The 144,179-nt window shown below is 33.4% G+C and overlaps 1 protein-coding gene across 2 annotated transcripts; it reads right to left on the minus strand.

The window, feature by feature from the left end:
- Positions 1-46,880: 46,880 nt before the first annotated feature.
- On the minus strand, positions 46,881-119,078 carry GV1 (nuclear protein GV1). 2 transcript variants are annotated; one of them, XM_089639628.1, is made up of 5 exons: positions 119,028-119,078; positions 63,602-63,752; positions 52,404-52,600; positions 51,343-51,949; positions 46,881-48,278 (listed from the first exon to the last, which is right to left on the minus strand). In XM_089639628.1, the coding sequence occupies exons 2-5, from the start codon at positions 63,626-63,628 to the stop codon at positions 48,189-48,191; spliced, it is 921 nt and encodes a 306-aa protein (XP_089495754.1). In that variant the 5' UTR covers positions 63,629-63,752; positions 119,028-119,078; the 3' UTR covers positions 46,881-48,188. The 2 variants fall into 2 exon arrangements, with proteins under 2 accessions (XP_089495754.1, XP_089495763.1); XM_089639637.1 differs by having other exon boundaries at positions 118,979-119,075.
- Positions 119,079-144,179: the final 25,101 nt, after the last annotated feature.

The following is a 144,179-nucleotide window of genomic DNA, read 5'->3' on the forward strand; positions in this document are numbered from 1 at the left end:
ATAGAATATTTAAAAATAATAAAAAGAGTATAGAATATAAGACAATAAAAATTAAAGAATTTAAAGAAAAAATAATTATAAGAAGTTATTCAAATGATATACCTATAGCATCAAAGTGAGTATGTATTACTTGGTAAGCAAATTTTAAAATATGGTAAACAGTTGATAACTGTCTTGTTTAAGAGTTCTATTCTGTTAAAGTCTTGGAAACGTAGAGCATTCGCAGTATTCACATAGTTAAAAAAATGTTCCGGGGTTTAAATCCTGAAAGCAAATATCAAAGTATTCCGGGGTTTAAATCCTAAAAGCAAATATCAAAATATTCCGGGGTTAAAATCCTGAAAGCAAATATAAAAATCCCGGCAATAACCTTTTTCTGTGTGCATTTCTAACGCGCATAATTTTACAGTAAATAAGCAATCCATAATAATAAAGTTTACCTGTGTATTACTGACTCAAGGCAACTACGGTAACTACGGGCGGTGTTAAGTTGTGGATTTGACACCTCAGATTGTTATCGCGTATTTATCTAGACATAAATACATCTAACATCGACATGATTGACAACACCAAGACTAGATTTATGCACCATAATATCTATTACGAAATGTTCCAGTAATAAGGACCCAATTACATTAATCAACCTCGTGTCGAGTTTCACTTTAGTGTGAAACATGCAGGAGGTTTCAATAGAGTAACTCTTTTTCGTCTAGTAATTTTGTCAGCATTAAATGAATAATACATTTTATTATAAATTCATAAAATGAGCATGTTTTTGCGTGGGTATTATTAGTTTTTATTGGTCTTGTAAAATATTATTTTGTTTGGAAATTCAGTAGGTACCTACAAAAAGTTAACTTATTTCTACGATGCGAGGAGTGACTGGGCCTGAATTAGATCGAGGCTACAAGTAGCGCAAGGAAGGATGCGCCGTTTCAAAACTTTTCCACAATAATGTTTTGTACAAATGGGGAAGAATAATGACTAAATTCTATTGAAGGAATATCGATTGGTAATATGGATAAATAATTCTGATCCATTTTGGTCATAGTAGTGATTGACCACAACATTTATAAATAAAATATATGTTAATCTTTCTATTGTATTTCGGTTGCTTTTTGTAATAGGACTTGTAATTTATTATATTCATAAATAAAGGGTTAAACATTTTACATACAAAATAAAGATGATATTAAAAATTAGAACATGTGTTAGTAGTCCATTAACTATTATTATTACCAAATTTTCATACTGCCCTGAAGAACTCTACGGTTGTTGCGAAACCTGGTCGGTACTAGATATAAAAAATGAAAGTGGCATTACCTCAATCATTGTTTTATTTTAAATATAAAAATAACTAATTATTCAACTTCTCTATATGACCCTTATTTATTTACTTTATATATCGGAATTTTCAGTTTACTTTGTATCCTGATGAGGAAACCATCGGTTCAGAAAGGTGTTGATATTTTTTATTATTAAATAGTGTTGTAAACTAAATTTGTTGATTTAATTCAATATTTTATAACCATTTTGAACGGACACAAAATTTGCCATTCGAGAAGTATTAAATAACCTATTATTTTTTGTTTATTTTTAACAGATTTTTTATCATTATCTTAGTAGGAAGCATCCATGCATACCTGACAATGCAAAAAGAGGAAACTTCCCTATGGCCCGGCGTGGGATTTCTCTCTAATTATTCAGCTAACGATTTGAACCTGGAATAACCTTCAAAGCGAAAACAAACGAAAAAAATCTCCCGGCTCAAGGCGTACCCACGGAAATTTAATTAACGCCTGAGATAATTTGCAGATTAATATTTATGTATTATAATTGTTAACCACCTAAATTTATCGAACTTCCAGAATGCAGGTAGCTCTACTTAAGTCAGTCTGATTGATGAATGTGATTAAGATATTGTGTAACGATTTAGATATATTTTGGACATCGATTAAACAGCTAACAAACTAATGATTAATTGGCATGAACATTGTTTTTCTTCAACACTTACATTTATACATCTCAATTTATTATTATTAGATTTCAAATTTCAAAAAGCAGACAGCCCCCATGGTCGATGGGGTAAGGCTCTCAGCTAGAAATCTGAAGGTCGCGTGTTCAAGCCCCGGCGTGCGCAAGTAAATTTTATTCGAAGAGTTGGTGTTATTGCACAAATTTTTAACAAAAATAATATCAGTATACTTGCGGCACGTTCCCGAGTGGTAGATACTCTCAGTATCGCCCTGGTGTAAGACTTAAGACTTAATAATTCAGAATTGGAACCTTGAAACATGAAATGGCTTTAGCCGTGTTTGGTGACCAGATCTAAATACCCAGGTACACCCCCACCTTCCTCTTCCCCACATATTTCCCCTCCCCACTACCCTACTACCTACAGCCACACAACATACCCCAATTGGGGGTGCCGTAGTCTCACTGGTTCCAGACGGTTGGGAGCATTTGGGACTCTTGTGCGGTAATCACATTATTTAAAAAAATAAGTTATAGGTGAATACCGAAAATTATAAAAATTGTATTGCAATAGCTATTCATTATCTAAATCTCTTCTCGTACCTAAATAAATTATTAAATGCTGCCTTCATTAAAATTCTTATTAAAAAATTCGATATTCATATAAAAAAAATATAAATCCGATTACTACTCGTCGGTGGCTGAGTTGATATAGCGTTTGGGTTCGAAATTCCTCGGCTGGCTAAGTGCTCCATCACGAAACATTTTTCACTTACCGTGGTGGTAGTAAGAGATTTTAAAATATCGTCAGGTTATTTATTATTTGTAACCCTAGAACATTTGTCTTTCTTTTAAAAAAAATTGTTAAAATTAATTAACCTAAAAACGTAATTACCTTTAATTTTGCGCAAACCATATTCTTACTAATTATCTCTTCTTATTTCCCTTGTCTTATTCGGGTCGGTGACACCTGCACATCCAGAGGCCCTATGCTACTTCAACGACCTCCGTCCTTATAAGACCCATCCTCTCCTTGCACACATCTGGGGTTGCTTTCCTCATCTTCCTATTTTGAAATAACATCATAATCATCATCACGATAATTTGTATTTACAAGTTATAATTATTTCTTATTTGTAGCGGCATTCTACAATGATCATTGTAGTACGTTCTAGAACTTTCAGGATTTTTTGATTTTTTGTTTGCTCGTATATTATTCTTTGCTTACTCATATATTATTCAAGTTATAGAACGTACATTGTAGTACGTTCTAGATTTTTTTAGATTTTTGATGTTTTGTTTACTCATATATTATTTTTTTTTTTTTTATTTATTATAAATTTTTAAAGATACAAGTTTTATGCAGTCCCACAAAGCTGTCACACATGACGGCTTGTCTGTAGGTTTTAAAAATAAAATATATAAACATTTTTAATTTTTAATACATGTATGACACAAAATTATACAATAAACAATATCACAAAATGATATATCTCAAAGTACCTACCAATATACAAATTATTTAGGCAGGTACGTTGAGATGTTCAGGAATACATCAATAATAAAGTTCAGAGATACATTGATTCGTCGCTTATTAGCCAACGCTTAGTGTTTTTGGGGCAGGGTCTCTCATTATTCTGAGGTTTAAAAGAATTATTAAATTTATTGAAAATCTCTGGTATTAAATATTTAAGCGTTCGGCTTCCATACTTATTTGTTACTCTTGGAATAATGAGGCCCTTATTTTCAGTGAATCTTGTTGTGTGATTATGCACCGGTTGCTTTTTATATTTGCTATCTCCCTCATTATCGATTATTATAATGTACCAAAGAAGACCCTTTATTGGAAGTAGGCCCTCAGAACCATACAGTAGTTTTAGATTACTTCTTTGTCTGTAAATATTCGGAGGTACAATTTTTTTTATTATAGCAATTTGTAAGTTTTGTATATATTTAATATAAATATTGCTTGAGTGCCCCCAAGTTCGTATGCCATATCTGAGTATGGATTCGACCATAGAAAAATAAATTATTTTAAGAGTACAATGAGGCAAAACAAATTTCAGTTTATAAAAAATACTTGCAAAAGATCGGAGCTGGTTACAGATTTTAGCCACTTGTTTATCCCATTTAAATTTATTGTCTACTATTAGTCCCAGATAAGTATATTCGTTAGTAAAGTCAATTTTTTCACAGTGGCAAATATTTTCAATTTTTCTATGAATACATTCAGAATTATGAGCAATTATTTTGGGTATATTCCATATTCCCAGGCTTGGTGATTTTACATACATACATACATTTTGTTTTTTTATTATTATTATTCAATTTATAGAACGTACATTATAGTACGTTCTAGAACTTTCTAGATTTTTGATTTTTTGTACACTCGTATATTATTCAAGTTATTAGAAGGTACACTTCATGCTACGGCAAAAGGACGTAACTATCAGTAAAAGTATTCGTTATTAAAATAATCCTTATTATATAAAACATATAGTTTTTTTAGTATCACATTATATTTAAATTGAATTAATCCACTGTATTCCCTTCTGCCATATCCTTTAGCATTCGCTAATAATTATAATTATTCTCCAAAGAGACTAGTTTTCTAGTTACTCTGATTCCAAAAATGGACAAAAACAATAAATGGCAATTGCAGTTAATTCAAATATGGACTTTAGTTTACTTATAGGTCGAAAGGTTACCTCCAGATTTGTATTGTGGGATTATTTTGCCCTGCAAGAATACATTGAATTCAATACAGTTACCTTAACAGGTCGGATCGCTCTAATGAATATTACCTATACAATCAATATTGTAATCAATTGGAATATTCCATTCATTGTACTGTAAAGTGGCTATGAATATAAAATATAAGTTATTGGTTTGTGACCGCCGGCAACATATCTAGGATTATTGATAATTGGTAAATATTCTGCCAAACTGAATGAAACTCACAATATTCATTGAGACTTTTAAAAAATTCAAAAGTTATCCCATTTAAATAAAAATTAGATATGTTTATCCGAGACACTGCCTAGATTACAGACCAAGTCTTTAAAACTTTGTGATCATTTAAGAAGATAAGGAAATTAAACGAATAAAAATGAAATGAAATTAATAAAACTAGTTCTTTAAATGCTGTTCGTACATTTTCTCACCCTACTTAGCAGTCAATCAACATTAAAAATATATAATGGATGAACAAAGTAGGTTCCCCTTTATTTAACCCGTATTAATTGCCAGCAAATAGTAATGAAATATTATTGCTTGTACCTCTAACTTACGGCTTTTATGTTTGCTATTTATTACGTAGACTGTTTATTAATCTTCTAAAACTATAAATATTATCATTACTCTCTTATTATTAATGTTGTTACACTTAGGTAACTATATGCTACACCAAAATATTTATTGGTTTTTTAACGTCCTTTTTTTACTACTTTGAGAATTAAAAAAAGTATTTTCTTTTTGAGTTCTAAAATATTTATTTCTGTTACATAGACTTCACTATTTTAGGATCAAAAACATATACAACAAGCAACCACAAACACAACATTTGGGCAAAAAACATTCCTATATGTACCATGGTACTAAACTCTACAACAAAATCCCACTCTCATTCAAAACTCAAAAAAATATTAATGACTACAAAATTGTTCCGGTTTCGAGATAAAACGTGCAGAAAGGGGAGCGCAAATTTGTTTGCTGTGTAGTTCAGTCAATGAATGCATTAAGCTTAAACAAATTAGGAGATAGGAGATGAATTTTGACAGATAGATAGTACCTACTTCAGAAAGTATTATCATTATATATTAAAGTCCCCACTCTCGATCTTCTTCATTCATCCAGTCAATTTTTCTACAGATTTCCTCAATGTTACTTTTATTCACTGTTATTTTTATTTTTTGCGTACTAATTCTTTTTTTTTACTTGTGTTTAGACTTATAGTTAATAATAATTACTCTATAGTTATGTAAAAGCCCCATGGCCGCAAAAACACATATGAAAGTTTTTTTAGTAAACAAAAGTTCACGGTTCCCAGCTACAGGTGGCATGTTGGCAAAAATTGAATTTAAAAATAAAATAAAAAAATAATATAGTTATTTATACTCACACATTTGTCCTGGTGATGGACATGCAAGGCTGTAAGAAACAAGACAACGTGAAGAAGGAAGCGCATCACAGCTGAAACCCCCAAAGACCAATTAACAATACACCATTGGCCGTGAGAAACTAAACTCATATTATCCAATCAAAGCATGTTACTAATAAAGATTTTGAAACCTAGTCATTAAATGTGGAACCAAGATTTTAATAATACTACAAACAATGCCGATCGCTTTTATAAAGTCTTTTTCAAATAAATACTCACAAGGCTTCTTGCAGTTTTAATCGTACAATACAATAGAAGTGAAGGGCGGATTTGTGGAAAATGCAAAGAATTATCGTTTCCTAGTGCAGCTGCATTATTTTTTTCGAAAAGATTGCGTCGAATCAACTCAGTGCTGATAATGTAAAAAATATAATTGATATAATGAGAGTCCTGTCTATCAAATTAACTTTCATTTTCCCGTTGCTGGGTAATGTTTTTATTTATCTTTTAAGTGGCGTATCTAAACAGGGTTTAATTTATCTATAATATCATCTGTACACAAAACAAATCTTATTTCAGATGAAGAGATTAAAATTTTAATCAAAACAATTATTTGTTTCATCCATCCAATTTTCACTCAATGATTTTCAACGGCAGATATCTCGAATTATGTTTTCATTATACTAATGACTTTTGTCTTGGGCATCAATCCAAAATTTTGGTGGATTAGCTGAATGTTTACCTCTAGAGTTTTTCCACTTAGGTTAAAAATAACCTCCTCCAAAATAATTACATTAAGGTTTTATATTCCATTAATATTGTCCATACTTTTGGTTACTAGATTATAATTCCTGACTAAACATTTTAATAATTTCTTCATTGTTAATGATTTCCGGAAAATTCAAGGTACTACGTCAGTGAAGAAAGAATTTCGTGTACAGTTGTAATTATCTGGCAAAATAGTTACGGTTTTAAATAACGGAATAAGAGGCGTAAACGATTAGTTACCATCACGTAAAGAGGTCATTTAAAAACCATGCAATGTAAACATTTCAAACAACATAATATTATTAATCATGTAAGTATTACATGTGGTATGAAATTAAGCACGGACTGATGCAAACGCACACAAGATGAACGACTCTTTAGATTTCCTAAGCCAAGTTCAGCGGAGCCTGAATCTCCCACATTTGTTTGAAAATTGACAAATGTTTTTTTTGGTTTTTGCGAGCATAGATAAAAGCGTGTACTTCGAAGTAATTAGAAGAAAACACGTAAGGCGTTGTACTCTATTTCTTCATATGTTGTGGAAAGGCTGGGAGCACGGTAAAGACATTCAGGAAATTATTTGAAATCTACATCGCCTCTGTGTAGTTATTGAAATTAGTTGACTCTGTGTAGAAACTGGCTGTCCGTTTGATAGATTACCCTATCTTAACAAGCGGATTACAATATTTAGAGCACAGGCGTCAGGTAGGCATGCTGTCATTGTTCTACCGGTATTACAATGGAAGATGCTCCGAGAAATAAGCATCAGTGAATATCCGAGAAACACGCTAAACGCGCGCTTGACGATTTGTCAAATAAGAACAAAAGCTCGGCTGTGGAACGTTTGCCGGCCTCTGTGTTTCCTTCTCTCCTTCAACATGGTTTCTTCAAGACCTATGTTCACTTCTTCCTCTCCTAAAAAAAAACCGCCATACAGCATACCCAGAGAGGCCCTGAGGTAAAGTATTTTCCTCAGGCCTCCTGTGTGAAGATAACGTAATGTTTAAATACCTTCAAATTTTCTTCGTTCTTCTTTTATTTTATATCTTTGAATGTTTAACGTTCATTTTTTATTTTTTATTTATTTGTTTTTTTTTTTTTAAAAAAGAAAGACAAACATTCCCAGGTTACGAATAACCCAACAATGTTTGAAAATCTCCTACTACCACCACAGAAAGCCGAAAATGTTGCTTGTGTTGTGATGGAGGACTTAGCCAGCCGAGGAATCGAACACCCGACGCTCGGGTGAGACCCAAGCGCTATGCCCACTCAACCACTGACCAGTCTAATATTTATTTATAGCATATTTATTCCCTAAAACCGAGTTCATTCTTGGCACACATCCATATTGCAAAAAAGTAGTTATTCATTCAGAAATCATTCTTAGAAAACAAATCTCCAATCTCCCTAACTTAAAACAATGGGAACTGCAGATGCGATCATAATATCCACTTAAGATTTAGATGCTTATAAATTATGAGCATTTTCATTATATTCACTATCAAACTTTCGGAGACAATGAAGCAATTTAATTGAGGTTACTTTGTACTTAGGAAATCAACATTCCAAATGTTATGAACCCGGAAATAACTTGAACAATCGAATGTTAATCAGAGGAAGCATCCAAGGTTCCTCCTCCGCTAGAGCAGGTCCTTGGAAGATCGGATCACACAATATGTAGAATCTTTCCATCTGAGAGATTAAAAAATCACTCGTCTAGAATGATACATGGAGCTTAAAAGCCATTGTTGAGAAAAGGAGCCGAACTAACCGAACAGCAATATAATGATGTTCTTTTTTCAAAATCTGGTACAAATTGATTTTTGGTACAAAGCATTTTTCTTAAAATAATATCAAAAAGTATGCATAGTGCCACTTTTGTAAAATATCACGTCAATGCCATTTTAAAAATCTATAATAAAATTCAAAAATACATATAAATTCCACTCAACTAAGTAATTCGGTCTACGAACACACTTCTGGCCTCATTCACATTCATAACTCGCCTCATACATATTCTTCTGACATTATTATGACTCTTGATATAGCTTGACGCAAGTATCTAGTTTACTTAACTGTGCCATGTCTTCCAAGGGTGTCCAGGACTTTTCCTGTCATTCACATTTGCGTCATATATTCTCCGTGCACTCTTTATTTGGTTCATTTTCTCTACTGCCCACACAATCTGCGAATCCGTTTTTTCAATCTTACTCATTACGCTTACATCAATCTTAAATTTTTTGAGGATCTCTACACACATTTGCCTCAGGGGTTCACTTTCATCCTTGTTCTGCCAGTTTCTCACTGCCATAACTCAGAGCAGGTACCAGCACTCAATTTATTCTTAAGCTTCTTTCAATAGCTTTTTGGGGCATTTTTTGCTGGTTCAGTCCTCCTGTAATGGAGTTATCTGCGTTTACCCTCCTTTCAAAATATTTTTCACAATTCCCATCGCTCGCTATATAGATCCCATAAATTACACCTTATTAAAGTATCTACAAAAAAAATGTCTAACAAATGAACCCTTGGCAGTAAAAGTCTTAGACTATTTCCACTCAAGTTATATTAAGAGTGAGGTTTATAGTTAGGTACATAGTATCAAATAAGGGGAAACCTCAACAACAACAAAATACCAAATCATGAATGAATTATTTAAAAATTTCAAACTAACATTTACTCGTGGTTATAAATGTTGAACAAACAGCACTTTTCACAAAAGAGTATAGTTGTTGCATCATGTAATTCAGCAGAACTAAACCCAATCCATTAACTGCCAACAGCCTGGATCCAACTCGGTTCGTAAAGTTCTTGTTATCCATAAAACAAGATAGGATAGTATTAAATTTTATTCAGATTTATGCAATCTTGGAGCGGAAATCTCACGCTTTATTTTCGCAACATCAGTAGGCAGTAGACCGGTGATCAAAATATTTAACATTTGCACATGAATCAGACTAACATTGCATTGTGGAATCTTAAAACCCCTTCATTGCCAAAAAAATTAACGTTTGCTCGTGGTAAATCGTTGAACCCCTCCATTGCAAAAATTACTAGACATTCTCACACTCAATCAATATAATAAATCTAAACCACTAAACTTTTATTTATCAGCTAACTGTCGTCCATTTTTAAACATTAACATCAAAAATTCTTAGAGGTACTCCTTAAACATACGATTTCCTTTAAGTTATGAGTTGTCTTCATATTCCTCATCCGTAAGGGGTCTTTGTTTTCTCTCTCCTTGTAGGGGATCGCCTACCGGCTATGCCAAAATTATTAAGTATTTGTGTAAGAGGAAACAACTTAGAAACATTTCTATTATTTCCTAAATATAGTTTAATGACTGATATTATCGATATAGAACTAAACGTTTTGGACGATGATCTAGTGTAGAAAGAGGCTGGGTGAGATCGCGCTATTCCATATTAATGCTCACCTATAGTCTTCAGCATTGTTCTAATCCCACACTCTCCCTCAGCCAAATCTTCGTAGTTTGGAAATTATGACAGAACATACATCTTCTGTCTTAGTTCTAATCCATTCATTAGTCTTTCTATCTCGCAATAAAATATAACGCTCCGAGTTTATCTTTCTATAATGTGAACGGAAAGATGGCCGTATTTCTCAAAAATTATTAGATAGAGGACTTTTGTAGTTTAACAGTAGATAGATGCATTGTGATTTGCATAAATTGAGATATAAAATACCATCTTAAACTTTTGAAAGTACGACTTTACAAAAATCATTCACTTTTAAACCTTTTTTTTAAGAAGATGCAAGTTATCAAAAAGTAAAGTGTTAAGCCTCTTTATGAGTCAATAAACACACGATATTGTATAAAGTGTTCACATTAGATTTCGGTTCTGAGCTGGAGAGCCATTTCTCATGAGTTGATAACGCGGACCTTGACATTTGGTGGACCGCGGACCGTAGAGCTACTTATTCATTTCATAATACCTCCGGCATTTAAATTGGAGCAATCAAACAAGAAGAAGTCGAGATGATTAATACTTCGAAGGAGTATGCAACTATTTTTTTATAATTTTTTTTTATCTTTCAAATCAAAATCCCTTTTTATGAATTGGAATAATCTCCAACCTTTCCATCCAAAAAAACCTTCCCATTAAACTACTGGCGACTAAACAATCCTCAGATAGTGTTTGAAAGATAGATTATTATGCCATTTTGTACTTCCTCCATCTTTCTCCAAAATATCGGACAGCGTTTCAGTGTCAGGGCAGATGTGTAGATTGTGATAGTGTGTGTTTAAGTATGTAGATGTGATACCGTGTTCCGCCATCCAGACAAATCGGCAACTGCCGAACTGCTGATGCACTACAAATGTACCATACGAATTTTGTACTACTACAAATGATATGATGAGGTGGGGTATTGGCACTGCATCACAACATTTGGTGTAAGGGACATTTTTGTACCAGAGCCGTGAGGTGGTTGGAGTATGGGCACTACATAACTACATTTTGTGTATGCGACATGTTTGTACTAGAGCCGTGAGGTGGTGAGGTATGCCGTACAGCATGAGACATTTGAAGAGTAGATATAAATTACATTTGAATGGGGGCCACAAAATTTGAATACGTCACACAAACTCATTCTGATATCGTGTCTTACCCAACACTACTCCGTTGAAGCCGAGCAGAGAATCGAGATCATTCGGTGACCATTACTATTGCCGCATCTTAGATCCTTTTTACCAAAAATATTTCACAATGTACGTGTAAAAAGCTAATTAAATCCATAGCATTCTTTCTTAAACTTCATCAAATTACGCGCATTAAACTTTATTAAAGTTTGAAGTAAATATTTTGAAAGCAAATAATCGTTTCTCCCAAAATATACAAAATGTACCGCACCCCTTAATGTACTTCAAAACTTCAAGTGATTAATATATATTTCATATATGGACCTACTTATAATATTTGATCTAGGTATAAAAAACTTCATTCAAGTGCATCTGTAAATAAACCTTCAAGAGTTTATCTTTTAATCAAATATTCACGACTTTTTTATGCAGGAACTTTTAAAATTGTTACTGTCATAATGATCTGTGAAAAACACTCTTTGGTTCTTACCCATGTTTTTTTCTTCTAGCGATTTATGACTGATATTATAAATATTATCATTCTAATCATAAATCAAAGGTGTCAAGAATTTGTTACTTTTTTTATTAAGAACACAATGAATAATTTTGACTGAAAGTATTTTATTTTTAAACAACGTACGATTAGGTTCCAGCTTATGTTTCTTTTTAGATAAACCGACGCTTACATAAGTATTGTCTCAGAACACGGATTATTATTAAACTTGCGACAGTCAATTGAAGAAATAATGTTTATAATTTTTGAAGAAATGGCCTGATTACAAGAAGCCAGTGTTTTGTATTGTGATTAAGTGGCTACCTCTTACCACTAAAACGGAGTGTCTAAATTACTTTTACTAAACACTGGTCTCGTGTAGTAAAATTTGTTAATTTTAACAACTTTAGCGTGTTTCAACAGGAAATACCGCACAAGAGTCCTAACTGCTCCTAACCAATAAAATGATTGATATATGCAAATACTGAATTGATGACCTAAATGATAAGAGTGCGACGTTTATTAATATAATATTCCTTTTGTGACTTTTTATTAATCGTAAACTTGTTTGCACAAGACAAGGTTTTTTTTATGGAAAGCACAAAGGATAACAAATTATTACAAGCAACTTGAAACACAAATATAAATTTAAAAAATCTTCCAAGAAAAAATAAACGCTGCCGACGGGAATTGAACCCGCACCTTCTGATTGCCAGTCAGATGCACGGAACTACTGTGCTACGTCGGTTTATTTGTAACCGCCAAATAATTCAATAAATACAAGTAGTATTTCATTCATAAATTATTGCTTTTAGATTTTTTCACCTGAAAACAACCAATTTTATTTTTAAATACTTCATTTCTCACTAGGTGGGTATGAGTTCAATTCCCGTCGGCGGCATTTATTTTTCTCGGAAGATTTTTTTCAATTTATATTTGTGTTTCGGGCTAATAATTATTACTTATAATAATTTATTTTCTTTTTATGAATGTAATATATGTTACTTACAGAAATTCAAACAATAAGAGTGAAACATTTATTATCTTCATATTATCAATCGGAAAATTCGCTTTTTAATGAATTAATAAGATTTTCCCAAAAATGAGTGTTAATATGAGGGGACTGGAACTGGAACCACTCCTGTTCCTTGAGATTTTAAAAACAATCTATGAAAAGCTCGTGGTGTCCCTGACGCCTGAAGTCCTACTTTTTGTATCTGTACCCGTATTGTATCATTTTGGCATTTTCCCACGCGTCAATTCGTGCTTAGGATGTCGGATAACTTCCTAATTATTTTTATGGCCCATCTATTATTATTATAAATCAATTACCAGATCAACAATGGAAGCCTTAGCATTTCGTTAGTGTGTTTTATCAATGGATATACGTGTATTCACTATATTTTGAAAGAGAAGAAAGTAATAACAAAAAGTATAAAATAATGAAAGTCTTATTACTCTATCAAATATTACATTATTCATGACAACACAGCATATAAATTTGATGAAAATTCTTAATTTATTCAAAGCGTTCAGAAATTGAATGATTTTGTCTTTAGTCACATTCACTTCCACAGATCTTATTTCAAATTTCGTGAATGTTTGATATGTACAGGGTGTAGGGGGAGAAATTGCGCTAACTTCGGGGAGTGCAATGCTACATGATACTGCAAGTAAAAAAGATTAAATACATTTTAAGGTAGTTTTTAGGCAAGACAGTTGAATGGTGTGTATGGGAAAATGAATATTCTATTTTGGAAAAAAAAATTCGAATAGGTAAATAAACATTGAAATTTTGAAAAAAGTTATTCTTATTTTTTTTCTACCATCATGTAGAATCATCCCCGAAGTTAGCGCACTTTACCCCAGGACACCATGCATATATAGGTAAACATTCTGATAGTTTAACATATGAGAAGCTTTGCGAACATTATACGTAGGTTTCACATTAGGTTTTTTTACAACTCACCTTTTGTCACCAATTTTTCTTAAATAATTATAAACGTTTGATTGACATATATATTGTACACATTTAAAGACTTCACATTTTATAAATATGATAACAAAGAATGCGATAGGCAAATACCTGTGTTTTATTAAAATGAATGACTTATTACTACTAATACTAGTTCGAAACCAAAGGCTTATAATTATTTATGAAAAAAGTCATTTTCATTTGTTTCCCTTGACACCGTAATTAATTTTTGCATTCCTACAATCATGATGAGAATGTGTCGTATTGCGCTAAATACATAATAATTATTTTTTTAAATATACAATCAACTGTAAATAAATGCGCAGAAATCACGAAATCCCGTGTATCGTGCGATTCGTTTCAAGGTTCAAAGTTATGTAACATTGTGTGACATTGAATCCTTTATACACAGGTAAGCACTCGTATTACATATTTAATTATTAAAAATAATTAATAGTCAATCTACGCATACAACATTACACATAACAAATCAGTGTATTATATATATATATTGATTATTCATATTTTTCTCATATACATTTAATTATAGTAGATACCCACGTATCCTATGTTTTCCTTAGACAACTCCGACTTATTGTTCCATTACAAAAACATTATTAAAGAAAACGACTTAAAATAGTTTTCATCACATTTCCATGAAAGATAACTTGATTCTTCATAACCGTGGTTAATAATAGGTGGTATGTTATAATCATGTACTTATATGCCCTTTTCTTCAAGGTTATTTTCAGACGGAAATACTAAACATAAAATAGTTATATAACATAAAACGTAAAGCAATCGTTAAGTTTTATGACAAGAATGAAGACAAAAGAATTGCAGGTACTTAAGAGCTATCTTATGATGTAATGAAGGCCAAACCATCCTTACACACTACATTGTGTCTTTGATTCTTACCTAGATAATAATATTACGTCCCTGACTACGTTAAGTTGGCCTGGTTTTTTAATTGTTCGGTGTTTTGTTTTTTTTGCGTTTTCCATCCGGCTTATGTCATCTCTTTGGGGATGATGGATTTTGGGTCTTTTCAAGAAGAGGATGGAGTGCATCTGGTTTTTGAAGAGACAAGTATTGAATGAAGGAAACGCAGAAGATCATAGATATATTTTACGTGCGTTTAGCATATCTTTTCACTGGCTGTACACTGTATACTGATGAGGTTTTTGTTTGTACAAATTCTTAGAGTACAATTCATTGAAATATCGACAATAATCATGGGTTAAAAGTATCAAAGTTATTGCGAGAGATCAAACAGTGTATCCAGTTAATAAAGATATGCTAAGAAACCTGTAATCGATAAAATTAATGTATGGATAATAATGAATGCATAAAAGCATATTAACATGGATACATGCTAGAACTACAGCACGACATAGAAGGGAAAATATTTTTTTTTTTTTTAAATAACTTCAATGCAATAATGCCATGATTTTAATAATAAAAATATTTTTTTTCCGAATTGGATATCTTTAGGTCTCTTAATGAATAGAATGAGTTGGGCTATTAAAATGTTTGAATTATAATAATAAATTCATTTGAGTATCATTACTCCGTTTTAGAATTTATCTAATTGGGTGTTACTTCCAAATATGCCATGATTTTAATAATAAAAATATTTTTTTCCGAATTGGATATATTTAGGTCTCTTAATGAATAGAATGAGTTGGGCTGTTAAAATGTTTGAATTATTATAATAAATTCATTTGAGTATCATTACTCCGTTTTAGAATTTATCTAATTGGGTGTTACTTCCAACGAAAAGTTAAAGAGCGCGAGCTTACGAGATGTAGACATTTTCAACTATAACTTGAAAACGTAAAATGTAACTTACTAAACTGATTAGTCTATAACATGTAAATAATTGCTATTTATTCTAAATATAAAAATTACTATTTGTTTCCTAAATAAAAACAAATAAATAAAAAAAGCATGAATTGGAAGTGAGGGAAATTTGTGAGATGAAAAAATGTACATTGATAATCTCAAAGTTCAATGTAGAACGTTTCATAGAAGCATGGTGGTATTCAAGAATCATCTTTCTAAATATAGTCCTACCAAAATTATTTTTTGCCTTGTTTTGTGTCCGTGTTTGAAATATCATGTTTTTTATTTGATTTAAATTGTGTAAAAGGAAATTAAGAAACTATGTTGAAATCGAATAGCAAAAAATAATTGAATTCGTCCTTTACTATAGGGATTTGTGTGATTGCAAATATTTAAAAAAAATATATTTATCATTTATTTATTTTTATATTACAGAAACGTTTTCACAATTTTAAAATTTACATTTCCTTATGCATACATGTACATAAATTGTTGTCACGTAACGAATCGACACGTTCAAAACTCCCGCGAATTCAAATTACCTAGCTATCAGTGTTGTCACCTTTGTTCGCTGTACGCATACGTCGCATTGCGTAGGGTTAAGTTGGCACTGCACAATGCGCGCGCACGCTGGCTGACGAAATCAACGGCCACTTACAATTCAACCTCGGCCTTGACAACATGTGTGCCTTGCAATTAACAAAGACGCTCCCTGTAGCGCGCCTAAATTAACGGCTATTTTTGTGCTAATACTTTAAATAACCAATATCTAATTCAGTGCCAATTTACAATGGAGAACTGCACGCGCATTGGCGCGTACAGTACAGAAGATATCCCGCCATATTAGAGATTCAACATGCACGGTTGTTTCCTCCTGCAATTCATGTAAGCTGATTAATAACCATTTCTCCTTATGTGCCTTTTATGATTTGAATCGTGTTAACATTCAGGCTTGCCAGCCAGAACCTTAAATACAGAGAGAGATTGTTCCTAACAAACAGCTAGAAATATTTAGGATGTTAATAACCCTTTTCATCTGTGTATCTGTAATGCAAGTGTGCTTTGTGAATATACTCTCATACTCCCATTTTGTGTTTCTTTTGACGAATATGCAGTGGTCGAATTGGCATTTGTCCCCCGTGTAAAAGCCCATTGGCTGACCTAACACCTGAAGATACGGAACTCAATTCTCTACCACCTGAGCTAAAACCGAAATGTACACTGGTAAGTCTCCGTACAAAGGCACCTTTTCACACTGTCGCCCACGTTAGTAAAACTGCCCCTTCTTACACTGGCGCCTTACATTGTGTTTAATGTTATATAGCGTAAAGTAAAAAGTAAGAATGATGTGTAGTGTAAATGATTTATATACTGCAGTGTTTTGTGAATACCTCACTAGGAGAACCTGTGCTGAGATGTTCACGACTTGTTATATAATTATAGCCTGAGCGCAATTTTCTACAAATATTGTTTCCAGAATTACGACGGTGGTTATTTGATAGTGAGTGCCACACAATGCGTCGAACTACAGATAATATTGATGTTTATCTCAACGTACCCGCACATTGTATTTCATAGAGCCACAATAAGCTTTTCATGTTGCTAGTTCTTCGATAATAAATAATGGTTACATACAAAATATATATTTTCTTTGCTACAATCCATACAATCAAGAGTTGTTTTTTGTGTTTTAATTTTTTTTTGTGTTTTAATAAAAAAAAAATTAAAAAAAGTTGTTTTTTAGTTGACACAAGACTGAAAATCACGGGGTATTGTAATTTAATGTTGACTAAAAAGTGCAGACCCCTAAAAATCACGAAACCTGACTTAGCTAATTAACCCTAAGAAATAAAAAAAAATCTGGTTAAAAATATCATATCACATGTAAATACTTTACATCTCTGTTTTCTTAACACATCAGCTCCAATTTTGAAAATGTAAATAATTTTAGATTAAATATTATGCTTTAAAATCACAGACAGACCCAAAGCTGAAATTAGTATTTTTGATGGAATAAAATAGTTTTTTTATTTTTTTTAATTTTTTTTTTATATATACAATAATATTATTATTGGGTTTATAAAAACAGTTTATTTTTAAACAAGTTCTGCTGTGTAATTATTATTACGTTTGGTTTCTTACCCAACGACTAATAATAAGACGAATAATAAATTCGGGTGTTTAGAATTCATCGGACAGACATCTAATAAAATTGCCAAAGTCCTCAAAAAATGTGGCTTAGATATTGCCTTCCGCACAAAAAACAACTTAGGATCATCTCTTAAAAACTCAAAAAGTAAGGTACTCAAATTACAAAATAGTGGCATTTATAAACTCCAGTGTGACGAATGCAACGCTGTTTATGTTGGACAAACGGGCCGGTCCTTTAACACTAGGTTCAAAGAACATATAAGATCTTTTAAAAATAATAATAAAATACAATCTCAATTTGCCAAACATCTCTTAGATGAAAATCACTCACTTAATGATAATAATAAACCAACTCCGTTACACGTACAAAATAAAGGCCGTAAACTTAATCTTTTAGAGCAGTTAGAAATTAACAAAAATTCTAATAATCCGAAAGCTATTCTAATTAATGAACAAACCAATATAATTCGTTCACCCCTACTAGATATCTTCAAACCTAGTGCAAATACGAGTGCACATTGAAGTACTTAATTATACTATTAAAATAACCCTATGAGTCATCGTTTGGGAATAACTAACATTAAGACATTCAGTCAAATTTAAACATTACACTAATTGGGGAAACTTTACTAGGGTAATAACCATCAATAATTTCTAACATTTTTACACAGAAATCAATTAAGAAATCAGTAATTGAAATTAAAATACCTACCTAGAAATAATATAAATGTATCGTCTGTAAGTGGGCTACCCACAGTTTGATAATGCCTTTAGAGGGCGAAACAGCTGTCACGCGTAATAATAATTACACAGCAGAACTTGTTTAAAAATAAACTGTTTTTACAAACCCAATAATAATATTATTGTATATATAAAAAATAAAATGGAGTTCTACAAATTAAACTTAATAACAATGAATAAAATAGTTTTATTAAGAAATTCGGGCCACAAAAATTTAAATACAAAAAAATCTAAATTGTTTCACGACCTCGTACCGACTTCGTCATGAACGTAGGTCGGGAATTGTTTAATAAATGTGAACGTATTTCTCTAATTAATGTACGGATCAGGAAAGAGGTAAAAAAGTTTGTTCGAAAACGCTCCAATGTGTTTACTGCCTTTCAAGTAGAACTTTTGCTTTTGTTTGGAGTTTTATGTTCATTTAAAATTGTTAAACGAAATACTATAATATTACACTTCTAAAAATTTAAAGATACTTTATCTTGGTGAGAGAACCGAAATTTCGCTTGCAATTTCTGCACGCCCCTGATGATATTAATCTAAGTTTCATTTATTTTGTTAATATTTATGGAGGCTTAGTATTTTACTGCCCAAAGCAATTAATATATCTTGTTGAATTAAATGCAATAAATATATTATTTACGCGACACCAACTTGACGTTCAATTACACTGTGACAGTGACTGAAAATATGTAGCAGTTAATATTTGAGAATTTAAGTTAAGATTTGGCACCATCTTTAAGGGGACTATATACTCTTTCGATTTGTGAAGGTTTTCACTTGAAACTAACATGAACTCCAATCTGAAAATACATCCCCGTTGGTTATAAAATACGAGGGTCCAAACAATATTCCCTCAGCCTTTTTGAACGGTGATCCCCTAAAACCGGTAGTTCCAAAATAAAACTTAACCATCACTAACATCTTAAGGCTTCGTGGTCAGTGTTAAAAAAGAAGAAGAAGATGGTTTGAAAGGAAGATATGTAAATAAGAGCGTTAGTGGGAGCGCACTATTATTAAAAAACGATAATAACTAAGCAAAAATTGTAAAAATATTAAATAAAATACAACTCGTTTAAAATATACCAAATGATTATCGACAGATGCCTAAGCAGTGTTGCCAAGTTAGCATATTATATGCTAAATTTGGCATAATTACTCCATGTTTAGCATAACTATTATGCTTTTAGCATATAGCATATTTATTTGGCTTATTTTTACAGAAACATGAAAATAATAAAAACAAATTTTTTAACTAGAATATGGTATCATAGCATGGGGAGGAGCAAACGCTGCCGCCATTGATCCAATATCTAAAGCTCAGAAACTTATAATAAAGATTATCCTCAAACTACCAATCACAAGCAGTTCGGATGAAATCTTTAGGAAAATCTGTGTTATGGACATTAGGCAACTTTATGCTAAAAACATACTAACATACCTCTTCAAACACAAAACTACTTTTGACAATATCCAAACTGCTCGTGATACTAGAACCAAAGGACATAATTTCTTACAAATCCCTTTCGCTAAAACAACTTTTGGCCAGAGAAATTTTAGATATTTTGCAACAAGGCTATATAATTCTCTCCCACTAGCCATTAGACTGAACGATTTTTTTTTTTAAATATAAAACAGACATCAAGTCTTGGATCATCAGCCAAGACAGATCCATGATCAAAAAATTTATAAAAATCCCTACATAAGTATGTACTCCAACTAGATGCTGATTAACAAATTTATCATTTATTATTATTATTTATTATTTTGTATCTTTTTCACAATGTCATTTAATGTAATGAAATATTTTATGTATCAAAAAATATGTAAACATTAATTCATGTATCAAATGCGTCTGTCTCGACACAGGTTTATCCTAGTGAGACAGACTTCGAAAAAAAAAACCTGTAAAAAAACTTTATATTGATAATAAAAAAAAAATAAAAAATAAAAAAAACTAACAAAAATGATATCGATTGAAAAACTGGTGTCTCAATGGAGAAACATAGTTCACATTAAATGGGAATCCTTGACTTCCACTATAGAGTTTTGGAATGAAGTCATGCAATATAAAGATGCAACTAATAATAACCCCTTCAGTGATTTATGTCAGTTTGCAATGTCTATTTTAACACTGCCGCATTCAAATGCGGACATTGAACGTGTATTTAGCCAAATGAGTCTGGTCAAAACAAAACTCCGAAATCGTTTGGCGGTGAGAATCCCGAATGCCATTTTGTACGTGAGATTTGGCCTAAAGAGAGCAGGAAAGTGCTGTTATTCTTACACTGTTCCTGACGAAGTACTACGTTGCATTGGGACCAAAGAAAGTTACGACTCTGTCTCTCAGTCTTCCACATCAGCTGCTTTTAATGAAGAAGAAGAAGATGAAGATGAAGATATTGATATTTTATTTCACTGATTTTATTTCTAAATTAAATTTATGTTAGCTTTTTTTGGCATTTTTTAAAGTAATTTAGCATTTTTCTTGCATATTTTTCCCATCACTCTATTTCTCAACAAATACTTAGTTAAATTTATGTTGGCTTTTTTTTGGCATTTTTTAAAGGAATTTAGCATATATCTGGCATATTTTTCCCATCACTCTAGCATATTTTGAAGTAGTTGAGTTGGCAACACTGTAGCCTAAGCATTAAAAGATACACCGTAAATTTATTCATATACCTATAATATCTTAAATAATAGAAAAAAAAGTAACAAATTATTGTTTATAATAATTTATTATCCTTTGTGATATGCATAAACAATCTTGTCTTATAAACATTAGTTTATCATTAAAAAAATAAGAAAACATTTGTTTTTAATAATTTTCGGATAATACTCTGCGATCGAGGGAATTTCACATAATTAACGTCCCTGCTCCACAAATGTATACATATGATCTCCATAAACAACAATATTCTTTTTGAATCTTAAAAACGTGAAAATGTTGATGAGAAATATGTTATACATCGGTTGAAATTCGGAATGCAGGGACTTAACGTATGATAACGAAATCGAAAGGCAGAGGCGAGCACTAGACTAGCGATTGTAGACTAGACTAGCTCTGCAGTCTACTGGAGAAAAGGACGCTCTTTTTAGCTTGTTGTATTACCTTGTAATAAAATACGAGCTGTGATCGCAATAGGCGAATCAAGAGTGGACTGTAAAATATTAATTATGAACTTTTAAATTGACACAACTATGGTTGGAGATGGTGAACATGGAGTAAGGAAGGAATCCAACTAACCCCTATGATGTTCTTCAAAGATGATGATGGTTGGTTTTACTCACAGGAGATATGATTTGTTACACGCACAAGCTTCCATAACATCCATGTTGGATACGAAACACACTGAGGGAACCGAATATGTTCACTGCACAGGCCTTCTACCCTGAGTTGATATTAATAACAGCACTGATCACAAATAGATGTTCATCAAACAGGCTCCATCAATAAACTGCTTTGACAGTCACTTTTATTGCTGTAAAATGTCACACTAATACGTGGGTATTGTGACGAATCAAATTTCGTCACAAATAAATTTGAGTTATAAACTGAGAGTGTCCCGCAGTGTGCGCCCAAAGACAAGTGTTGACAGACGGGGGGTTTAAAGAAGTAAGTGAGAAGTGCGGGGTAGGGCGACAGGTCCTACGAGCTCAAGAAAGAAGGACAGTCAAGATCGAGGCGGGAGAGACAGGAGAACGAGACAGGAGTGGTGGTGAAACACGCGTTCCCCGTCCAGTGATGTGATGCTGGGCGGTGGATGAAGAAGTTACAATCGAGTTAGAGAAAGTGATTTTCAATATATGTTATCCTCCGCCCAGCCACATAATGCTGGGCGTGAGGCGAAGAAAGTGCGGTGATCAGATGCAGCCGGGAGGCGAAGAAAGTGTGGTGACCAGAAGCGGCCGGGAGGCCTGAGTTGCAGAACTGCAGAAGCTGCCATCTAGGACTTCGGCCTTACTAAGGCCAACGTGTAGTAACTGTGAACAATGACAATGTGAATAGTGGAGAAGTAATCCGAACCATATGACAACTAGTTAAGTGATAGATGTAAGTAGATGTAGATTTAGTATTAACACTTGACAAACTTAATTATAATAGAGACTTATAATTCTTTGATGGGCGGACATAACAGTATAACTGCATTTTTGACCATTTAACGATTTATATGATTTATATTTTCACATTTTCTCATATAAATCGTTAAATGGTCAATAATGCAGCTATACTGTTATGTCCGCCCATCAAAGAATTAATACATGTTATTAATTATTAAATTCACCTCCCTCGTCCCCACCCAAGCGACACGAGTTGGCGAGAAGGCAGAACATACGACTGAAGAGGTAAGTATAAAAACGCAATATATTTAAGTATTATTCTGAGCTAGATGCCGGAGGATATTTCAACGTGATTTTGTCACAGTATAGTCAAATAATGATAGGTACTTGTAGGTAAAAATGGGATGGGAATATGCAAGGATGTTAGGATAAGGACAAGGACAAGATAGTTGCGTTAACACGAGCTCTGGGCCGATTTCAAAAAGGAAACCATGAAAAGGCTTCAGGTGCAATGTAATAATGCATACCGTATGATGTTGAAACTTCCCAGGCACTGCAGCTCTAATAAAAACCAGAAGGGCAGGACTGGCGGGAAGGATCAAAAACTCAAGAAATGTCGTCATCGTCCAATCTCGTCTGATTTCAGGATTCAGCATCTAAGAATATTGTAGAAAGATATTGGCCCCTACAATCTTCGATCCTATGGACCAATAACGCTTATATTAGCGAAAAATTAATAATTAATAACTATGTGAATTCCATTATTTATTTATATTTACATTGTACTTTAAGGACGGGTTGTGTCAGAGAATTTGAACAATTCTTCAAATATAAAAATTATTTTAAAGTTCTATTCGTGTTCTGTTATTATTTCAGTTCTGTCAAGTAACTGCCCTATAATTATATAATGACAGAACTTGAATAGGGCTTTCACGGAACCCGAAAATGAACGTTGAAATTTGATGAATTGTTCAAATTATTTGAAACAACCCAGCCATAATATCTTACAATACTATTATTTTTTGTTTTTGTTACTTGAATGTAATGTGTAATGTATGTGTACACTCCACGGGTTGTGTGGGATTGCATTTTCATCCCAACAATCTGCGACAAAAACAATTATTATTATTATTGGTTGTGTGTTGCGTGCAATGATGCCATATGTAAACATTGGTCGCGCGTCGTGCTAAAGTTAAATAGTAGATTTACATCTTTGCTACTGTGCACTTTGCATGTGCCGTATGTGCAACATTCGTATTTGCATTATATGTGCATTTTGAATACGTAAAGTGAGATTTGGCAACAATTCAGTTAGCACGCATGTGCAAATGACCTTCAAATTACATTGGCAACCTCAGGAATTCATTATTAGCTTAACGTTTATTGACTACATCAATCTATGTAGTGATTTATTTTTGGGGTATTATCCTCAGCAAAGGAACGTTACATGTTTATTTAACCCTTTGTTTTACCAAAAGGATTTCAATGAGTATTTCCTCTTTCTGAGTCGACGGTTTATCGTTTTATCGGCCATCAGAGCTGTGACATCCCTTCCAAGGGTCATCTATAAGGTTAAGCGGCGATGTAAGAATTTAAAAATAGCATCCCTGAATGAGAAAGTATTCGAGATGGAAGAATTGATTTATTACACGCTAGGATATATCATAAAAAATAGATTTTGGTTATAAAAGAGTACTAGGTACTTATTATAATAATAAAATAAATAATGATAATATTGGACAATTTGTATAGCGCCGTTTTTGTGCAAAATCACCTCAAGGGCGCTAATGATATCATAATAATATACAAGACTATCTTTAGTGATTTTCGATACCTTCGGATAGTTATAAAAACCATCAGGTTAGTTAGTGAGCGTAGCGGAGTCCTGTTTTGACTCGACAGTTTTGTAAATTCGTTTGTTCTTTCCCTTTTCGAAAATCTGCTGCTTCCACTTTATAATTTAAGCAAGCTTTTTGACTAGGTAATTAACTAACTAACTAACTAACGCTAATTTTGAGTTAATGGTTCAGATTTTCTTTTTCAAATTTGAAATCATTGTATTTTTTAGAAATTTCCTATTTGCATTCTTTTTCAATATCCTACCTACCTGCCTTAAGAAAGTTTAAAAAAAACTGTCATTGTGATTCTGACGTTTTCTTTTGACAAATTGTGTATTTCCTTTTTTTAAATAAAAAAATGGTATATAAAATATTAATTTAGTTTATAATTAACGAGGTGGGTATTTAAGTACCTACTTACAATTCTTATGATTTTAGAGGAAATTTTGATTTTTATTTATTAAAAGAGAAAATTAGAAACATGTCTTTTTGGAAGCAGATCGACTATTCACAGATAATTGATTTTTATTTTATGTTTGTATTATCTCACTGTTGATAGAAAAATGTATTTTATGGAATTGTTTTTCACTTGTTTTGCTAATCGTCGTGGAATTTTTTCGTTATTTTGGGTATGGTTAATCATCATCAAAAGGCCCGATGGTAACATTTCATCTCGTCTTTAATACGTCCGGAGATCAGCTAAAGTCATGTACACTTAGAAATGTGTAGACTGACCCAACGACCCGATAGACACATCAATCATCCCACTTACTGAAATAACAGCCACAATAATGGGTAGTGATGGGCATTAAAAATCGAAACATTTTGGTGACCTCAATATGTTTTGAATCAACGGTCAAAGAGAACGAATAAAACACTTCTTCAAAAAATTATTATGTATGTTGTCAACTAAGGATCTAAAGAGAATTTATGTTTTTCTTTATTCCAGTCTTATTTGCAATATAGAAAAGTGGGATGGGGCTCAGCAGAATCAAATCACATAAGACGACTAAATATAACTTAGAAATGCTAATATTACATACTATAAAGACCATTGAGGACGTAAACAACCGAAATCTTTGTGCAGTTTGAAATTCCAAATATAAAAAGCCTATGCCAAAAATATTCTGGTTCATCACCTCAAAAAGACAAGAAAGCACCTCACATAATCAAAAAACCAGAGCAAAGCAAAGTCAGGGCGTTTCATAGAATTTGAAGAGATCATCAAATTTCAAAGTGCATTTTAAATTCTGTAAATTTTCCATTCAAGTTCTGTTCACTTATGCCACTATGGTCCAGTTGCTTCAGATAACTGAGATAATTATAGAATTTGAATAGAACTTTCCAGACTTGAAAGTGAACTTTGAAATTTGATGAATTGTTCAAATTCTGTGAAACAACCCGTTCTTAGTGTAATACTTCTTACATTTGGACAAAGTAGATCTGGTTTCTTAGCTGTAGCTAAGCACAGAATCTACCAGTAAGGAGGACCAAGGAAATATTCTATATATAAAAGTATTTAAGTAACAAAAAATAAACTGTTTACATACTTTTTCGTTTTTTTTTTTTAATTTCAAAGCTGCAAGGTTCTACACTTCTGACACCTTAACAGCGTCTACCATTATGATTCAATAAAGTGTTTTAATGTAGTTCAATCACATATCAGTGATACCTTATCACAGTCAATTAGTATTTTACAGATAATTACCCCGTTAACATTAAAAGATTTACTAGATACTTCTTGGGAATCGACGTTGAAGGGTATTTCCAATTCTTAACTTGTGTTACCGACTTTAACGAGGATTGACTACACGGATCACACAATTTTCTTTAATCCTTGCATATCACGACGGACACTTTAAAGCTTTCCGAAAACCGCAAAAATTAAACGACTTGAATTTCAATTCGTCTCTTAGAATTATGTCATCATTGGACCTTACTATAAGGTGATCTTTTCCTCAAAACCATTTGGGGGACGGGTAGCGGGTATTGGCATGGCCGCCCACGGAACTATTCGTTTGCTAACCAACACTTCCGCCATTGGTCAAGTGTTTAGGTGCCCAAGTTCATGAGTGTTGAGGTTTGTTCAGAGTGTCTTCGCCCCAGCTGCGTGGCAGGCTGAATCGGAAGAGGAAGACCCTTTCACTTCTCCAGCCAGACTCTCGACATAGGGTACATGGATTTATATGTCACTCCTGGACACACTAACCCCCAGATACATAACCACCTACCCCTCATACCTTTTTCCTTCCTTTAATTTCTTCTCCTGCCTTTATGTAAAAATACTCACCACACAGCATCTGTATTAGTGTGGAATTAATGTAAAAATAACTTTACCTATATATTTTATCAATACGAGAAGATGTGTATTTTTATCGTCTCCAATTCTTCATATGAAAATATATGATTGACCGGCCATTTAAAACAATATTCATAAAAAAAGTCGGCAGGGCATGAAGTAAGGATGGAAGATACTTGACAAATTTTCTTTGGGATGAAGTGAACAGTAACGTCGGGATACCTAAATATATCTGATGAAGGTTTAGCTGTATCATTTACTGGAGGGAGACAGCAAGAAACCGGCAAGGATGAAGGCATATCCTGTATTTCCTTAAAAAAGGCCGTGTATCCGAAGAATTATATTCGCCGAATAACATAATACGACAAATTTATATGTGCAGACAGCTTAGGTGAAATTCGCCATACCTACCTAGATCAATTTTAGAATGGGTTAATGAATTTCTAAAGGTTGCCCCGGAGATAAATTTCGATCTTTATTTAATCGAATCGATTGATAAGATTCTTTTATAATCGATATTTATTTAATGGATATCTTGACTTTTCCCATCACTACACCCGGATATCTATCATTCGATAATTCGATAGTTGTTTAATAATATTTCACGCAACCATTTGGAAGCCCGGGGATATATATTGTCTCGTGATGAAAGACTCGAGCAATGTTTATGAAACTGAGATATAATGTTTGACAACTAAACAATGCGTTTCAACAACTCCGCAGTGAATTGTTTGATTATGAATGAAATAGACGCTAAAGGTTGTTTATTACATTTCTAGGAGTCCATGGCGCGGCTTCCATCTTTAGTGACCTATCGATTCCTATTGTAAAATAACCCGTCTGCTTGAAGGCAAAAAAACTGCTTGTCAGCTTTAAAAATAAAGTAAAATTAATTGGTACACTGTGGGTACCTACACAGCTTTTTTAGATACAAAAAGAAGCCAAAATTAAGAAGAGTGACAAAAGAGTCGAATTAGGATGGTACCAATTATTTTTTACACAATTTATTTATTTATATATCCAAAGCCCATAAGGGCTTATAAAAACATTTGATATACATAGTATTTTAGTGCAAAAGTAATCAAGAAATATAAATTTGCTATTAGTTTTATAGAAATTCAATGCAGAAGAAGAGTATAATACTTGGTTATCAATATTATTGAGGTATGTTACTATAGCCTTCTTGTAACTATATTCCGTGCAGTTGAACACTTCTTCATTTTTTTCAAAATTATTGCCAACTGCATTTAATCTAGGTACAAGTGAGTATCTAAATGACTCAGTCCTGAGATTAAAGTTGCAATTAAAAAATTTCAAATCATGTATGTCTACAATTCCAATAGATAAACAATTTTAAAAATAAAAGCAAGTTGGAAACCAGTCTTCTATCTGAGAGATATAATAATTTTAATTCTTGATGAAAGAATGCTCTGATTTAAAAATTATTTTTAATTGCAACAACAATGTCAGGACTTAGCCATTTAGATACTTAGTGGTTATAATTTATACTTTCTATAGGTAAACCGAGGTTATGGTTAATATATCTTTAAAAATTATGCCGATTTTTTCGAACTAAAGAAGAATATAAGATTTTTAATGTTGATAAGTTTTTAAGGTCTCATGTTTAATCATTCATTTGTTACTGTACTGATGTGAAAAATTAAATTAAATTTGGAATCAAAAATTATCCCAAGATCATAAATTTCATTTAGAGAGGTAAGAGAAACTTTGTTTGTGAGAAATTTTATAGTGAAAGTTTAAAGCTTGATTTTTTAAATCTTATTTGCGGCAATTGGTAATGTTTAGGTATATTGTGAACCAACCTTGTAGTTTAACTAAATTTATTTGAATGTGAATACAAATATATATGTAGTTTTTTATTAGTTATATATGAGCTTTAGATTTTTATTAGTTATTATGACCTACCAGGTAAGTAATGTACTGTATATTTTCTCCATAAATAGTTAAGTAATAACATAGATCACTGTAGAAATGTATTATAAGTTTGTACAGCGCCCTTGAGGTGTTTTTACACAAAAACGGAGCTATACAAGTCATCCAAGTATTATTATTATTATTATTTAGATCGTCGGCGAATAGCAACACTTTAACATTATTATCAAATGCAGTAAGGATATCATTAACAAACAGTAATAAAAGTATTGGACCTAAATGCGACCCTTGAGGTACACTACCTGTAGCCATGCATTTGTACGACAGGTTAGAATTATTCCTTACTTGTAGAATTTTATTAGTTTGGTAGCTCTTTATCCATTCCAATAATTTACCCTCTGTCAAATTAGAAGGCGGGAATGGGTATCGTTGCCCGAGGAAGCATTTATTGGATGTCCAACACTCCTGCTATGACCTATGGGTCACCCCAAGAGGTTCGCTACATTTGGATGGGTAAGGTTTGTCTAGGTTTTGGCAGCGGATTTGTTTTCCCACCTATTTCATGGTGAGTCGGATCAGGAGAGACTGGTTGAGGGATACCTTTTGATCTCTATGTACTCTCTCTCGACCCATCGCCTTGCACTGCAGTGGGAGGGATATATTAATATGTCCTTCACTCCTGGACACAATGATCCCTAGATTCCTACGCAACCCTCGTACCCTTTACCATCCCAGAACATCCTCTATTTCCTTTCTTTAAAAAAAATCCTCCACACAGCATCCCAAAAGATGACATAGACCCTGAGGAACATTATTTTTCTCAGGGCCTCCTGTGTGGGGTTAGTGTAAAAATAATTTATATAAAACATAAATCCTCATAAAACGTTAGCTTTTAACTGATCCTTTGTAAGGAACTATGTCGGTTCATTTGAAGGTCTGCAGTCCCGTTTTTAATAGGAAAACGAATAATTGGACCAGATTTTTAATTAATTAACAGTTAGTTTTTTATTTTTTTATTTTTTTTATATTAACTCCACACAGGAGGCCCTGAAGAAAATAATTTCCCTCAGGGCCTATGTCATCTTTGGGGATGCTGTGTGGAGGGTCTTTTTGTGGAGAGGAAGGAGTGAACATGGGTCTTGAAGAGTCCCATGTTGTAGGAGGGAGGAAACACAGAGGCCGGCAGTTCGTTCCACAGCCGAGCTGTTGAACTTAAGAACGAATCGGAGAAGCGACCCGTTCTCATGTGACAAGTGTCAACCGTGTACAAATGTTGGGCACGCGTTTGGCGTGTATCCCGACTACGCACCGGTGCCGAAGGGATCAATGACGCTAGTTCCTCAGAGCATCTTCCATTGTAATACCGATAGAACAAGGACAGCATACCTACCTGACGCCTGTGCTCTAAAGATTGCAGTCCGTTTGTTAAGATTGGGGAATCTATCAAACGGACCGCCCGTTTTTGCACAGAGTCAAGGGTTTTTTTCAGGTATTTAGGGGCTCCGGACCAGAGATGGCTGCCAAATTCGACAGTAGGGCGCACTTGCGATTTGTATAGGGTCAGCAGTTGTGTACTATTAAAGTATCTGCGGGCCCTGTACAGTACGCCCAGCTTCTGAGAGGCCAGCTTTACTCTGGCTTCGATGGAGCCCCCATACCTGAGCTGGTCACTTATAGTTACACCAAGCATATCAATGGAAGGCCTGTTCGGAAGATTGCTTCCGTTAAAGGAGACTAGATTATCATTTAGATCCCTTTTAGACGTAATCAGACAGGATTGGGTCTTTGAAACATTAAATTCGACGAGATTACTTTTACCCCAGGAGGAAATACTCTCGAGATAACCGTCCATTCTCTGCTTCAAAGCCCTCCGAGCCGTTGGAGTTTGTGTGCCCTTTGGGGGCTTGTCAAACAAAAAGCTATCATGAACTGTACTGTCATCCGCGTAACAATGAATCGGTGCACATGTCAAAAGGTCATTGATGTGCAACAAAAACAAAGTCGGAGACAGAACCGATCCCTGTGGGACGCCAGCATTTATAGAGTGTGAGGATGAGGTGAAACCGTCAGCAACTGCCTGAATCGACCTATCCCTTAAAAAGTCAGCAATCCACGTACACAGGGATGCGGGAAGTCCGTAAGACGGCAATTTGTTGACAAGTCCTCGGTGCCAGACCCGGTCAAAGGCCTTGGATATGTCTAGTGCGACCGTTTGGGTCTCACCGTGACGTTCCAGGCACCGCCCCCAAACATGCGACACATACGCGAGAAGATCACCGCACGAGCGGTTCCGCCGGAATCCGTATTGACGGTCGTTGATAATTTTGTTCTTCTCGAGGTATGTGAGCAGTTTGTCGTTGATCACACGTTCCATCACTTTGGACAGAACTGATGTGATCGCTATGGGGCGGTAGTTGGCCGGGTTGGAGCGGTCACCTTTCTTGGGAATAGGGTGAATGACCGCTTTTTTCCAACCAGAGGGCACAGTGCCACACTTCAGGGACATTTTGAAGAGCTTTTTCAAAACTGGAACTATTTCCGCAGCACACCTCTGCAATACCAGGGCAGGTATTCCATCAGGTCCACTAGCTTTGTTAACATCGAGCCCCCGTATAATGTGGAGTACATCCCGATGCCGGATCCTCAGCTTTTTCATATAGAAGCCGCAGCGAGGAACCGTCGGCGGAACAGCACCTCCGTCATCGAGGGTCGAGTTTTCCGCAAACATTTTCCCTAATAAGTTAGCCTTTTCGGTGGCGGTGTTTGCTAGTGAGCCGTCAGGTCTGGTAAGAGGTGGCAAACTGGGTTTGCAAAAATTCCGACCTATTGAGCCCGCAAGGGACCAGAATGCTCTGCTGCCATGCGGGCAGGCAGCCAGCTTTTTGCTGATCTGCAGGTCGTGTTCAAATTTTGACCCATTAATGATTCTCTTGCATTCCTTTGCCGATTTGTTGTATGCTGATCTGCTTTCGGGCGTTCGAGATGTGTTGTAGGCTCGGTAAGCCGCGTTTTTTCGTCGAACTGCTTCGGAGCATTGTCGACTGAACCACGGCTTTGAGCCCACACCAGTTTCTTTAGTAGTCGATTGTATGAAGCCATCCATCGCCGATTTGATGACTTCACCAATCTCTTGGGCACATCTTGAAGGGTCCGAAGTCCGAAAACAAACAGCTGACCACGGAAAAGCGTTGAAATGGGCCCGCATACCGAACCAATCTGCTGACCTATAGTGCCACACTTTTCTCCCCAGCCTCTCATTGGTTGGTCTGAGGCTAACGGGGATTGATGTCGTCACTAGGCAGTGGTCAGATGATCCCAGAGGCGCTGTGACGTCAATCTTATAACCGTGTGGCACAGTAGTTAAGAATAGGTCTAACAGATTGGAACGGTGAGTCTGGACATCAGGAACCCTTGTAGGCTCCTGAACCAGTTGCTCTAATCCGTAGCAAATGGCAAAGGATTCCGCCTGTCGGCCAGCCGAGTCCGTTGGGCCAGAGAACTTCAACCATGGTTCATTATGAACATTGAAGTCCCCCAGAACAATAAACTCGGCCGAAGGGTAACGGGGCAAGAGATCATCAATAGTATCTCTTAAATGTTTGAAGAGCTCGGAAGTGTCTGATTCGCTATGGTTCGGGGAGCGGTATAGACATGCGTAGAATCTTGCCGTACTGGCAAGATTGACGCGCACCCACATTACGTCGAATCTGGAGTTTTCCAGACTCAATAGTCGTACACAGTTGACGTCAGCTCGACTATAGAGGCAGACTCCTCCTTTGAATCGGAACTTGCTTGCAAGGGTAAAGCCCGGGCAGTCCAGATAGGAGGAGTCTGGCGGCTTGGCTATCTGAGTTTCGGATAGGAAAAGAAGGTTGGGACGTTGGGACAAAAGATAGCGATGAACTGAATTTAAATTAGTGTGCAGACCGCGAATGTTGGCAAAATTTACCAACAGTTTTGGCCCGCACCGGGGACGCCTGCTACTCGCCGCTGTAATGATGTTAAGTTTGTTTTTATGTGTATTCATGATTTTAATTTTGTTTTTCTTTTTTAAGGGTATGAAGTGAAAGGAAGGTCTGGAATGGAAAGGTATGAGGGGTTGGTAGGAATATGGGGTTCAGGCTGTCCAGGAGTGATGAGCGTTTGGTTCCAGCCCACTCACTGCGGTGCTAGGCGATAGGCTGGGAGAGTCCGGCTGGAGAGGGCATCCAATGCGCCCCAAACGCTGCTGCTGGGTCCCCTCCGGTCACGAACCGGCACAACAGCAGTGGCAGGGTTTTTTCACTCGCTGATGGGGCAGCCCACCCTTAGTCGTGAGCCTGAGGGTCGGGCCCCTGTACTATCGAGCGGCCCGGACAGCGGTAACCGGTTGTAAAGGGTCTCCCTCAACCAGCATCTCCCAACCGGCCCGCCACGCAGAAGGTGGGCCGACGCACCCGCCACCAAGACCTGGGCAAACCTTAACCCATGAACCCTTAACCCAGTTAGTATTTTAAATGAGTAAGTTTTCTTCGTGTATGTTAAACACTTAGCTATAAAGGGTTAATTTGTGTTCTGTTTAATGCATTTTCCCTTGACCTGAAAGGATCATAGCCCGGGGATCTGAAATGGTTATGTTTTATGCGTGACCAGCCAGCCAGCTTCGAGGTGTATACCTTAATCACACTACTTCACTAAATCTGAATATTGCAGGTTTGATTGCTGTCGATGTGATATGCAATTCGGAGTTAATCTTATCTTATCCATCGCCATGAGGTTTATGAATTCGCTGTGCGGGGTCCTCCACGTTTTAGGTAGGTACTAGAAATACTTGCCCAATCGGAAAGAGGCAGATTTTTAATACATAGCTATCTTGGACCAATTTCGTAATGTAATTGACATATTAATTTCTATTTCTATTGTCGTGTAAAAATTTTACAAGTAAATAGATTATAAGTGCAAGCGCTACAAAAAGTTCCGAATTTAAAACATGGCACAAGCAGAGTGTAAAATACTCTGTAACTGTGTATAAACGGTAACGTTTTGTGAACACCTCACTAAGAGAACCTGTGCTTTTGTACAATAGCTCCATACAAGAGGTTCTCATGAAAAAAAATACCTCAGAGCCTAAGTCATCTTTGGGGATGCTGTGTGAAGGGTATTTTTATGGAAATGAAGGAGATGAAGTTCTGGAAAGGAAAACTTGGGGGTCAATGTGTCCAGGAGTGACGCACTACGGTGCAAGGCGATGGGTCGAGAGAGTCCGGCAGGATGGTCAAAAGGTCTCCCTCGACCAGTCTCTCCCAGTTCGGCCCACCACGTGGTCAATCGCCATGAAGACGGGTACCCCTGCATAGTCACCAAACGTAGTGAACCACTTGTGGTGACCTATGCCAGGGTTGTTGGTTATACAAAAAATGGTTGCCGGAGCGGCGGTACCCATACTGCCTCCCAAATAGCTGAGATGTTCGAATGTTTTAGGCAAAGTGTTATTGTATTCGAGGTTAGCATTATTTAAAGTACATCATTATAGTATATGAACATTTTAATCAAAAGAAGAAGTTTAGTTATCATTGAAGTGAACGTCCTTGCTTGGAAACTTTATAAATTTTATCAATTACGGGGCTTTTGAGGTGTTATTTCACAAAAATGGATCCAAGGATTATTATTTTTACGATTATTGTATATGCATAGGAATATTTTATGTTTGAAAAATCATTTGTAAGAGCTGTTGTTATTGATTGTTATTGTTTTATCAAATAACAACATAATAAATGTGAAATATCGAATACAGAATGATTTATGACAGCTTTCGCGGAATTTCATGTGTGATTTTAAACCCAAGAGAATTGAACAGGAATCGATAACTAATTAATCATTTTCTGAACCATTTTAAAGATCAAACAAGATTGTTTTATAGTCCCAGTGTCCTTTAAACAACCAACTGGTTATTGCCCACGAGAGATTTAAACGAGTAACATTTCATAAACTCTTTTTTTATTTACTTACCTTATTTTTCTGTTTAATTATTAATTCCACTTGACAAGACATAGATAATACTGTGAGATTGAAAATTGCATTAATATGCAACACTAATTTCTTAGGAATTGATCACTTCTTCCTATTTTTATATTTTAAAATGTTACGCAGATTGATTTCATTGAAACAGTCACAGAGCTAGAATAATTGGATAAGTAGTATGGCGCCGAGTCTGTGAAAAACCACATCAAGATTACTATATAATTTATTATTAGTTCATGGGCTTTATCTAATTTTATTTTTTACAAATAGAATTTGGCAAACCTGGTAGGTCCTATTAGACAAACACACTTCAATTAAAAAGTTTGCGAATAGTGTCTGTAGTAAAAACCCTTCACATTGATTTTGCATTTGCTATTTAACCCCCCACTACTATTGATGTAACATTTACTAGAAGATTGTTTTAATACTATTTGTTTATTTTATTTTAAAAGACTGAAGAATTTGTGACTTTTTAGTGACGATGATAGCTTCTGTGACTTTGTGATATTTTTTTTCCTGAAAAATATAAAAAATAATCAATTTTCCTTCAGTTTCAAATACCAAATTTTTACTTATCTTCATAAATTTTTTGAAGTTAACTAAAAATTAAAAAAAAATAATAATTTTAGTTTAAAAAAAAATAGAAATATAATGATTAGTTAGATCTATTGCCGCCAGTGAGCTTAACTTTTTTGTTAATATTTTAGGATATTACAACTATCGTTAAAATATTCAGAGGAATTCGTAGAGATATTAAACATTTTCAATTTTTTAAATTTGTTTTTTCAAAATGTCTTCTATTACTATCTGGTAATGCAGCTCAAAAAGCTCCGACCAGACGACCAAAACGCGACAATAAAATTATATAATATTTGCACATATTTTAGTAGGTATCAATTTAATTCCTTCGACCTACTTTAGAATTTTTTAGTAAAAATTAGACAACCAATTAATTTATTGCATGAATAAGAATTTTATCGATCATTTCGTTGCACAATATGTATGCAATATGTTTTATTTATTTTATTAATTTCAACGCCCTGGTGGGCTTTTACATAGCAAGTTTTTTACATTACAAGCTTTTACATAACATAACGAAACATTTTTAAATGGAAAAAGATAGACTATAAAAATAAAAATAAAAGTAAACATAATATGAAAGGTTGTAACAATAAACGTGAAAAAAAAGTTTTAATCGTTGCAATATGGTTCGCCAGTGATCAAACATCTCTAAAGAAAGATACGTTTGAAGAATAAGTTAAACACCACCAAGAAGTGCTACAATTCGACAAGAAAGCTCAACTCTTAATTCTAAAAACAAAAAAGTGGATAAATCTGTATGTGCTACTGAAGTAATTTGGTGAAATCTATCTCGACAGCATACAAAATATATTATACAGAGTGTTAAGGGACGTACGTTAACCAGCTAATCCTGTACATATTTGGAGTAAAAACGTCAAGACCAATATGCATTTTTTTACCTCTTTTAAGCTCAGGAGTCGGTACATCTCACATCCTGCCGACGAGAGTCGAATCATATTATATTTCTTAGACAATACAAACATGTTTAGTTATTTACCGAATGAAAGCTCGATATTTCATATATTTTTGGAACAATTGGTGATATCATTTTGTTAATTAAGTGCAAAGGAGGAATGCATTACATAATTATTTCTACATCAATATACAAGGTGGAGCAAAATAATAATGCCATAACTTTTGCGAATATCGTCAAATATCATTGCGCTTTGACATGTTGGAGTATAAGTTAGCAACAAGCAATGGAGCGATACACACCTGAAGAACGCAGAATTATTGTTACTGTTTATTTGATCAATTTCCGCTCTGGTACAGCGTGAAATTTGTCGTCGTTTTCCTCGTCGTACTACACCAATGACGCAAGTTCCAAGGAGCAGCTGCCATTGTAATACCGGTGGAACAAGGATAGCATATCTACCTGACGCCTGTGCTCTAAGGAATGCAATCCGTTTTTTTAAGACGATATAACAACGGGGGTTTGCTCGACGCTCACATTTTAATTATTTCTGATAAACGTAATACCAAAACCTCAAATGTATCTAGAGGGATTCATACAAATGTAAGTAATTTATATTTAAGATTAATAAAAACAGGACCTTACCATTAAAATATTTTATATAAACGGTATGAATTTTTTTATAAAACGTTTTACAACTAAAAAATTAGCGGTAGGCACAAGATTGATATTTTTCTAGATGATGAATTAGTAACTTCCCGAACGATCCCTCTAGAAACATTTGAAATTTTAGTAATACATTCACCGGAAATAATTAAAATAAGCCCTGCGGAAAACCCTTCGCGTATTTTTGTGCACGGCTGCTTCACTTACGTCGTTAACATTCTGGCTTTATTTTAGGGTATTGTCTCGTCACAAGTGTGAGAACATAATACTAACCACATTGTAAACATGTTGTTTTGTGATTATGTTTAATACCTCTTAGGTATCAACCGATATAAGAGTTGATTAAATTCGTAAGTTTTATTATCATTCACAACATGATGGTTCCTAAAAAACGCAAAATATGTGACAGTTGAATTAAATAAATGGCCCCATACAGCTAGTGCCTATAATGATATTCAAATAAATAAATTTAAAAAATACGATCATTATTTCAAAATTAATACTAGCATAAAATAAATAATGCAATCTTCGTTCTTCTGCTTCAAATGCCTACCTCAACCAAAATCATCTTATTCGTTGGGTATTTTTATTAGGTACTTAAATATCTGTTTTATTACTGACAATCTTATAAATTTCGTAAATGCACCAGAACTTTTTTTCGCATTAGAATGTTTCCAAACGTACTTAGGAACCATAGAATACGTGATTTCTTAATATTTACGCTATCAACATTCTAAGCATGGAAGATGTAGCCAATTTGGTAAAGAAGTAAAAGTTAGGTGAGGAAACTGGAGGTTTGTGTATTCTAACGGCCTACAAAAAAACTCTCACCGTCCAGTCGAAAGAGCACAATGGTATTTAAATGAATTGATGTGTTGTCATCAATTAAATCTGTTCGCAATTGAAAAGGATAAAGCATTTTATACAGTGTTACCAGGGACGTGCTTTTTTAGATTTTTTGTTCTGGTGTAAAAATGTACCAAATTATTTATAATGTGAGTCGGTCCTTGGGTAATTTCGGAATAACATAAAGTATGCATGAGATAATGTGATGTGAATAACAAAGTGTGTGCGAGATTTTTTTAGGTTCCTTATATGAATAAATGAAGTTAATTTACTTCTGATGGGCAAACAGGTGATTGAATTAAACCTCAAAACAAGTATAAATAGTGTAAAAAATTTTCATGCCATGTTAGATAAAACGATAAATGTCTAAAAATATAATCTTAAATCTAAGAGAAAATACCAGAAACATTTGTCAAATGTTAGAAATAAACATCATGAATCAAAAAATCTTATAGCACGCCACTGAACTAATTGACTTCTGCAAACAATCGAGTGACACCTACTAGGTATTGGTGATGACTGGAAAGTATTTTTATAAAATTCGTTTTTTTTTACAATTATTGATATAAATTGAGCTATAATTTACCTGTTTATGTTCTTTGACTTTATTCAACATCTATTGTATACCTTCCTGTAAAACAATGTTTTTTTGTTCGATTTCTAAACATTCAATTATCTCCATCGATCGATTTTTTTTATGTGAATACTGCACAAGAGTTCCATCTGCTCTCAGCCGTCTAAAGTCAGTGAGACTATGCAATCCCCAATTGGGGTATGTAGAGAAGCTGAATGTAGGGGGAGGGGAAGGAGACGGGGAAGAGGAAGACGGGAAAGTACCTGGCTTTTCAGATCTGGTCATCAACCACGGCTAAAGCTATTTCAAGCAACGTTTTAATTCTGGATTGTCGTCTTACACCAAGGCAAGTCTGGATCATGCCGCAAATATAGTTTATATTATTTTTTTCATTCATTACTACCAAACAGAAGCCGCGAGAAAAAATAATTTTCCTCAGTGCCTATGTCATCTTTGGGGATGCTGTATGCTGTGGGGATTGAAGGAAAGAAGGAGAGTGAGATCTGGGAAGGGAAAAGGGATGAGGGGTGAATAAGTGTCTGGGGATCAGTGTGTCTAGGAGTGACGAATGTTTGAATTCATCCCTCTCACTGCGATGCAAGGAGATGGGTCGAGAGTGTCCAGTTGGAGAGGTAAAAAGATCTCCCTAAACAAGTCCGCTGCCAAGATCTAGACAATCCTCACCCCATGAACCCGGGCACATCTCAGTCACCAAACGTAGCAAACCAATTGAGATGACCTATGGCAGAGTTGTTGGTTATGAATGGTTCCCGGGGCAGTGGTATTCATACCCGCCTAGTAGTTATTCATGAAATAACACGTATTAATCACATCAAATTTACTTGCGCACGCCGGGATTGGAACCCGCGACCTCCGGATTGCCAGTCGAAAGCCTTACCCCTCAACCACGGAGGCCGTCAAAAACTATAAGGCATGTGTATTAGATATATAAATGTATAAGTACCTACGTAATAAAGATATAAAATTGGCTACGACAAACTAATTAAGAAAATAAATCAAGGCAATTGAACATTATAACATGTATGCGATGTATCTATGAAGGAAATATTATCCTTGACTTTTAAGACGCTGTACTGTTCTTATTCTTTGAAACTTATTTTCAGTAGGTTACTCGATCGTAATAAATACATTAGGTTTGCCTTCCCACGGGGACATTGTAATTCAGATATGGTTTTATAAACTTATCTGCACATTATACTAAGCAATTTATGTTCGTGAGTACGACATGTTGTATGTTGTATGGTGTTCTGGTTCTTTTCGTAGGAAGTAATGCTCTCAGCCACCCACCCACCTGCCCAGGCATAACTTTGAACATTCTTCGTACATTTCAATGCCTATTTGATATTCTGTAACTTGAAGAGACCTTTAAGTATTTAATTAAATCGGATTCAATGGAATTTAAAGTAGATAGTGGTAGGTATATTTTGTGCAATGCGGGCCTTGAATTTAAAGAGTCGGGGGCAAGAACAAGCTCATATGAATAAAAGAGATTTCCTAAGAGTAAAATAAAGTTATTTAAACAGCTCATTTGTAATCCATTGAAACATGTGCTAAGTAAGGTATGAAACCTTGCTTTAATTTAAGATGACTTTAAAAGCTTGGTTCACCAAATTTTAATAAAACCTTTTTTTCGGAGGAAGCAAATACTATAAAAATACCTTGGGGTGTAACTTTATTTATTAAATGAAAAAATATTCTTTGTAATAAATCACTTTTATATAAGCCCTGATGGTGCTTGAGATAAGCAAAACCTGGTTGGCTGTCATTTTTTAATTCAGTAAAAGTGCTGTATTACAAAGTGTGATTTTTCTTTAAATATTTATAATAATTAGATTAAAATAACTTTGTTTTTAATACCACTTTATTGTTTATATTTTCAATATATAAAACCAACCGGTTTCGGTCTATTGTGAAACTTCATAAAAACGTATTGACATGATGCAAATGCGAATAGTAGCAGAAGTCGGGGACGCCTGAGAAAGACATGGCACAATCCAGTGAATCAGATACTTGAGCCGGGCCATGTCAAGAGTCAAAATAATAGAAGAGTATGTATGAGAGGATTATGAATGTGAATGAGGCAAGAAGTGTATGCTAGGAACGAGTTGTTTGGCAGTCCGTCTTCTCTGCCTATTCCTGCGGAGAAATGACGGTTAGTTAGTTAGTTAGTTATTGCTATTACAATTATTATATGACAATTATGATTATTAAATTTATTATTTTTGTGGTTAATCGTAGAATACTATATATATATTTTTTTAATTTAATGAAAATCAAATTTTATAGTATAATTATCAAGTTTTGCGAGTATTTTTTGGTTTTTGTTATTGTTACAGCTGTTCCGGCTTTCAAGGACATTTTCAAACTGTGGTTATAACCACATTTAGACGACTTCTTTATATGATTCTATTTAACCCCCTCCCAATTTAAAATGATTTATTCCCGGCTTCTAAGTATGTTCACAAAACCTAAACAATATAACACATTTAATCAAATTAACAGCTTCCACATGATCATTAAACAATTAAGATAACATTAATATGGGAAAAACAGGCTTCAAAATAACTACAGTTTGAAAATGGCCTTGAAAGCCGAAACAGCTGTAACATTAACAAAAACCAAAAAATACTTGCAGAACTTTATAATAACATCATTAAAGTGATTTACATTATATTTAAAAATATATGTATACAATTATTATATTACAATATGTTTTTACAAAGTGTTTGCTACGAGTGAAAATTTAATATTTAATAAGATCGAACAGACTTTACAGGTTCTCATCCACGATTTTCCGTTGAAAACCACGGATCCATGGATTCCTTTGTTTACTAATAAGACACTATGTTTTATATTTGATATATCTCCATGATGGGCAGCCCATCGCAGGGATCGCTTTTAAATAACCGGCTGTAATAAATCAGTAGCAGTCATGATAGCTGAACTATAAGCAGATGCTAAAGCTGTGCTATGGGAGGAATAAAAAGTAAATAAGCCAATTAAGAAAATACGACATATATTACACTAGCACAAAGCTTGGTAAACTTTAAAGTCGTATGAGATACATTGTGAAAAAGATGAATTTAATCGTTGTATGAATCATGTTTGTATTCTGAATTAAAATCAATTAAATGAAGTATTTAGAAATCATATGGGCAGATAAAAAGCAACCGAATTTTACTGTTTTTCATTTGAATGGAATACAACACATGAATTATTTCCATCTTTGTGCACCCTCTAGCATCGGTTGATCACACTGGGTCAAGGGTTTATAAAAGTGAGTATTTTTTTATATTTGAAAAATGCTTATTTTTAACTTATTTTTTTCGAATTGTATTTTTTTATGAAAGCTGAAATTGTGAGTATAAAATTTGTTTTTAAATACCTATATAAAATACTTATATGCCTAGATAGATAATATATTGAAGGAAATGCTTTTTTTCTTATTTCTTAACAACGAAATTTTGAGTTATTATGATTTATAAGACAGAATATTGTTTCTTAGATGAAAAAATAAAACTGGCTGTGAAAGGAATTCTCTAAAAAAGTGTTGAAATAAAACAAGAGTTTGTAAATTTTACATAACATTATTTGAAGAAAATAGTCCTTCTAAGCCTGAATTTTTCTCTTTTGTTCTCATTCATTTATTTGTATTTTCATTATTTCTTTTCTTTTTTTTTAAATTTTATCTATCTAATATTTATCTTTTTTATTTATCTTTTTTATTTATCTTTTCTATATATCTTTTTATTTATATCTTTGATTCTATGTATATTCTATTCTAAAATTAGATCAAACTCCCGCCACCTCAGAATAGGTTCAGCCTTGTGAGGTGGATTATACAAAAAAAAAATGTATGTTAATTTATTGGTTAATAAATAATAAAAAATTAAAAAAAATTAAAACTCTGTTCTAAAAGAAAAAAAATAGACATTGTATCATGATACATAGATATCTAGTGAGGATTTAATATGTACTACAAACTAAAATAATGAATTTAAATAATTCACGGAGATTACCAAATATTACTGATTTTTTAATAAATTAATTAATTAGATTAAGAAAGGGACACTTAGATGGTTTGGGCATGTAGAGCGAATGAGCAAAGATAGGAGTGTAAGGAGGATATATGATGCAAATTCGAATGGTGGCAGAAGTCGGGGACGCCCGAGGAAGATATGGCACGATCAAGTGAATCAGATACTCGAGTCGGGCCATGTCAAGAGTCAGAAAATAGAAGAGTATGTATGAGACGATGTATGAATGTGAATGAGGCAAGAAGTGTGTGCCAAGACCGAGTTGTTTGGCAGTCCGTCCTCTCTGCCTACCCCTGCGGGGAAACGGCGTGATGGTTAGTTAGTTAGTTAGCGATCAAGTTTTGCTGACCACTGAACAGTTAGGAGTAAAAAAATGAGGACAAATCCGAAGGTCGAAACAGCAAATAATTAATGGAGGAATTCGGAAAAGAAACATCAGTGAAAGGCCTCAAGTGTGTTAAACTCTAATTTATCTCTGATGCATGATATGTAAAAATAAGGCATGTACCTACGATTATGTTTGTTCGGACATGGAACGTTCAGGCAGATGCGTCGATCAACCTGCTAATAAAATGAAGACATACGTGTCTCGTCTTGTGATGCAAACTCTGTATGAAATGGAAACAAAACACTGTTATGTAACAAGACAAGCAACTACTAACATCGATACCCATCACGAACTCATTGACACATATCGAATAAGGACGTGATAATAACATTATTCTTTGTAACGACTTCACTTCAGACATTCAAATCCCACAGCACGCCCAATTATTTTTAATGAGATGCAGGTTCTACTTGTTTCTTTGAAGTTTTGATAGCTTATTTCGACGTGGTTATTGGATTTATAATAAGGTGATGGATTTTGAATATAAATAGAAAGCACCCCGATTCAAAAATGACTTAAAATAGGACAAGGTGTGGTGGAGAAAATGCTATTTGAATTTCATTTGTGATACAATTAAAAATACAAACCACATATTTATCTAAAAAATATACAGGGTATTCGGAAAATTTTAGTAGAAGCGAGAAACTTGTAAATCTACTTCATACAAAGAACCTAAAAAACATCGTCAAATAAAGGGTTAAAAAAACATCGTCAACCAAAGAGTTAAAAAAGCTTTTGGAGCCTGGTGAACGATTCTTGATTCCTAAAACCAGATTCTAAACCGCTTTCCAAATATATTGATTTTGTTGCCATCGGCAAGTTAAATGATTTATGTGTATTTTGCTCAATATCATCACTACCAAGTGCCGTCTTCGTAAATGTTGAACTGAGCAGATTTACATAGTGTAGAAATTGTCAGATCGGTCGCCCCTTTGTAAATATCCAATGAAGGCAGTTTTACGATTCACGTTGGATGTCATCAGTTTTAGTGTGCGGTTGGCGTGGATCATAAATTGAGCAATGAATCGTTAACCACCAGATCTAGATATCCTCAATATTCCTAACCAACCAAATCTTGTCTTTCAAAAAGCATTTTTACTTCAATCGGCAGGTGGAAAGTGGACGTTCACGAAATCTCAATAAAATTCAACCTCCATATCGGATTATCGGTGCACTTGTCAACTTCTGCCAATTTGGTGACATAGTTGTTAATGTATTGCAATGATAATCATTAGTAATTCTGACTCGTCTGACAGATTTAGTCATTGGTCAAGATATGATTGGAACCATCAGACGAGCATTTCCCAACTGAAGTTGAATGATCTTGGTGTTAGACATATATACATTTCTCTAATATTGGATAGCATTACAGCGGTTATGTAAATTTCGGTCCTACCCAATTGGGATTTGGCTCGATTGGTTTTTTCCAGTCCCTGGGGAGGAAGGTTCAATCCTCAGACAAATCAAAAAAGTACATGTATATAAGAATATACTCTTTACAGTAAAACAAATGGTTTTTTTATTTATTTATTGATTGTTTTGCAAAACACAATAATCATATTATACAATTGTTTTTCAAATAATTACCTTCTCCCATCGCGAATTGCTATACTTTTGTCGATGGGTACTTATTTTTCCACGCTAATTTTTAATCTTGGTTTTCAGAAATGTAATTTGTTGGTTTTGAAACGTGTTGAAAATAAATTGTATTAAATAGTAGTAAATATTTTTTTCTTTATTTTATTTTTTAATATAATTAAAATAAAGACATAAAGTGAATGTACAATTATTGAAGAAATACATTTACAACTATTCTTAGACAAAACTCGTTTTTCTCGCCGGCAGCTTATTTTTAATAAAAATCACAATTACGTACTTATAATTTTCAAGTGATGTAATTAGTACGTTATTATGAGTACTTAAATAACTGATTTATTTCATAAGCTGGTTTCATAGCATTTTAAAGTATCATCTCATCTGTTACCATCATTGTTACCACACTAATTACGGTAATTAAAGGGTTAACAAGATTAATCTCAGTACTCGGTCATAAATAGCATGGCTTCGTTTCTTCTATCAGTGCCGCAACATGAGAGATGTGGTTCGCACTCCATTCCTTGGCTGTATTAAGGCTGTTACATTCCCAACATGGAAACCTCATAATATGATAAATAATATGTAAGAATGTAAACATCAATCAAACTGTATAAGTCCTTTTTGTACGTTTTTTCATTAGTACGTGATTTGTAAGTTATTTTGCATACATCAATAATCTGGGATTTTAAAAATATTCCAACAAACTTACTAATACACTAGCAAAGTTTAAAAAACATGTACTTGAGATATTAAAAAAAAAAAATATTCAACAAATTGTGGCTTTGAAACAAAGCAAAAGTATCTTAAATGTATTGAATCTCTAGTCAAGTTAGACTATGTTGTTGAGCATGGAGCACGGCTAACTGGCGATTAATTTAGTTACATAAGACCTTGAAGAATGGGAATGAAGCAAAGATATTAGAAGAACGAGATGTGCTATGTTGGCCGCCGGACCGTAGGCGGAGTACTACCTAATTAGGGTACTTTGAATACTATCGGGACGTGTACGTACAGAAATCTGTTCTCTGTATTAGTGCGGATACCTTAGCGTAAGCGAAGGTGTGCAGTAGTAATGGTGAACAAAACCGGCGACACTGGGCAAAACAATTCCTCACAGTATGAACTGCTCATAGCACATCTCGTTCTTATAATATCTTTGGAATGAAGCAATAAATGAGTGTCACTCTTTTTTACATTAATTGCTGCTTCGGGAAAATAACTTACCTCATGTTATGTGTTATTATTGGGGATGCGCTTTGTAAATGAAGGAAGCAAAAGGGTAAGAAAGGTAGGCAGGAATCTGGGGGTCAGTGTATCCAGGAGTGACTTAAGAATCCATATCTCAATCCTTCCACTGCGGTGCAGGGCATTGGGTCGAGAGGGTCTGGTTCAATGGGATCTTCAGTCTTCAGTCATCAACCGGCCACTCTCGATTCGGCTCGCCATGCAATTGGTGACCTGACTTACCCGTCACCAAGACCAGAAAAAAACTCAACCCCGAGAACCCCTGCTAACCACCAATCCAAACCAATTACTTGAGGTGACCTATGGCAGAGAGTCAAAAGTGTGGATCATTCCATTCCTGGAACGGCGGTACCTGCACCTCCCTCCCAAATTGAAAAAGCCTTAATTTTTTGGCGGTCAACCCTCCCTGCCTACCCCTGGGGGGACACGGCGTGATGGTTAGTTACCATAGAAAGGCGTCATTGATAAGAAAAGAGGTTACCAACAAATCGGGTGGTGTAGTTTGTGACCGGTGCCATTGCGTGCAGTTTTTCTGTATTTCCTGTTGTTCTTGCTTTCAATCATATTTTTACCTGTTTTACTTCTTTTGCTATGTAACCAGTACCTACTTCGCCATACATATTAATCTGGAAATATTTTTTACTCAACAGCCATATTTTTTGTTATTTTTATTTTAATATCTTTTTATTAATGGACAGTGAAAACGTGTAAAATGCACGGAGAGATATGGTTTTTGCTCTCACGACAAATTAACGGGTCTTATTAATAAAACATCAATTTAAGAATGTGCTATCGGTTTGCCTTGATAATATATCATGACGATACAAAGAATTTTCGCTGTATTGCAAAAATATTCGGATTTTCATGAACACGTGTTCCAACATCATGATACATTCGTTATTTACTAAAACTTTATCAGGAAACCTGTTAATTCATTTTTAATTACTTTCTTATATATAGTAATTTTTCTCCGTGTATACATTTTTTTAAAGGACTCCATAATGGGTAACTGTGGTTTTACTGGATTTAACTGGACATTTTTCATGTACTTATTGTACGCCAATACTTACTATCCCAATATATCCGGACAATAAAAAGATTCAGGAACTTGGAGATGCTGAGAAACTGGCTACACATTTAAGTTAACATGTTTCATTACTTTTCTATATTATCTCAATTTATGAACAAAAGTAAATAAAATAACTCACCACATTTTAGAAAAAACATTTATTTTCGTATTTTTACATTTCATATTTTAATCAAATAAATACTATTTTAATCAGTAAGTGTAAAAAATTATAGCACTAATTCGACTTATTCGAAATCAAGGACATATCCATTATCAAATATATAATGTCTCTGTTTTGAGAAGTTGATTTTCTATTTACTTTATTAAATAAAAATTAACATTGTTGAAAAACTGAGAAAAAAATTAATGCAGTTAAAAGAAAGTATCATTTTTAATTAACACAATAAATATTATCATGTATTGTTTATAAAATATTCATTGTTTTGGAGAGGAACACTTACTTGTATAGCCAATTATTTTTATTATCTTAAATATTATGTACAAACAAGCATTTTAGAAAGTTTATTGTTTTATTATTCAACTAGAGTTCGTGAGACTACCATTACAGGGCTCCACTTGCGTAAATCAAGAAAAATGAGATAATGAAGGTTTATCTTTTGATTAGCCACTAAAAGTGTCTCTAAAGATTAATTACATTTAATGGAAAGTAATGTAAATAATGTTTCAACTAAATATATATATAGCGGCTAAAATAAGGGAGGAAGAGAAGCTAAAATGCTAGGAAAGTACCTATTCAGAAGTTACATAAAAGAGTTAGAGCCTTGTTGTTTTAAATACGATTAAAATGACGTAACACAAAATTTGCAAATATTAAAATATAAAAAGTTATAACTTAATGACCTTACACAAATGTGAATGACAGGATAATGTTAAAGATTTGAATGATATTCTTATGAAACATTAATATTTTATGGCGATAAAGAACTCACAAATTATCTGCTGAAAATATCATCTTATCATCTAAGGCACTCGGGTTTTACCCTATTTTCATATCTTTAGTTTATATGAATTTGTTCTGATTATCAAAATATGTTTAAGACAACCAATCGAAAAAGGGAAAGAGCAATTGGGTACTTTAATTTTACAATGCGAAAATATCTTTGTAAAGATATTATTTTATCGGTAACATTGAAATTGTTATGTTAGTATTTACCAAGTATTGTATTTATCGGCAGTAAAAGATTTGTAAAATTTAATTAAAAAAACACATTGTTTCGATACTGATGTTATAGCAATTGAACCGGAAATTCTAACATTTCATTGTTTTTAGAGAGGCCTTGAGTTACGGGAATTGCGGAACGTTAACATTCAATTGTTGCCGTTTTTATTATTTGTCATTCGATAAAACAGTTCAATGCACTTGATTCTTATTACAGATAAAGAATTTTTTGTGACCTTTGATTTTTCTTCGATTGTTAATTTCTTCATTCACAACGTCTTAACACATAAATTTATGATATATTCCTTTGCGGCCCTCCTCCTCGAGCTAGCGGCCCTGGTAGTGGTTGGCGGGGAAGAAGAATTGAGGTTGGTGGTAGTACTGGATGGGCTGATACGTCTGATGCGGCACGTAGAACTGTGGAAAATTATGCTTTTGTAAAAGAGGCAACATTTTAAGGTAATGAAAGATACACAATATGTTTTAGACTTGTAAAGAGGTACATCAAGACGACATCATCTCTCCTAAATTTTCGCTAAATAATTTTCTTAACTGGGAAAACAAATATCTCGAGACACATGACATCAATTTCAAATCCCGCGCGTCGCAGACCTGCTAATAGTAATGATGATAAACTGAAGACCTGCTTACCACTGTGAGCAAGCGATCAAACGCTGCTCCGTTTGGATAAAACAAATTTAAATAGAAACCAAAAAGGGCAACGAAAACTTTAATTATGCCTAGTGTCCACGCAATAGTGTTGCTTTTAGTGGACCTCCGTATTTGTAATGAAAGCCTACGATTCAAATCGAACTTACATATCAGCAAAAAAAAACTAACGTACATAAAGATTATAAACTCGAGTCAATAATGAATTCTCTTTGCCCAGTAACAGTAAAGGTGTCACTCACCAAAAAAATGTTGGTTAAAATGAGACAGCTTTCTCAACCGACATAACCAATCGCAGGATGCCTGTGCTGGACATTCATGTCCCTTACAATTATCGCTGCCTGAGATAATTGTAAGGGACACACTATAAACCTTATTCATCTCTTCTGAATTTATGATATGTTGCGACTCAACTACTCAACAAGTATAAGATGAAGTACAACCTGATGAACATTCCTTTTTTTATTTCTAAGTAATAGCATCCAAGCATTCTCAAGAAGGCTGTAGTTGGCTTGAATCATGGGTAATAATAATTCCAACTTTAATTATTTTATTTTAATACCCAGACCATCGATCTATATTTTTTTCTTGTAAAAAGATAATTATAGAAGAAATACCTTAGTCCTTAAAAGTTTCTTTGAAGTTTTAGCGGTAGACACATATAAACTATTTCTTGAAACTCCGCCGCTGGTTTTTGCCGTGTGACCATAATTATTTACTATTAAAGTAGATTGGACTTTCAAAGAATATGTGCGATTTCGCCACTAGTCACTTTTACAATCTTATCAATTTAGAATTTTTTATTCAATATTAATAAATAAATAAATTTCACAGTCAGGCACAGGATAGAAGATTCGTACTTAAAAAACATGTGCAATGGTGAACGTTTATATAATAATGTTTAAAAAAGTAACTAATATTTCCGCCTTCATAAAGTGAGCACATTGAACATAAAATTCCTACAGAAAATTGCTTTTTGTAAGTCAATGATAATTGCAAATCAATTTTTGCAATAATATAATAAATCCTCGTGTCAAATGGAGTAAATACTTATATTTTTTTACGAGATCGTAGCATACAGATATGTTTAACATTCGAGTGAAGTGGACGTATTAGGCGACGTTAAAAATAATTTATGTCATTTCTTCGGCGTCTTGGCCATATTCAGTGACGCCACTTCTTGTCAGCAACTCCACTCACAACACGATTTATAACACCGTGTAAGGGTTTAAAATGAATTATTTGACAAGAATTATTCACTTTGTAGTGACGAATTCGCAGTTAAAAACTCTCAGTTTCTTTTCAAATGCTGGGTCTTATATTCCACAGAAGAATACCATTGAATGAACCTGTCACTCAAAAAAAGCCTTCACAAATGTTAGCAAATTCATCACCAGCTTAATAACGTATTATACTTTCTACATCTTTCAAGTCAAATCTAATACACAAACTTAAGCCGACCTCACTACCAGTGGCGGTTCGTGACTTTTGAGTGTGATAGAGTGCTAAAATCGAAAAATTAGACATTATTGATGATGTTATGCACAGATTTTTTTTTATTTATTTAAGAAAATTCGATTTCTTTTATGAAGATTTTCAGAAAATTTCGGTTTGGTAGTGCACTGCACGATTTCCTGAAAATCTTCATGCAAAAAACGGAATTATTCGGTTACAACGACATGAATAATGGCATTTTTTAAATATTTAAAATCAAAACACGCCCAAAAGCGTGACTTTTGGGTGCCGCCACTGCTAAATACCACCACTTTATCCAGGATAAACATAGTTCCCAGATGTCGGTACTTCCACAGCACCATTTGTCACAAAATGACAGATTTGTAAACTAGATTTTAGCAATTCAAAGCTGTTTAAGTATTAAAAGCACGTCACTTAAAGTGCACGTAAAATTTAAAAAAAGTAATTACTGGGTATAGCACGTAAAATAAAAAAAATAACTATAAATTATTAAAATAAATTTGAAAGCACTTGACAGAAAGTAAAGTAAATTGTATTTATAGACAGACATTAATGGTTCATATTATTGAATGATTTTTTAAAGGGCTATTTTTTAATCAAACCTATTTGACATATAATGTCAAACTTCGCACATCTCTTGTTCGCTATTATCATCTGTAAATATTCCGAACAATTTTAATAAAAGGTGATAAGTAACGTTTAATGTCTATTGAAATATTCTTTAAAAGGTTCATACAAACATCAGCTTAGAGTTCAATATTTTGTACTCTGGCTCCCATTTAAATGGGGAGCAGGAGTCAACTAAGTATCATCTTACTAATATTTTGATTAGTAAGATTATAATTTTTTTTTATTTACAGTCTACCTCCATTACAGCTTTAGCTCTTTTACAGTCTTTATTTTTAAATCTTTTAAAAGATTTAGCTTTTTTATTTTATAAGCTTCGAAGTATTAAAATAATAATGGGATTAGGCAAGATGATTTTGCTTAAAAAAAAATGTGATATCATCAAAAAGGCATTCTTACCAAAAATGTACGACTACACACCTAATTCGGATATGTGGTAATTAATTTGAGGGTCAATTTAGTAATAATAATTTTATGGTGAGGATGGTAATGAATTTTAGAGTAAACAACAAATTTTTTGTAGCCATGAGGAAAAAAATATTTATGAGTACAGATTTAATTACATGCACAACATACGTAGGTCAAATGCTTAAAATAATAGATCCGTCTCTCCGAGGTCAGTTATTGATTGAATAATCAATAACCAAAAATGGTTTGGTGTGAATTTTAATTTTTTGGTTTTGATGATTAATCAATAAATTTGGCTTACCTGTTGCGTTGGGGATTTTTTAACTCTGAGAGTCATCGTTTTCTCGTAGCTCAAATCTAAGTCATTTTGGTGCAGCCTCTCTCCGAAGATATCATTAGTTTCAATAGCATTATGCTTGTTATGATAATCGTTCTTGTATGACCTGTCATATTTTCTGGGGTCCTGATCTTGTTCAGCGGTAAAATATTTGTAACCATACCCAGGAACGTATTTAACACCGAGTTCTGGGACTTGGTAACGATTTCCGTAGAAGTTATCGTTCCTGGATTCCAAGTTTTGGTAATTGGGTTCAGGTCTGTAAGATTCTTGTTTGGGTTGTTGATTGTTGTTTTGTTGTTGCTGTGTGTTTTGTGTTTGAGGGGCTTTAGTGGTTTGAGCGTAGGCACTGATGAAAGACTTGATGGGTGAAAGGGTCGTGGTAGATAGGGGAGGTTGAGGAGATTGTATCTTGGGACTGTAGACGATGTGGGTGTATCTCGGGGGAGAGGCGGGTTGCAGTTGGCCTGAGGGTTGATGGGTGGCAGCGGGCCGCGGGGTCGTTGGGGCCTGAACGGTGGGGGGCGTCCTTGTGGGGAAGTAGTGCGCCAGTTGGGGGAAAACAGGAACCCTGGTGAAAAAAAAAATTGTTAGCACTCTTCTTTTTTATAACAGTAGTAAGGGTGTTTGGTATCGCAATAGACATAATCGAAATGATATATTTTTATTTTGAAAATTTTAGAGGACCTAAAAACTATTTTCGTCGTCTGTTTTTTTAGAGAGCATAATATTACCATACATAAAATCTTGAAAAAATAACATACAGATGTACACTGCCCGTATTTTAGATGTTTATTAAATTATTCAAATGTTTTAAATGTGAAGATCACTGTCTAATATAAAATCGAGAGGTAACTCCGCATCAACGTCAGGCTCAACACATTCTAAGTGTAATGGTCGCGGAAAGAAAAAAATGGTTTTTGCATGTAACTCAAATACGCTGATTCAGAGTTATTTAGATTACTCCGCAATATAGTTAATCCTGTTACAACGATCGATTTGAAACATTTTTTTTGTGGGCTGACCTATAAGGATTGGGGTTAGGGATGTCTCCCGTGTTGTCTTCCCACGCGGGTGCCGGAACCCTGAAGGGCGGTTGTGGTGGCGGGGTGGGCGGCGCAGGCGTGGGGGGTACTATGGGGCCCCCGCTAGTGCCCCACTTCACGGAGATGCCCCCTGCGCCCGCCACGTACAGCACGGAGATTATGAAGGTTGCAAAGTTCTGAAACAAACAAAAAAAACAATTATTATTTCAATGAAATCGTGTGAAGTATTTCGTGATGTGCGCAACTTCTGTGGTAAGAAGCATTTTTCAATGTATCGATGATTTAATATGACACATGTGTAATGTGTGCAAAATGTTTTGTTATTTCCCTATACCTCTACATTGATTCCATATGATATAAGTCGAACAATTCTGGATACTTAAGAGAGCCTGTTCCTGGTGTAAAACGCACATAAAAAATCATATACTCATGATAGTGTAAGTGAGAATGAGAGCTGGGCTATTGGGCTAAATTGAACATTTGTTTCTATTCACATTTGTGTGTAAGGCACTTCTAGCTTCATCCTTTATTCTCTGGCCGCCATAGAGATTGTCATTTATAAAATATCTTTAATAAGTAAACATTTAAAATTACGACTTAAAATATCTGTGAAAAAACTTGAGTCAAAACAACTGATCCTAAAATAGACAGTTTTTTTTACAAAGATCGTGAATTTTTCTTCAGATCTACACTTTTAGTAAAAACTAACAGTAAACGAAATTTTTGTAAATTTTGTGGTCGATTTGTTTGAACAACAAAACAACTAAAAATGTTTTGATATCTACTAGTCCCAGCGAGAGGTCGTATAAGACGTCATAATTCTTGTATATCTGTCTTTTTTATACTATACTTGTGCGAAGGAAGGGGATGATCGTCCAAAACGTACGTACGAGCTCTCGCTGGGACTAAAATAAGTCACGGTGCTTGACGCTGAAAAATAAATGTTTTCGCAACAATTTTCAGTCTCCAATATGGATAACCTCATTTCGACGTTATCGAATAAATGTCACCAAGTTAGGGCCAAAAAATAGAAAATCTCCTGGCCTCGGAAAGACAATCCGACGGCTTCTAAGTATTGTTTAAATGCCACCTAGTGCTTTCACCATACAATAGAGCAATTAAAATAATACCTTTATAGGTACTGTGAAATATTGGTGAAATAACTGTTGGCATTATTTGGCGTAAGGCTACTACCATTCAATGACAGCGTAATCCTCATTGATATTTTGAACTACGTGTGTACAACAGAAAAAAATAGACAATATCTTATATTCAATTAAAAAAATTTAACTTTGAAAGATATAACATAATGTAACATTTTTTTACTGCATTCAATATAAAAGTAGGTGGTGATGTGTACATGCCTTAGGTAGGTGAAGCTGTTTACCAGTTTTTCATTGAAATTGGCATATAATTATTTTAATAACCGCAAATTAATGTATCATTCTTATTATTTGCATGTTGTTTTGAAGTGTGAGAGTTTCCCATCAGCTGCTATTTGTTTCGCAAATTTTTCGCAAAAAATGTTCAATCTATCTACATTAAGCCCGTAGGCATGATCACGTGACGGCAAAAAGTCAGAATGGACTAACCCACAGTTGAAAATAATTTAAGTGTTTTACTCATAATACCAAAAAAATATTTTGAATATTTTATATGCTTCCCAGGATTTCTAATAGTAAGATTTTTTATGTGAATATCGCACAAGAGTCCCAACTGCTCCCAACCATCTGGAGCCAATGGTTGACTAGGGCAAACCCCAATTGGGGCATGTTGTGAGGCTGAAGTGGGCAGGGAAAGGGAATGGGTAAGAGGATGGTGGGGAAGTTCCTGGCTATTCAGATCTGGTCACAAAGCTAAAGCCATTTCAAGCAACTTTTCCATTGTAAATGGTTGTCTTACACCAGGGTGATACTGAGAGTATCTTCCACTCTAGAACTTACAGCCACAAATATACCGTATATTATTTAAATAATCATATAGTGCGATAACAAAAATCAACCAAATAAAATTTACTTGCGCACCCCGGGATTTGAACCCGCGATCTTCGGATTGCTAGTTAAAAGCCTTACACCTCGACCACGGAGGCCTTCCAAGAATAAATGTGCTAGCTTTTTTTGGGAGTTACTTTACCTCCAAAGGTTTTTTCTTACCGTAAAATGCAACTTTTAATAGTTTCCAGTGACTTAACTTCTTTTGGTTACAGTTAAATCTATATATATATTTATTATTATATTTATTATATATTTATATATATAACGAGAAGTATCTGTGGCGGACAGCGTGTATCGGATTTTTATACACATCAACATTTTTGTTGGAAGTAATCGACACCGATAACAGTATATTCTCGCTCAACAAAAATATACATCGACATTTTTATTGCAAACATAGGCTCGAATTTAGCGAACAAAACAACTATACCTCAAAACTTTAAAATAAACAAACTCTATAACTCTAAAAGGAAGAAATTTGCACTAAAACCAACAATTTCACACGAACTTACACTAATTTTATCTAAATTCAAACGAACATCTTCATCTGGTATTTTATTGTTGTCATATCACAATGACAACAATAAAATACTAGACCAACTTATAGAACCGAAACTCTTCCTAGTAAACAAATCCATTATGGAAAGGAAATTTCCTTCACAATTAAAAATAGGGACTCTCATACAAATTTTTAAATCAGCAAATCATGGAAACATCAATAATTATAGACCAATTACTATTCTAAGCACTTTATCTAAAATTTAAGATATGTATAACGATCAAAAATCAACTCAACAATTATTTAGAATAAAACTAACTATTTTCACATTAAATATTTGGGTTCAGGCATAATCTAGGATCATCCAACGCCATAGACTTAGTAATTGAATATATAATAATTCTCTACACTCACAATGCATTGGCATATTCTTTGACCTTTCGACACAATAAATCGCTCACATCTTTTTAAAAAGCTACGAAAAATAGAGATTACTGAAATTTAAAAAAAAAAATACAAATCAAAATTTAAAACTTATCAACATAACCATGTTCTAGTGAGGTTAAAAATTCTAACGTAAACAAAGATGCATTGTAAAGAAATAATAAGTTTTGTGGATGATAAGGTTGTTCTAATAAATGGGAATAATTGGGCAGAAACATTTAAGAAATCAGAAGACACACTAAACAGAATAAAAAAATTGCAAGACTACACTCACTTACGCTAATAAAACCAAATTCATCACTTTCACAAAAAATATATAAAAAATACAAAAAACTCTGAAGGAAAGCTGAACTCAATAATTCATTGCTCCCATCGCTTAATTGGGCATCCTAATAATTGTCCCTCATTGGAAAACATTCACTATGTAACTTATCTAGATTTAAAAATTGATCAAAATTTAAAATGGATGACCATATTAAATATTTAAATAATAAAATTAAATAAATAAGTTATTTTTCAAAACCATTAGGAATTTCCTCAGTAAAAAAGACTTAGTAAGATCTTCATGGTTCTTTCCAAATTGCTCTTAGAATACGGTATTATCGGATGGGGTAATGCAAATGACAATATCCTAAAATCACTAATTTAAACCTAAAAAGCCACTATGGAAACTATTCTGAAAGTCCCTATAAGAATTAGCACTGACTAAATATTCAACAAACTTAACATCAAATCACTTAAACAACTCTATTCTAAAACAATAGTCTTTAACATTCATAAATACAAAATACAAGAAATAATAAGAAAACACAACTAACACACATCTTAGAAACACTAGATTTTAGGGTCAAAAACATATCCAACAAGCAACCACAAATACAAAATTTGGGCTAAAAAGCTTCCTATACTATCATACTAAATTCTACAGTAAAATCTCACCCTCATTCAAAACTCACAACAATACTTGAACATTTAAATTTCAAATAAAAAAGCTGGACACAACTCATAGGGATATTAGAAATCGATAATATACTGACACCAAATACAAACTGAAACCTTTCAATTGAACAAAAAAAAAACACTATGGAATATATTTATAATTTTTTCAGAAAAAAAAACACTGTTTAACATATTTTATATTACTTCATATTATCCACACTACTAAATTTTAATAACTTGTTAATGAAATCCTCAGCACGGGAGATCTCAGTGAGGATATCATTATATCTATTTGTTACAAAAAAAAAGATAATAAAACACTTTAGTATTATTTATTCTGATATTGATTAAATTTTGCGCACTGTGTCATATGATTTCTAAAAACTCTGTATAAAGGCATATATCCCGGGCAACGTCGGGGACTTCAGCTAGTTTTTAAAAAACATGAAAATAACTTTTAAGATTTTTTCTGGCGGTTGATTTTATCACGAATAATGTTATAACGCAAAGAAGTACCCACGTTTTCCAGTTTAATTTAGATTTTATCTGAGCAGATATTTTAATCGAGGTAATGTCTTAATATTAGAATAACTAGCTTAGAATTTCTGATTTATGTTATTTAAATTCAATGGTAGTGACTTTGAAATCTCCAGCGGGGAAAACTAGACACGCAAATTAATTATAACAAGATTGATAATTTATCAGATTTTTTTCTGTTTATCAAGCTAGATATAACCCATCTAAGAATAATATGAATACTAAACAGATTTACTCTTAACCAGAGGGGTATCATAAGTAGGTTTATAGTCCAAGTTGTGGGTGGAGGTGCTAGTTTAATGCAGTCTGTCTAAGGCAGAAGTTACCAATGGTGGGTATTTATAACCAGCCTTTATAGAAGATAACATATAACACCGAATTTTTTTATTTTTTTTATTGTATAAATAGTTAATACGTATCAACAAACAAGTCCTGCTAAGCCAATTGAATTGAATTGGCTTTTCAACAGGTGCTTAAAGTTTAGTTACATATACATTTTTATAAGTTATAATTTACATATTATATCTACAGAATCAACAATTTTTTCATACAATTTTTCATACATAATAAAGTAAATTTTTTTTTCCGATATCCAATTTTTCACCATATATTTAACCTTATTCATAGACTAACATTGCTTTATAGTGTCAGGTAATAAATTAAATATCTTCGGTATGTTGGATTCAAACGTTCTCTGTCCGTACTTATTATTAAATTTCTGAAATATTAACCCGTCATTACGCGTGAATCTAGTGCTGTATTTATGTTTTAATTTTTCTTTATGCTGCGGGGTAAATATATACTGAATTGTGATTTTTTGTCATGGAATAGCCTTAACAGGTAAAATTTTGGCACTCTGAAACAGCAACGGTGTATTATGTCTCTGTTTAAAAATATTAGGATTGATGAATGATCTGATTTTTTGCAAGTACAACCTTTCTTACCCGTTTAAAGGAATCAGTTTATTTTTAAGGTGTTTTAAAAACAAATATAAAAAGAAAGGAACATCACGTTTACTTAGGCAAGTCACATGAAAATACTTTACAGAGTAAAGTTATGGATATGCAGATCATTATTTTAATGATGGAGAAAACGGCATTTTTTGGGATAGTAGATTTATTCCAATTTAATGAAATTAAAATGACTTCTATGCACCACTATTTAATCAAAATAATCGAGAAGTTTCGAAACCAACATACTGAAGATAAAATTATACATTACATTTTCTGATATTTTTATTTTATGTTTATATTTTTTGAACGTACATAGGAAATTTTATTAATATATAAAATTATATATAGGACGTACATAATTTTGAACGTACGTCCTATATTATATTTCTACGAATATATTTTTTTTTAAGTATACGCTTATCTTGAAGAAGAACCCATTAGTTTCGAAACATGTCGATTGTTTTGATTAAATTAAATTGTGGTGTGAACAAAGTATTTTATTTTCATCAAATTATTTAGTCATAGTATTTTATTCCTATTTATTTTACGAATATTAAATTTGCTTGTTGTTTTAAAAGTGTTGGCAGTGACGACAGAGTATTATAAAGGCATGCTCATCGCATTAAATTATAATAACTATCTACAAAAATACATTGTAATTGAAAGATACAGTACGGAGATACTGTGTATAAACAATGTGAACGGTTAATCCTTGGAGCGACTGGATGAGTTTGTGAGCTTTAGGTAGTATACAGGGCGTAGACTTCCTGTATAAGCATATACCCGAAATACTATAACCGGCGATTTCTGAGAATTTGAAGGAAAAAATGTAGATGTTATTTTGCTGTCCGAAGACATTTTTTCAATGAAAAAAACTCAATAAACGAAAATTTCATCACATGTCGCCACTGGGTCTAACTTAGCGCATCGCGTGATACCCATTCCGTATATTTCCAGCAGCACTGTACAGCCAGGACAGTGCGTGTACCTCGTGATCCGTTGCGATGTGTAGCAGTAATAGCAGTATGGTAGATTTTTTTTTAATGAAAAAAAAATATCGTCGGACAGCAAAACATAAAACGTACATTTTTAATCCAGATATGCTCAGGAAACGATGGTTGGAGTCTTTCAGGTAAGTGCTGATACGCCCTGTATATTATATTGACGAGAAACTGGAAGACTGATATGAATTGTAGAACTGACGATGGGCGAAGAAAGAAGTGCGAGGAAGAAGCGGTTGGTGGAAGAAAAAGTCAACAATTTGGAAAGTGATAATCAAAATAGAAGTTTATGGAGTTCTCATAGATGACGAAAAGAGTATTTGCTCTATGTCCTTCCCAGCTTGGAATAATAGTGAGTCAAAAATATATTACATCAAAGGTAGATTATATAGATATTTATTTGAATAAGTTATTAACTTTGAAATATTTGAAAGCCCTTGGTTAAAAGTGAGTATGAACTTCAATGAGACTGCGTATAACAGTTAATGTTAGATAACAAAATGTTCTTATAACGGTTATTGACAACGGACAAAGTAACTTAGTGCAAATGGTAACAAGTCCGTAAGCGGTACAAAACTGGAGACATATTGTATAAAGAAATGAATATAAATAATATGATTCGGTTCCTGATCACGACTGCGTCCACAGGTTTGCTTCCAAATTTTTATCTGTAATGAGAGCAATATTTTATTGTGACCGTTATCTAAGAATTTTCGAAAGTTTTAGTTAGCATTAAACATACTAATATATATTGAACAGCTTTAATTATTGACATTCTGTATATTAAATAATGGGCGTATACAGAAATTTTTTCTAGCATTTAATTCCACTTGCGGAAAACACGTAAATTCCGGGAAAATAAGTATAATATGTTGTAAATTGAATATAAATGACAACATATTATACTTATTATATGGGGAAAAATATCTATTACAATGGTGATTTATTTGTTTTAAAAAAAATGTTTTTTTATTGGTTTCCTCGGCAAACAATACCGAAATACTCAACTATATATAACTATACTCAGAGTTGCGACATCGTTTTTATTTTTATTTTTAAATAACGTGCCTTTACATTTTTATCCTTTATCCGTAGCTCGTGGATGAAACAATGTTTCGATCAGATAACATTAAGCGTTCATGAAGCCAGTGCTCACTGCTTACTGATTCAGATGACAACGCTTTGAGCTGTTGTTCCTCCGGATATCAGACAAATAAACAGATTATCCGTTTAGTTGTTAAAATAACAGAAATCCGATCATGAAAACATTGCATTTGCTATTGTGATTAATATGTAATTAGCGCCATCATTCAAATGTTCTGTTGTCATCTGATAGACGTTGCAATCTTTGAAGAACATCAACACGTAATAATACATTATTTGTGATTTAGTACAAGAACACCATTAACCTAATTGTACCACACTTATAAACAATAAGTATAATTGCTTGTTAATATTGATTACATTTTAACGAGAAGGAATAGCCTATAATTTGATATTTGAAGTCTCAACGTTTTTCTTGAAAATCTTGCAATTTAAACATTAGCTCAACATTTACGTTTAGTAAATATACTAAGAAAACCCTCAAGGCATGGGTGCTGTAGTTTTCTACGTGCGTTCATAAAAAACCATATACATAAAACATCTCATCAATTCGAATCAATCATAATAAAAGCATTGCAAAACGTCAATCCCATATAGAGGATAATATTGAGATGTTAAGAAATTGAGAACGCGCTGATTTTCCATAAAATTATGCGAATTTGCCAACTTACTAATTTGGCCGTTCTATAAAATGATTTACGTTCTTGTTAACCGACTCCTGTAGTTACGTGGTCAATACATCAGACTTAAGATATGGTTTTACAGAATCCTGCTGACATTACTAAATCATTTTCTTTCTAATAACTCAGTAGCGCTCTGTTAAACTTAATATTACGATCGGACTACTTTGCCTACTTATTTATGAATGTTATAATTTTTACATAAACTTTAAAAACATTAATGTTAATAAAAAAATACATGATCATATTATATTATATAAGAGAATTATTGGAAGTTCGTGTCGTTTTTAATAAGGGATTAGGTCGATGCTTTTAATTAACTCGCTCAGTATTAAATTAACTATTTGTTCATAGTTCCATTTATTATTCTAAAGAACTAATAAATACACATCTTTATAGGGTGTAATAAAACATGATGGCTATCGATGTTCTTTTGCTATAAGTACTAAATTATGAGCTGCTTGCTTACCACTTACCACTTGAAGATTGGACCCGGATTCACGCGCACTCTATGTGACAGGTGAAAAAGAACTACACAAGTAAAAAACGTTTATTTTAATTTTAATAAGATCCTTTATTTTACGCTTGCTAGGTCTGTATTTTTCGCTCATGCCATTTAAAACACCTCCCCAAGGTTCTACAAAAATAAAACCAATTTAGCGAAATAAAAACCGTGATATAATGCCATTTTCCTTTTAATTTGGTGTTATTTCTCGAACACCTTTTTATATTTCACTGGTTTCATTGCTTTTGTCCTCTTCGGGGATCGGAAATAACTCGGTACTTTAAAAAATTACATTAATTATATAAAAATTAACAAAAAATTGAAGAAGTCGGCTAACTTTTGTGGTAAATTTTATTTCAAATTAATGATTTTACTTTATACTATTTGGTATCTCGCCTAATTACTAATATTTGAGGAAGTAGTTTAAAAACATCAAAAAGTATGTTGTTACCAAAGAAAAACAGCCGGGTTAATACGAGAATTTCTGTGAAAAAGTTTAAATGAATTCTTCCGCATAAAATGAATGAAACGTTTTGAAGCACATTTTCCTTCCTCATTGCCATTCCTTGAGGTGTGTTACTTGTAAGGCAATCGACGCCAGACTTATTGTTACCTAACCAAATCAGACTAGAGACGTGTTCAGAAAATGGATTTCGCCAGGAGAAACGGGTTGCAAAATTCTAAACAGGGTCCCACCATGCAAATTTCATTTCAACCAACTGCAGTCACTGAAGACGATGTTGTTATTATTTGTTTATTGCTCTGTAGAATGTGCATAATTGTTTGTACACAGTTGTTCTCACGGCGCTTCTACGAAAAATAATACACCGTGAAAATTGAGCTAATTCCTAGGAAATATTTTATTTTGTGTTTCTAAGCAGATGTTTATCACATTCTCATAAAGGTGTACAAAAATGTAATATTTATCATCCATTTCCAACTATTTACCGATTTATTTGAGGTGTATCCCCGTGAGGAGACAATAATTAAGAAATTAGTAAAAAATATATAAAAATAATTATATTTGCCTGATAGCGTTACATATTTTTTTTTATTATTACTTTTAAACACCCAAAAATAATTTACATGCAATGAAGTTCATCTTTTAATGAAAATATCTTATAATAGTTATAAAAATACTAACTAACATAAAATATAACAGTTTAAAAAAATCTATAATAATATTAATATATTTGGTTTACAACTAAGATTTCTACTTATGTCTTCAATAATTCAACGTATGCGTTCGATATTGAAAGTATTTTTTTCATCTGTGCTTTTTTTATTTTTATTTGTTATACTTGGTTAACAACTTAGTTCTTTATCTAGGTTTTTTTTCTTTTATCCCCGTTCGCTACAGTTAGGCACAAAATATTTAAATTTTATAATAAATTGTATTGACAAACCAAAGCCAGTATTCTATTAAAATCTAGCCTAGTGGTACTATTTCTAAGTAGCCAATACAACGCATTAAAGTATTTCAGCATCAAAGGCGTGCCACAGAATGCACAGTTAGGTACGAGTATTATAGGTTAATCATCATTCATGTAAAAAGGACCAAAGCTTACAGAAGGAGTTTCTTAATAACATGGCCGGGTTTTAAGACGTTTCACACAAACCTAGCTCTAACATACATGCGTTTCATACAAATATATTTTAAATTAAGTATGAAAAAAATCCTCGTAAATTAGTGTAAGAACGATTTCACAACAGCATAGCATTACATTGGGTTCTCATATGATGGCGCCTTGTTTGTAACGTTGATGGGGCTAGTGATGGTATAATTAAATGCTTAACCCACATAATCTCCCAAGGTTCTTATGCTAAATTGTTAAAGTAATTGACGTGTCTAATTAAGTGGATCTCATTAATATGAACTCTGAGGCCGAGTCTTGAGTTTTATTAACCATCTTAAAATCAGGTTCACAAATAGTTTACCCAGTTGATCGACGCGTAAGATGTGGACATTTTTAAAATCCTCTGTACTTATTATTTGATTTATTACGTGCAAATAACAGAACATGCAAACCTGCTACCCACTAGAAAGAATTATTCAATTAAATGTGGTGTCTAAATTTATCACAATAAATTATGTTAATTCTCGAATTAAAACGTTTAAAATACATCCTATGTCATGGTCACGATGAGTAATGATATTATCAAATGTAACTTTCTCTGAATATATAATTTTGACGTATTTTCAACAGAAGGTTACTCCTTCCCAGGAAGTTTACTGAATCAAAGGTTACAAATCACTTTATTAAATTTATAATTAAAGAAAATTGTAACTTGAATCTTGTATTAAATCTACAAAAAATTATAAGGCTTATTCAAAGAAATTTTAGCAAACATTAACTCTTATTTATGATATTATTTTGTTATGAAACTGTTATATTTATCAAATTATTGTCTTAATTCTGAATAAACAAATTAGACGAAATTCACCTTAGAGGAAAAATTCCAAAAAATAACGAATATTAGAAAAAAATAAGATAATAATATTGCAATTCAAAAAGCTTACCATTTTTGAATGTGCGACGAGCTGCATTTTATAGATATATTGTTATTGTCTATCACTTTAAATATTTTCTAGAAATTTGTGCACGGATTCACTGTTAATCAGAACAAAATCACTTTTATATCACATCTGTTAACTGGTAACTCACTGATCTCTGAAAAGGAAACATCACATTTATTTACACATTCTTCTCAAAAATTTTTCTTCACTAAATTATTTATATTTCGTAAGAGGTTTTGTTAGTTTTGTGCTTTTGTATTGAAATAGATTTTTTGTTTAATAATCACTAACTTTGAAGGTATTTTATTTATATTGTTTCAGATTCATTTGTCCCATAGATAGTTCTAAAGCTTGGTTTTTCACCAAATACGCCAAATCCCATATTTGAATAAGATTAAGTAATAACCTGACGACGAAGATTTAAATTATTTAGGCCAGAAATGCTTCACGTCAAGTAAAATCTATCGAAAAATTTGGTGAATATAAAATGTAACAAAGCAATTCTGCTGATAAGATCGTGTTACTTGTAGCGCATAATGAAATATAGCACAGCGTAATGTTATAGTTTTGTCTGATTATGAAAATAACAAACAACAATGCTATCATTGTATGATCTGAAATATAAATGCTTAGAGTTATTTTAAGCATTTTCCATCATTACTTCAGATTACTTCTCTATTACTTGACGGTTTCAGTGATCGAGGAGTACGGCTCGCGACTACACGCTTAAAATAATGCTAATTTATTAAAAATTCTCTTCAAATTATTCGTATTCCTGTTAAAAACGAGACTGCAGGCCTTTAACGAATGAATTGACCGAATTCCTAATAAACTACCTGAAACAGACGAATGTGTTATATCGACGTCATTCATAAAAAATCGAATATTTTCGCATTTCGTCATTATGTAATATCAGAATAAATGCAACTCCATGAAAACGTGTTCCGATATATCATAAGAGTAATTATAATTTATTAGGAAATGGCCTGATATCATATTTTATGTGGATTCTAATAAATCAGCAATACTCATTTGTCGCCGTGTACCAATCCGAAGTTTGCGGGATCGAATGTGTCGGCGTGTGCAAGGAAATTTTAATTAATTAATTTTTTAATGCTCCACAATTAATTCATTCAAAATAATGTAGGTATTATACTATACTTGCATTGAAACAATGAAATTAATTGAACATTGCTTAAATCTAGACCAAACGTGATTGGTTACCAGATCTGAATAGCCATGTACATCCCAGCCTTACTTTTCCCCCCACAACCTTCAGCCTCACAACACACCTCAATTAGGGATATATACTATAGTCTTCAGACGGATGGGAGCAGTTGGGACTCATCTGCGGTATTTACATAAAAAAATCAAAACATAACCGTTCTCTGAACTTATATATAAAATTGTTCAACTGATTTTTAGTACAATACAATAATATTATCGTGGTATGTACAAAGTGCAGCTATGCTGAGAAAATATCTAAAAAGACTAAAAACGAAGACCGTTAATTTCGGGAGAGTTAAAAACCGCAACAATCTAAGATGAATTCGTGTTTTTGTCAATGGTAAAAATTTATGCTTCGATTATTTTTGTCACCTGATGCTTCATCTGCCCGAACAACTTTCTTCTATATAAAAACATTGACAAACAAGTCATAAAACGCTATCATTTGTACATCGATTGACATAATATTATGAGCCTTGTAAGCTCGGATTAAAGTTAAGCTTGGCTTTGAGGTTTATAAAAACAGGGCCTACATCAGAGTTTATTATTTATTCTAATACGAGTATTAAGTAGATCATTACTTAAGTATTTTGAAACAAGTTTTGAAATATTTGGTCATACCACATATTTTCTAGTTTTAAACACATCTATGTAGCACACATAAAACGTAAAAGACAATATAAAAGGGCCACTTCATAATTTATTACAAGCGATAACGAGTTGTAAGGTCACGTTTATAAGCTCTTTATGACCCTGTCGATATGAATAACCGGAAGGTGCTTTACACTGGTTACGGGCAGTATTTTTTTCAGTTCAAGTTTTAGTGACATACATACTTAGTTACTCTTTTATGAGGATACCCCCGCCCTGAATGTTTAGCTTCTGGTTCCGAATACGACCAAATATATTTCTTGTCTCCTTCCTCTTGATTACATCGAAATTAAATGAAAAAAGTAGGCTCTACTTTCAAAGATTCAAATTTTTGTTTTTTATGTGAATTTCGCAAAATATTCCCAACTACTCCCAATCGTGTGGAGCCATCCGCTACGACATCCCCTATTGGGGTATGTTGGGAGGCTGAAGGTAGTGTGGAGGATGAGAAGATGGGGAAGAGGAAGGCGGGGAGGTATCTAGGGTTCCATGATAACTCAGCACAGTGACAATTCAAAACACTTTTAAAAAGTGATATAAAGTCATTAGAAACTATTAAAATATTTTTTTTAACCTAACCTAACCTTCATAACCCAGTTAATAAAGTTTTTGTTACATCACTTTCCATGACTTTATATTACATTTTAAAGATGTGATGAATTATTATTGTGATGATTTATCCGGTTACCGTTCGATTGTATCATGACTCTTGGGTTTTGGGTTGTGTTCAATTGTCTTAGGTTGGGTTGTGTTCAATTGTATCACGATTCTTGACCTGTCTAATAACTAGCCGAGTGTCCCACACATTATCGAATCACCTATCCAATAGATCAAATCAAAAATAAATAATACTGCCATATAGAAAGTTGATTTACTCCTACCCTAATAATAATGTTGTACCCATCGATTCATTTACCTAAATCAATTCCACAAGATCAGATGAGTGGTCAAAAGATAATGAACCGTTAAACATAGGTGAATCCACCGCAAGCAGACCTTGCCTTGCTGTGCGCGCCTATTGAGGTTTATGCTATTGAAGGTGACACGGGCGCAGATTGCGGTTATGGTCATTTTTCAAATTCTACAAATTAATGCACTTGAAATCAAAATATGTGTAATACTGACACTATAATGCGTTTATTGTGAAGTTAATAGACCTGGCTTGAATATTTATTTATAAACTGTTGAATTTATTGGGTGTTAAATATGAATTGTATGGTGCATGAGATATGTGCAATAATGGTAATATTGAGTGACTCTAATAGAGTCCCCTGTTCTCAAGTCAGTGGGACTATAGCATCCCCAATTCGGAATATATTGTGAGGCTGTAAATAGTAGTAGTAGGAGAGGAAGGTAGGGAAGTGATTTTTTTTTTAAACTGCGCCATACAAATTATACCATTATTATTATTTTGTAAATCTAACCAAATAGCATTAATTATTTAATTATAATAGTAACCTTCATATTTTCTTCAATTACGAAAACCAAAATTGTGTACAAATTTGTTAATTGATTTAGTTTCAACTTAGAGAAACAAAAGATAACTAACGACATCATAAACAAATTTATTCCCTTTTTAGTGTCAAAAAGTAGATGCGGTATGCCAATGTTCATTTAAGTTATTATTCCGATTAGACATTGTCAATTTATTAGTTTTTTTAACTCGTACGTAACCGTCTGACGTTTAGGAATGTCAGTTCACAGACATATGCGCTAGTGTATCAATATCAGTATGGGTATCAACAGCGCGACCGTGCTCGGTAAATCGGTATAAAATCATCGGTAGTTACGTTTATCGATCGAATATGTGTAAAGTTATTGATTTCACTGTGCTAGATCCCCCGAAGGGTAGTTTAGAAAGCTAAAAAATAACTAAAACTACATTAAAAAACTTCGCTATTCATTTATTGTTTTTGTGTTTAATTTATAGAACTCCATTTATTTTTTTTTAAATTTAATGTAAATCAAAATTAATAATATAATTGTAAATTTCTGCAAGTATTTTTGGTTTTTATTATTGTTACAGCTGTTTCGGCTTTCAAAGTCATTTACAAACTGTGGTTAAATCCACGTTTAGACGAATTTTTTTATATGATTCTATTTTACCCCCTCCCAATTTAAAATGATTTATAACCGGTTAAACCGATTTACTGATAAAATAATTGTGACAATAAATTTCATATTCTGTGGGGGTATTTTGAAGTCTGTTTTTTACTGTCACTTTTAAATCTCCCTTCGCTGGGTTTTGAACTCTCGATGGCCACAGAATCAAGGATCTTATAACTCTGCGAGAAATGTTGTCGATACTCGAAGTTATCGAGAATAAAATCGCCATCCAAAAATATTTTAGCATACAATAAACACAGATGATGCAATTCATAGTAAGTACCTAATACTAGAAGTGGGCACGACGTGCTTTATAACAGCGCTTCACCTAATAGTAATTCTCGGAAACAATGTAGTATATTATTTAAATTTCAAGATTCTTGGCAAGCATAAAACCACCATAAAAGGCCTATAATTAAAACATCACCAGTTCTAGGTTGAAAACGCCTTGCAAGGTATTACAACAAATATATGGATGAACCAGCAACCGGTTTCGGACAGTGGTTTTACATCTTCGTTAAAAAGCTCATATCTGTTTGCTTATTATTTCGCAAGCAAAACTAATAAATTCTCGAACGCTGGAAATTGTGCATTTTGGAAAGATTTTCTGTCAAGATTTTCTAGGCCAACGTCACTTTTTTAAACTTGCAGTGTAATTTCAAAAATTTCCATATTCTGGTTCATTGTTCTATTTTCTATTTTGGAAGGCGGGTTTAAGTAAATCTTATTACTTGAATCGTTACTTGAAATGGCTTTAGCCGTAGTTGGTAACTAGATCAGAATAGCCAAATACTTTTAAAGCACCACCTTCCTCTCCCCCATCTCCTTCAACTTCCCACTAACTTCAGCCTGACATATACCCCAATCGGAGATGCCACAGCCTCACTGGCTTCAGACGGTTGGGAGCAGTAGTCCAGTCAAGATGTACATCCGTGCTTGCAAAAGGTCCAGTCATTCTGAATTTTTTATATGTTGTTAGGACCTAAACCAGTATTAAAAAAAAAATTTTGCAACTTCGAAAGTGCTGTGCGAGCGGCGGTGGACCTAAAAAACCAGGAAATTTTCGGATTTTTTTCAGTTTTTGCTCAATATCTCAGTAAAGGAAGGGTCTGACCGGTGTAATTTGTACACATACTTTTAAAGAAGACTAAATTTGCTATAATTTGAGACCAAAGCAGGCTATATAAAGCCATTGGTTTTCAAGATACAGTTCTTCAAAAATAGGCAATTTTTTCCAAAAAGTGAAATTTTTTCGAAATGGCCACTTATTTTGTAAAATAATTTCTAAAATACGCATCTCACGTCAAATATTGTATGAAATAAAGTTGTTGTAAATTTAATAAGCTTTTATTTGAGACTAAATTGATATCTGTAGACTAAACGGTTCTCTCAAAAATGGCAGATAACCAAAAACAGTCATAAGTGGGTTTTGGGTGAAATGCAAATAAACTGTTCTCGCGTCTTTTTATGGTTTTATTGTGCTGTGAAGTAAATCCATTAATCATCGTGGGTTTATCCTAGGGTTATAATATAATTACAACTTTTTCAAATTTCAAGTACCCATTAGTACCTATACCCATGGGTACCCATATGAATGGGCACGCATATTCACGAGCTGTTCGAGCCCACATTTTGGCAAACCTCACACTGGCCAGCATTGTTTTTTATGAGGTTGACATAACTCCATAGGAGCGAGACGAGACTGAAAAATTGCTGCGAGACACTGAAAGGTCTCTCACTATATCAGCAGAAGAAATTGATACCTACCAAATACTAAAGGCAAAATTTAAAAGTGCCTTGGAGAAAATTAAAGCGAATGGTCCAACATCACAGTTGTGGGTCCAATACTTTCGTATGACCACTTTGATAAAACTATTCATCCAGGCAGAGCGTGCTGGTGATTGGAACCTTCATTTGTACACTTTCCACAAGATGCTCCCTTTTTTCCACGCAGCTGGACATTTTTTGTATGCTAAGAGCGCGCACCTCTATCTTCAGGATATGAAGCTCTATAAGATCGGATGGATAAAAGTGAATACGACATGTTCACAAAAGGATCCTTTACCATTCACCGGTCTGACAAGTTTTGGTCTGGGTTGTGGTCAGACCTAACAATTGAGCAGAAGCTGATGCGATCCATGAAAACCTACGGTGGGTTGACCCAAGGAAGAGGAATCTCCGGAAGTGTTCTGGCAAGGTGGACAACAGGAATGGTGTTTATGTTGAACATTTGTGAAGAACTGGAAAGTTTTTGCAGCTTATCATGTCATACTGGAGAGCAGCATGTGGACATGAGACCTTCTCGAATCATCCGAGATAATAGTGATGTGGAAAAACTAAAAAACTGGTTTGCTCTCCACCCTCCATTTCCCAAAACTGACAGTTTAATTTCTATCAGTAGTGGTTTACTGGCAGGTCCTGAAATTAATTTCCACACAGCCCAGAGAGTTGGAACGGAAGGAGTAATGAAAATTGTGGGGAAAATGTACGACAAGGTAGTAATAAAACGGAAAAATAAAGTTACCACGCTGGCATCGATCACCTCAACCGTTAAACTGCCGGACAAAAACAAAAGAGTGGCTGTGGATCCGCTCATAATTTTTCAGCGAGTGTGTATTGCAAAGAAATCTGAACAGGATTTACAGGATGACTTCAAGTATGAGTTGGCCCCGTTCCCGATGTCTCTGTTCAATGAACAAGGGATGCGCAAGGGCACTAAATCTACTCTGTACTCTGCCTTCACTCCTCTTTCCAGCCACACGCCGATAGGTGCCAGCACTCACGTCATTTTGGATGTTGGCTACCTCTTGCACAAGGTCGTGTGGCAGCGGAAGAGCACGGTTCGAGCACTTTTGGCGCGTTATACCACCTACGTCCGAAACCACTTTGGGAAGAACGTCTCCATCGTTTTTGACGGCTACCCCGAAGATGCTACCAAAAGAAAACACCAAAACAGCGGAATGACTCCGGCGCTACGCAGCTCATTCCAGCTACGAATTGACTTTCGATGAATCCACAGTAATTCAAATTGCTCAAGAGCATGTATTGGGCAATGAAAACAATAAGAGACCCCTTATAACTCTTCTCTGTGACGCCTTTCAGAAGGAGGGAGTAGAAATGGCTGTTGCCGAAGAAGATGCTGATCGAGAGATCGTCATGATGGCGTTATCAAAAAGAGCAGATGCCGATCGGGTCGTCATAGTGGGAGAAGGTTTCTCAATGGTTTAGGCGTTGAAGAGACAAACGTCTATCTTCAGAAGAGCACGAAGGGTGAAGCTGGTTGCTGTCACTACTCTACGACCTCCTACAACAACCAGGACTCCCGACAATTACCAGGAACGGTACTATTTACCCACGCGTTTGCCGGGTGCTCTACCACCTCAGCACCGTTTGGCCAAGGAAAGACCAAAATCAGAACACTTCTGAGCAAGAGTGAACCACTTGCTGAGCAAGTGGAGGTCTTCCTTCGGCCAGACTCTACCCCACAAGCCGTGAGTGAAGCAGGCATCAAGTGCTTCGTGGCTCTATATGGGGGTGACATCGCGAGGGATACTTTGTATTTCCTGAGGTATAAGACGTTTGTCACTTCAACAAACATAAACCTCGCCCGTTTGCCACCATGCAGCAAGGTGCTACCTCCAAGTGCAGAAGTGGCGGGGAGTCAACTTGAATCCCACTGAATGGGGGTGGAAGCTGTCTTCTCAAGGACTCACCCCCATCCCCACCACGATGGATCCCGCACCTCCTGCTCTTTTGCGAAAAATTTCGTGTAAATGCAATAAAGGATGCTCTGGGAGCTGCTCGTGTAGAAAGGCTGGGCTCCATTGCTCAGTCCTCTGTCAGTCATGCGGTGGCAAATTTTGCATTAACGTCCCGGATGTGGAGCTGAAATGCTCGGACGATGAAGATGACCCGACTACAGACTGGGCGCCTCTCCCAGCTAAGATAAAAAGAAAGACATGATTTGGCAACCAAGACACAATACCTACATGATTTATATTAGTTTTATTTTTTGTGTACATGTAATTTGTCCTCATAGTAGGTACCATGATGTTTGTACAAGCATTTTGGTATGTAGGAATATAAAACAATGTTTGAAGATGACGTAATTCCCGATAGATGTAATATCTTTTCTTTTTTTCATCAAAAATCTGTTAACTGTTTGATAAATAAAACCATAAAAAGACGTGAGAACAGTTTATTTGCATTTCACCCAAAATCCACTTATGACTGTTTTTGGTTATCTGCCATTTTTGAGAGAACCGTTAAGTCTACAGATATTAATTTAGTTTTAAATGAAAGCTAATTAAATTTACAACAACTTTTTTTCCTATAATATTTGACGTAGGATGCGTATTTTAGAAATTATTTTACAAAATAAGTGACCATTTCGAAAAAATTGCACTTTTTGGAAAAAATTGCCTATTTTTGAAGAACTGTATCTTGAAAACTAATGGCTGTGTATTTCTTAATTTGGTTTCAAATTATAGAAAATTTAGTCTACTTTAAAAATATGTTTAACATTTATACCAGTCAGACCCTTCCTTTACTGAGATATTGAGCAAAAACTGAAAAAAATCCGAAAATTTCCTGGTTTTTTAGGTCCACCGCCGGTCGCACAGCACTTTCGAAGTTGCAAATTTTTTTTTTTAATACTGGTTTAGGTCCTAACAACATATAAAAAATTCAGAATGACTGGACCTTTTGCAAGCACAACCCCCTTTTCATGTTTAACTTGACTGGACTACAGGGAGAGTTGGGACTTGTGCACAAAATAATATTAAAATAATCAAACTACCTATTTTTAAATACATGGTGAATGGGTTTCGATTATTACAAGAATCTTCTTTTAATAATCAAGGGATCAATGAAAATAGAAGTGGGACACTAATTTAAAATAATATAGAATTAGTATCACGAACTAGGTTCCAGGTATTTCATAAAATGCCAACGAAACGTAGAAAAAATCCTATTGACGATATGGGCTACGTTGTTTTATGCGTGAAAGAAAAATAATAAAAAACGAGTTTTTGTGTACATCGCACTGATGATATGAACTAGTGTACTATACTACATGCTTGCGCATTACTGACTTAGAGGTCAACCGGTCTGTCTCTGTGCGTTGCATCGGTCGCATCTCGCCAGCATCTTGCAATAACTCAATGCACGAGTTTGTAAACAACGTACCTGCACTGGAGACTGTTCCCTACATCACCTACACTGTACAGTAGAGTAGGCTCAGTGGACCAGCATTACAACACGAGATGATTCTTGCCTGATCTAGTTAAAGCGCGAATCATGTTCTACCAGTTGACATTTATGAACGAGAAATTTGCATACACAATATTAATATGTATGTGGGATGTTGATAGCAGAAGCGAGCTATTTTTATTACTTATTTTTAGAAACCGTTTTTTCTCCATTAAAAACGTTATATTAGGGGAATAATGTAAACACAAAAGAAAGAACAATTAAAACAGTTGAAAAATAAGTTTATATAAATTTAATTTTTCAACTCTTGGCTCAGAAGGAAGTAAAAAATTCTGAAACAAATGAATGTTACACGCTGAACCTACTCGTGACGTTTTTTTACGTAACAATGTGACAAAACGTATGTAACCAGGTGGAGGTCAATGGTTTTTCATTGTTCATTCATTTGGCCGTATTTCACGTACGTAGCTCACGCATAAATTATTATTATTCAAACAGCCGAATTTTTCATGAAAGGATTAAGCAAAAATGTAATTTTTTGGGGGGAGAAATTATCCAACGAAAATAATTACACTTTATTATACTTTAATTTAATTATACTTTAAATATACGTAGCTTAGTTATTTTTTAAAATTGTAATTTTAAAACCTCCGTGGTCAAAGGGTGAGGCTCTCCACTAGCAATGTCGCGGGTTCAAATCCTAATGTGAGCGTGTTTGGTGACATAGCAGGGGTACCCGTATTGTTGGGTTGAAGATTGTCTTGGCAGAGGACGCGTTTGCCCACCAATTATGTGGCGCTTCGGATTTGAAGAGACTGATGGTGGAAGATCGTTTTACCTTTCCAGAGGGGACTCTCTCGACCAATCGGCTTGCACCGTAGTGGTAAGGATAGATTCAATCTTCCGTCACTTCTGGACACAATGACCCCCAGATTTTTACCCACCCCTCATACCGTTTTACTTTCAAGATCCTCCTCTCCTTCCCTTTAGAATCTCTCCACACATCATACCCAAAGATGACATAGGCTCTGAAGGAAATTATGTTCATCAGAGCCTCATATGAGGAGCTAATATAAAAATATCAAATTTGTGTTATTTCACAATTTATTAACTTAAAATTTTATATTGTGTACCAGAATGGAAGATACTTTCAGTATAGCCCTGGTGTAAGATTCAGAATTGAAACATTGCTTGAAATGGCTTACCCACCCTATTCCTCTTCCCCATCTCCTTCCCCTCCCCACTACTTTTAGCCTCACAACATACCCCAATTGGGGACGCCATAATTTCACTGGCTCCAGATAGTTGGGACACCTTTTACTATACTATTAAATCTTTGTGGGTTAGGTATATGGCATTGTAATACGGCACGTATGGAGGCATTACAAATATAATTGCAAGAGATAACCAAGGTAAAGCAACATGTGAATTTGTAAAAAATATTATTGTGTTTCTATGGCGTAAAAAAATCCCTGAACCAGAAATACAACGCTGCTATAATCATATTCTGTCGTCAGAAACGAAATTCTGCACATTAACGAGTCACCAGAAAATAAAACAAAAAATGTATTATATCATTGAAGAAGACAATACTAACAAATCTAAATGAAACACGAAACAGATAAAGACACAGAAAAATAAAAAAAGTTAACGGTCTCAACTTGGAATCGAACCCAGGATTTCTACGGGGATAACGCTAAACTACTTGACCATTAGGGCCTAAATATTATACGTCATATTTTTCGATCTAATATTTCAAATTCAAAATCAACTAAATTTTTCGCATATTTTTGGCAGCTATCTTTTTGATTGAGACAGTTTTAAATAATTGGTTTTTGATCTAGATAGTGTCTAGGATAAATAAATCCAATTTTTATTTATATGTGATACCTATTAAGTTGTTCGTTTAAATTTATTAGTATTATATTCTTCTTCGATGATATAAAAATTGTTTTAATAAAAATTGAAAAAATGTGTTTAAAATTTAAAATTAATTTTATTGTATGCTTACGTATGTTGAATATCGTTAACAAATTCTGTGGTGTTATGGAAAAGGGAGATGAGTCAGTAAAATTGCGAAATGGAGTTAAATATGCCAGAAGAATCCTAATTTTTTTCTCTACACGGAAAAGAGAGATGAGTCCGCTCAAAAAATTAGTTTCCGAGTTATTAGCCGTTGTCATACAGAGACGAGTCATATTTTAAATAAATTAACACGCACTTGGAGATAACTCAAGTTGTCTCTGTATAACGAAACATATATTTTTAAATATTGACACGGAAAACAGAGTTAACTTTAATAATCGCTGTTTTCTGTGTTATCTGTGGTTCATTCTGTGCTTTATGGTTACATGACGCCGCGGCTTGTTACGTTTGACAGTTGTTGTTTCACAGTTTGCTTGGCGATTTGAATCATTCTTTCGGTCGTATTATCATTTTCTGTTGTTTATTATATATTTATATTTGGTGCCGTGTGTTTTGAGGAGTTTTAAAGATGTTTAGTAAGCGAACGAGGTCAATAATAGCGCTTTCTAATGCAAATTCATCGCATGGTAAGATCTTTTATATTATTTCTTCATGTTCTGTTGTGGTATTATGTTTGTATTAGATTCATCTCACTAAATTATTGACTAATTTATGAAATCCTATTAAATTTCAGGCACACATTCCTTGCCTCGTTCACATTCATACAATGTCTCATACATGCTCTTCTATTATTCTGACTCTTGACATGGCCTGACTCAAGTATCTGATTCACTTGGTCGTGCCGTGTATTTCTTAAAGCTATAGTATATAAAGCTGTATATATTATAAATACTGATTTTATTTTATAGGTCCGTCTTCCAGTTATCCTCTCCAAGACTTACAGACGATAGTTCCAGATTATTCAAGTGATTTTAGCAACAGTGATATGGATGAAAGCTATAAACCCCCCAGTTCCAGTAATTCCAGCTACGATGGACCCAGTCCCTTCAACAATGCACTCCTTGGTGAAGCAACTACTGAAACTGAAGACACGCACCCTGGAAACCGAGGAAAATCTCTTTATTTATTAAGGAAAGAGATTAAAGAAAAACGTAATCGAGGTCTAAAATACAAATCTAAAACTGGGAAATTGGTCAAGGGTCAAGAAACGGAACGCTTAAGTGCTTGCCGTAAAAAATGCACGGATAAAGTGTCTTTTGAATATCAAAGTATATTATTTAACTGGGCACTAGGAACCTTCGACAAAAGAATGACGTTTATCTCATCCCTCATCACCGATGAGCCTAAGAAAACTATGCGGGTTAGAAATGTACCACCGAAGAAGAGGGAAATTAATCATAAATATCATATACGAGTTAAGGGGGCCATTATCGAAATGTGCAAAGGTTGCTTTAAAAAGATTTTTTGTGAAACAAACAAATTCATATGTACCGTCATTAAAAAGAGATGTAAATCTGTTTCTGGGCTCCCGGTTTCTGACAAACGGGGAAGCAGTGTGCCTTCTACTAAGATATCGGATGACCGCATTCATCAAATAAAAAATCACATAAGAGAGTATCCTGCCTACGAGTCACATTACTTTAGAAGGGATACCTCTAAGAAGTATTTGCCCATTGGACTCACTTTAACCAAAATGTATTTTATGTATAGGGAAAAAGTAGAGGATCCGGTTTCCTGATCAATGTTCTCAAATGTGTTTCGTACAATGGGCTTATCATTTAAAAAACCTTCTCTGGATACATGCAGTACATGCGATTCGTATTCGATTTAGATGAAACTTGTACAGGAACCTGATTTATCAGTACTGAAGGCCAAATACGAAGCCCACAAGCAGGAAGCAGATTATGCATATTCTGCCAAGGCAAAAAATAAAGAAGAGTCGTCAGAGAGCAGAAGGACCTATTGCTTTGATTTGCAGCAGTGCCTCCCAACTCCCCTGCTACGTTCAAACATTGCCTTTTATAAACGTTCCTTGTGGACGTTTAATTTAACCATTTACGACTGCTTCTCAAATGAAACAACGTGTTACATGTGGCATGAATGTGAAGGTGGTCGAGGGGCTAATCAAATAGCGTCATGTTTGTATGATTTCATTCTTGCGATTCCACCTCAAATAAATGAATTAACATTTTATTCAGATACCTGTGGTGGGCAAAATAAAAACAGCCATGTTGTTGCAATGTTTTTATGTGCTCTTCAAGCAAGACCAAACATAATCATACATCATAAATTTTTAGTCCCAGGCCACACTCATGCCCACATGGAATGTGATTCCATTCATGCTATAATTGAGAAGAAAAAAAAAGCAACCGACATGAATATTCATTTACCAAGAGATTGGTACAATCTTGTAAGAGCTGCTGGAAAAAAGAAAGCATTTACAGAATAAATCATGACACATGAAATTTTTTTAAACTTTGCTGAGCAAGCGTTCATTGCAGCTGAAACAAACTGATGATGAAGGTAATCGATTTTTATTCCACGATATAAAATGGTTCATGTATAAAAACACAACCCCAGGAACTATACATTTTAAAAGGACTTTGCATATTGAATACCCATTTAAAACTATTTCTTTTAAACATAGGGGTAATGCAACCACCATTTTGAGCCCTGGAAAATGCTACAGTGGTCTTATTCCAATAAGCAAGGAAAAGAAAAAGGACATACTAAGTGATTTTCATTTAGTGGATCCTGATTGCCATGATTTTTATAAAAAATTACCAGATGCTGGCAACGTTCCGAATGTTGATCCAGACGGATATGAAGATGCCGGTGAATGAGTCCCCCAAATTATACCAATTAGAAATCTGTTGTATGTTTTGTTTATATTGGATGAGTATTACATGTCATTATAACAGGATACTTTTTTTTTACTTTGCAATATCATTGTTAATTTATGTTAAAAATGTCGTTTTTTAACTAAATAAAATTATTCCAATACAAATTTCTGTGCCAATGATTTTAAATGCATCCTTCTCAAATAAGTAAATGATTTTTCCTTTATTAAGTTGAAAAATAACAGAAAAAAATAAGAAACATTTAAGACATAACTCATGATTTATTCAAAATTAGGTCCAAACGTGACACGGAAAAGAGGGATGAGTCACGTAAAATTGTTAAAAATAGGTTTTTTCCAAATTTTCAAATACTCTTCTGTAGAATAAATATTTTCATTAATTATTGCATAAAAATATATTCCTAATTACAATTCTCAGATCTGGCAAAAAATCGAGAATACAAAATTGGCTCCCCTGTAAAATTGACTATTATTGACTCGTCTCCCTTTTCCAAAACACCACAGAATTACTAACATGACACCAACACCGGAATTCAAACACGTTTTTCATGAGAAATATTTTTTTGCGTGGAATCCGTGATAATTTCCATTACAGACGAATTCTTCACCTTTTTAGGCAATTGGGACTTCCATAACGTTTGAGTTATGCGGTCGTAAACATTGTGTTACAAAGTAGGCGTATGACATTAAAAAACACTTTCATTGATTGTATAAACGCGTCGACTGTGCCAATTGGAGTTTTTTTAACGGGGAAGAGATTTATTGAAGACTTATGATGTCCAAAAAATACTGAATGAAATCATTTGAAAGGCAATAAATACCCGTAAGCTATAAACTGACTTTATTTAGAATTATAATTGATATTTGTAATATATGAGCACCTCGAAAATATCTGATAAAGTTTTTGATGGATTTGAACAGAGTAATAAAATGTGCGTTGTAGATTTTAAACAATACAATAGATTCCATAAAGGTCTTACCATATGGATTCGACCTGAATAGTAGCACGTGTTCAATTTCGACTCAGGTTTTCGATCAATTTAATGACGGGAATTATTTGACATCTTCTGTTTTCAGCTAAAGCGAAGGTATTTTGCAAGCAAAAGAGTGGCAGAAAATTATTATATTTTTTCGAAAAATTAATGTGTGTACGCGGCATTTAAGATGTGAAGTTAACTTGATTTCATTGTATGGCTATTTAAGCTTATAAAAACCATGGACAAGTTTTGACAATATTTAGGTAAGTAGTATAAAATTACATCCTTATTTTAAAGTAATAGAAAATCCCTCGAAAAATTGGACAAAACGCGTTATTTGTCCGAAAATTGCAAATTTCACGTTTTTACACCTTTCGTGAAATTACGAAAATGGCGTAAAAAGTTATCGCAAACTTGAAAATTTCGGGTCTCTACTGGTACGTAAGTATTGTGGTGTCTAACGCAATTATGAAAATTGAATATAATTCAAGCTCGAAAAAAGTGTAATTAATGATTTACCCTAAGATGGTTTGAACATGCACAACAGATGAACGGATAAAAAAGTGTCATTATAACTAACTAACTAAGAATCACGCTATTTCCCCGCACGGGCAGGCAGAGGGACGGACCGCCAAACAACTCTTTCTTGGTACAAACTCCTTGCCTCATTCAAATGCATATATTGTCTCATATATACACTTCTATTATTCTGACTCTTGTCATGGTCCGAGGATCTCTACATTTTTCACATGATCATGCATGGTTAAATACATGTACATTTGTATAGTTACCTATCGTCTCATCTTAGTTTATAAAAAACATTAATTCATACAATAGTTGTAGGTATATATTGCATATTTGATTAATTATTACATTGCACAACTGAAAGTTGGGTCGTTAAATAATCTACACACCAGTATTGGCATAAAGCATCGGCGTAAGTAATTTATAATGGTGTAAGATAAATTAAGTTCTTAAGGCGACGAACTGCAAAGCAATGCATAATCCTCTTAGAAATCCTATAGATGCTATCGTAGAACACATATTTTTATAAGCTCAGAAATAAAGTATCTCTCCTACGAAAACTGCTTCCAAGTGCGAAATCCCCTATTTACGAGCCCCTTTTCGGTTATGGTTTTTTGTTTAAAGTGGAAAATATTTTTTTTGTATTTCATATTTTTAATGATATGAACTAAATACACAAAATAAAAAACAACTTTTTGGCGATGATTTTTTGCTTGCGTAAAACAATGCAGTCGTCTAGCGTTAAACGGGAATTTTAGCCGTTTCGCCCTCTACATAAGTAGTGTTATTGTTAGTGGCCCGATTCCGAATTTTACACGTCGTTAGTTAAGAGTAATTTGCACTTGGAGTGAAAAATCACTTACACAGTTGCATAATATAAATAAACTGAAATTAATATTACTATTACGACAGCACATGCAAAACATAATGATTTAGCCTTGACTGGAACAGATTCCAAATAAAATAATTTAATTAGATTTGAAGTTAAAAGTCATAATGGATTAGAGATAGAGAATATAATTTAAATCAAATGATTGCTCCAATTATGCATGCCTTTTCACAGTTAAGTCTAACAGATGACTTAACAATAACCAGCGAGTATTAAGTATAACTGGGTCACCTCCATCACGATGTTGCCTGCCTCTGATGTGCAGCAAAACCGAACTTTCTCATATAATTCAGAGTTTCAGGAAGTAAATAGACTTTTGTACACAAAACCTACAATTCCTACTTTATTATTAATGAAACAAGTGCTGCGTGTTGGTGTTAAAGTGTACAATTTATATTGCATTAAATTCCATTCACGCATTCCGTACATTATTATTTACATTATTTTATGAGTTTATTTATTACACTGTTATACGTGGTGGAATTATATAGTATTAAAATAGAAAATAAAACATTTTTTAACTTATTTCCACTTGTTTATTTTACCAGTACCGGTTTCGTCCTATTATGAAGATGTCCATAATAGGACGAAACCGGTACTGGTAAAATAAACAAGTGGAAATAAGTTAAAAAATGTTTTATTTTCTATTTTAATACATTATTTTATTTATTAATGGAGATGCCACTTATTTTCTTTGCGTCATTTTTAACACATGTTAGTATGAGTAATTATGTAAAATTATAAATAATACCAAGAGGTTATTTTGTATCCTAATCAAAAACATAAACCAAACAAATATTTGATGTATTTATTTGGGCTTTTGAGTCGTGATCGGGGGTGAGATGCCGGTTGCATAAGGATAATGAATCGTCCTTAACCTTAACGATTTTTACGTTAACTGTGACTTCAGTGCTCTCGGACGACTGCCAGTCGTTAATTTTTAGTTTAAGGACAATTCCTCATCCTTAAATAGAACAGTAATTAACCCCTAGGGTTCCATCTCCTTGCTTCAATGTTTCGGGGAACGCAAACATCGTCTGGGCAGAGATGATGATGGGCACTATCGGTCCTAAACGTTGTCTTTAGAAGGAAGAGGAAACACGGTTCAAAACCCGAAAAACAACCGTCGTAAAACAATTGACCATGAAACTATTGGTATCATAAAAAATGTTAATTATCATCCTGTTATGAGATCAATTCTTAAAAAGGAAAAAAACCTTAGTTTTTACTAATATTATTTGATCATTATAATTATATTGGTTTTTATAGATACCTACTTATTAACGGTTGAGGTACGCTTAATGCAATTAAAAAACTAGTTACCAAATGATACTTGTCTGTAATAATGGTACTAAGCCATGTTAAAGTAAATTCAAAATTAATACATTTGCATTTGTAAAAGTATTGATTGACGACGATTTCAAAATATTAAAGGTTTTCTACGTCGAAATAACCGTTTTAAAAAAATACATACAAAAAGGGCTATCCAAGTAAGTATCTGAGATAATAGTACTTGCTGTCCCTTGACTTGAATAGGTTAAAAAATTGGCAGAGCTGGATATTTAACTCTTTGACTACTTTAATTATAACTTCTTCTTGATCGCGTGTTATTGCCGAGGTACAACATTTGTTTCGTGGGAAAATTTGATTGATTCCTAATTTGGTTGTGAGATTTCAATTATTTTTCGGCTACAAACAGTTTATTCGGATTTACCAGTAAATTGCTCCAAATCATTTGTTTATTTTGCCTCGGCGTAAAATAATAATTCCTGATAGAAATGCTAATGCTAATGTAATACTTTTAATTAACTTATTGGCAGCTTACATTAACAAATATTTTTTGGTTTTGAAATTTTTCGCAATTTGGATTAATCTAAAAAGGAACAAGAAAACAGTTTGTTATTTCCTCTTATCTTTATGTGGATCGATTAGCTGAAGCCAATCTGTAGATTAGGGCAGAGTAAAATACCTACCACTCCTTTGTAATGTATCATGTACCGTGTATTTATGGTTTAGCTTCACTTTTGGGTCCGTGGTGTGCCAATAAATTTTCGTTATTGTTTATGCGCATTTAAGTTGAACTACTAAATATATCTTCTAAACCTAATTCTATGTTTCAACTTACTTAACTTACGTGGTTCTTACAATCTATTTTAAATTTATTATTTGGTGCAGTTTTTATAATACATTTTTTTACATTTCATTCAGATTGATTTCAATTCTCCGCTTCACTGACTGAACGAGAGGTTTTTGTATCCTGTGCGGTGTGCAATTGTATTAAATATGTAAAAATATGAGAAATTAATCATAAATATCGCAACACAACGAAAGGCAAGAGTCATTTAACTCAAAGATCATTTTTTTACTATTATCTATTAATTCGCTACCTGCACGTGATTCATGGAAAGATTGAACATTGTCCAAACTAAAATGAATACCCTGATTCGTGCGTATTTGCACCTCAGGGGATAGTCTTTAATATATCATTTAAATACTGCCCATCTCCTAAATGATTGACGTCAGGGTCAGGGCCAATATTCGGAATCAAAACACATGGCCTTTATAGGCTCAAACCGCTAGTAAAAAATCGCTAATCAGTGGGCATGACTTAACCGAAAATGTACTGGACAGTTGTTAAACGGGGCATAAAGTTTTTAACGTTTTATGGTACAATTAGGAAGATGTTCAATAATAAAAGCGTATTAAATCGTGTAAACCGGCATCCTTTCTAAAATGTAACAGAAGGTTCTCGGGCTGCAGTTTATCAAGTAACGTAACAGTACATCTTCTCCATGTTACTAAATCGTGAAGCGTTTATCATATTAAATATACATAAGGCACACAAAGTACCATTTCTTGATGATTCCCATATATTACTTAGAGCCATTCCTAAACATCACGTACGATCGAGGCACAACAAATCACGCGCGTTTTAGATGGTCACTTTTTTTGTTTATTCAACCTCGAATGTGATTTTATGATACATTATTTTGTAGTAATTGGAAAAAAATATGCTTTATTCTGAAACATAATCATAAAAAATATGATATTTGTAAAAAAGAACAAACATAAAATAATTGTTTCAATTATCTCCCGTTAGTGTACTGGGGTCGTGATTATTTCTATATAATAAGCTAATATTTTTATTGGTGGGACTATATTACATCTAGATATACATAGATTATAGATATACTTACTGATAACTTAAACAGGAGCCTATCTACAAAAATATGGTTTTGAGATAAACGCAAATAAAGATCGGAATGCTCATATGCCCAACTGTATGCTCAACTGATATGCCCAACTGCGTCTCTTAAACGGCTTTATGTACGGGATAGAGCTTTTCTGTCACGAATAAGTATGGTTATGGGATTACCGAATCCAAATAGTTAAACTCAAAATACCAGTTTGCACAGTTTACTTGTGTTATATCTACTATAAACAGCCCCATGTAACCCGGAATACGATGAGAATAATCTTGTGGTCAGGCTGAACAAAAAATTAAATTATTTTTGAGATTGTCGAGCTATTCAGAATTGATGTTTTAACCTTTTTTCCTAATTTACTGTCTATTTTTTTAATGTCACTATCCATAGGCACTTATAAATTGTTTAAAATACAACTATATAATAAAACACTTACGTACGGTTAGTAATATTGAATGCTGACTACAATTGTTTATAAACAGAGTTTTTGATTTTAAGTTTTCTTATCTTTGAAAATGGTATTTCGAGTAAGGTTTGCGATCAGCATTTAGAGCGCTTTTTAATGGTAATATCAAAATATAATAGTCAGGCCCTTTTCGACCAGCCTCTTTCCCTTACTTACGCCAAAAATACAAGACAACACAACACTAATACCCCACTCGGGGTAACATTTTCTACGAGAAACGATAAAAATTTATTCAAATTATTACTACATACAATATTTCATGAGTAGGTGTACAAGAAACACGAATTATAAAAAAATGAATGCTAGAAATTTGTTCAATAAGATATCCTTTTTAAAGCCCTTAAAAGTGATTATATTCATCCATAATAACCCTCCCCTCCAAGGGTGCGATATTTTTTTAGGTTAACCCCACAAGGAGGACCTGAGACAAATAATTTCCCTCAAGGCCTATGACATCTTTGAGGATGCTGTGTGAAAAGTCTTTTGAGAAGAGGAAGGAGAAAACAGTCGTAGAAATAACTCGTTCTCACGTGCCAATTGCCAACCGTGTACATTAGGGTGTCCCAAAAAAATTAAAGTTGTTATTTTTTAACGCATACCCTCTAATTTTGTTTTAATAATGACAAAACACTCATAAAAAAAAATCGTTTACTTTGGACAACTGCAACCCGTGCCGACTTGCATCGAAAGATGTCAGTACTTGTACATTAAGACGCCAGCGAGCAAACGTGTTGATGAGCTTGTAGTAACTTGCTATTTTGTTAGTAAACGAAAATCACTCGTTCAGGCAAGATGTTGTTAGATTTACGCACTTCTAAAAAGAGTATATTTTTAATAGGAGTCGTAAAACACCAAATATCGGGTTCTAAACTGCTATCTAATGGACAAGTTCTTGAAGTTTTGTTCTACAATATCCGGAAAGTGAATTTAACTGTCAATATATACCAAATATGGCCATAGTTGGTATTAAAAGCTGTATTTGAAGTAAAAATCAGTTAAGTGACTACAAGCCCTGACATACCACTCTTCTAAAAGTTTCGAGATAACTGTAAAAATGTTGATCCCGATAAAATTCAGTGCTACAGAGAAAATCTCACATCGCACCTAACCGCTTCCGAAATCGATGATTTGCTTGACTTTTACCGTACTGCACTGACAACAAAAATACTTGGAGATGACTATTGAGAGTTTTTAGAGCTCTGTGAGATAGTTTTAGGAGGAGATACAGCGAGAAAATTTAAGATTCGGCCTCCAGGTGCTCGATGGATGGCAAAGGCGCTTTATTCCTTGAAAATATCACTAATTTGTGCGAAATTTAAAATTACCGGTAAGGATAAGGCGGCACTTTTAGACGTTTGCCTTTTCATAGTAACATCCTATGTTAAACCATGGTTACAATGTATTATAGCAGTTAAAGCACCTTACCAGGACTTGTGCTTTTTGAAATCGATGAAGGCTTAAGAAAAAATTGATGAAAACATCTCAATGGCAGCTTTATTTCTGTTCAGTAAGCAGTTATGGTATTTGACCGATAAAGGATCTATTTTATTGCTGTTTGACGACGCTGTGGATCAAACAACTAAAATAAAAATGCTCGAAATTTCAAAAAAAAAATTATCAACCCATGACAAACGTTACATCCCATCGAAGGAAAATCTTGATGGTAAATTGTATGGTAAGTTTATTAAGTAGTTTAAATTATGTTTTGTATTGAGGTTTTTGTTCATATCATAATTTAGTGACTTTTGTTTTAGAGAAAAATATTTACGACTTCATTTTAGTCAAAAGCAAGTATTTATTTGATCGTCTGAAAACAGATGCCAGTTTTCTTAACGAATTACCTACGATGTTGTCAAATAATGCTTCGTATCAAGAAGTCAGAAAGAAGGTGTCGCCGCTGAGGGTAGTGAATGATACAGCTGAAAGAACTGTTAAGTTAATGCAAGATTTTCATGGCTTAATCTCACGGTCGAAGAGGAACGAAAATAATTTTTGTTACGATGCGTTCAGGAACAAAGGAAGATTTATCCTGACTGTAAAAAACAAACTACGAAAAAAAAAATTAATCAATAAACCATTTTTAAATATAAAATACTACATAATTGAACATTTGTGCATTTTTAAATTTTATTTATCCGACAAAAATGAAAGTTGAAAATCCTTCCATATTAACTCTGTACAAATGTTTGTACCATATGTTTGGCATCAAGTCGGCACGGGTTGCCGGTGTTTAATCAAAATAATATTTATTATATGCGTTATTGGGATCAAATGGAATAAAATAAGAGGGTATGCATATTTAAATTCATGAAAAAAAAATCTTCCTTATGTCCTGGGACACCCTAGTGTACATATGCTGAGCGCGCGTTTGACAAGCTTACCTGACTATGTATACGGTTGGCAATTGGCACATGAGAATTTCCAACCGTGTACATAGTCAGGTAAGCTCGTTCTCATGTGCCAATTGCCAACCGTGTACATATGCTGAGCACGCGTTTGACAAGCTTACCTGACTATATACACGGTTGTCAATTGAGAATTGGCACATGAGAATTTCCAACCGTGTACATAGTCAGGTAAGCTCGTTCTCATGTGCCAATTGCCAACCGTGTACATATGATGAGCGCGCTTTTGACAAGCTTACCTGACTATGTATACGGTTGGCAATTGGCACATGAGAATTTCCAACCGTGTACATAGTCAGGTAAGCTCGTTCTCATGTGCCAATTGCCAACCGTGTACATATGCTGAGCACGCGTTTGACAAGCTTACCTGACTATATACACGGTTGTCAATTGAGAATTGGCACATGAGAATTGCCAACCGTGTACATAGTCAGGTAAGCTCGTTCTCATGTGCCAATTGCCAACCGTGTACATATGCTGAGCGTGCGTTTAACGAGCTTACCTGACTATGTACCCGTTTCTAAGGGATCGACGACTTTAGTTATTTGAAACATCTTCCATTATAATTCCGGTAGAACAAAGACAACATGCCCACCATAATTCTCCCGTTTTAAAAGGTAATGATATTTTAACAAGCATTATTAGAAAGCTATCAGCAATTACTTTCTGATATTTTGTTCATAATAATTAGAGCTCGGAAATAACGTACAATATTCACCCAACCACTTCGAGGAAGACGATCACGACTGATGAGAATAATGACTTAATGTTTCCTTGAAATCAATCCGGCTTGGTTTAACACGAAGACAATCGGAGGTCAGAATTTAAAGATGCCATGATAGTGAATTGTTGAATTTCATATGACAGTATTTCTGCCTAGTAAAAAAACGACCCGAAAATGTCAGCGACGTCTAATCTTTTGTAGGAACGAAAAGGTTGCATATTTATCAAAACAAGTCATTTATTCAAATTAAATATTTCCAAGCCTCAATCCAAGATTATTGCTCATTGTGATCGCGATTTTTAAGGGATCAGGGGTCTATCACAATGAAATCGATAACTTTACAATGTAGGATCGATAGGCGCAACTACCGATGATTTTACACCGATTTAAAATCACGCAAGCATGTGCTTGCTCTCCAGATTGTGTGTTCTGCGGCCTAGAGGTGGAAAATTTAGGTCACAAATTTTTTGGTTGTCCCCCTCTAAACAAATATCCTATCTTCTATCAAGGATTATCTAAAATTGCCTCCCCTCCATTCAACATCTCATCTCTTCTGAATAAAGTCTGAATTCGACTTCAATCTTCAATATAATTTTGAAATGTTCCCATTTAAACAAAATTGATATATAAATTCACCTTCCCTCTCTCCATAATTTGAAAAAAGGCCTAGAACATCCTTCAAGGTGGAAGCCAGGAACAATTGAAAAAAATGTGAGCATATTAACAGCTTATTCTACACGGCTTTTGTCTACCGATTGTCAGAATCATATTCTGAGCGTGCTCGCACATTCGCTAACTAACTAAGTGACGGATTTCGTCAATATGCTATTGACATGGGGGCTTTATCAATCGTTCGTGATGGACCTTCTGATATTAACATTGCTGTGCCAGGTTTCTGTGAGACGACATATACATAGTCAAAAAATAATCATCATATTTTCTTGTGCTTAAAAATTATTTTTCACTCCAAAGTAATTTATCAGTTTTTCTTTACATTTATCTACAAAAAAATCAAGTTTGACATTAGGCCCAGTAATATTAACTAACATCAGATGTCGATAAAACACCTGTGATTGTAAACACAACAATCACATTAATAGTGAACGAATAAGCAAGTGATTTTACAATGAAAACACAAGGAAATCTTTATAACTGTCACTGTTGTAAACGTTTTTATTATTTATATAACTACCTACTAAAAACTAATTGACAATGATACATAGCAAAATGTAGTGTATTTTTACCTACGGCTCTCAGAGAACTATCGGAATTCGAAAGCTTGATGAGAGAAAATGTTGCAAACATCATCAATTAATTCAATCATTTATCCTTGGTGTGATTGACGCAACAGGTTGTATTGAATGAATTATTACCATCAGCTATTATTTAAGAAACCTTGTTTATGAAATCTAGATCACGATTTATTTTCTTGTCAATTAAAAAATAATTATATGATCTATATTACTATTGCATATTTCTCGTAAGTGAAATTTGAAAACGTGTTTCGAAATCATGATTTTCACTCGAATTAATTTTAAGACAATGCAATGCAGAAACGTGAGCCAAGTGTTAATGAAATTAATAGAACTCATTGATAACGAATAAGGTCAAATATATTTGAACTTATTTATCTATATCTAAATATTATACAAGCTGTGAAGTCCCGGTGTTTCCCAGATTTTATCCAGTTTTTAGAAATTTTATAGTAATATTAGTATAATCTTAAATATACTCGTAGAATGCGACCTTCTTACGAATTTTTCTTACTTGTATTTCGGCGGTCAAGTGTTTCAAAATTTCATTAAAATCGGAATAAAACTGCAGATTTGTACCGAAATCGAAGCTGGCCAGGTCTTAATCAGATTTTCATTTTCATTCTGTTGAAAATGTTGGTTGTTTCTAATTGAAAAGTTTTAATTGTCTTCGTTCTGTTCCTTTTTCAATCGCTGAGCAAAGTACAGCTAAAGTTAAAATTAAATTGAAACTTAATTTTTAGATATTTCAAATGGTACTTGTATTATATTTATTTTTATATCGTAAAAGGAAAGTAATATGTAAATTTAAAAAAAAAAAAAACATTCCGTGCCCTGACATTGCCTGACAACATTTGAATTCACAATACTTACATCATAAAAAGATTAAAGTGCAGTTTGTATAAATCTTGTAAGTTTGTAGTGAGTTGAATCCGCAATGCCTGCAATGTACAAACCGAATGTAGTGATAATTGTCCTAAAAGCTTTCCTTCAAAATATACATTATTTATTATAAATCAAGTAATGAGCTGAACGGTGGTTGTTGAGATTTTCCAATACGTGAAAGAGAAGCGGTTGAAAGTAGTGGTTAGGTGTTGTTTATTGCAAGCTGGAGGCTCTTTTGAAAAATCGTTTATATTTGCAACCAGAATAGACTTTTGAATCAAATGTTAAACGTTAAGAAATACTTCCTTACAGAGCTTAGTTATTGTCTGTTCTGCTCAATATTATATTTTATTGCAAAATTCGCGGTGATATCAATGATAATGCCTTTGAACCATTGATTGATTGCGTTTTCTACAAAAGGTGCAACATTTGCGCTTGTCCTAATTAATTATTAAAGTCACTATTGCAATGAGTGCACGCTTTATACTACTGTATTTATACTAGGCTTTATTATACTGCGTTCAAAGATATCTTCTAATATCTTTGACTGCGTTCTTATTTGCAGATTGCTAAATGATCGCCTTTCGCTGGCTTGAAAAATGTGAAGTATCGATGTCTATTCAAAGTATTATTATAACTCACATTTGGTGATATTCACATACTACCCTTATTTTGTTTTAATAAAAAAACCACTACACAAGGGGCCGACGCTAAAAGAACCTCCCGGTCTCATAAAAACTACAACCTTCACGCTGTTGCGGTTTATTATGGCACCACAAAAGTCCACACTAAACAGTTTATTGAACTTTTGAAGAAAGGGATCAATATTCATTAGATATTATTGTCTTAGTATTCGTTCACATAATAATAAAGTCAAATTTTAACATTGACATCTTTCTTCATTAACTCTTTACCAATTGGCAGCATTATTAGCTATATTATAGACCGGTCGGTGGCCGAGTTGACATCGCGCTTGGGTCCTACTCGGGCGTAGTGTGTCCAATTCCTAGGCTGGCTAAGTCCTCCATCACAACACAAGCAACATTTTCGGCTTACTGTGGTGGTAGTAGGAGATTTTCAAATATTGTCAGGTTATTCGTAACCCGGGAATGTTTGTCTTTCTTTTTTTTAATTTTTTAATTTTTTAAATTTTTTTTAATTTAACAACCGAGAATACAAACATTTACATGCCTCATCGATATCTTTAGCACGTAAAAATACAATAATCACTCAAAAGCATTGGAATTAAACAGCAAAGATTGGCATTAGTTATGTCAATAATGACCTCAGAAATCGGACAAATAAACGAATTTTTGTTGCAGAAAACGCTACCCAAATTATTTATTTTTATACAATCTACAGAAAATAACCCTTTTCTTCCCGCCGACAGTTTTTTTTGTCTTTCAGAGGCATCAGTCAATAAATTGTAAATTACAACAAAAAATCAACAATGGTTTTAGTGCGCGTTCGTCATTTTCAAAGATGTTAATGAATGATTATTTATTGAACCAGGGTTCAGGGACTGGGCCCGTCTTTATAAACTTGTCAAAAGTAAAAGGTTACATATCAATTTAAATCGCATTTCAAAGGAAATTGACATTTCACTCCAAGGCAAATATGCATCAATATCTTTTCAAATATGAATCCAGTGAAAGCTTTTAATACAAGGCTGGGTTGGCTTGAAAATTTGAATGATTTATTCAATAAGTTATTACCGAAAGGTTTGGAAAAAAATCGATATTTGACAAATGGAAACTTAATCCTCCCAATATATATATATATAATTATAATTTGAGGTTTTATTTTTTTGTGTTATATGTATATATAAGACAAAAAACTATCAGCGGAAAAAATGTGTAATTCCCTGTACATTGTATAAAAACAAATAAATTGGGCAACGTTATCTATCTTTTTTTAATAGAATCAAAGTTTCTAATAAAATTTGTTTATAACCTAGATAGTGTCTCGGATAAACATTTCCAATTTTAAATTATATTTTAGATTTGTTAGTATTATCTTAATCAATGAAATATTATAATGATTGGTATAACCTTCAAAATATTTTTTTAAGTTGTTCCTGAATATTCATTTAGACTTTTAAAAAGTCAATTATTTACATATCCCATGAATAAAAATTCTATAAATAAAAATCGGTGTAGTGGCTCTTCTGGGAGGTTCTATATCACTGTCATTTGATCGTGATTACAGCTAAAAAATCCTGCATCAACATTATGAAGAGAAGGAGATACAGACCATCAAATCTCTTTTTTATTCGACATTGGCCGAATTAAATTGCATAATAGCGACACCCAGACAATTATTAAACGAAAAAAAAACATTGTGTTATATTGATTGATTATTATTCAAATGACTATTATGAAATCCAATTTAATAATAATACGCAGACGTATTTTATCGACTATTGAAATAACATAATATTATTCACTAATGAGTGAGCCGGTTAAGGCAATGAACCCTTCTTCGTTTAATGCATTTAAGGGTATTGTTTAATGTGTAAGGTGTAAGTATATATAAGGTGTAAATAATGTTACAAGTAATCAATAATTAATTAGTTTTTGAAACTGACTGAAGATGATACTGAAAATAAATGTTTTTTTTATATTAGCTTCACACATTGAGGAAAATTCTCCTCAGGGCTTATGTCATCTTTGGGGATGCTTCAAAAGGAAGTTCTGGGAAGGAAAAATTTATGAGGGGTGGATAGGAATCCATCCCTCCCACCGCGGTGCAAGGAGATGTTCTGCTGGAGAGGTCTCTCCCGATCCGACCTGCCACGCACTTGGTGCAGACGCATCTGTCGCCAAGACCTGGAAAAACCTCACCCTGTGCACCCCTGTTAAGTCACAAAACGTCGCGAACCACTTGGGGTGACCAATAGCAGGAGTGTTAGTTATCCAATAAAGAGTTCCCGGGGCGGCGGTACTCATACACGCCTCCCAAATTGTGACTATAATTTTTGAAACGATTTTTTCTCGAATACTTACTTTTATCAAGATTGTGGGTTCGGTTCCCGCATAGCGGAAAAGTATATTAATATAATACTTTATAAAATTTTGGTTTAATATGTTGCCGGTGACCGTTCTCGCTGTTGTGATTTAAATAAATAAAGTTTTCTTTGTGACAACTGTTAAAATCAGTAAACCAATGAAACGTCATGTTGACAATGGTGTACATTGTAAATACCGATACGTGCTTGGACCCATGGCCATAAATTAATAATTATCACAATAAGTGCATTTGAAATTATATTTTTTAAATTTATTATTTACGTTATAAAATACAATATTTTATAACTTTATTATGGATTGAAAAACCGTACACACTTATATAAATCACAAGGGTATGTTCGTACAAGCAAAATCGACGTTATTACACATTACAGGTAAAGGTACTTTTCGGTAGATATTTTTCAATAAGTAACTTCAATCAAGTGTTAATTAGAAAGTTAAGTAGTTTTCCGTTAATCAATTCCAATTATGTTATCATACAAAGTGCCAACTGAGGAACGTTAACTTAATGTTATACCTAAAAATTATATTAATGTTAAATAGACGCTATCTAGGCCAAGTGAGAGATACGAAAAATCTTCTATTGATGAAACCGATACCTTGGTTTCACTGGTTATGGTGCAATCGTGCGAACTTTTACGAGTTAAACCTCGCAATATGCCGTCTTCTTTCTTGTGTTTATTATTGGGCTCAATTTGATCTGTGATCTCTTGGGACTTCAAGCTATTATTGCTCGAACCACTCATTTAAAACTAAAAACAAATTAGGAAATATTGGGAAGTGAACAAAAATTCAGAGAGAGAATAATTACACATATTAACTTGGTCTGTTTTTGAATGGACGCATTTTAACTGTCTCTATTGATCATTTGTGAACTAAAAAGTGGTCCGAGTGACATGAAAAGTATAGCGTCATTCCTTGCGAAAAAAATTGTTATTTACTGATGATGCAATTCCTTCAGAGGGATAACCACTACAATATAATAAAAAGTGGCTTTGTTGGGTGACTAATATTCTAAAAAATGTTTGCTCTAAGCTTTCGTGAATAATTTTAAATACTTGAAATAGGAGTGTTAAAGTACCCCTACACTTGTACGTACATGCGTGGGAAAACATTGCATAAATGCAATCATTATATTATACGCAGTTCATCAAAAGAAGCAACGATAACTCTCTAAGAATAATGTTTCAATTGAAATAATAAACATTGTTCCTACCTACCAATTAACAAAAACATTGTCTTTCAATACATACGCGTACAGTTTAAAAGAGACTATTTACAAATGGCGCGTCATGGGAAATTCAGTTGAACGACCTTTTAAACATTTTTTACCGCGTATTTGTGGATCTCATAAGACAGATTATCCAGAAAAAATGTTTTAAATAGGTATCTGGTGAAGATTCTCAGACCATTGTTTAACCATGAATAATTTAAAGAGTCAAGCCGCGTCAACCTTGTGCATTAAAGTATGAGAACTGATTAATAAAAAATTGCTTTACGTGTTCAATCTAAGGTACGTTTTATTGTATTAAGATTCATTCATTGTTAATTGAATGGATGCGGCCGGCATCTGTGCAGGTTTTGTGAATAAAATTATTCTATCTCAACGAGTTTGTTTCCAGATAATAACTGAGTAAATGCGGATTACGGTCATCCAAGTGTTGATATTTTCTTCAGAACCAGAAATAAGCACATTTGAAATTATGATGATGAATCGAAACATTGATTAGTTTGACTTTGAGAATATTAATACTCGCCGTGGTCGAGGGATAAAGCTCTCGACTACCAAGCCGAAAGTCGCAGGTTCAAATTTTATTAATTTAAAATAATATAAAGTACACTTGCGACACGTTCCAGAGTGGACGATATTCTAAGTATCGCCCTGGTGTAATACAACCATTCAGCATTGAAACGTTACTTGAAATGGCCTTGGTCGTGTTTGGTGTCCAGATCTAAATAGCCTGGTAATTTCACACATTTCTCTTCCCCATTTTCTTCCTCTCCCTGCTACATTCAGCCTTACAACGTAGCTCAATTGGGGATGCCATAGTCTCACTGGCTCCAGATGGTTGGGACCAGTTGGGACTCTTGTGCGGTTTCAAATTTAAAAAATCTTATAATTGGAAATCCTTGTGAGCATGTAAATTTTTTTAATGACTTTTTTAAGACCCCACGCATTTCATCATTTTTTGGGATGCTATGTGGAGGGTGTTTTTAAGAAATGAAGATGATGAAATTGTGGGAAGGTAATAAATAAATCAATGTTATTGGTACCACCGCAAAGGAACGCAGAAATCAAGCAACAAGTTGAAAAAATAATTCGAAGATCTTAAGAAAGGACGACGATTAACGCCTGTCTTTTCGTCTCAGGCGCTGTTTTTTTTCAAATATCAAAGTTATGGTTTTTTAGACAACCAAACCGTAGTTTACGTTTTTAGATATTCGTACTGTAGTTTCCGTTTACTCGTACATTGAATCTGCAGTCTTTGTTTTCAGTCAACCGAACCGTAGTCTACGGCTTTTAGACATCAAAATGCCCTAGTAGTTTTTCAGAAGTTTTTAGGAGTTCAAACTGAAGGCGCCAATTTTTTTTAATATCAAAATTGTAGCTGCATAATCCGCTTTTGGGAAAATTCAAAATTAACATAAATATTTCTTTGAAAACGTTCTACAACGGAAATATTAGCGACTATTATAAAATTATGATTACGCCCTTCTGGGTCTGAGTAATTCAAGCACTATTTTCTTTGACAAGTAAATAGTACATTTAAACGGCTGTAACATTTAAGACAGTTTGAAATTTTTTCACCTGAAACAACCAACTTTATTTTTGTATGAACAAAATGTAATAAGCAGTAATTGTTGAATGAAACACTAGTATATATTGAATTATTTCGCGGATAAGAGATAAGCCGCCATAGCTCAGTGGTCAGAGCTGTCGACCGGAAATCGAAAGGACACGGGTTCAAGTCCCGTTGGCGTCGTGTATCTTTTATCAGGAGATTTTTCAATGTGGATGAGTGTTTCAGGCTAATAATTATTGCTTATAAAAATAATTGTTACCATTTGTGCTATGCATAAAAAATCTTGTCTTAAACATTAGTTTACCAAAAAAATAATATAATTAAACTAGTATCGTACCATATATTTTTACGTCTAAACTTAAATAATTATTAATAAATTATAAATGAGTTTATTAGATAGATACTTTTTATTTAACGGCATGTGAACACAAAATTTTCATATTTTATATTGAATTGTGTCCAGGGAAATAACTAAGTAGAGAACTACTTGATGTTCATGGCTTTGAAATCTGCATGACTGGTACTAGTGCACTTCCGCAGAGATGTTTGTTAATATGAATGTGAATTATTTACTATTCATTAACGCCTTATCGGGATTTTACAAGGAAAATTGATACTTTATGTAAGTCTAATAGGATACATGATAATAGCATGACTATATAAAAAAATTAAAATACTAATACTATAATTAATATAAAATACAAATAATAACACCATGTTGTAAATAAAGTCTCAAATATAAGGTTAGTATGTACTTTGTACATTGGTATATGCATACAATAGTTCATGTTTGTTACAAAAACTGAAAACAGTAAAATAATTTAATCGTAAGGTATATACTAATATTATAAAAGAGAAGAATTAAAAAGAAGAAAAATTATACCAGTTGTATCTATTGAAATAACTAAAGTTTTTTTTTTAAATATAATTAATACCAAACTTAATAATACAATCATTGAGTTCTGCAAGTATTTTTTGGTTTTTGTTATTGTTACAGCTGTTTCGGCTTTCAAAGCCATTTTCAAACTTACAGTTTGACAGTTTAAAAAAGGCTTTGAAAGCCGAAACAGCTGAAACAATAAGAAAAACCAAAAAATACTTTCGGAACTTAACAATTAGATTATTAAATTTGATTTTAATTAAATTTAAAAAAAGTGGAGTTCTACAAAATAAACACAAGAAAAATAATAAAAAAAATAATTAAAGTAAAATAATTAAAAAATAATATATAATCAATATTGAATTTAAATACTAGGACCTGAAATGGAAAATAAATCTTAGTATAATATATAAGTCAATTATGTTCTTACATGCGTACAGTCATTAAGATGTGTGTAAAAAAAATAAAAATAAATAAACAAATAAAACTAGAAATAAGTATGTGATGTACTTGTAGGAAGGTATAGACCAGATTTAAAAAAAAAAACAAAAAATGACAACCCTTTGAAACCTATACGATTATTAACACTAAATGTATCAAAAAGTTCTCAGCGTTTGTTTACAAGATGATGAATCCTTGGAATTGGTGAATAAATAGAGTTGTTTAGTTTATTATTACATTTAAAAGTGTCTTTCGTTCGAGTTAGTTTAGCAGGTACATTCATATAAATGAATGCCATTAATTCAGGGCTGTCAATTAGAGATTTAATAATTTTGAATAAAAGTAATATAACAGTTAAAACTCTTCTATCTGATAGTTTGAAAAGAGAAGAGGTTTACATATGTAATACATGTATAATGTATTTATAGAAAGTCAGGTACACGTCAGCTAGTATTTCATAAATTCGATGGAAATATTCATTTTAAAATTGATATACCGAAAGATTGGCCGATGATAATCAACCTCCGATAGAAGAAGAAGAAAATGCCGGGATATGTTTACCACCGAAAAGAAAGGAAAACAGTTTGTTGTTTGATTTGCGATCACGTGGTTTGACGTATTATTAAATGAGACTAACACTTTGTTTTTAACCAAAAAATTATTTTAATTTATTGACCAAACCGGTTTGGCTTGGCTCAAGCTTCATCAATATAAATAGATAAGTGGTTAAAAACAAAGTGTTTGTCTCATTTGACAAATAAATTGAGAAGCAAAATGTGCATTGGTTTCTAGGTCTGCACGACGAATTATTAAGTTTTTACTTTCGTAATATTATTTTTCAATAAAACGATTGGCGACTAAATTTTAAATGCAGTAGGTTAATATTTCTAATTTCTAATATTCTTTATGGTATATTTTAATTTCATGACAGTGTTTCTCTAGATATTTTAATTAAACTGACAATGTATTGATCCTTTTTCTTTTCGACTTAATAAAATCCAAAGTGGATATATGTGTTTTATCTCCAAGAAAAATACAAAACGCAAGAAATTGCCGGGTGACAGTCCACATAAAGGTTAAAGTGATTTTTCCTAGACAAGGTGTGTATATTTGCTTTCATCCAGTCAACCAGTTCTTCCACTCTGGTTAGAAATACGTAATACATAATACATAATGACATAAGGAAATGTGCTGTAGGTCTGCTAATGGTATATTCTCTGGGGGTATTGAATAGCGAGCAGGTACCCAACGCACGTAGACTTCATTTTATTGTAAATGAGTTTCCACAATTGGATAAGATTTATGTGGTGTATCGAACAATTCTCAGACCCCCGGGCAATTTGTAAAACCGATTTCACGATTTCTCACCCATCAAATCGAATGCGAATGAAATTAAAATATAATGGTTACTTATAGGCAAATTAAAGTCCATCTAAATTTTATTCACATGATTTAACTCTAGATTCCATTTAATATAAACACTAGACCAGTTTTATGTAAAACATCACAATGTTTATTTGCGGCAATAGTTTAGAAGGGAAACATTACACACAGTTAGATTCGTGAATATCAAAGACTGCGATGCGCGACCATACAGGAAAATTGTCAGATGAAAGGACACAAAGAATCATGACCAAAAACAAAACGCAAACTGAGAAAGAGGTAAATTGACTAAATAGATGATTGGAACAATACGGTAAAGAGGAATTAATGCGAAAAGTTGGTGGAGAGTTATGTAGGTATCCGTGGAGGAGGTGAAATCCTAAAATGTAACGTCGATGAAGTGTGAATTGACTAAGACCTTTTTAGTTTAGCCTTCATGCATCAAAAAATTCATTCGTTTCATATTGCATAAATAAATGTAACGAGTTACAATTTATAATGCGTCTTTCCAAAAATATCAACATTGTTTTAATCCGGGCACAGAGCAGATGGTCGCTACGCCTCTGCATAATATATTGATCATTTTATACTAGGTAAAAGAAAATGATTTCAATAAACAATTTGTTTAATTTGCTCCATTTAACTTTCGAAAGGATTAGGTGGCAATGCAACCCAGTGTCCAGTGTTAAGTCGTTACACCGTTGCCAGCATACTAATAAAGTAACCATAATTCTTCCTTAAGTGTTGTCTTTATTGAAAAGCTATTAAGAAGTTAGAAATCATGTTGTAATATACGGTGATTTTTGGGCCTCTGGGTCCAGTGATCGCCAGAGCTAAATTCAGACATGTCGAAAATACATGTAAAACGGTTTGTACACGATATTGAAAAATTGTTACATTGGATTGAAGAATCAGAAATGTTAAAATATAACTACTTCTGTATATACCACTACATTCGTTAGGGCTGGAATACACCGTAACTAGAAAAACTTGCATAAAATTAGAATTTGCATAAATCGTGTATTTCACCAAAACCTCGCTCAGAAATCATAATATTAGTGATGTGGGTTTTTGTGCAACTCGTCATTGCTTTATGTATGTGTGGCTAATTTGTACAGAAGTACCTACCATTCTCTTCGTTACTTACTACTGTTGTTCAGTTCGTATTACATGCATTTTACTGTGTTATTATTGGATAATATTCTGTAAACCAGTGGTAGAGAACCTGTACACTTTCGGGCCTGCTGATCACAAAAAAAACAGTTAAAAAATATATTTTGATCACGGTTTTCTTTCGCGGTGTTTCATATACATTTTAAAGACATTATTAAAAAATCCATAGAAAGACATAATAGCTGACAGGTGCTTACTTATGCACCTACGTTACTAGAAAGAAGTTTAAATTAATTTATTTTGATTTCTTATTGTTTTACTGATCTGTTTATCTGATGAAACCATTTTCGTGTTCTGGTTGTAATTTTAATAAACGTTAGAGACTGAAAGATTCACTCTTAAATTAAAATCAGTTTTGTGTTCAGAATATAACGATAAAATTCCATTTGTGAATTCAACTATTGACGTATTTTGAAGGAAAACATTACCGTGTACAAAGTACAGTTATGACATTCAAGATGCAGACTGTGTGTCACGTTCCGAGTGTAGTTTATAAATTTCAAGTAGTAGACTCATTTGTGAACGTGATATTTAGTCGCGCATTTTTAAAAATAGTAAATTTGGACTTCAAATCAGACGGTTTTATATGAATTTGAAAAGTTTGGAATCTCATACATTTGTCAGTAGAACGTGATCATGAACTTGCATACGAAATTATTTTGCAGACAAATTTTTATGAACTTCCTCCTGCTCTTTCATTCAAAAAGTTATTTTTAACAAAAAAGACATCTCTCTCTATCTATATATCTATTTCATCAACAGCAATGTGATTGAGAAAAATAGTGTTTATTGGTTCATCGTTCGGATGTATTTATTTCTACCGTTATCTGGTGGTTTCAATTAGAATATTTCCAGATGTGTATAACTAATCTAATTTTCTCCCTAATAGACGGAAATAGGCCTTAAACTACCCCCAACGGTGGGTAAATTTCGAACTTCCTACATTCTCGTGCAACAATTAGGTAAATACTCATATGCATACAAGTTAGCTGAGTGACTTTTCCCATCAATTTATTTTCTTTTGTTCATTTATTTATTATTAAACAACATTAATAAATTGAAAATAATTTATTTTTACATAAGAATACGAATTTAAAGGGAGTTCAGACAGACTTATATTAGTATTAACATTTTATAAAAACATTGAAAAAGACATACAGAAGTTAGAGAGTTCAAAAGAAAGATTGTGTTACTGATTAAAAAAGTTGCAAAACATTTAGAGCTTTTGACAACGTTTTTTTTATTGTTACTGGAAGTTTTAGGTTACTAGGCAATGCGTTGTATTGCATGTATGCGATGTATCGTAAAGAGTAGATGACGGTAAGTGTATTCGATTTTATTGTGTTTTGTGCTAGTGTATGTCGGAATTAAAGACAGGTTTAGTTTTGAGAAGTGTTGAATTTTGAATGAAAGTTTTTTTTCCCATTATTTCTGGCTTTCACCCTTCAAGGGCGTTCTTGGCCATCATTTAACATTATGGAGAAATAAAAGGTGTATTTAAATATTAATTTAAAAGCAAATTTCAAAATTAGAATGAAAATTGGAGTCTAGTTCAGACTTAGAAGCGATGAGATGTTGAGTGAGGCAATTTTAGATAAGGCTTGATTGAAGAGAGGATATTTATATATGAAAGTTGTGTTTGTGCTGATGTTTTATATTGGCAGAATCGTAAAAGGAAGAATTTGTGTCCGTGAGTATATATCTTTGACATGCGTGTCCCACGGTAGATGATAGCTTTTCCGTGAGACTCTATTTTGGATAACTTGAATTTCGGATATCTGTTATGGTGCCCCAGATACTAGCTAAATTATGAATTTGACATGTTCACAGTTTTGAAAGGCGTCTAATATTCACTCAAAGCACTCCGACGTGAATTACCTGCCATACAAATGCTATCAACACTAAATTAGGGCACATTATATGATTCAACAATAGCGAATCCCATCAGGGTTATGTGGTTTAGTAGAATTAGCTGATGAAACATTTTCTATCAAAATATCGTGGCATTTTAATGTCAACCACTGAACCAACCCGATCCCATGCCTTATAACTTATGAGCCAAGTATTTCGCTTATCTTACCTAATACCTTTGAAAAATAGCGTGATTTATTGATGTTAAGTGCATCATGCTCATTAAAATTATATATATTAAGTAATCATCAGAAAATAAACACAATGTAGGCTATTTTCCAGGCTGTGAAATTGTATAAAGTGAGTTTCGTATATGTATGAACAGCAATTAAAAACCAATAAACTTTCATCCAATTAAAGAAAAATGGACTGAAAACTATCTAATTTTTCATTAATTATTTGTGTGGGTAACCTTTACTAACCCATTAAAAAAACTTACTTTGACATGTTATTGCAAATAAATACAATTTTTTTCTGTACTAAACAATATTTTTTTCCAACTTGAGCGATTTTTTAAATAATATTATGCCTAGTTGGCAAAAATGTTTTGAGCGATCGCTTATCGTAATGTGCCATATTTCCGAAACCTAAAAATATGGGATCGAAAACAAAATATAAGTGGATTTATTGGCTTTAAGCCACAGTACGCGGTTTCATATGTTTCCTTATTTATATTTTGAGGAATAGTATCAATTAAATAATATTAAAAATGTAATATATATGACAACAATCGCTCGAGTGGTTGCTTCTATATACACTTCTTTTGTTTCAACAAAGGTCTGACTTTACGAGTCTCAAAAATATCTATTTTTGGGTTAAAATTGTATATTTAATTTTTTTATATTTTTATTTGAAACCACAAAAATGTTCCAACTGCTCCCAACCGCCTGGAACCAGCGAGATCATGGCATATCCATTTGAGGTACGTTGTGAGACGGAAGTTAGTGGGAGGGAAGAAGAAGGGGTAGAGGAAGGTGGGGAGTTACCTGAATATTCAGATCTGGTCACTAAATACAGAAAAATTCATTTCAAGCAACGTTTCAATTCTGAATGGTGGTCTTAGACCAAGACATTACTGAGAGTATCTTTACTCTAAATATAGTATCTCTTTTTATTGAGTACATTGTGAAATAAAAAAAGTTAATCAAATAAAATTTACTTGCGCATGCCGGAATTTGAACCCGCGACCTACGGTTTGCTAGTAGAGAGCCTTACTCTTCGACGACGGAGGCCGTCAAAGGCTGGTTCCCATTTTACTCACATTTTATCACGCACAAATTTTCCGATTCGGTAATTTTTAGGAGAGAGTTAATTTCTGTAATTTATACGCATTACTTTATAGGTAACATGGTCATTTATGGGAGGTCTATGGTAGCTATAAACCTTGTAAAAGGTTTTCTTAAATTTTCTGCTTGATTGCTTAAATTTACATTATTTACCAAAAAAAAAATATATGTAGTCGACCAAAATACGATTAGGTACCTAATTGATTCAAAAGTTTTATGGCTAAATATTTAGCTACCTTTCCAAGGTACAGGAGTACACGTAAACAATACATATTTTTCTAAATAATTAAATTATTTTGAAATTTTGAAAAAAAAATTAAAGTATCAACAGGTAGATAGGTACCTACTGAGACCTGACCTGCGTAGTAAGTCGCTTTGAGAAGTGAGAAAATATTTTTCGCCAGCGTGGAATAAAAATAGAAACAAATTACATGATATTTTTAAAATGATGTTATTTATTAAACGAATTTCTAAAACTAAGGGTCTAAACCACATAATTGACTGAGCATAGCGAAGTTCTGTTTTAACTCGACCGTTTGGCATTTCATCCGTCTGTAAATTTGTCTGTACGTTCAGTTTTCGGTTTTTGAAAAAATTTTTTCAACAACTTTATTATTCTAGCAAGCCTACCTTTGACATGATGGCTATCTTTGACTGATTTTCGTTTTCGAAAATCTGCTGCATTGACTTTATTATTCAAGAAATATAAAGTTATTTTTCGTTTTATAAAAATCTAACATCAGAAGCGGTTACTCAAATTATTTTGTAATTATATAGATTGTGACCGTTCAAATATTCTGGAACTACATTGCACCACATTTCCTAAATTTATTATTCCAGTGTTATGTTTTAACATTCTGAAATCAAAACCATAAGATGAAGAAACAAAGGTAACTAAATACCAATAAACTTTCTAGTGTTTCTGCGTTTAATACACCTGTAAATGCGGTTGTGCCATACAAGCAGTTAACAGTGAAGAATGGAGGGTTAATTGTCTCAATAAAGGTCTCTGATTGCAAGTGCTTCCATTTATCAATCGATTAATTATTAACGACCATCTATTGCGAAAGAACATTTTCTTACAAGCCAAAGGCTATTTTATAAAAACCTGCCAATGAATCATTAAAAATGAGAAAAATCAGTACCCACTTACCAGACATTTTAAAAATCTTTGTATAAAATTTAAGAATTATTTGGTATGTAACGTGCTGAGAAGCCTGGCAGTAATTTAATCGGAAATATAAAGAGATTTAAAGAGTCTAAAAGTGTATAAAGGTTCGTTCAAAGAAAGCTTGTGATGAACTTGCCCTGGGATAAATTTTTTGTTTATTGATTTATTATGGTTAGAAAGAATTTTTCAGTTGATTTCACGAAGTAGGGGTTTACCAGATGTTGGATAGCTGTTTTAGAAACAAGTGTTTAGATTTATTAGGGTGGAGAAAAAAATAGGAACATGCACTGTATCGTCAGAGACCTCCGTGATGGTGGTGCTAAAATTCTTGATTTTATTCAGTGGAGTAGCGACGAATTTTGTTTGGGGCGGATAGAAAAAAAAAACCCTAACCAGATCAGTAAGAAACAATTCAACTAGGTTGAGCAATGCTACTAAGTGATTTCTAAGTAGGAAATACGCCGTTAAATATAGTTACGTAATTTTCTAAGGATTTAGACGAATTATAATTATGAATAGCGAGGTAAATAACATTTTAACAGGACGAGTTTGGAATTTGCCTAATTAAATTAAAATCTCGCAAGAAGATTTAAAAAAATAAAACTATCACATCATAATTATTTACTACATTCTAGAATTAGGTTGATAATTTGGGAGCCGAACAAACTGGTAGGCAGACACGCCACTGGACTGGAAGAGTCTTGTTACATTCTTTTGAACAAAGAATTGGACATTTTACTTGATAAGTAACAATTTATTGGTTTTGAAACGATTTAAATTAATGTGACGGGTCCTAGGGCTCATAATTGATGTGTTCCTTTAGTGCATTTCTGTCTTTTGAATACAAAAAGCATTCAGAATTCAAAAGAACATAAATTAGAAATCGCATATGGCGATTTGGGGGGTTGGTTTGGGGAGGGAGAGTCGTGGTTAAGGAGCGCGGGCGGATAGACAGTCAGCGTTGAAGATCGGAAGGAGGAAGTCGATAGTCGTGGTTAAGGAGCGCGGGCGGATAGACAGTTAGCGTTGAAGAACGGAAGAAGGAAGTCGATAGTCGGTGGTTAGAAAAAACGGTTCAAGATAGTCAGTTTGAAAGCGTTGGGAGACGATAAAATACAGTCAAGGGGGTCAGAGTTTCAAGGTTTGGGAGACGGTCAGGAATAATCAGGATCGGTCAGCGTTTTAAGATAGTCGAGTCAGTAAAAACTAGGAAGCGCGTCAACAAGAATTAATCGTCGGGACGCGGACACGGCTAAAGTCATTTAGTGTAGAAGGTGTGGTTTTCTAACAGCATGAGTATTTTACTGCATGTGACTGTGTTTGTTTTTTTATAATTATTTGGATTGTTGACACTAAGATGTATCGGTAAGTCTATTATAATCTAATTATTAACACTTATTTCCCTAATGTAAACCAAATAATCCAATTGTATTTTGAAGTAAGGGTATTTAACTTGAGTACTATAGGTACCCGTTAGCGAAGGAGGCCATAAATCACCTATTGCATTGAAGCGACCGGGTCTTGGCTATTACAAAAAGGACGAAGAGCGGTTACCCTGAAGCCGCTTTAGATCATTCAACAATAGACATTATTTATGAGTTAGACTATTTTTCGCAATTTAAAATGATTTAATAATTCTCCAGTAATAATATTTAACGATTAGGTTATACGAAATTCATAAAATATATTTAATTAAATATAACTTATTCAAACATCACTCTTTTCATTCATTTTTGAATCGGGATAACGCAGCGGATTGAAGCTAGCCGCCGAGAGAATGCATCTGTCTGGCATTCCTATTCTGTCAAGTGAGATTTTCATTTTTCATAAATTTGGCGGGGACGAAGTGTACGAATTTTCCGTAGGCTGTCCTATCTTATCAAAGCGACAAAAGCGAAGGGAACGAAATTTGTGATTGGCTTGCCTAATAGGGACTTTTGTGTTAGCAAAGTCGATAACCCTGGATACCGAGATAAAGTCTATTTCCAGTAGAGTAGCGCCGGTTTTTACCCTGCTCAGGTGTGGTTGAGTTATTCCCGTAAAAAGCACCGGTTTCTGTCGAAGGTGTTGGCGGACCAGCCTTAGATAGTCACCCTGAATAGACCCCTGTTTCGAGTATTTTCAGCTGGTGAGAGGACGCTTTTCACGGAGTTCAAATCGAAGGGAACGAAAATTGCTAATGGGCTTTCCTACTTGAATTAGCTGGTAGACGAAGGAACAAAGCGGATAAGGGCTATGCTATTCTTGTCTGGCGTATGGGGAGGATTTTCTCGCTGACAGAACGAAGGGATCGTGACGAATATGAAGTTGTTTCGGCGCTTTCTGACGTCCTTCCTGTCAAATTCAATAAGTACTTACCCCACTATAGGAGGAGAAGTCATCCAGAATTAGGTTGGAAATTGACTCCGACTGAAACCGTTTGAGCTGACGGAGATCGGATGATTTCAGATTCACGACCTGATGATTCCAGTATCCCTGATCCTTAGCGCCGGAAGTCGAGGATATCACTTTCTACCATTCTTTGATATTTGAAGCGAGCGGAGGGTGACAAACGATAGAGCGAGTGACCATGACTTTGAAGTGGGGTAAAATCTCCCGTCTCGGAAACACTCGTTATGTCGGAAGGACGCCCTCATTCAAATTAAATATTGAAATGACTATTTTGAGTGTGGACGAAAGACTTGAGGTATGTTCTGTATTGTACATATGATAAGTATGTGTCATTACCTCTACTGGAACGAGAAGCTGTATAGACTGGAGCCAGGAGCTATTTGGAGTAGCGTGACTGCAGAGGCGAAGCCGAACAAACTGAAGCTGAATTCATCATTATTCTTACAAGCGCAAACCAGAGGGGTGTTCACTGGACTCCCGAACTCCTGACGTTGCTGATGCAAACCACTTCAGTATATGTTTATGTTTGAGGTTAGTAGAGTGGACTCCTAACTTTCGGCATGCTGGCGAAGCTTAACTCACCATCGATTTGGGGGAGGTTGACGCGACCTAGACCTCGCGCTACCCACGTGACCCAAATGGTTCCTGACATCAGGCTATCATGCCCACCGAACCGGAGCAGCTCCTTGTACCTAACGGTATAAGATGAATCTTCATCATTCATCATCATCATCAACATCATCATTTACCACCAAGGACCCACATCCCACCTTCATCACCCTCCGGCAGGAGGCAAAACATGTCATTATTTCATCTGTCGCTGAGCGATATTCAATTCATTTCTGGAGGTGTTGGGATTGGACTATCAACTTGGCTGCTCTCGAGCTGGTCACGTTGATGGATGGGATTTGGACGGAGACCAATCGAAAGCAACACATGTTTTGTCTCTAGCTATTCCCGAAAATACCTATTCATAGAAATAACTCACAAAACTAACAATCCATAGTCAAATCATTAACTTAGAATCTTGTGCATATTGAATTGAATTGTATATAGCGAATTTCATGTACTTAACTTATAATTAATTGTCTCATTATATTAGCACATTATCGACTGCAGCGACCTGAAACGTTCTGGCGAGCAAACAAGGTAGGAAAAGGTAGTTAAAATCAGGGTAGTCGGTCATTGTCTTATTTTCAAACCATACAGAATGTAACACGCCTCATCTAAAAAGAACCAAAGTTACCACAACCAATTAAAAGGATCCTTCAATGAATTAATCCCTGTCGAAACAAAAAATTGACACAACGTGACATATTAATTCGTTGAGATTGAAGGGTTGATAAACCGCGAGAAGTTTCAAATCAAACGTAACAAAATGTTAATTCGTTAAAAAGCTAGGGGAGACACGGTAAAAACACTACAAGCTTGGCAACTGATCTGTTCAATCGTCAAACTTAATGTACTTTACTTTAAAAACCCTTGAATTTTTTACACGTGTAATAAAAAAAAATTAAGAAGATATTATGAATACTTAAGCATATGCATAAATTATGATTACTTGTTATTTACATCTAAAACGTGATGAAATAATTTTTCTTTGAGTGTGTCAAGATTTAAATCGAAAATATCAGTGACATCTGTAAGCCCATTGCCCAGTACTCTCTCCATAACAGAATTGAACACGAAGTTATTGTTGTGGAATAATAAAAATCATGAGTCATGAATATTGTTTTTCAATCAATTTTTTCAAACAATGTTGTTTGAACAATCAAATAAGAATAAATAAAAAATTGTATCGCGATTTAATATAAATTAAAAGGTATTCCATTAGAAATATTTAGAAAACTGCTTTCACATTACCAAAAATACGGCTGTGCCCTTAAAAAATTAAATATTTGGATGCGCAGATTAAACCGAGGAATTTGTTGCATGGTGGTTATGCATTTTTTAGAATGATGTTTATTTATCTGCCTTTTGTACAGTATTAAGCATTTAATAATAACAACAAAAAATATCAGAACGTGATGACTTCGCTTAGATTTACCATCGCTGACAGAGCCACTCGTAAAAAAACGTAATTCATCATCTCGTGCCGAATACTTTAATGACCTTGTGGTTAAAGAAGTCATCCGTGAAAATACAAATAAATAAATAAAAAAAGCTTACGAAGACTAATAGTATGGTAGATATTCCAGGGCTGGTCAACAATAAACGTAAGTTGAATTTATTGCGGTAATAAAAATAAAAGATGGAGGGGACAATATTGTTTCGAATAAATATACACAAAGATTTCTTACGAGTATAATATTATTGATCCATTTGTTTTTCAAATAGAATTTTTGGAATTTTAAGCATATTTAGTAATAAAAATTTTCACTCCTAAGATTTAAAAATAAAAATATTAGTACATCTAATAATAACAACTGTATTGTTGCCAATAAGCTTCAAATTTCTGTAATATTAATAGCAAAGGAGGATAAAATAGCATGTGTAAAATCATACAATGTGCAGCGTTTTAAATATGGTGTCATCTGCGTGTAAAATTATATCCTCTCCAAGTTCAAACTAATCAATGAATTTGTTAATCTAAATCTACCTGCCAAGTAAGTGTTGTTTTTGTATCTGTTTTGTACATAATCAGAAAAAACCAAGAAAATAATATTGTGCCTCGCCTTTTTTACCTAAAACGGTGACGTACAAATTATCCAAATAGTATTCATTTGTAAGACATGAAATATTTCGGTTTCATCAATCATTTTTCCACGTTTCTCCTATTTTCGGTTGCATCATTCGTTTTTCCACGTTTCTCATATTTTCGGTTTCATCATTCGTTTTTCCACGTTTCTCTTATTTTCTAAAGAATCGAAACACTAAACTATAGTAAAAACCTATGCAAAATGCTGATTTTGTAACATTGTGAACTTGAAAGGAACTCGTAAAGCGGGATAATGAAACAACAGATCCAGATAGTGTGTGGTTTGTGGACTGACAACCATTTCCATCTTCTCCACTACCCACACTATATTGACTTCTGGATGAACCCCTCACCAAGTTGTTTTTACTTCGGATTTATTCTAACCGTTATCTGGAGATTCAGTTTAAATTGACTAAGGGCAGCCTTAAAACCCCTTGAGCACACATATTTGATGACTTTTTTTGTTTACGTCCGCTCTCTGAGCGATGTATCCTGCCTATTACCAATTGCTTTGGTGAAATCGAAAACAAAATCGGTTTGCTCTCTTAACCACTCGATCATTTTCATAAATCTTCGAATGATTATACCAAATGCGCATCTTATAACCTGTTATTAGACTTTAAGTTGTTATTCCTCTTTTACAATGACCTTTTTTCTTATTCATACTAGAAAATAAGTGAACCATGAATTTCCATTTTTTTTTAGCCGATGGTCCTACCGATTCGTTCCAAAACACTTAATTTTAGCTTCGTTCCGTTCAATTTCTTATATTATATTGCTGCAGATGACCAATTATTATTTCTCAGACTGTAATAATGGATAAGAAAAATAGAAAAAAAGACAAACCTGCATAACAAAATTTGTTATTAAACTATCTATTACCATATTTGTATCTACCATAAAGTAAAAAAATTAACTCAAATCGATATTTTAACTAGCTGCTTCAAACGAATATCTGGTGTCTAATTTTCTAATAATTATTATTAAGTCGAAAAAGTTTCTATTGTTCATCGGAATTTCAATTACCAGGTCGGTGAATAATTTATTATAGCAGTCATCGTGCACGGCTGTAATACCGACGGTATCTACTCGAGTTAATAGAATACAAAAAAACTCAAGGCAGATGCGCGCAGAATCACGACATTGAGCCGAGATAAAACAAGTTTTTTTCATCTTCATTTTGACAGACATTCTATTATCCGAAGGCTGTGTTCGACTTAAGTGTAAACGAAGATTGGCGACTGTCAATTCGATATTTGAATGAGTAGATACTTACAACTTACATACGTATTACCGCATTTACATTGAAACGTGTATTTCATTTTGGAGAATTGATTTCCAATTACAAAAAATGATCGTCCGTTTTGCCAAATTTCAAGCGTATCACATTCGTTGCAACACGATTTTAATTTATTGAGATCTGTGTTCTGGATTTAAAGTCCTTGGATGGATTTTATATGCATTGAATACGCTCACAGCTCACATGATATATTGACAATTGCTGACGAAAAAGTAAATATGTAATTCCAAAAGCTAGGGAATTAAATATATAATGGCACAACAGTTCAACACTTTTCTGCTAAAATAAATATTTTTCAAAGTAGTTTTTTATCACATCCGTTGCAACACGATTTAGATTTATTGAGATCTGTGTTCTGGATTTATAGTCCTTGGATGGATTTTATATGCATTGAATACGCTCACAGCTCACATGATATATTGACAATTGCTGACGAAAAAGTAAATATGTAATTCCAAAAGCTAGGGAATTAAATATATAATGGCACAACAGTTCAACACTTTTCTGCTAAAATAAATATTTTTCAAAGTAGTTTTTTTATCACAGATTTTTTTTTTTTTTTTTTTTTTATAGTGAATACCTCACAAGAGTCCCAACTGCTCCCGTCTGGAGCCAGTGAGACTATGGCATCCCCAATTGGGGGATGTTGTGAGGCTGAAGGTAAGTGGGGAAGGGAAAGAGGAAGGTGGGGAAGTACCTGGCTATTCAGATCTAGTCACTAAACACGGCTAAAGCCATTTGGAGCAACGTTTCAATTCTGAATGGTGGTCTTACACCAGGGCGATACTGGTAGTATCTTCCACTCTGGTTGATTGATTGTTCTCATAAAATCGAAATCCCTCAGTTGAACAAAAATGTGAAAAATCAAAACCAGTCTTTGCGGACAGACATGCGTGCAACGTGCAGCCCTCTGGCTTCTGGTCCATCAAGCATGTATTTCAATTAGATACAGTCGGTGTTTGAACAAATTTATTTTAAAATATTTTACTAACCTTTTTCCTGCACGTGAAGCCCTGGTATTCCCTTCAGTGTATATACTACATGGAAAAAATATCTAGACATTGAAATTTATAAATATCAATTATCTTTGAAATATGAGTTTTACCCAGCGTCATGAGTTCGATTCCCAGGCTGGTTAACTCGATATCGATGACAATGCATACTATCAACTGTATGTGGCACTCACGCACACAGACGTGCACACACACGAATTTCTCTGAAATTGGCTGCTAACCGACCCAAGACATTGGCTGAAAATTGAAAATATTGTTTTTATTACGGGTTGATTTAAAAAAAAAAAAAAACAAAAAATATATCATTATTATCTTGCAACATCTGAATTACCACCTCACGACGCGTAAACCTTTCAGGAGATGCGCATCCCCGGCGTTTCTTCAGACAGCAACAAGCTGCTAAAAATGTTTTCTTCTTGTTGGCCAAACATCAAACAAATAATTCACTATCCCAAACCATATTTTGAATTTTCAAACATCACATTATCGCCTACCATGAGCGGCAAGTCACTCAATATTATTACATGTTTTATAAAATAATAATCACGCTTCCCACAGGGGAAAGAAGAGAAGACGGACTGTCAAGCAACTAGGTCTTGGCACACACTCCTTGCCTCATTTACAGTCATACATCGTCTCATGTATACTCTTCTATTATTCTGACTCTTGACATGGCCTAACTCAAGCATCAGATTCACTTCATTGTGCCTTGTCTTCCACGGGCGTCCATATTAGCGTCCTTTTCTTAATTTTACTTATTACGCTCACAACAGCCCTGCATTTTTGCGGATTTCCACATTTCTCGAAAGATCACACATGATTTTACCACCCATACGCCTCAGGGGTCTCATTTCTACAGCATTCAATCTACTTTCATCCTTCCTCTGCCAGTTGAATGCCTCCACTGTGGACTGCTAGCTTCGCTTCTTTGGACAGTTTTTTGCTAGCGCCAACCGCGTTCATTCCTCCATTAATGGAGTTAAACTGTATTTACCATTAGTATATATACTTATGTAACCGAAAAAGAAGTCATAATAATACCAAAGTAACCGAATATAAATCAATTCGTAATCATTGTTAGTTAACATTGATTAAGAAGTTGCAAATAATCTTTAAATCATATCGTATAACCGTCACTAGATAATATAGAAATGAACAATGCATAATGTCATTTATCTTTTTTAAAGAGTATTAGAACATCAAGACGTTTTATCATCAGGACAGATTTACGGTGAAAGGTTTATGGGCCTTTCTTTATAATTTCGACTTCTTTCAATTTATTACGATGCTTTCCAATATGGACAGGTAGCGAGACAGTTGTGTTCAATTATTTCAAGCCATAAATGTCTTATCTTCAAAAATAGATCAACTGTGAAAAGAAAGTTTATCTTTTAAGAAAAACGTTATCAACAATAGAAACCTCAAATGCTGTGACAAGATTATTTCATCGAAATGATTATAAAATTATATGAGCCGGTTATAGAAGTAAGTAAATACATAATGTGGTTTCCGTACTTGCTAAATAAAATAACAATACAGCACAGTGAGAAGTATTTCTTTTAAAAAGTGTGCAAATCGAACGCCTTTGTCATAAATTTGTATAAAAAGTCAAAACTATTCACTTAAAAATAAATTATTTGTGTTGGTAAATGTCGTAAAAAGGAAAACGACTAACTTACGTGGTAATTATTTAAAGTTTTATTCATAATATCCCGACATTAAAAACTTTATAGTTTTTGGGTAAGTAAACAAGACAAACGTTTAATGTTATCATTTTGTTAAGAAATCCACGTCAGTCACGGCATACTTTACTAATATAATATATTATATAGGTACTTAATAAATGAAATTGTATGGATTTTTTGTGTGAAGCTTTCGCAATGTTATTAGTCTTAGAGCATGGTTAATTTTTGTGACATGAAATTACCGGTCTGAGAAAAATAAACATCAAGCGCGATAATACATTGTAAAGAAGAATAAATTCATACATAAAGAAGAAGATCACAAAACTGGATAAGTTAAAAAAAAACTGGTCTATTAACCAAGTGGTCTTGTTTTTGACCATTCCAGGAAAGATTGCTGAAAGACTAGGCAGAAGATAACTCGATACCTCAGGGTTTCTAAATCATAACAGTATAATTTTTCTGTACGGGGTGTATCAGCATGTACCCGGAAAATTTTAACAATCGATTCCTAAGCTAAAACTGATGACCTTTTTCTGTCCTTTCATATTTATTTTCGATTAAGAACAAAAAAAAAATATTTTCCCATCATACGTGGTCACCTGGTACATCCTAGAGGGTCACATGATACACACTCCGTTTCGTTTCAGCAGCACCGCATACACAAAACACAACGTGTTTCACGTGATTGGTGGCAATGTGATTAGTGACGACGTGTGTTTGAATTGTTTTGTTTTTAAATGAAAAAAAATATATTATCGAACATCAAAATAACATCAACATTTTTTTACTCCAATATGCTCAGGAGTAGCTGGAGAAAATCCTTTGGGTACGGGGAGGTGTACCCTTTATTTTGCGATGAAGGTTTCTAAGAGACTTGCTAACAGACAACCTCTGGTTGGCGAAGATACCAGATTAAAAAAATCTTTTCCATCATAGTGAGGTTGTAGATTGTTTTTGTAACCCAGTACTAATCGTATTATTATCGGTTTTTTGCAAATGCTCAATACAGTATCCTTTGGCAACACTGATTTTTTGCGTTTTGGCCTAACCGAACGTAAAACGGGAAACAGACGGTTTACTTTTCGTTGGTTTCTGTCTTTTATTTTGCCTCTTTCACTCGAAGTGAAACGTCTGAACACAAAATGAAATTAAGTACCGAATAAATTCATTATTAAACCGATCCGTCGATGTTGGATTTTGGCACTCGGCATCTTTAATTCACGCTCGGAATGAAAGAAAAATGAAACGTCTGGACACGGAATGAACGCTTGTTCATTTCCCTCAGTGCAATTTGAAGCTTTATTCAATACTCTCTCCCATCAAAGTATCTCCATAACTTTGTCCAATTCTGATTCATGCTTAATACGCAAAAAAATATAAATAGCTCATGGTTTCAACATTAATTACTAGATATATACTATTTTATATAATTGACGGCCGGCATAGTCCAGTGGTAACGCATTGGACTGCCATTCCGAAGGTCGCGGGTTCGAACCCGGCGTGCGCAAATAAATTTTATTTGATTAATTTGTGTTATTTCACAATTAATTAATTAAAAATAATATATAGTATATTTTCGGCACGTTCCAGAGTGGAAGATACTACCAGTATCACCCTGGTGTAAGACCACCATCCAGAATTGAAACGTTGCTCCAAATGGCTTTAGCCGTGTTTAGTGACTAGATCTGAATAGCCAGGTACTTCCCCACCTTCCTCTTTCCCTTCCCCACTTACCTTCAGCCTCACAACATCCCCCAATTGGGGATGCCATAGTCTCACTGGCTCCAGACGGGAGCAGTTGGGACTCTTGTGAGGTATTCACTATAAAAAAAAACTATAAAAAACACCTATTTATGTCGGAGAGATGGTCAAAGATGCATTAATGTTATGTATGGAAATTATTAAATTAATCCAAACTAACAACCTAAATACCTATTTTGTTCATATTTACTTCACCCCCCAACTTAATTTGATATTAAAGTTGAAATCAAGTGTTCCTTTTTTAAGAACCTTAGCATGAGGCGGAATTCGACAATTTTTCCGTATCTTCTTTTTTTATTGAGGGAGCAACAAGTAGTAGTAGTTCTTTAAATTTACTTTATCAATTCGAAAATGATTAATGTGTGATTCAAGATTTTTTTCAGCTACTTCTTTCAATAATGTATTTGAAGATCCCAATACCGTCTGCCCCACCGTCGACGTTTTCTTCGCCTCTTTTTTGTAAAATTCTCATTCGATTCATCGATCATTCCATGATCACAAATCTAAGCTCCCGACATCATAGTGTGAAAGGACGTATGAATGTTCATTTCTATATAATTCTGTATGTGCCGTGTGGACGCGAAATGAAACAAATTGAACGTTCACTAAAGTGAACACTCACCCGAGTGATCTGTCTGATGCCGCCTTAAGTAGACGTTAGCAAAAAACGCACGATCAAGCTCACGCATTGAAAAGGCACGCAGTTTTTCTTATTTAAAAAATCTCTATTGAATACCTATCTCAAAAACTCAAAGAATAATAATTCAATTAGGTTATAATTTATAAGAAGAGTTTTTTATATTCATTACGGTTATTATATAGTGAAAGTAAAATTTTGTCAATAAGGTAGATGTACATAATACAGGTTCTCAGTAAATTTCTCAACAACATTAATACTGCGAGAAGATCACAACAAGTGCATAACACTAGATTGAGATTAACTTTTATGTATCAGCCGGTGAATACCAGAACATCCTTTGGACATAGGAGTTTTTCTTATAAAGCTCCGTTGCTTTATAATATGCTCGGGGAAAAAAAAAACTATGGGTTCGTAGAATCTATCCAAGAAAATGGTAAAAAAATCCATACTGGCGGAGAGTGGTGATTTTGGATTGCCCGTGTCGTGGCTTCTGTTTGTTTATGATGGATAAATGGTTAAGTTGTAGTAAGTTTCTGAAATGATTAATTTTTGTCCAACGGATACAAATTTTACAAAACATGCATTTTTTATATTGCTCATTTCATCAATAATTGAAATTTCACTTGGTGGCGGCATTTTAACTTAAATAAAATTTATAACTTTGTATACACTAAAATTTTATCAAAAAAGATCGACATGTTTCAAAACCAACGTTTTTTTCGTCAGGATAAACGTATAATATTATTTTATTATTATACGCTTATCCTGATGAAGAAACCATTGGTTTTCAAACACGTCGATTCTTTATTTGATAAAATAGTCGTGTACACAAAGTTATTTATTTTATTAAATTTACTTAAATGTATTATTTACCTACCTTATTTACAGCACCAAATAAGTATGAACTCTTTTATTTTATGCACCAGATTTATACCTATCGAGTTCTCGTAAAACTCGTTGCGAAAATCCATCCCGGGTGATTATACAGGGTGTCCGGGGGTGCAGTATCTTCGGAAGGTGATTTTACATGATAGAAGAAGTAAAAAAGATAAATAACTTTTTAGAAATTCCAATGTTTATTTTCTCATTTAAAAATATTTTTCCGTAGAAGAATATTTATTTTCCGATACAAACAATTCACCTTTATTACCTAAAAACTACCTTAATACGTTGGAATTTCTAAAAACGTAAATTATCTTGTGTACTTGTATTATCATGTAGAGTCACCCCCAAAATTAGCGCACTTTACCCCCAGACACGTATTAGATAAAAACATATAAGTGTAATCTGCCATAGTATTAATCGACTGTTTTAATGTTTGTATCTAAAAAATTAAAAATCCAATTGTGATTATAACAGATTACACCTTGGTCATTGAAGTAATATAATTTAACTACTATTTAAATCATTATATGCCTACTCAGCTATCGCCAATCTTACTAACGACATTGACTCGGACAGGAACATTTACACCAACCTCAAAGACGTTAAACATTGCGGGAGTAAAACTCGAAAAAGCAAACGAACTCTTCTAGAAAAACTTAATTACTTAATCATGTATAAAAATGTTAACCTAGATTAACACAAAGCCTTCTAACAGCAAACTGTAGACCAAAAAATACCTTACTATTATAATGGCCATTAAACAGACCAATAAATTACTAGAAAAAAATACAAAAACCATTTTGTCAACGAATGAAACCAATTTGTGTTACATGCAAGATTTATATCTAAACTATTTTCACCGAGAACAAATCATTTAAAAAGCAAATTAATAAATAAAGGTACGAAGTTAAATTGACCTTATTCATGCAAAATGTTTTCAAGTAAAATGGTAGTGGAATGATAGTTGAATCAATCGAGCAAATTATAATATTTGAATACAAAAAAGTAAACGGGGCTGTTTTGAAAACGATTTCTTTTCGTTGCAGAGAATAACTTTAAAAATATTTGTGGTATAAAGTATGTACATTTATTTAATGTTTATTTTATTTACATTAAATTTGAAAATATATATATTATGTACATAATGCATGTTATATAATATCAATAATTTAAGGAGTTCATTTTCGGGCGGGTTAAAGCGCGGGCTTCTTAATTAAGTAATTAACGTAACGTAATATACATTTAAATATTACTCATTTACTTTTTACTTATCAGAATTGAGTAAATATTCTCGTAATATAACTAGAGTGGGTACTTGTACAGAATAATAAATGAAGTGAAAATGTATTTTAACATTTGTGTTATACAATATGTTATGAAAACAATTCTTTAGAATTTCATAATAGTCGTGACGTTGTCAACTCTGCCCCTATGGACATTATTTAGAGAACTGGTTTCGCACCGAGTATTTTTTTATACGTTTATTGATCTATTCAGGTTGCGATTTCAATTTCCATTGCGTCTATTTTTTGCATGCAAAAGGGCATCTGATATGGGAAGTTATAATGTAACTATCCGCCTAGCCGGTGGGGACAGCACAGTGTGATATGACAAAATCAACAAAGATAAAATCAAGAGTAAAATATTTTACAAAACAAATAATTGTCTTAACAGCAAACATGAAATTATCAATAATTTTTTACAAATTAACAATGATAAAGCCGGTAAACATTATAAAAACGATGATCAAGTCAATAATGATAGAATCAATAAAAATAAAACAATAATGTTATAAAGGGTAGAAAACGAAAAAGTCTTTTTTAAATAACAAGTAAAGTTGACGCATTGATAAATATTTAAATATTATTTGATAAATTTGTGTTATTTCACAATTTATTAATTATTAACACATATATTTTACATGATTTGCTGTATGTTGACAAAAATAGTTTTAAATATTTTTATGAATATATTACATTTGTGGTACGTTCCAGAGTGGTAAATACTTTCAGTAACGCTGTGATGAAAAACATCCATTTTGCATTTCAACGATGCTTGAAATAGCCATGTTTGGTGACCAGATCGGAAAAACCAGGTAATTCCCAACCTTCCCTCTCCACATCTCCCCCCCCCCCACTACCTTCAGCGTCACAACATACCCTTATTACAGATCCCATAGTCTCACTGGCTCCAGACGGTTGGGAGCAGTTGGTTTCATGTGCGGTACTCACATAAAATAAAATAAAACTCATCAAGATGGACGAGTACAAGGAGCCTAAACTGCATGTCAATTCTTTCTTTCTTATTCTTTCTCTCATTTGAAAAAACTTTCAAATGAGAAGCAGCAAGTGGCCTCTTTAAACCACCAGTTTCAAAAGTCTAGGTTTAAGTTTTTCAGTAACACAATGAACCACAAACTTGCGATATATTCCTTTATAAACAGAATAGACAATCAATAATGACCATTGACATTGAAGATTGTATAATAGTATACTAATTATAGTTATTGATGGGCGACTTCTCGTTACCGTTTTGAGTAACACGCCTTTTCAAGGACACCCTGTAATGATTCAATAAATTCCTAAAAGGTTAATCAGTATTGTTACTAGTTTTCTAATAAATCAAATTAACATTTCTGCGAGTGTCGACGCATAAGTAAATCAGAACGAGAGCCAAGATTATATAGTGTCTTGTTTTTAATGATATGGAATCAATCGATCAATTATTTTATCTAATGAACCAGCGAGCAGGAATTCAACATAAATCAAATGAGCTATTTACATCGTTGTACAATCTTCTTGATACTGGTTACGACTTGTATGTAATTCCGCACAACGGACTCTGCGCCCGAAATCAGCGGAAGTTCACCACCATAATTAGGGAATACCACAAGGCTCAGGAGAGAAAAACGACGGAAAACAGTAAAAGACGAAGAAATAAGATCTGATAACAAAAAATAAATCAAAATATTTCTGGGGATGCATCAGTTATTATATTCTTTCTTTTAGTCAAGTTCAGATGTACCGTCATTCGTTATTTTATTTTCCTTTTTTATAGTAATTTACGAACAACACTAACTTAACAAGGGTGTACTGCAATGACGGCTCGTGACTTTTGAGTGTGATAGAGTGAAGTTTTAAAAATTGACACTGGACTGTTTTAAGGAGTACTTAATCTCGATTAAACTTTAAAAATTAAAGGATTTTTCGCTTCTGGTAACTAAGGCATGAAAAACTAATTCTAACTGTTTTACCTTGGCATACAATTCGTAGAAAATTCTTTGGAACGTAACACAAAAATATTACGAAAAATCAATATATTTAACTTCCAAAACGTGCGACAAATCCTTACCTGCTTTTTTAAATCCGGCATCCTTTAGAATAGGTACAATTATGTAAGATAACATAAAATATTACATTCACTCGCAAAGCTAAATAAAAATAGTCGAGGTGACATTAAATAAACCCAAAAGCACAAAGTAGAATCAAATTATTAAATAAATATCACTGTCACATGAAGGCGTGAGTGTGTTATTGTTTATTTTTCATAATTTCCGGCGCGAGTCGTTAAAAATGTTATATCATGTCGCGATAACGAAGTAACCTCAAAACCTCTTACGGCATAAATAATATGTGGAACAGAATGTAATGAAGAAAATTAGTTTTACCGCGAAAACTTTCGTACTGCGCGCGCGTAGCTCTTTTGCCGCCGTCAAACGCGGACTGATGAGGTGCAGAGAATCCCAAGACATCTCGCCGACCGCTGGAAACAAGGGGGGAGACAATGAAGATGAATTCAACCGACCCCACATAAAAAAGGCAGTATCACCTAACAGACTATTTCTGTTTATCTTGCTAATGCATTTCTTGTTTTGTTCCGTGCACTTTTACTGATTTCTAGATATAATTATGTGGATAGAAGTTTTGCAGAGTAGGAGTTAAAATGACTTAGGATTGTTTTCGTGATAATGAAAAATGAAAAAAATAACAGTGTGGTGTGTTCGGCTTTTTCCCATTCTTTGTTTTCCAATGTGTGATTTGTGACAATGATGCAATGTTAATTCATTTTTCCCGCCTCAGTAGTAGGTTCCTAATTCATAGATATTACCTTTATAGGTTTACTCTGTTTTTTATTTACCTATTATAAAGTGATATATTCTGCAATGTTTCAGAGATAAACAAAATGGGTTTAACAGGTAGACAGCTACACAATATACATCATTATTTATGTATTAGTGATGGTGGTAAAATAGATCAACAAAAATAATCGCTTCAAATTCGCTCAAAAGTAGTATTAGGTAGAAAAATTATCGATCACTACATGTATCAAAAAATATTGACATTTTCGTTTATAGTCTATTGCTTTACATCGATCATGTATTATTGAAATATAATATTTAAAAAATATATATTTCAATTATGTTTATCACCAGCAATAAGCTTCGCAGACATTTTATCACCGATTATCTAGTATTATTATTACGAGCGCAGATCCGGGATAAATCACGGGATATTATAATAGTCTGATTCGGGAATCGAAAAATATTTAATTTTTCGAAGAAAATTTCTTCTCAAAGCTTATCACTTTGTGATGTCATTATTTATTAGAATAATACACAAATAACTTTGTTTACATCACTTTAATATGTATAACCTCTACATGTTTCATCAACATTCACCTACTAAAGTCAAAAATTAAATATAGATTATAATTGAACAGGGGAAGAAGTGGGGGGGGGTAAAAGGGGGCGGAGTTTTTCAGAATTGGGAATTACAATATTGTTAGACGGGAAAGACCAGTTTAGTTGGAAAATATATAAAAGTGGGTTTATAATTTTTTTTTGCTTATTAATTTAGTCTTCTTTTTATGTTCATGTTTTCTAATTTCTTTACTAATGACTTTAGTATATACTTGTTCCTGATGAGGTGAACATTGTTCATGAAACATGTAGAGATTATATATTTTAAAGTGATGTAAACAAAGTTATTTGTGTATTATTCTAATGAAAAATATTTACTAAAAAATATTTGTATCTGGAGCATTGCTTTTCAAAAACAAGCACTGTTAATTTTAAAGATGGTCGGAAATATAACTTTCGAATGACCAACGAAACCGAAATTCACAAATCAAATATAGAATTAGAATTCTGTTGGAACCTCAATCTCTGAATTGTTCACACAAACAGTTCTATCGAATTGGAGTTACAGACAGAGTCACAGTTTAATTACAATTCGAAGCTCGTATGTATAAAACTAGAATCCTTAAACTGGTTAATCCTTAATTAATCCTCCTAATATTATTTTTCAATAAATACCAGCCATAAGCTGCTATATTTTAATACTTTTTACGCAGTACCTAATAACCATTGTACTTTGTACTAAGACTCTGCGTGTTTACAGTTGACATGTTAAGAAGCAAATGACACGGTTATAGGTGACAATAGAAACGTTGTTTTGATTTATTTTCCGTATTAATTACAACAGCTGCGAAGGCCTTTTTTGTAAGTTCCATCGAATCTAAAAACCAACAAAACTAAAGAACCCAGACTGACTACATAATGAATAAAAAAGTACGTACCTTGAAAAAGTTGCTTGCAGGGTCTAGTCACCGCTGCTTGGGAAATATTGGACTCAAGAAATTGACTCATACCCCCACCCTCCTTACATGCCGTCAAACAACATAACAATGGTGTCTAGTATAATATATTTTATAATTGTTTAAGAATTTACGCTTTTTATGTTTAAAAATCAGTTTTTTTTAAATGAGACATCATTGCACTCGCAAGGGTGAAAGAAATAGTGTGCTAAAAAATAAGATTTTTCAAAAATATTTACAAAATAGGCATGCATATATTATACCTTAATTGAAGAAAAAATTTGAATCCGAGAAAGACAGAAATAATTCAAAATTTGGAGGAGCACTTCTGCTGCATAAGTATTTATTTTTTATGTGAAACCGCACAAGAGTACCAACTGCTCCCAATCGTCTGAGCCAGTAAGACTATGACATCCCCAATTGGAATATATTTTATGAGGCTGAAGATAGTGGGGAAGGGAAGGAAATTGTAAGAAGAAGGTGTAGAAGTACCTGGCTATTCTGATCTGGTCACCAAACACGGCCAAAGTCATTTCAAGTAACGTTTCAATTCTGAACACCAGGGCGATTCTAAGAGTATCTTCCACTCTGGAAGGTTCCACAAATATACTATTTACTACTATAAATGAGTAATTTGTGAAATATGATTTGAGATTTTCACGGCCAAAAGTATTTTTGTTATTTGTTTTTGGGGTGTTATGCCGTGTTGCGCTAACTCCTTCTTTATCCAAAGTTAAAGAAGGCGTTAGCGCAACACGGCATAACACCCCAAAAACAATAAAATTTACTCGCGCAACCCGCAACATCAAGTTTGCTAGTCGAGAGCCTTACCCTTCGACAGTAGAGGACGTCAATTTTCACGGATTTTGGTCAAACTAGAAATATTTAACTACATGAAGTACGAAGGTATACATATATTTTACGTGACACCTCACAAGGGCGCCTTGTCTGTGCAGTGTAAAGTCAGGGGAATTATATCGCCACCCAATTGGTCAGCATTGTAAGACAAGTAAAGGTAGGGGTTGTAGGAAGGGATTTATTAATGCGTATCTTGAAGAAGCCTAGATTATATTAAGGAGGAAAAACAGATGCCGGTAACTCATTACACATACGAGCTGTCTTACACAAAAATGAGTTGAAGAAGCGGCCCGTTCTCGTAAAGCCAACGTCAACTGTGAACAGGTGTTCCACTTGTGTACGAATAGTTTTATGGAAGTGAATCGGGGATCAATGTTCCTAGCTCCCTAGAGCAGGCTCTGTTTAAATACCCGTAGAACACAGTTAGCAATCCCACATTGCGTATGTGCATTATAGATGGCTCTCGGTCCGCCGAACGATGAACCGCCCTTCTTTGCACAGAAAAGGTTTATCAAGTACTGTGGGGCAGAACGAATAATAATAATTATAATGATAATAATGGTAACGCGTCTAATCAATGCTTTTATATTATATTGTTTGCTGTTGGGGTTCTCATCACAAGACTACCCTTGAACCTTGAAATGTTGCACAAACATCATTTCTTTTAAATAATGTATAAGATTTGTTTTTTTTATTCGTCACAGTTATTATATAAAGTGAAAGTACAATTATGTCAGTAAAGCAGTTGTACATAATACAGGCTAATAGACATAATAATCTGTAAATCTTTCAACAGCACTGATTCTGTTAAAAAATCACAAGTGCACAAAACTAGATTGGATTCTTCTCTATTGTATCAACCGGTGAATACCAAAACACCCTTTGGACAAAGGAGTTTTATTATAAAGTTCTGTTGCATTATAATATGCTTAGTGAAAATATTGAAACTAAAGGTTCGTTAAATCTATTCGAGAAAATTGTCATAAATTCTGTACCAAAGATATTAGAAGAAATATCTTTGTTCTGTACTATCTGAGAGTGGTGATTTTGGATTACCCATATCGTGGCTTTTCTCATAAATCAGCGTAGAAAACCCATATTCGATATAATCTATATATATGCACGTGCTACTCATCTCGATATGGGAATTCCCTAATGAGATGAGCGGCGGAGGATTCTATTGTAATGTACCATTTTATGAATGAAAAAATAAATAAATAGTATAATTGGATTATTTGAATATGCACCGTTTTGGTCAAAAATCACCTCAAAGGCGCTATATACTTACCTTTTATTCGCAATAGCTACACAATATTTTTGTGCTATTTGTGGTGCAATTGGGTGACATCAATTGGGTACAGTAAGGGTACGCAAACAGTCCCATAACTGTCACGTTGGATACCTACCTGACTGGGTGTCTGCTTATACATGAACTGATTATACCTGTTGAATAAGGCAAACACACAATAAATTAATATTCTCGTTGATGGATGAATAATTCATCGTCCTTATACTGTAGCTAGAAATGTGCAATGTTCAGTATTGAGGCAGTTGCTCGATACGCCGCAGTCTATTATTGGTTTTCCATTGTGAGTACAGAAGGTTGGTGCCGATAGCCGATGGCATAACACATAATCATTGTTATTGTGGTGCATTCTTCTGGCAATCTTGCGGATTCAATTTTAACATAATGAATACTATTAAATGGTGTTATTTCGAATGTGAGTCCCACTGTTAAATTCAAATGTCAAACAGCTATAAGAAAAACAAAATACGAATAATGTCGAGAAAATTAATTTATTTACAGTTGATGGCCTCGGTGGTCGGGGGGATAAGGCTCTCGACTACCAAGCTGGAGGTCGCTAGTTCAAATCCCGGCGTGCGGCGCGTTCCAGAGTGGAAAATACTCTCAGTATCGCACTGGATTAACAAGACCATTTGCAACTGAAACGATGCTTGAAATGGCTTTGGCCGTGTTCGGTGATGAGATCTGAATAGCCAGGTACTTCCCCACCATCCTTTTCTGGCAATCTGACTGCTCAGTCTACAGTCAGATTGCATACATTACATTACACTGTTTCCAGATCTTGATTATCTGATTATTTACGAATTTTTCAAAACTGTTGATAAAATACACAATAATCTTCCGATTTTTATTGAGTTCAAACATATCAAATATGCAAAGGAAAGAATATTATTTTAATTACTGAAGATAAAACTAGCGATTTTTAACAAAAATTTGAAACATAAAAGATACGGTCGCATCTGTGACCTGAACCCGGTATCTGTTTTTTAAATTGTCAAATTTTCATTTAAAATTCGCTAAAATTACCTCTTTTTTTCTAATCAAATATTATCTTCATTTCAAAATATAAAGTATATTATTTGTTAACTAGTTATTAATAAAAAAATAAGGATATACACTGGATTACAATTTTAAAAATAATCATGTCAGATATTCATAATATAAAATGTGAAATAGCGTACTTTAGGGTGACGATGATCCATTTCCGTTTCTTACCTATTTGAAGGAATAATATGATTAACCGTGTTATTTGGGATTTATATGGAACCGCATAATAAAGGTGATATTTTCACTGTAATCTCCCGTGCTGAGGATTTCATTTAAGCCCCCGCATTCCGAATTCCTACCGATTAATAACATATTTCTCTTTAATACCGTATCCTTTTCTGATTTTTCTGTTTAAGATTTTCGTTTAGGAATCGCTAATATTGTCTTCAATAATTAAATATTACAATTTAAGGTTTTACTCACTAAGTTATTTAAAAAAATAAATATGTGTTATTTTTTAACATAATATCTTTACATTTGTAAAGCCGAATTATTAATTATACGAAATTCCCTCCATAGAAAAAATCGTAAAGTAAGCTGCGAAAATTATAAAAAAATCGTTTTTTCCTGTTATTTAATATGTTATAGTTATGAAAAAAATTACAGTATATCTGTGAATGCAACTTAAGCATTTTTCGATATCTGTATATCAAACAGCAGTGTTTTATTAAATATTTTCACCATTTTTGCTAAAACATTGTACTTTTTTTAATATTAGCGCGCTCTCTCTAACATTCGTATTTACATATCTCCCTTTCAAACCAACTTTGAACGCTTACTACGAAGAGTTAAAATGAATAAAAGTAATAAATCCAGTTTTCTTACGACTACTTATATAAGCTTATTTATTTTATTTCCAGCCTTTTGGAAATACTGTTAATATTTGTTTTCATTCAGTCCTTCCTCTTTTTCCCTTTTAACCAACAACATTCCAATAAGTCCAATGTCCATCGCTCTGGTGATTTCACCTACCGAAATGTACAATTAATTTATTTGTATGTGGCCAAAATAGATCATGTTAGCACAATCAAGATTAATTCCATCATTTGTCTAACTCAGACGGTTTTGGAGCATGTTGCAAGGCTAATTTAATTACACACGGAGATTAGCATCCATGACAGTGCAATGGGCTCACCCAGAAAGACCCACTTTATAGAACAAACAATAATAATATTTGGTAAGGTGTGAACATTCCTGCATCACACAGTATATTAACGTATGGCATAATCGCGAAACCAATTCAATTACTATTCAATACAGGATGGTGATCACAAAACCCACTTAAATTTTTAATTTAAATAAATCTTTAATTTAAATAAATTATTATTTTATTCAATAATGTATTACTCTCTAGTGCACATTTGTAAAACACCCGTGAAAAATCGCAGGATATGATAATTGTAGAGTTTTTTAAGCATATTTAAGAAAATACTGAAAAGGAACGACTGCTGCAGATCGAGAAAAACATTTAGAGCACCAAATTTATAATATGATTTTTTTTGCCTTGTTTAGCTATGTAAATTAACAATACGTGTATGAATTCTAGACACGTCAGTTCCAATTTTGAACGTTAAAATTATTTTCTGTTAAAATATTATATTATAGGTAGGTAATGTTTGCATTCTTAACACGATCAGTTCATATATCCGAGTTCTTTGAACCAGAATCACAATTGCTCACAGACTGACCCACAACCGAAATAAGTATATTTGTTTACTTCGGGTATCACAATTTACCCAAAATTTTTTTAGGTAATTTTTCAGTTGTTCTTCGATACACAAATCGTTGATCGTTCCCTCAAAACAGAGATCGTTGATCGTTCCCTCAATACAGAGATCATTGATTGTTCCTTCAATACAGAGATTGTTGATAGTTTACATATTAATGGTATATTTGTTTATCATAATCCAATTAAATATTTATGTTGGAAAAATATATATCTTCGTTAGCATAACGGGAACCCAAGGCTTTGACAATTCCCTCCAGAAATTTCTGCCCTTGCTACTTTAGAGGTCTTAAGGACTTCGTCGAAAATAATAACAATGTTAATTTTTCATCAGAAGATCTGCACATTTATGGTAGCCACGCCGCGAGTCCTCTGATCTTCACAGGAATTTTCCTATATTTATATTTTATTTTACTATTTTTCACTGAATAAAATGGTTACAATTTTCAAAGAAGTAACTATGGGTTGCATTCAATAATAATAATCTTAAATTAATATTATTAACAATTAAAAAATCTAAAATTAAAAATTATTAAATAATGTAATTAATATTAAATTAATATCATTAACAATTAAAAAATCTAAAATTAAAAATTATTAAATAATCTAAAATTAATATTAAGAATATTAGGTTCAAACAAAAAAAATTGTCACGCCAATTTTTTCATGTTATCCTCGTAAATGTCGATATATTTTTATGTTTGTTTACTAAACTATGTGGGAAATGAATAATTAGTATAGTAATTTAAGTGAGGAATTTAAAATAATAAATAGTATTTAAAAATATGTTTTTAAAAAGAAGCTCAAATACTCATTACATAAATGTATGTCCCAAAAACACTAGTTTCTCTTGTGGGAGCCTGTACCTAATTTGGGTACCATACTAATGCTTTGAGCAATGCAATAATGTGTTTGCGATTAATCTTTATGTGAATTATTGTAATGAATAAATTTGATACATATTAAAAATTTGATTTTTAAGTAGGTCCCCACATTGTCGACTTTGCTTATTTAATTATTTCATTTGTAAATTTTCCAGCAGTCTCACGAGTAAATACCTACTTTAGCAATACAAAATAATTCGTTCAAGTACAATCGAGTAAAAAATTCAAAATAAAACATAAATAAACTTGTTTATTTGAAATAGGTAACTGATATCAGGACGCATTGATTTATAACAGACGTTGTAAAAATGTGGAATGTTGTATTTAATTGTTTTTATAATTGATTATTTCATATACATTCTCGTTTAAGATTAATAAATATGGTTTATCGAAAAGGATGTTTTATCATTAGAGATGAATAAATAAAGTTCATCGAAAACGATCTTTTATCGTCTAAGTTGAATGTAAAAAATTTATCGAAATACGTAATTTATCCTCTAAGATTAATAAAATTTATGGAAATACATATTTTATCGTCTAAGATCAATGTAAAAGGTTTATCGAGATACATATTTTAGAGAATTTAGAATAAATAGTTCAATAATCTAATAATTCAATAATGACTCGTTATGAAATAATTGATCTTTCAATCATAATTCATTTGTAACGTATTTATTCTGCGTATTAAAACAACGTTGAAGTCAATTTAATAAAAGGACCTTTTTTTAACAAATTATAATAAAAATGATTACTAATTGAGATTTTTACGGCCAAAAGAATTATGGTGATATATTTTCGGGGTACTGTGCCGTAGTGCGCTTCTTCCTTTTTCATTCAACGTTTCGACGATAGCTGGAGTGAACTGTAGTATCGAAAAGAAGAAAAAATAAAACGACATATATCCAAAAAATTTTATCATATAAAATACACATAAACATGAGCCAACGAAGAAAATTAATTGGTAATCTTCAGGTCGTTTTGACATAGAAAACGCATTTTTACCAAATAAGTGTCACTCATCTCAAATTAAAATTAGTTTTCGAATTATCTGGCCATGCCATAATCTGCGTCGTATATAAGTTTCAAAAATAATTACACTTCTTGTATTCTTTCTGTAATTTGACGTATTACCTTTGTCTTCGGTAATGAGTCAAATTACGTATGTAGGTACGTGTACCTAACTACTCGCTGAGAACGCGTAATGACAATGAAGCTAATTTTGTAATTATGAGAAAGTTCTGTCATAATTTGAATACAGATGGTTACCTACGAGTTTCCGATGTTAATTATTATTAATGAGGCGTGAACGGTGGAATTAATTTTATGTTCGTTTTGCTTTATCATGTGTTCCAAATATTTTTTGAGGTACCTAAACCTTATTTTGAAACTATAAATCTTTTACGTTTTAGGTTCAAATGAAGTATAACTGTTAATAATAAAAAAAAATTATATACCTACATCTTTATTTGAATTTCGATTTTGTTTTCGTGGTTCGATGAATGATGATTTGAAGTGGAAATTAACTTACTTTGCGACATCCAATCAAGCTGAAAATCGGCTGATATACTCGTAGTCCATGAAAATGCATGGTATCAATTAGAATCAATGGTGTATTTTTCTGAAGTATTCAATAAATGTCGGTCGTATCCAATCGGGATTTCGCTTTGTTGGTATGGATTAAGTTGTCCAGTCCTGTTCATGTGTTGAAAGATTCAAACCTCAGTCAAAACAAAAACAACAAAAAAAGTAAGTTTGAAAAACATTTGAAAATAGATTTATTATAGTAAAAACACTATGTTTTTTAACGATTCAAACTAAACATTCTCCGCCGGGGTAGGCTCAGAGAGGACGGAATGCCAAACAACTCAATAATGATGCACAATCCATGCTTCAGTCACATTCATGCATAGTCTCATACATACTCTTCCGTTATTCTGACTCTAGACAAGACCCGTTTCAAGTATTGGCTTCACTTGATCACAAGACATGAACATGTCTTTCTCGACCCCTGATTTCTTCTACAGTTCTCGTAAAGATCATCAATTAACTTTACACTAATTTCTTTGTTCATCCTCTTTACATGCCCAAACCTTCTAAGCGTCCATTACTGAATCTGTATTTTGATTATTGAATAAGTTAAAATTTCAAAAATAACATATTATTTATCCTCTCTTGATGCCTTTTGAAATTAATTACGTTAGAAAATCATGTTGGCAATAAATGTGGAGAATCTCAGTCGTATAGACTGTAGAACAATTGCGATAGCTTTGATCCGGGAGTTCAAATTCCAGCCAGCTTTTTTCCCTGCGTTTTTTCTATGCTTAAAATTTTATAATGTGTGGATAATTACAGTTTCACAATTTGAGATAATATCTTAAAAGTGTTCACCTTGTTATGAAAATAACATCGATTTAAACTTAACGACAGGTAACATTATTTGAAATTTCTTTATTATTTATTTAATATGCATATCATAAATATTGATATCAAATAAAACCATAGCTTATTTATTGATTAAATTTAAGTGGCGATTTCCTTATGATGATTTCGTAGATGAGAGTTAAGTCGATGACGCCATAACATCAGAGAGTTATGAATGTTTCTTCTTGTTCACCATGAATTCACCATAATTTTCTAATAAGCTATTGAATTACCATTTTAGCGTTATCATTATACCTGTCACACGTGCAGTGAAAAAAATAGCACTGTTGACATAATAGTATTATGTCATATTGTGTGATAGGTGGATGTTCAAAGTCTGTGCCAGACATGACATTTCAAAATGCGGCTTGTAAACAAACTACAGCTTGTTCAGTAGGGTAAAGTACATAATTAAGGACAGCATTTGTTTGTCAATTTTTGTGCGTAGTTTAAAATCACCTCATGAGCTCTGTAAAATTTATTACGAATTCCTCCTAGGGTCTATTTTATTTTATTATTTACAAAACGATACAGCATAAAATCACTTGGCAGTTCACTTTAGAAAAACACACTTTTATTCAAAAGTTTACGTTCTTACACGCAGAGAGGACTCTGTAGTAAAATACTGGACATTGATTTTAGACTTGCTATTTTACCCTCCATTACTAATGATATTACATTTATCAGAAGATTAGTTGCAAAAGTAGTGATTCTGTTGATTGGAAGATTGGAGAATTTAGGACTCTTTAGGATGGGGAATTTTTTATGGTTTTTTTTTAACTTTAAAAGCTTACAAATTCTTAGTTGTTTACGTTTTTTACACATTTAATTATTTACAATGACTGTAAATGTAAAAAGTTTCTGACTTTATGAATATGTCTAAAAAGGTGAGTTTTACGTTTCATTCTTAAATTACGTGGCAGTCCATTCCAGACGTTAGGTCCTGGCTAACCGAACTTATCTGGTATATGCTTTAGTTCCTTCAACCTTCTGATAGCTTATGACGCTACTGACTGAGGGTTGACTGTCGTGAAATGGAAGAGACATGAATGAGAAAAATGTATTTTGAAGATTGTAGATCCATGTATGTATAAAAATATGCACCCAATTAATTAAATAAACGTCGATTAATTATTTTCAAAATTGTTAATCGACGTTCGTATTTTTTCTGGGTTTAATAGTCAAACAATATGTAAGTACCGTAGACCTATTGACGTCATCGAGATTTTAGATCGTGGCCTTCCGAAGTCGTCTTTTAAATTAGATTTATTTTTAAAACTTAATTCTACTAACTAACTAACCACCACGACGCTTCCCCGAGTAGGCAGAGAGGACGCACCGCCAAACAACTCGGTCTTGGCACACACTTCTTGCCTCATTCGCATTCATACATCGTCTCATACATACTCTTATATAATTCTGACTTTTGTCATGGACCGACTTAAGTATCCGGTTCACTAGATCGTGCCATGTTTTCCTCGGCGTCCCGGACTTCTTATGGCATTCACATATGTGTTATATATTCTCCTTACATTCCTTTCTTCGTTCATTCGCTCTTCATGCCTAAACCTCAATAGCCGTTTTTGACAGCACCGTAAATAATATCAATATAGTGTCAATAAAACAACCTAATAACATAACCCGCGTAAAAAAACAATATATAGTGATACGCTAGACAAAGTGGCAGTATTTGTGACGGTGGCAGTGAAATTAATCATTTGTAAATTGAAGTGCAAAAAGAGTATTGTCATTGTAAACCAAAATCAACTTTGGTGAAAACATACAATAACCATAGACAATACAAAACTATTTCGCCATAGACAATTTACATAAATTAATATATACTTAGGGGCATTTTTGTTCCAACATTAATAAAAATATAATTAATAAACCAAAAAAAAAAAAAAAAGAAATAGAAAATGGCAAATACAAGAGGAAAGGGAGTTATAACGGAAACCGAAGAAAAATTTAACATTGATAAAATTATAGAGATTATTGAAAAAAAATTTGAATCCATGAAAAAAGAAATTATATCAAAAATTGAAAAACAAACCCAGGACACTCAAAAAAGCATTGATTTTATGAGTAGTCAGTACGATGAACTAATAAAAAAACTAGAAATAACAATTATACAAAATAAAAAAATTGAAAATGATTTTGAAAACATAAAAAAGGAACACCAGGAAAAGAATATCATTATTAAACAACTTGAAATAAAAATTTCAGACCTCGAATACAAATCTCGGTCTAATTTCTTAGAAATAGCGGGCATTCCCCAAAAAAATGGAGAGCAGCAGATGGAGATAGTAAAAAGAGTTGCGGCGGCGGCAGGAATGGAAATCCAGCACAATGATATAATTGATATAAAAAGGACACATGATAGAAGGAACAATGCGCCACCGAAACTGCTAGTGGAATTTGCGGAAAAAAAGACAAGAGACAATCTTCTTTATAAAAGGAAAAATATTAATTATGCATCTATAAAAGATATCTCCACCGAACCAATCTATATTGCAGAGGAATTGAGCCCATATCAAAGGGAACTGCTCTGGAAAACGAAAAAATCTGCCAATGAAAAAATGTACTCCTACGTTTGGTTCAAAGATGGAAAAATAATGACGCGAAGAATGCCAACCGAAAAAATAATTTATATAAAACATGTAGATGATATAAAAAATATTGTATAACAAAAGGGCACAAAAACGATTACGAAAAAAAATATAAAAATTGCTGACATTATATTAACCTCGGAACCAAATGGTCTATCGAATTTAAATAACAACTCTTTCAATATACTACACAAAAACATAAGAAGCATAAGAAAAAATTTTGATGAATTGCAAATTTTATTGAAATATTTAAAAGTTAATTTTCAAATAATAATACTTACTGAATGTTGGATAAATCATAAATACATGAAATTGGAAATTGCTGGATATACAACCTACTCAAGTTTGAATAACAAAAAACAAAACGATGGTGTAATTATATACATTAAAAATGAAATAAAAGCCGAAGTTGAAGAAATTATTATCACAAATGCCAATTGTTTAAAAATTAAAATCAGTAAAGAAAAAGCTATATTAGCAATCTATCGATCGCCCTCAACAAGAAACATCGACCCATTCCTTAAATCCGTAGACGAGGAACTCTGCCTTTTTAAAGAAACGAAAAACATATTTATTATTGGAGATGTAAATATAAATATTTTAGAAAATGGACACCCTAAGCGAATTCAATATCTGCAGATGCTAGCATCCCATGGACTGGAAAGCTTAATAAATGTTCCTACTCGAAAAGTGGACAACAGTGAAAGTTGCATAGACCATATAATGAGTAAAACAAAAGACATTACTCAAACTGTTGTATTTAATTCAACTATAACCGATCATTATACAACTATGCTTTCAATAAAAATAAACAAGTCAAATAAAATGAAGAAAAAACCATTAACAACAGAAAAAACAGAAATCAACTGGAATATCATTAAACATAATCTACAATGTACCGATTGGAAAAAACTGCAAAGTATGAACAATACAAATGATGCATGGAATTATTTCATAGAACTTCTCCAGAATAATATACTATCTAATACCACAAAAATTACTAAGAAAATCTCACACAAAAATGTACATATTAAACCATGGATTACACAGAATGTTATAAACTGCATAAGAAAAAGAGACGAGTTACACAAGAAACTTAAAAAAATTCCATACGATATACACATGTTAAGATACTACAAAAGATACAGAAACATTTGCAAAAAAGTTATTATGTATACAAAAGAAACCTACTATAAGAAAAAAATTGTAGATTGTAAACAAAATCCCAGGAAAATGTGGCAAATAATAAATGAAATAACCAGTTCTAAATCTGCCAACGTTACATCAAATTGACGTGCTGAATATAAACAATGTTCCCAGGACATACGCTGATAATCCTGACCAAATACTTGAATACGTCAATAATTTTTTCATAAATATAGGATCAAATCTAGCAAAGCAAGTTACAAAATGTAACGAAGATGTACAAATAAACGAACCACCTGAGCAAGGAAATCAGCTCAATTTTAAACAAATTACAGCTGACGATATCAAAAACACAATTTCTTCTTTAAAATCAAATATTTTTTCGGGGGAGGACACAATCTCAACCAACGCAATAAAATATCTCTGTAAAGAACTTATCGAACCACTTACATACTTAGTCAACATGTCTATAACGAATAGCATATTCCCTACAGCCCTCAAAAAAGCGATTGTTATACCAATATTTAAACAAGGATTTAAAAATGACATAAACAATTACCGACCAATAAGCCTACTAAATGCATTTTCAAAAATATTGGAAAGAATACTAAAAAAACAACTCTTATCCTACTTAGAAAACAATAAAAAATTATCAAAAACTCAGTATGGATTTAGGGAGAACTTAAGTACTAGTGACGCCATAGAAAAAATTACCGATATGATCACTAAAAGTTTAGACAGTGGAGAAAAAACTTTGGCAATCTTCATAGACTTACAAAAGGCTTTTGACACAATAGATCACAAAATACTTTTTTCAAAACTTTCAAAAATTGGTATGTCATGTACAACACTAAACTTACTAAAAAGCTATATGACGGAGCGTACACAGAGCGTCCAAATTAACAAGAGAAAAAGCAAACCTCTCCTAATCAACCATGGAGTACCACAAGGAAGCGTACTAGGTCCGATATTATTTTTAATATACATTAATGATATCTGTAACCTAGAAACAAGAGGAAAAATCATTAGTTTTGCTGATGACACAGTAATTTTATTTAAAGAAAAAGATTGGATAAATACCTACAAAGAAGCTGAACACGGACTTGGTCTCCTGCAAAACTGGCTTTAAAGAAACTCCCTGACGCTTAATGTCAATAAAACAAAATATCTGACATTTTCTAAAACAGCCAGAGGGCAGCCGTCAGAGGACCTTAATCTTAAATTACATTCATGCCAAGGAATTTATCAAAAAAATCAAGGCTTATCATGCCTCTGTCCCACTATAGCACACTCCAAAAGCATCAAATATCTTGGAATCGAAATTGATGATAATCTCCGTTGGAACTCACATATAGATGTAATTACAAAAAAACTAACCAGGTACATATACTTCTTTAGAAACATTCGCAATATCCTCAATATAAACGATATTAAAAAAAGTATACTATGCTTTGTGTCAATCACAAATAGAGTACGGAATAACTGGATGGGGGTCTGCCTTGAGCACTCACACAGAGCGGCTCAATATAGCACAAAAAGGAGTATTAAAGACTATACTGAAAGTTCCGCTTAGAACTCCGACAGAAGAAATATTCAAAAACTTCAATGTTTACAATGTACAGAAACTATATTCAAAAAATATTTTATTTAAACTGAAAAAAAACATATCCGAATACTCCACTGCCCAACATAAATACACAACCAGGGCAAAAAGCGAAAATATCCTGATTACTCCCAGTTTAAACACATCCTTTGGACAGAAAAATAATAATTTCCATGCTATAAAATTGTTCAATGCTCTACCAAATGAAACCAAAAAAATAAACGAAATGAGCATATTTAAAACAAAAGTCAAAACATGGCTTAGAGATCAAAGTAACAATCAACTTACAAACATTATGAAGACAATGTAAAGATAATTCAAAACTAAATACAAAAATTTAAGAAAAACTACAGGCCGCCTCAGAACAGGAAACCCTAGTGAGGAGGACTGTGAAAAAAATACAAAAAATATACTTATATTATACTTTAAACCTACATAATGTACAAATTTTGCTATTGATATTAATAAAAAAAAATCTTCAATCCATCTGAGCGTCCCTTTCTTAATCTTACTCACTACGCTTACGTCAGCCTTGCATTCTTTGCGGATCTCCACATTTCTCACACGATCATTCAGCATTCAATCTACTTTCATCCTTCCTCTGTCAGTTCCGTTCCACACTGCCATACATCAACCGAGCACTGCAGTTCACCATAAATGGGTTCCCTTCATTTACCCTTCTTTCAATACCTATATCAGCCTTCCCATCTCTCGTAAACATACTTCCCAAATAACTAACTAAATTACACAATGTTTTTTTACTCTCTCTCTCAAACGCCATCACCTTAGACATACTTTTTACATTCTAGATTGTAGATAACCCTTGAAACAAAAAATAATTATCTGTAGGGTAAAAAAGCGAAGTTCCGTGAATTAATCGGTGCGTTGTTATTCATCGTTTCATAAAAATATCATTAAGTTGTTTTATGTCTTGCGCATCGCTATGAACAATTATCATGGATTATATTTTCTCTAAATGATACGTCAATAGTTTATATGAGTTTTGGATACTTATCCACAAACAATGTTAAGCTTGAATTACTTCACGGAAGCTTGTACGTTCTGTGCTTAGCATAATATGGTCAACTGATGGTACCTACATATCATTTTCAAACAGTATTAAAAAAATGTAGTAAAATTGTGCATGTAAACAAAGTAAAGTATAATTATAGTCCTATTTTATTATGAATAATTATGTCTAGACGATGATCAGAAAAAATCATGTTAATAGAATTGCAAGGACAATAATATATTATCAAATGCAACATTTTTTTCATCCCACCCATGTTTTTTTTTTCGAAAATCTAATACCCATAATTAATTATTATTACTTATTGTATTTTATGCACCCACTGCTATAATACTGATATTCATTGTTCAGGAATACATGCTGATGTCATTATACGTTTGGTCTGTGTACCCCGTCTTCTTAAGTTTGTTAGATATGTTTTTTTTTTTTTGCATACAATCCAACATTGTATTACTTAAACAGGATCTCATTTTGCTATGTTATTTACACAAGTTCTTGATTTGTATTTACTATACTTTACTGTTTTACACACTCATAAAGGCTATATATTACTAACGTAATTCTTATTTCTCATGTTACTATACGTTTTATTATGTTAAAGGCGAAAGGCGTCAATGATACAAATAAATCAATAAACAAAATATCGCACAAGATTCCTAACTGCTCTCAACCATCTCAAGCCAATGAGAATATGGCATCCCCAATTGGGGTGGGTTGTGTGGAGGAGAAGGAGAAGAGAAAGAGGAAGGTATGGATATAAGATCCAAGCCAATTCAAACAACGTTTCCATTCTGATTTTTTCTTTCACTACGACGATACTGAGAGTACCTTCCAATCTGGAAATACAGTGATAAAACACTGTTTGGAATGTTGTGTTTATTCTACTGTTATTTTCATGGAACGTATTCCAAAGAACTACTGTCGTTGATCCCTTCGGTAGCGGTGTACGGTCAGGTCAAAAAAGGTGCAAAAAATCCAATCGTTAAAAATACCAAAATTTGAACTCCGGTAAAAAATGTGTTACTTCGGTACGCTAAAAACAACGCCAAAACACAAGCAACTCGAAAATAAGTTCATGGATCCTGTTATGTTCGAAACTTTCAATACCTATACCTATCGATGAATATTCCCACTAAAATATTCCAAATTTACGTTCAAAACTGTCAATACCTATATCGATGAATATTCCCACTAAAATATTCCAAGTTACGTTCAAAACACAAAAGTGGTTTAGTTCTTATACCTGTTGTAATTGAAAGTTAAGGTAAAAAAAAACTTTTAAACAAAGTTTAACTTTAATTTCAGTTATCGAGAGACTTCCAGAACAAAGCCCCAAAAAAACTATTCACCTGTGGAAAAAACATATTTCGTAATGGATCACAGCGCGTACCAGAGTTTTTGTGACAAATTGTGAAGTAAGTATACGCTCAACTTAACTTTTTTTCTGGTAAAATCACTAAGCATTCCCTTTATGATTTTCCGGTGTTTTTATTATCTTCAATTTTTTATAAAATCTATGAATGTTCGTGTAAATAATAAGAAGCAACAATTGTATCCGACTGAAAATTTGATAATATTTATTTACATCGATTTCTAGACAGTGTCTGTTATGATGTGGATAACATCGTGTTTCGGTTATCTAGTGTTATGTAGATACTAAACAAACGCGAAGTAGTGTTGACTTGTAGATTATTATTTAGAAAACATAGTAGAGGAAAAATAGCATGGAAAACGGGTTAAATAACGATTTGAGATAGGTTAGACGTGAGTGTTATATGTTTTGAACACGAATTAATATTTAAATGAAATTGACTGTATTCTATAAACACTCGATTTTTTAAAGATCAGTTAACACATATTGAAGATGTTGGCGTCACCAATCGTTGCTAACCAAACGTGTAAAAATGCCATTGTCTCAAGCTTATCGGTTTTTTAATTCCAAAAAATTACAAAGTTTTACTGCGGATCTGATTGAATCATACCGCTTAGGTAAAATAAATAGTTGAATTAATTGAATTTTACAGACATATAGACTTCGTAATGCATTTCAATGTTTGAAGGCATTCCCAAATATCTCGCAGGACCTCTGATATTTATTTATGTTATATTATAGAAACAAACAGTACATTGGTAACAGCGATGATTCAATTTTCAGATATTGAATATTTCAAGGTGCCACCTGTATTATATTTCCTTCTAGTGTCTTATATGCGGTAAGTATATTTAGTAATTATTGGGTGACGTATGTAGTTTACAGATGTGTGTGATGTGTGAGTGTGTGTGTATATGCAGCCGCATTTAACAGTTTATATCATTGACATGATGCTACTTTTAAATTTGAGCAGTGAATCCGAAAAAAGTCGATGTTAGAGATTAGAAAAATATTATGAATGTTCGAAGAACATGGTTTATTGACGAATGAGATGCTGCTTTGTAATTGGGCGTGTGGAATAGCGCCGTATGTCATGTACGCCTCAAGGTATTTTAAAATTAATTAGGGACAGAAGTTCGGTACAGTCGTTTTTATTGTTTAAAATTCTATGCATAAATGTTAAATCAGCCTTTGCTGCAAATATTGATACGTACAAAAACAATAATTATTGAATTGAGAGGTAAGATATTATTTAAATTTAATACGCTCTACGCTATTGATGCGCAGTTTATGCTGTGTATTACGTTAAATTAATATAAAGAAACATTATTTATTTTAGTGCTGCTCTAATCCATAAGCCATAGGGGATTTTGCTTTTCCTTAAGTCTGTATAACACTATCCTCTCTCCACACAGTACGGCGGGTCATTATTTCTGCTATTCACTGGCGGCTAAACGATATTCGGGATCCTAAAAGCGTGTTAAGGTGTTTTCCATTGGATAATTATTTCTCCTTGTTATATGACGGAACCACAGACATATGAATATTAATAGACTAGAAATTAAGGATGAGGGGTAAAATCAACTGTTGAAGAACGAAGAGGGTAAAGCTGACTGTGATTCGTAAATAAATCAATCTGATAGTATATAGGCATCTCGCCTTATAATATCACCATTTAGTTCTTTAAAGTAAAATCTGCTTTTGAATGAATAGAGATTTTTACATGGGAGCGCAAATTACTCCCCACGTTATGAACAAATTTGCGAAGTCCAAATTCGGCAAAATAAATTTTTTCTATTTTCAGAGTCGAATATTTCGTTTATGTATTTAGTTAAGACACTTTTATAAATGTTCATAATTTACTTCCCAGCAACCAACCAGCTTTGTGTTTCACGTCCAGACGTGTCTCGATGTGATAGTATTTATGTTTCTACAACTGATCCATATTATGCGATGTGAATATGCTTAAAATAAAGTAAAATAATGCTTATATATGGAATGTAATACGACAATTGGGTTTAATCTCTTTTTCACATCTATTTTTACAAGTTTTCATAGCACAAGCCACCATTTTGCCGTGTTATTTCGTAAAATGAACCGATGATGCCTCGACCATAGTTCGCACAAGAATGATGACGTCACGTTTTCTAAATTCACTTGAGGCCATACGCGAGCACAGCCGGCTCCAATGGAACCGGTATGGGGAGTGGGGAATAATACGCTTTTAATCACTTAGGGCAGGTCTACTAATATTCATATGTCTATGGACGGAACACTCTTTATATTTACAAGTTTAAAATGAAAGAAAACTTAATTAACTCATCGAAGCTTTTTCAATATACTCGTAGATACGAGATTGCTAAATTTAGTACAGTTCCCAAACGAACAGTTGCTAAATTGGGAATAAATTTTTTCTGAACAAGGAAAATTGCCTCCATAACAGCAAAAAGTGAAAACGGCTTACTTTGAACACAGGATACGGAATGACAAGTGCTACATTCCTAATATTGGTCGTGAAAGGAAAAGTAAAAGGTGACAAAACTAAGATCGAATAATATTTTATGACTTATTAGAGTTATGACTTATATATGACTAAATAACGTTTGTCAGTGAACAGGTGATGTGAAGGTGAAAAATTATCGCTCCTTCCCTTGGAGGATGTATATATTGTATATTGTTTATACATACCTCCTCTAAGTTTCTTCAATAATTTAATTTGTAAGCTAATGGATTTATTTCCCATACAATCCTCCACCTAATCTCGATCGGCATAATATGTATGTCACGATAAAAACAATGGATTGTTTTATAAAAACCGTTATTATTAATGCCGTGTTACGACATGCCCAATTGCTCTTAAGAAAGCATTTACCGCCTCCATGTAGGTGAGTCGATACAATTACAGAAGTAAAAACAACGTACTCCTGAATAATTACAGTTCTATGATACGACTTACGAAATTTTTCTAAATCAGGTTCCAAATCTGCGAGCTGTGGAACGAAAAACTAAAAGTAAATTTTTTGAACTTTTTCTTTGTGATTTTGTTCTATCTTCAATATTGAACCATCTCCGTTTATTTAAATGCACTGAGTTTCAGTAAAATGTTGACATTATTTTTTAAGCTTAATAGCTTTAAGCTCAATCTTTATTGTGAATATGTTTTAAAAACTTTTATTTGAGATATTTACACGCAAATTGTTCATAATGTTTTTTTTCGACTCTTTTACGTAAATATTTTGTTTGAATTTTTAAATAATAAAAAGTATATATACATCTATAAAATTTACACAAAGAAGGGTGCCTGTGGCGTGCACTGGGTGCACGGAGAAAAATGTATTAAAAATCTCTTCAAAAATTGGTAATCCGCCTAAATTGCATGTGTTAGATAATATACAAAATTTATATTCAACAACGTGGTACATACACCGTGGTATAAATTTGTACTTTACTGAAAGTTTATTAGGAGACCTATCAATTCAGTCGTTAAGCAGTAATACATTTAGCAATATTCAATATTATTAACTTTTCTCCGCGTGGGCGGGCGGCATGAATTTAACGTGTTTGCAAATTTATGCTTTTATTTCGAGACTGATGAAATTTTGCGCACTTGACCTTCGAAACAAAATTATAGTATAGGCACTGAATTCATTTCTTGAGTACGAGTCAATAAATTCAGATATGACACATAATATGAAGATTAAATAAAGGACAACAATTTCGATATACGTGTCCTAGGTTAGATACAAAGAAGCTCGTTTTAATATTTTTAAAATGAATTATGGCGCCACAAAGTTTTGGAACCACTGTTAAATCAAAAATACCTACATAATAGGTGCGGCTATAATATGACCACCCCGCAAAAATGATTTGAAACTCCAACAATCCAGTTTTCAAAAGATACATTGGTTTCAACCGTTTGACCCCGGCATTTTACAGTCGTAATATTAAATCGGATGATATTCACTGATACACCTAATTGAATGCCTAATATTAATATAATCGTCTCTTTTGTGTGTAACCGAGAATTAATCTGAATAATTGCACGAGAAAGAGTGTAAGCCAAATGCCAATCACTTGTAACTTTTTCAATAAATATATAATGTGATTCATTTGCTCGCTAAGCGTATTGAATTTTATTGTGAAATTAGACTTAGTTGTGTATAATATCTAACTTTAGAGTCCGGCCGAAACCACGTTTATAGATACTATTTTTTCCAGGAGGTTAATGTATGGTTAAATTCATTTGTTTTGATTTATTATAACCAATTATGAAATAAAATGTAGGAAAAATTTCGCCAGTCATTAATCGAAAATTTGAAAAAAAACGATATCCTCAAAAACCAATTTCAAAACAAATATAATACAATAGAAAAGGCTGCAAGGCTGTGGCAGGGAGAGCTAATTATGTCTTATCTTGACATAATATTATTAACACTTTCTAAAAATAAAAACCGTTATGATTCACCACACCACGGAGAAAAATTACTATTGCTAATTTATTAAGAATCTTTTCAAATTATTTGTATTTCCTTATTTAAGTTTCCTAATAATTTTTTATTAAAGTGCGAATATGCTGTCGTGATGTAGAAAGACGTGTTCATGAAAACCCTAATGTATTTTCATTGCAACGAAAATTCTTTCTTCATCGTCATGATATCGTCAAGGCAAATCGATAAAACATTCTTAAACTGAAATTTAATTTATACGGCCGCTTAATTTATCTTGACGGCAAAATCGATTTCTGTCCGTGCAGTTTTGCATTTTTTTTGTGAGAAGATATTTTTTATGTTTTGGACAATCTTGTGGTAAAAAGGGACTTTTTATTCGGTAGGACTATTTGTACCTTCTTTGAATACGCCACAATGATTAGAGTGGCAGACGATAAGCTGTTGGCAAACTTCGTGTTAAGTTGATATATAGGTACACTAATGACATATTGTGAAAATGCGGTTCATATAATGTAGCACGTAGCACCATGAATCGCATAATTTCCTTAGACAATTATGTATGCGATTATTTAAAACATGGGCAGATATTTAAAGGTAAATAAAAGTCATTTAAAAATGGCACAATTTAATGAAACACAATTGTGTATTTATAGGCAAAGTATATTCCAACTTCACACTGTAATGAGCGATTTTGTTGTAAGGCTGCCTTTACACTTGTAAGTTTTTTCCTGTAAGTTGCTCACGTAAGCGACTTACGACAAATTTACCAATGTAAACGACACCATAAGTCACTTACCGTAATTTATACCAAGTTACAGAAGTTTTTTTTACGTAAGTTTTTGACAGGTCTAATCGCTCACGCGGGAATTTACGGCTCTCTCACAGCTTATCAAAACAGATTGATAAGTTGAGACGCTTAAAGTAAGTTTTGACGTCACTGTCGGGATGGTAAAACAGAAATCTGCAGCACTGACAGTAAGATTCGGTATTTCCGCCGTTGCTCCTCGGGACTTGTTTACTTGTCGCCATGAACAGCTTTATAAAATAATACACTGCAATAATCTATGGAGACTAACATAACATTATTTATCATTAACACAATGTCATGTTAAAAAAATGCCTGTGTAAATGTGTGCTAATGATTCTAGTATGCGACTTCACGAACTGATGGATCAGCTATCAAACTTCACAAAAATTAATATCTCCAATGAATTCATACAAAAATGCAATAGAAGAATACATAGAAAACATTACTTGACGCCAAAAATCGAATAGTCACGATTAATTTTTCTAACTAACTAACTAACCATCACACCGTTTCTCCGCAGGGGTAGGCTGAGAGGACGGACCGCCAAACAACTCGGTCTTGGCAAAAACTTCTTGCCTCATTCACATTCATACATCGTCTCATACATACTCTTCTATTATTCTGACTCTTGACATGGCCCGACTCGAGTATCTGTTTCACTTGATCGTGCCATGTCTTCCTCGGGCGTCCTCGAAATCTGCTACCATTCGCATTTGCATCATTTATCCTCCTTACACTCCTTTCTTCGCTCATTCGCTCTACATGCCCAAACCATCTAAGCGTCCCTTTCTTGATCTTACTCATTACGCTTAGATCAGCCTTGTGCTCTTTGCGGATCTCCGCATTTCTCACACGATCATACATGGTGTTACACACATACGCCTAGGGAATCTCATTAATTTTTCAGCTGGTGAAATAGCATTCCGAAAACGAGTATCATTCTTTTTTAATTAGCGGTCCAATCATTTCCAATATATATTAGAAGTCAGTTGCTATAATTTGGATAAAATTAAAGAATTTTTGTTGATCCTCAATTCTTAATTCTGTCGTTTAACGAACGAAAGCCCCATCAGTACTTCTTCTTTGAAGCCAACTCCTAATCCAACACACTCTGCAGGTCCTTACGTTTTTATGGAATGTGTATTATATGGGGATCCATGATCTAACCGTAAATAAACAAATCCACTAATATCAAATATTACTAACTGACAGCTCTGCTGTCAAAGTCGGCGGCAACGCGTTGTTGTTAGGAAGCCATCTTACCAAAAATAGAATTACTGGTGTAGCGGTCTCTGTGAGAAGTTCGTAAATTAAACTTCCTAACAACTTCCGTGAGCATTATTTACAACAAGTTGGATGCATATGTAAGCGCTCCTGTGAGTTACTTTTCAAAAATTTACGAAAGTCGTAAATTTTACTTACAAGTGTAAACCCAGCCTAAGAAAAACGCACTAGGCAATAAACAATGATATTTTGTGTCCATTTAAAGAGGTTTTTTCTGATGTCTAAACATGGTATTATAGTTCTAATTCCTTATAATTTGGGCAAAAAAGGATCAAGTGTTTTCATGACTCGATCCAATCTCAGAATTATCCTATAATGGATACGGATATAAGTGTAATATCGTATTCGTAAAATGGGTGCTTCACAGAGGCGCGGCCGAATAGTCCCAGTTCCTGAGCTAATCTGTTAAGAGCGTTATACACTGTGCTCTTTTTCATACTGATTCCCATATTGAAACTAATTCGGGACACATGTGACAAATATTTGCTTGCTTGGATTCTCGACGGTATCCGGTGGGACGGTGGGAAAGCATCTGTTATTTGCCTTTGCCATCAACAACAATAAATCATAACACCGAACAGAAATATTCGTTCTATTGTCATAAATAAGTTAATTAGTTATGTAAGTTAATCTCGTTAAGTCAAGCAATGTCTGACATCTTAAACTGTTTGAAAATCGGTAG

Source organism: Hesperophylax consimilis, chromosome 1 (assembly GCF_061612785.1).
Source record: "Hesperophylax consimilis isolate HC1 chromosome 1, BYU_Hcon_1.0, whole genome shotgun sequence".
Taxonomy (NCBI): domain Eukaryota; kingdom Metazoa; phylum Arthropoda; class Insecta; order Trichoptera; family Limnephilidae; genus Hesperophylax; species Hesperophylax consimilis.

Bases quoted from the DNA above. Each gene is read 5' to 3' on its own strand.
- GV1 (XM_089639628.1), bottom strand. From the start codon at position 63,628: ATGCAGCTCGTCGCACATTCAAAAATG. The intron at 52,601-63,601 runs GTAAGCTTTTTG...TGTTTGTTTCAG, and splicing joins TCGTCGCACATTCAAAAATG to AACTTTGCAACCTTCATAAT. The intron at 48,279-51,342 runs GTAAGCCAAATT...AATTTTCCACAG, and splicing joins AAAAATCCCCAACGCAACAG to TTCTACGTGCCGCATCAGAC.